Source organism: Camelina sativa, chromosome 5 (genome assembly GCF_030686135.1).
Source record: "Camelina sativa cultivar CO46 ecotype springtype chromosome 5, ASM3068613v1".
Classification (NCBI taxonomy): Eukaryota; Viridiplantae; Streptophyta; class Magnoliopsida; order Brassicales; family Brassicaceae; genus Camelina; species Camelina sativa.
This window is the reverse complement of record NC_141884.1, coordinates 7,857,794-7,992,685: the sequence shown is the minus strand read 5'-3', so window position 1 is coordinate 7,992,685 and position 134,892 is coordinate 7,857,794. Positions and strand designations below refer to the sequence as shown.

At 37.1% G+C, this 134,892-nt stretch overlaps 22 protein-coding genes, 3 long non-coding RNA genes, 2 other non-coding genes and 1 pseudogene across 40 annotated transcripts in view; 18 read left to right on the top strand and 10 right to left on the bottom strand.

The window, feature by feature from the left end:
• Nucleotides 1–2,609, top strand: part of LOC104786146 (uncharacterized) — a 2,733-nt gene extending 124 nt beyond the window's left edge. The window contains exons 1-4 of the mRNA XM_010511485.3: nt 1–208; nt 520–1,385; nt 1,491–2,264; nt 2,356–2,609. The exon at nt 1–208 is cut by the window's left edge and continues 124 nt beyond it. Of these exons, the coding sequence (XP_010509787.1) occupies nt 603–1,385; nt 1,491–2,264; nt 2,356–2,394 (1,596 nt within the window). The 5' untranslated portion in view covers nt 1–208; nt 520–602 and the 3' untranslated portion in view covers nt 2,395–2,609. The remainder of the gene's footprint in view (nt 209–519; nt 1,386–1,490; nt 2,265–2,355) is intronic.
• A 160-nt stretch (nt 2,610–2,769) lies between these two features.
• LOC104786147 (CBL-interacting serine/threonine-protein kinase 13) lies at nt 2,770–4,844 on the bottom strand. Its single transcript, XM_010511486.3, has one exon. It carries the CDS (start codon nt 4,617–4,619, stop codon nt 3,093–3,095), a length of 1,527 nt encoding a protein of 508 aa, XP_010509788.2. The 5' UTR covers nt 4,620–4,844; the 3' UTR covers nt 2,770–3,092.
• Nucleotides 4,845–11,964: 7,120 nt separating this feature from the next.
• LOC104786145 (nucleobase-ascorbate transporter 2) lies at nt 11,965–14,754 on the top strand. Its single transcript, XM_010511484.3, has 10 exons — nt 11,965–12,374; nt 12,458–12,555; nt 12,648–12,824; nt 12,902–13,002; nt 13,094–13,169; nt 13,251–13,310; nt 13,397–13,581; nt 13,681–13,777; nt 13,858–14,003; nt 14,099–14,754. The coding sequence occupies exons 1-10, from the start codon at nt 12,284–12,286 to the stop codon at nt 14,640–14,642; spliced, it is 1,575 nt and encodes a 524-aa protein (XP_010509786.1). The 5' UTR covers nt 11,965–12,283; the 3' UTR covers nt 14,643–14,754.
• Nucleotides 14,755–16,393: 1,639 nt separating this feature from the next.
• LOC147943389 (uncharacterized) lies at nt 16,394–17,354 on the top strand. The gene is made up of 2 exons (XR_015598131.1): nt 16,394–16,765; nt 17,080–17,354. It is a non-coding gene; the product is annotated as an uncharacterized LOC147943389 (long non-coding RNA).
• A 1,709-nt stretch (nt 17,355–19,063) lies between these two features.
• LOC104786144 (uncharacterized) lies at nt 19,064–20,756 on the top strand. Of its 2 annotated transcripts, none has more exons than XM_010511482.3 (3): nt 19,064–19,570; nt 19,747–20,278; nt 20,397–20,756. In XM_010511482.3, the coding sequence occupies exons 2-3, from the start codon at nt 19,788–19,790 to the stop codon at nt 20,599–20,601; spliced, it is 696 nt and encodes a 231-aa protein (XP_010509784.1). In that variant the 5' UTR covers nt 19,064–19,570; nt 19,747–19,787; the 3' UTR covers nt 20,602–20,756. The 2 variants fall into 2 exon arrangements, with proteins under 2 accessions (XP_010509784.1, XP_010509785.1); XM_010511483.3 differs by having other exon boundaries at nt 19,235–19,575.
• Nucleotides 20,757–26,248: 5,492 nt separating this feature from the next.
• Nucleotides 26,249–31,540, top strand: LOC104786143 (putative transcription elongation factor SPT5 homolog 2). 2 transcript variants are annotated; one of them, XM_010511480.3, is made up of 21 exons: nt 26,249–26,690; nt 26,779–27,032; nt 27,108–27,254; nt 27,337–27,498; nt 27,574–27,657; nt 27,798–27,868; nt 27,978–28,335; nt 28,429–28,584; nt 28,667–28,764; nt 28,849–28,897; nt 29,020–29,172; nt 29,256–29,399; nt 29,485–29,578; nt 29,776–29,949; nt 30,029–30,166; nt 30,254–30,332; nt 30,409–30,463; nt 30,539–30,638; nt 30,714–30,827; nt 30,916–31,013; nt 31,131–31,540. In XM_010511480.3, the coding sequence occupies exons 1-21, from the start codon at nt 26,420–26,422 to the stop codon at nt 31,371–31,373; spliced, it is 3,042 nt and encodes a 1,013-aa protein (XP_010509782.1). In that variant the 5' UTR covers nt 26,249–26,419; the 3' UTR covers nt 31,374–31,540. The 2 variants fall into 2 exon arrangements, with proteins under 2 accessions (XP_010509782.1, XP_087369469.1); XM_087513343.1 differs by having other exon boundaries at nt 29,485–29,596.
• A 415-nt stretch (nt 31,541–31,955) lies between these two features.
• Nucleotides 31,956–35,511, top strand: LOC104789003 (uncharacterized). The gene is made up of 4 exons (XM_019245237.1): nt 31,956–32,546; nt 33,685–35,070; nt 35,184–35,312; nt 35,416–35,511. Exons 1-4 carry the CDS (start codon nt 31,956–31,958, stop codon nt 35,509–35,511), a joined length of 2,202 nt encoding a protein of 733 aa, XP_019100782.1.
• A 10,289-nt stretch (nt 35,512–45,800) lies between these two features.
• Nucleotides 45,801–49,198, top strand: LOC104786142 (uncharacterized). Its single transcript, XM_010511479.3, has 5 exons — nt 45,801–45,939; nt 46,146–48,452; nt 48,548–48,676; nt 48,763–48,846; nt 48,933–49,198. Exons 2-4 carry the CDS (start codon nt 46,479–46,481, stop codon nt 48,796–48,798), a joined length of 2,139 nt encoding a protein of 712 aa, XP_010509781.2. The 5' UTR covers nt 45,801–45,939; nt 46,146–46,478; the 3' UTR covers nt 48,799–48,846; nt 48,933–49,198.
• A 237-nt stretch (nt 49,199–49,435) lies between these two features.
• LOC104786141 (SecY protein transport family protein) lies at nt 49,436–52,390 on the top strand. Of its 2 annotated transcripts, none has more exons than XM_010511476.2 (7): nt 49,436–49,684; nt 50,138–50,509; nt 50,646–50,873; nt 50,989–51,343; nt 51,428–51,552; nt 51,644–51,779; nt 51,866–52,390. In XM_010511476.2, the coding sequence occupies exons 2-7, from the start codon at nt 50,166–50,168 to the stop codon at nt 52,103–52,105; spliced, it is 1,428 nt and encodes a 475-aa protein (XP_010509778.1). In that variant the 5' UTR covers nt 49,436–49,684; nt 50,138–50,165; the 3' UTR covers nt 52,106–52,390. The 2 variants fall into 2 exon arrangements, with proteins under 2 accessions (XP_010509778.1, XP_087369468.1); XM_087513342.1 differs by having other exon boundaries at nt 49,502–49,781.
• Nucleotides 52,391–52,557: 167 nt separating this feature from the next.
• LOC104786140 (U-box domain-containing protein 17 pseudogene) lies at nt 52,558–55,028 on the top strand (annotated as a pseudogene). The gene has a single exon (XR_015598508.1). The product of XR_015598508.1 is annotated as a U-box domain-containing protein 17 pseudogene (transcript).
• Nucleotides 55,029–56,238: 1,210 nt separating this feature from the next.
• On the bottom strand, nt 56,239–62,359 carry LOC104786138 (uncharacterized). 2 transcript variants are annotated; one of them, XM_019245776.2, is made up of 10 exons: nt 61,595–62,359; nt 61,260–61,303; nt 60,948–61,065; nt 60,738–60,852; nt 59,147–59,697; nt 58,615–58,858; nt 58,241–58,529; nt 57,935–58,042; nt 57,038–57,607; nt 56,239–56,964 (listed from the first exon to the last, which is right to left on the bottom strand). In XM_019245776.2, exons 1-10 carry the CDS (start codon nt 61,809–61,811, stop codon nt 56,764–56,766), a joined length of 2,457 nt encoding a protein of 818 aa, XP_019101321.1. In that variant the 5' UTR covers nt 61,812–62,359; the 3' UTR covers nt 56,239–56,763. The 2 variants fall into 2 exon arrangements, with proteins under 2 accessions (XP_019101321.1, XP_019101322.1); XM_019245777.2 differs by having other exon boundaries at nt 60,790–60,852; nt 61,595–62,356.
• A 380-nt stretch (nt 62,360–62,739) lies between these two features.
• LOC147943388 (small nucleolar RNA U31b) lies at nt 62,740–62,827 on the top strand. Its single transcript, XR_015558826.1, has one exon. It is a non-coding gene; the product is annotated as a small nucleolar RNA U31b (small nucleolar RNA).
• Nucleotides 62,828–62,889: 62 nt separating this feature from the next.
• On the top strand, nt 62,890–62,974 carry LOC147943387 (small nucleolar RNA Z195/SNORD33/SNORD32 family). The gene has a single exon (XR_015558818.1). It is a non-coding gene; the product is annotated as a small nucleolar RNA Z195/SNORD33/SNORD32 family (small nucleolar RNA).
• Nucleotides 62,975–63,780: 806 nt separating this feature from the next.
• On the top strand, nt 63,781–66,627 carry LOC104786137 (WD repeat-containing protein 55). The gene is made up of 14 exons (XM_010511474.3): nt 63,781–64,068; nt 64,171–64,203; nt 64,289–64,353; nt 64,459–64,546; nt 64,629–64,701; nt 64,960–65,066; nt 65,176–65,275; nt 65,438–65,514; nt 65,617–65,665; nt 65,759–65,805; nt 65,904–65,974; nt 66,086–66,141; nt 66,214–66,343; nt 66,438–66,627. Exons 1-14 carry the CDS (start codon nt 63,974–63,976, stop codon nt 66,506–66,508), a joined length of 1,062 nt encoding a protein of 353 aa, XP_010509776.1. The 5' UTR covers nt 63,781–63,973; the 3' UTR covers nt 66,509–66,627.
• A 742-nt stretch (nt 66,628–67,369) lies between these two features.
• On the bottom strand, nt 67,370–68,491 carry LOC104789001 (F-box and associated interaction domains-containing protein). Its single transcript, XM_019245563.1, has one exon. The coding sequence runs from the start codon at nt 68,489–68,491 to the stop codon at nt 67,370–67,372; it is 1,122 nt and encodes a 373-aa protein (XP_019101108.1).
• Nucleotides 68,492–74,382: 5,891 nt separating this feature from the next.
• LOC104788999 (uncharacterized) lies at nt 74,383–75,799 on the bottom strand. The gene has a single exon (XM_010514755.3). It carries the CDS (start codon nt 75,667–75,669, stop codon nt 74,491–74,493), a length of 1,179 nt encoding a protein of 392 aa, XP_010513057.1. The 5' UTR covers nt 75,670–75,799; the 3' UTR covers nt 74,383–74,490.
• Nucleotides 75,800–75,949: 150 nt separating this feature from the next.
• Nucleotides 75,950–79,969, bottom strand: LOC104786135 (putative methyltransferase PMT25). The gene is made up of 9 exons (XM_087513341.1): nt 79,717–79,969; nt 78,409–79,269; nt 78,289–78,377; nt 77,809–77,958; nt 77,464–77,734; nt 77,273–77,383; nt 76,999–77,173; nt 76,448–76,912; nt 75,950–76,346 (listed from the first exon to the last, which is right to left on the bottom strand). The coding sequence occupies exons 2-9, from the start codon at nt 79,232–79,234 to the stop codon at nt 76,118–76,120; spliced, it is 2,316 nt and encodes a 771-aa protein (XP_087369467.1). The 5' UTR covers nt 79,235–79,269; nt 79,717–79,969; the 3' UTR covers nt 75,950–76,117.
• A 167-nt stretch (nt 79,970–80,136) lies between these two features.
• Nucleotides 80,137–82,607, bottom strand: LOC104786136 (uncharacterized). 2 transcript variants are annotated; one of them, XM_087513339.1, is made up of 4 exons: nt 82,043–82,607; nt 81,037–81,626; nt 80,864–80,959; nt 80,137–80,337 (listed from the first exon to the last, which is right to left on the bottom strand). In XM_087513339.1, exons 1-3 carry the CDS (start codon nt 82,143–82,145, stop codon nt 80,870–80,872), a joined length of 783 nt encoding a protein of 260 aa, XP_087369465.1. In that variant the 5' UTR covers nt 82,146–82,607; the 3' UTR covers nt 80,137–80,337; nt 80,864–80,869. The 2 variants fall into 2 exon arrangements, with proteins under 2 accessions (XP_087369465.1, XP_010509774.1); XM_010511472.3 differs by having other exon boundaries at nt 80,137–80,332; nt 82,043–82,494.
• On the bottom strand, nt 82,474–83,412 carry LOC104786133 (uncharacterized). Its single transcript, XM_010511470.2, has 3 exons — nt 83,264–83,412; nt 82,889–83,009; nt 82,474–82,789 (listed from the first exon to the last, which is right to left on the bottom strand). The coding sequence occupies exons 1-3, from the start codon at nt 83,378–83,380 to the stop codon at nt 82,752–82,754; spliced, it is 276 nt and encodes a 91-aa protein (XP_010509772.1). The 5' UTR covers nt 83,381–83,412; the 3' UTR covers nt 82,474–82,751.
• Nucleotides 83,413–84,884: 1,472 nt separating this feature from the next.
• On the top strand, nt 84,885–86,143 carry LOC104786132 (protein BOBBER 2). Its single transcript, XM_010511469.3, is given in 4 exon segments — nt 84,885–85,101; nt 85,103–85,125; nt 85,419–85,807; nt 85,915–86,143. Coding segments are annotated over 4 exon segments (609 nt in total). The 5' UTR covers nt 84,885–85,027; the 3' UTR covers nt 86,038–86,143.
• Nucleotides 86,144–87,427: 1,284 nt separating this feature from the next.
• On the top strand, nt 87,428–88,007 carry LOC147943386 (uncharacterized). The gene has a single exon (XM_087513340.1). It carries the CDS (start codon nt 87,451–87,453, stop codon nt 87,889–87,891), a length of 441 nt encoding a protein of 146 aa, XP_087369466.1. The 5' UTR covers nt 87,428–87,450; the 3' UTR covers nt 87,892–88,007.
• A 65-nt stretch (nt 88,008–88,072) lies between these two features.
• LOC147943385 (uncharacterized) lies at nt 88,073–88,853 on the bottom strand. The gene is made up of 2 exons (XR_015598511.1): nt 88,537–88,853; nt 88,073–88,335 (listed from the first exon to the last, which is right to left on the bottom strand). It is a non-coding gene; the product is annotated as an uncharacterized LOC147943385 (long non-coding RNA).
• A 394-nt stretch (nt 88,854–89,247) lies between these two features.
• On the bottom strand, nt 89,248–90,206 carry LOC104786131 (senescence regulator (Protein of unknown function, DUF584)). Its single transcript, XM_010511467.3, has one exon. The coding sequence runs from the start codon at nt 90,008–90,010 to the stop codon at nt 89,606–89,608; it is 405 nt and encodes a 134-aa protein (XP_010509769.1). The 5' UTR covers nt 90,011–90,206; the 3' UTR covers nt 89,248–89,605.
• A 1,757-nt stretch (nt 90,207–91,963) lies between these two features.
• On the top strand, nt 91,964–95,247 carry LOC104786130 (protein NUCLEAR FUSION DEFECTIVE 4). Its single transcript, XM_010511466.2, has 5 exons — nt 91,964–92,107; nt 92,229–92,377; nt 92,814–93,316; nt 93,734–94,157; nt 94,301–95,247. Exons 3-5 carry the CDS (start codon nt 92,852–92,854, stop codon nt 94,987–94,989), a joined length of 1,578 nt encoding a protein of 525 aa, XP_010509768.1. The 5' UTR covers nt 91,964–92,107; nt 92,229–92,377; nt 92,814–92,851; the 3' UTR covers nt 94,990–95,247.
• Nucleotides 95,248–97,584: 2,337 nt separating this feature from the next.
• Nucleotides 97,585–100,668, top strand: LOC104786129 (protein NUCLEAR FUSION DEFECTIVE 4). The gene is made up of 3 exons (XM_087513338.1): nt 97,585–97,809; nt 98,496–98,930; nt 99,322–100,668. The coding sequence occupies exons 2-3, from the start codon at nt 98,679–98,681 to the stop codon at nt 100,444–100,446; spliced, it is 1,377 nt and encodes a 458-aa protein (XP_087369464.1). The 5' UTR covers nt 97,585–97,809; nt 98,496–98,678; the 3' UTR covers nt 100,447–100,668.
• A 100-nt stretch (nt 100,669–100,768) lies between these two features.
• On the top strand, nt 100,769–108,002 carry LOC104786127 (uncharacterized). 8 transcript variants are annotated; one of them, XM_087513333.1, is made up of 21 exons: nt 100,784–100,929; nt 101,257–101,317; nt 101,479–101,968; nt 102,044–102,563; nt 102,681–102,938; nt 103,090–103,181; nt 103,747–103,956; nt 104,037–104,438; nt 104,579–104,754; nt 104,834–104,927; nt 105,058–105,114; nt 105,369–105,497; nt 105,625–105,693; nt 105,775–105,888; nt 105,988–106,149; nt 106,293–106,421; nt 106,641–106,742; nt 106,824–106,903; nt 106,990–107,130; nt 107,219–107,800; nt 107,947–108,002. In XM_087513333.1, coding segments are annotated over exons 2-21 (3,822 nt in total). In that variant the 5' UTR covers nt 100,784–100,929; nt 101,257–101,315; the 3' UTR covers nt 107,960–108,002. The 8 variants fall into 8 exon arrangements, with proteins under 8 accessions (XP_087369462.1, XP_087369459.1, XP_087369461.1 ...); XM_087513335.1 differs by having other exon boundaries at nt 107,926–108,002; XM_087513330.1 differs by having other exon boundaries at nt 100,786–100,929; nt 101,408–101,968.
• A 5,550-nt stretch (nt 108,003–113,552) lies between these two features.
• Nucleotides 113,553–114,271, bottom strand: LOC147943384 (uncharacterized). The gene is made up of 2 exons (XR_015557050.1): nt 114,176–114,271; nt 113,553–113,925 (listed from the first exon to the last, which is right to left on the bottom strand). It is a non-coding gene; the product is annotated as an uncharacterized LOC147943384 (long non-coding RNA).
• Nucleotides 114,272–130,518: 16,247 nt separating this feature from the next.
• On the top strand, nt 130,519–134,015 carry LOC104786126 (protein DETOXIFICATION 15). Its single transcript, XM_010511460.3, has 8 exons — nt 130,519–130,985; nt 131,805–132,349; nt 132,494–132,580; nt 132,730–132,786; nt 132,863–133,101; nt 133,260–133,378; nt 133,487–133,573; nt 133,695–134,015. The coding sequence occupies exons 1-8, from the start codon at nt 130,737–130,739 to the stop codon at nt 133,779–133,781; spliced, it is 1,470 nt and encodes a 489-aa protein (XP_010509762.1). The 5' UTR covers nt 130,519–130,736; the 3' UTR covers nt 133,782–134,015.
• The last annotated feature ends 877 nt before the right edge of the window (nt 134,016–134,892 follow it).

The following is a 134,892-nucleotide window of genomic DNA, read 5'->3' as shown; positions in this document are numbered from 1 at the left end:
CTCTCTCTCTCTCTCTCTCTCTCTCTCTCTCTCTCTCTCTCTCTCTCTCTCTCTCTCTCTCTCTCTCTCTCTCTCTCTCTCTCTCACATGCCTTTGTTCTTACTCTTTCTCAAGACTCAAAGTCACGTCCTTTTCTCCTCTCGCTCATCACAACTCTTTCTCAGTGCAGAGAACAACTCCGAAGCTCCTCCCTCCACATCTCTTTCCGGTTAGTTGATTTCACTTAGTTCCTACATTGCTTCAAAGATTGTCACAATCTTCTAAATTCTTGCACATAATACCTTATCCAATGATTTAAATCACGGGTTTGAAAGTTTAGCGACGCAACTATATTTTTTGAATTTAACTAAAAGTTTCTTGTAAAGTTCATTACTTTTTGTTTTTTTCCCATCTTAATCAGATTTGTCGTTGGGGTTCATGTGTGTCAGTGTATATAATTAAATTAAGTGCTTTAAATTAGTCAACTACTAAGAAATCTAGGTAGCTCCGACTTATTTATTTATCTCTGTTATATTTCAGATCTGTTTTGGAGAACTGTGAACCATCATTAAACTAGTGTCAGTCCATCTCTGAAACTTCTCTAACGGCTTTGGTTGGTTGTAATGGCGGAGAACAAACTTAACTTCGATGCACCTCTTCTTTCTACAAGGAGGATGAAGAAATCAGCAGTGTCTGTTCGTAGAAACATGCCAAAGCAGCTCGATGATGTTGCTGACTCCAAGACAAGTGAATCTCTTTCTGTTTCAGTTCTTGTCAAAAAAGACATGGGTTTAGATAAGGTTCCGGAATCTGCCTCTGTTCCTCTCGAATCTCCCTTGGAGAGTTCAGTGGGTAAACATTTAGAAGAAGAAGAGAGTGATGATGATGATGATGTCTTCTCTGATGCCCTTGATACATTGTCTTTAAAGCATAGCATAAGTGAGGCAATGAAACCGCCAATGCCATCTGAAGATCCTCAACCTCGGGCTTTCATGTTGGATCGGTTCTTACCTGCCGCGAAATCCATGACTGTGGAGCAACCAACTCAATATGCTTGGAAGCGACAACCGTTGCCTCTCATGTCTGAACCAATGAGACAAATTAGAGATATAGTACCAGCGGAGAATCATGCAACTCCTAATAGGTATGAGTCTATGATTTCTCCATCTTATTATCAGGGCATAGATTATGATGAAGAGAGCGAGGATGATTCAGATGATGATGAAGTTTCTGAGTATCTTTCTAAGAGAGGCTGTGGGATGATGTCACCACAACTGTGCTTTAAAAACTCACTCGGTATGCTGAGCTCCGTGCATGGTCTTAAGGAGAAACCTTACTCCAGCCATGATCAAGTGAAGTCAAGCAAGGTCGCTCAGCTCAAGTCTCGGTTCCAATCTGTGAAAAAGGTTCCTTCTCAAGCCTGATCCCTTTCCTTTTCACTTCTTTTAGTATTTGTATAGATCTAATCAGACGCTCACTAATATATCATTCAAAATCTTGTATGTTTTCAGCTCGCTCTTGATTATAAGCTTAAGTTGGGAAATATAGCTCAATCTCCAGTACATCCAAGTGTTGGGAAGAAGTTTAACTTTGGATCTGAGCAACTTGAATCAAACCTGAGTGCTACAAGTAGGCCATCTTCTCCTTACAGGCAAACTGGCTGTATGTCACCGTATCGCAGTGTAGGAAACAGCTCCCCTCTTCACCCTGCTGGTTTCCCTGGAACTCGTAAGGAAGCAGAGATTATGAGAGCTAACAGGTTGAACAAGCATATAAGAAACATAGCCATGTCTCAAGAGCTACTCTATCCAAAAAGTACAAGACAAGACTGTTCAACAAAATCTATCATGGAGAAGACATTATATGTTGACACAGAGAACTCTCCAAAGACCAGCAACGATCATGGTAACTCAAATGTCAAGAACTTGCCAGAAACAATTTCAGAGGAACCAGAAATGGAGGGAAAGAAACCTAAAGCCATTCTCGAGCTTCAGGCTGTAGAAACTCTAAGTGTTAGCAGTGGTATCAAGACGGGGAAGGCAGATGAGTTGGAAAAGAACAACAATGGCTGTGATATGTCTCCACTTGCTCCGCCACCACCCAAAAAGCCTTCTGATTCTTGGCTTCTCAGTAATCTGCCTTCATTAGCCTCAAAGATCCCATCACGAAGATATCTGTTTCATTCCAAAAAAAAGAACATGGAAGAAAACTCCACAAGTGTTACCAAGTGGGAAACTATAGTCAAGACTTCTTATACGCACAGAGATCATATACGCTATTCTGAAGTAAGCATCTAAAGTTTTCCCTGGGAGATAAAGAAACACAATATAGGCGATAACGTTAATCAGCTTTTGATCTTCGCTATATCTTTTGCAGGAACTGGTTGCTCGTTCATCTTGTCAATCCACAACTTAATGGTTTGAACCCTTGGAATGGATCATCAGGTTGAATTTGATTACAACTTCATAGGCGTAAGAAACCGAGTTTCTTTTGTGACCCGTAGAACACTTAACCCGTAATCCCTCAGATTGATTTACATGTGTAGCTATACTTCCATATCTGTCTGTTGCCTACTTAGCTAATAAGACGAACATTTGTTCCCAGTAAATGCTATGTTCATATTTCTATCATATAACTGTTCTTAGCGTTTTCAAAAGTTTCCATTCAGGTGCTTCAACTACAGGACAGCAAAGTCTACAGGTAACATTTACCCATTTCAGTTTATCATATACAGTCTCTCTGAGATGAAGCATCGAAATGAGTAATCTTAGGATGAACAAGACAGTGTTATAGGGGAAGGCCGAGAAAGAATTATCATTAAGCTTGTCTCTTTGTTAGAGATACATGTACAAACATATTAGCAATAAACGAAAAACTAGCCTTTGTAATCGCCAGCAAAAACCGTCTAACTGCCTTAGATCGCACTACTCTTAATTTCTTTTCTTCTCTGATCTTCCTATATCACTCCCATTACAACTCTCTCATCACTTTCATATATATACAACAAAACAAATGAAATTATATGGTATAGTAACAAAGAATGTTATTAGTCTCGTTCTATGATGATACCTTCTCTTGTTATGTCTTCTTCTCTCGACCTTCCAGTTATTTTTTTAACTTTGTAACTGTTCAATTTCAGGTGGCAAACACATTGCTTCTTCAACTTCATCTGCTTTGTAATGCATCAGTTTCTCCAGCTGTGGTCTAAGTTCCTTGTTGCAAAACTCCTCATACTCTTCTATATTCCCTCCTTTCTTCTTCACCTCAACCACCACTAGAGATGGTGTCAGCTCAAAGATCTCAATCTTAATAGTCAACGGTCCTTTAGCACCTTCTCTACAACCTTCTAACCTCACGCCCCAATCCTTCTTCCTCACCGTAAAGTTCACCGTCTTCGCAATCTCTTCCAATTTCGATATGATCTTTATCACAGGAGCAGCGGATACAAACCTTGCTCCTTGTCCACCTTCTTCAAACAAACCAGAAAGATCAAATCCGGTAGAGAACGATATGATGTCAAATGCGTTTAGACTCGCGGGTCTCGGCATTGAATCAACTCTGTTAATATCAAACTCTGCGTCTCCTTCTGAAGCAGTCGATGATCTTCCTGATGACAATGATGATGAATCGTCTCCATCATTGTCCTCATCCTCCCTACATAACTTATCGTTTTCGATGTAGAACTTGACATGTTTGAACCCTTTCTTGAACCATCTATGCTTCATGATCTCAGGTATTGTGATTCTTGTATTCGGATTCGTGTCTAGCATCCTTGTCACAAGCCTTGCAAGCTCAGGAGAAAACCATTTAGGACACTTAAACTGCCCTTTATATATCTTCTTGTACATAACCAATATGTTCTTGTCATCAAACGGAAGGTAACCAGCCATCAACACAAACAAGATCACTCCACAAGCCCAAATATCGGCTTTGGCTGCGTCGTAACCTTTCCTTGTCAAAACCTCGGGAGCCAAATAAGCTGGCGTCCCGCAAAACGTTTGACAGATTCCGTCTTGCCTGAGCTGCTCCGAGACAACGCTGAGCCCAAAGTCAGAGACTTTAACGTTCCCCTTATCGTCCAAAAGCAGATTCTCAAGCTTCAAATCGCGGTGGTAAACACCGCGGCTGTGGCAGAAAGCCACGGATGAGATTAACTGCTGGAAATATCTCCGAGCAGTTCCTTCTCTTAGCCGTCCTCTAGCCACCGTGTTGTAAAGCTCTCCGCCTCGTACGTACTCCATCACGATGTAAATCTTTGTCTTCGTAGCCATGACCTCAAGGAGGTGGACAATGTAAGGGTGGCGAACACGTCGGAGGATCGAGATCTCCCGTTTTATATGACCGGCCATTCCACTCTTCACGATCTTCTCCTTGTCAATGACTTTGATGGCCACGTCCTCGCCGGATTTAATGTTCCGTGCTAAATAAACCTTAGCGAAGCTTCCGTGACCTAGAAGCTTTCCTAATTCGTACTTATCCATGAGAATAGAGCCTTGAGGGGTCCGTGGACTCTTCGGACTCTCTGGAGTACTGATCTCTTTGTTCGTGTCTTTAGTAACGATTCGACCAAGAAGACCCGCCATGAACTGTAGCGGCGTCGGCCCGGTGATAGCCATTGGCGGAGACAAGACTTGAGCCATCGGTGGGCTAAGACTTTTCTTTTGCGCTATGTTTGTTGATTCCGACACGATTTTAACGGGAAAAAACGAACCAAAACAAGAGAACGAAACGGATGAAAATAAAAAATGGTGGGGGTTGTGTTTGTTTCGGTTGTAATGTTGTCTTAACTTGGCCTTTTCGTGTTCGTTTTATAACAGTTTTCGAGTTGAATTTTCTACTTTATTTAATGTTCAATAAGCTGAAAAGTCATCTGATTAAATATTGTTTTAAACACTAGTATATTGCTTATTTGATGTTGATGTGTTATCCTAATCCATTTATTTTTGCCAGCAGAATAACACGTTGGACGGGTTTTATCCATACGCAAAGTCAATTTTAATTTATAATACATATATTTTCCTTAAGGGACAGATATTAGGGTTGACTTATCAAACCACCAGTGAGGTTGATCGATAAGCAGATCATGATTCGTGAAGATGTCGTCACACTCTCACACATTTGTTTATATTCTCTCTTAGTAGGTTTATCTGATAAGTGAGTATAATAGTCTGGAGAAGAAGATGTAGAGTTGGTATTTGTGGGAACCACGTCACGTGTTAATGCTGAGTCGGTGCTTACTGTAAGTTGTGGATTTCACGTAGCCGACCTAAAACCAAAAGCTTCAAAGACACTCGAAAGAGCGATCATATTCATACTTCCAAACAACTTCACGTTTTTTCTGTATAATATAACTATTATATTTGCATTTCGAGTTGGCTAGCTACTCTTGAATGCAAAAGTTTCGTCCGAAAAACTTTATTCTAAAATTGTATAATTTGGATTTCAAGTTGGCTAATCTTGAGTGCATAAAAATACCGTTGTTTAATGGCTTTGATGTCGCATTTAGTCGTTCTCGTTCACAATCTTAATTCATTTCTCTATTTATATAATGTATCAGTTTTATCTCTATATAATATGTATTTTAATTTGGATTTCCAGGAATAGTTATGTAGTGTATTAATTATAAAAATATAAGAAATGCTATTCGTCACTTAATTGTATGTGTAAAACACTTATTTATCTCTTCGTTGCTTTCATAGGAGAATTTTTCATGTCACATAAATTGTTCCCCTGGTAAATAAAGAAAAAGTCAACTTATTCATTTAACTGATTCAATAATACGAATTAGGCCTTGTTCGTTTATTCATTTGGATGTACCATCTGAATGAACCATTTAAATGTTGTTCGTTTTTGACATTGAGATGAATCATTTAGATGTATCATTTAAATAGACCATTTAGATGTAAATGCTAAATGATGAAACAAACAGACACTTAAACTAATCATCCTTTAATTTTTTTATGTTGCATATCTATTTTGTTTCTGTTATTAAGTTATACTCGAAATGTATCCCAAAATAGCTTATGCTAAAATGCAAGCACGACGAAGGTTTGTTTATCCTGTTTCGTATCTTTTGTTATAGTATTTAAATAATTAAGAAATACATAAACTAATGAAAAACCATAATTATATAAGAAGACTGTAAGATCGATGTGAAACCACGTAAAAAAATATTACAATTGTTCGGATAATGTTTATCTTTATGTATTACGTTAATATATGTATGAAATTATCTAAAAGGAAGTATTCAAAATTCATGAGAAAATATGAATGTGTAATAATCCAAAAGCAGAATGTGTAAATGAAAACTTAAGTTCCTTTGTTGTTGGTCAAGAATGGCATCCTTTAGAGAGCAGGTCAATGAATTGTTTGAGTCACTGCACAAACACAATGATCTGTATCCGAGTCAGGATTCGAAATTGCGTACATTATACATTGTACTAGTTAAATACCAAATTACATACACACCATGCATGAAACCATATGCATAAACTTTAAAAAGCCATTGCCTAACTTATCATACAAAAAGAAAAGGGGAGTATCATAAAACTTATTATGAGAATGTATTATGTGTGATGATAGCTGATAACATTTAAAAAAAAAAAGAAAAAAAGATGGAAGCTAAGGATGTTCATCCAAAAACCGTGATTTGTTAGGACCCGATCTAGAAAACTGGAACAGATTTTTTTTTTTTTTTTTTTTTGACGATCATTGGAACAGATTTTGCTTATCTTAAATTTATAAGCAATAACGTTTGACCAATATATATTGATGTGGTTGTAGATGATAAATTTGATAAGGCCCTTTGTTTGAAAAAGATTGACACAAGTTTCAATGCACAAGTGTGTAATAGGAAGTAATGCAGATTAATCCCAGACTTCTTGATGCATGCATTTTGAGGTTACAATACATTGATCCAAGTGACTTCTCCTCATCATTTATCTTTACCAGTGTATAAATTGCAGAAGCTGGTATGAAGAGTGATAGGGAAATGATGGAGCAAGAAATTTCCACTTTGTTTCTTCTGGTGCTCAACCGTGGGACGATTCTCACCATTCGAGGTGTGCAATAATTACTTCTATAGAGGAAAGGTAAGATGGATTTTGGAAATAGTAGAGTTTCAGTTTCCCCTTATTGGTCCACTTGGCAATGCAATTTTAACAAAAAGAAAAAAATTATATTAAAACAATTAATTTTCACATTTAACTCATATAATATAAAACTGAAATCTTTATAGCTTCTCCCTATAAATTATGCATTAACTTTATTTCTCCACTAAGTTGTATTAATCAATTGTATTAAAACAAAACAATAAATTAGAATTGTAACTCTCATTTTTCTAAATATAATTTTTCATCATTTTTCTTCCTACAAATACTTATTATCTTATTCTCTAAGTCTATCACTCTTTCATTCTCTCATCTTCTTCCACTATTCTCAAATCTCTTTTTTGTTTTGTTTTGTATTTTTTTTGTTATTGTTGTTGTATGGGTTATAAAAAATCAAATCAAATATCATTGTACAAGCTTAAGTTTAGAGTTTGTATGATATGTATATCTTATATATTTATTTTAATCTTTTAAAATGTTTATCTCCATTTTCTATTTTATATTAACATCTTATAAGTCATTATTTTCATACTTCCTTACAATATTCACCACACAATAAGATCATAAAGTTGAAATGATCCATATATAATTATCTATTATGTCTCTGGTTATCTCACATATTCATGTATCATTTTAAATAATTTATAAAGATCAATATAATATTTAAAGATCAATATAATTATCCATTTATCCATTTATAAAGACTATTTTGTTTTGTGATCCAATTGTTAAATCTACAGAGATCAATATAATATATATATATATATATATATTTTTTATGATTTGAGGTTTTTGAAAACAAAAAGAACATAATTAAACAATTGGTTTTTTGTGTCTTTAATCAAAATAAAAAATGATCCAAAAAACAAAACATATTCAACTGGAACTTAGATATAAAAATAAAATATAATTTTAAAAATATCATTTCACTAAATTCTCTAAAGATGAAACCATTAGTATGAAATCTAGCACTATAAATTAAATTGATGAGTGAAAACCAAAAAAATATAAGTTATCCTTGGGATTTTAAAAATTATTGAGATTGAAGAATTCATATAATTTTATAAGAAAAATAATTTAGTTTGTCACTTAAAAAGTAATATTTTTATTTTGAAATATTATGTGTAAGTGTTGAGTTTATATCAACAAACAACCAAATCATGTGAATTTTGATTCAGCCACTTGGTATTCCTTTTATTTTATGTTATAATAAATTAAAATATTTATTTATAATTAAAGACATGTAACTCCATTTAACTCAAATGTAACTCCTATCCAATAATTATACATTAATTCATTCCTCCTACTAACTTATTATCTTTCAAGAGAAATTATTTTTGGTTAAATTTTAATATTTTTTATTTATTTTGGTTGGCTAAACTTATATTCATATTTTGGTTGGCTAAATTAATATATTTCTCATGTAAAATTATTGTTTACAATATATTTCTCATTTCAAAGTTTAAAGCAATATATCATATATATAAAAGTAAGGTTTTGGTCTCTCCTTATTGGTTGATTTTCATTTAATGTTTTCTAATTTTTTTATTTTTTTATTTGCTTTCTAATTGCTTTAAACAATATTTAAGATCCAATAAACACAATACATTTAACTCACACATTAAAATAAAATTATAACTAAAAATAAAATAAATTATGCATTAATCATATTCTACCACTCAATTCTATTCAAACACAATAAATTACTATTGTAACTCCATAGTTCTAAATGTAACTTCCATCATTTCTTATCATATAAATAAGCATTCTCTCAATCTATCATTCTCTCTTATTGACATTATTTTACTATCTCATTTTCACATTCTCTCATTCTCTTCTACAATATTTCAAATCATTTTTTATTTTTTTTTGTTATTTTTGATTTCTTATTTTTGTTGTATGGGTTGTAAAAAAAAAAATATCATTGTAAATTGTTAATGCTAAATTTTAATTTTAGAGACTACATGATATATATTTTACATTGTTCTTATTTTAAAAGATTTATCTCCTTTATCTAATTTGGATTATTATCTTATAAGTAATCATTCTCTCTTCCTCTCCCACCAATATCAAATATTGTTATATCTCATATGTGTTGTAAGAGTTTGATCCTATATTTTAATTTAGAAAGTATTATACATATATAGATATTACATTGTTCTATTTTTTAAAGATTCATCTCCATTATCTAATTTGGATTACCATCTTATAATAAATATTCTCTCTTCCTCTCCTACCAATATCAAATGTTGTTATATCTCATATGTGTTGTAACCTGTAAGAGTTTGATTCTATATTTTAATGTAGAAAGTATTATATATATTTAACATTGTTTTCAATTTTTATTTTATTTATATAAAAATATTTCTTTTACATTTCTTGCCTTTCTAATCTATTCATATTTATTTTTTAAATTTGCATAGTTAAATTTTAATTCACATATGTTGGTTTTAACAAAACAATCAACTTTATTTGAGAATTAGATGTTCCTATTCATTTTTAAACGATCAATGTGTAACATATAAGCATTTTGTCTTGCAATCACAAGTTCCATTTCCATTGCTTAACTCCATGGTTAAACTATAATATATGTTGTCCTATTTGTAGGAATAACAACATACTTATTTAATTTATTTAAAAGAGCAGATGATTAAAAGAAATAAACATTTCTCCAAATTTTATAATTCAATCAGTGAATGTACTTATTACTTTGAAAAACTTTTACATTGAAGTTCATAAAATCATATAAGAAAACTAAAATACTATATCACTTCAAATTTGGAAGGAAACACTTGGTATTTCTTTTAAAAAAAGTCAAGACACATATAAAAATTTATTAATATTTAACTCACTTTAAAGACATTAAAGGTCATTTAACTCAAAAATAACTTCTATCCAATAATTTCATACATTCCTCCCACAAATGAAAAAAATATATATATGTTCAAGATTGTATTTAAATATTACATAATTTTTTAGTTAGCTAAATTTATAGTCACATATATACAATATATATACATAAGAATTTATATTACTTATTAACACCATAATTCGACCCATTATTTGCTTAACTCAATATTGGTTTCAAAGCCAACTAAAGAAAAAAAGAAACGATCTTATTGATATTAGACCAAAACATGGGCATACAAACATAATCACTTACACGGAAGATATTTTAAAAAAATAACTTATTATTGCAACATCAACGTATAAAGGGTTTACATAAGCAGTTAATTAGAAAATCTATAATACAATAAATGTATTGGAAACAATATCAGTCAATGATAAGATTGGATCCTCAAAAGCAAGAAACAACATCTTCATAATTCATAAAAAGTAAACGCCACAATTATACACATCTGAACGAAATGGTATAAACATATAGTGTATAAATAAAAGTGACGGCAAAACCCGTATATGTCTAATTAAAACGAAATAATACAAAAGAGAAAACGAAAAAGACAAAAAAAAAACAAGAAAGTGCCAACTATACTACAACCCACGCGTTGCGTGGGGAAGCACCTAGTATGACAAATTTTGTAGCATAGCCAGCTTGTGAACTTATAACGCTTTTACTATTCCTTCCCGGCCCATTTCCAATATAAACAATACAACTTATAAGCCTTTTACACAAGCTTGTGTTACATTTGAACAACAGAGGCAACAACCAAGGCGAGAACTAGAAGCAGAGGAAACAAAATATCTAGAGCAAGAGCAAATCAAATCCCTTTTACTCAGTCTATCACAGTCATGCAATGTCACCGTTTTGGATCTTGTAGCAGTCAACAGGTGAAAGAGACCAGAGAGACCGTATGTCGTGTTAACTAAAAAACATTGTGAATGTTGTATTGTTTATGTCTTAAATCCAAATGACCCATTTTGGGGACCTTCTTTGGGTCGCACGTGGGGTGTCCCGGTTAGATACTCTTTTTTACTTCTGCACTGTTTTGGACCCATCTCCTGCTGACTCATGGCTCCAATTTATTTGTTTTTCCTAATGTCATTATTCTTCAAAACCCAAGATATTTTTTTTTATGAAAAACAAAAAGTTCAAAGTGAAATATAAAGAAAGTAAAGCAAAAGAAATGTTAAGTGATTGGTTCATTTTTTTTCTTATTTAGAAAACACGTCATTTTCATGTACAATCATAACGTTTTCTTTAACCTTTTTAGCTTCCGGTTTGTTTTTTTCATCATGGTCAAGTCTTCTTTAATCCACATCCATCAAGTGTATCATCCTAACTTTCTTTTTTTTCGGTGACTTTTGTAATTTGAGAATGAGTCATACACATGTACTAGGTAGATTGGTCGGAGGGAAACAAATATACCAAGTGGTTTAACACATGAACCTGAATTCATTATTGTGAAGCTTACCGTAAAGTATAGATTGTAAGCTTAAACACACAAACTTGAATAAAGAAATTAAAGTCATTGTTATTATGTTAGTGTTATCATCTCTATTACCATATATAGTGCAAATACTCTAAACTTTTTAAGTAAGGGTTTAATTTTTACACTTTTTGATTTGTATATATGAAAAAATCTAATAATAAAAACATATTTTGTGATATCAAACAGAACACTTGGTGGCTACTAGTATGATTCCTTCCTCATTTGTTTTTGTGCCCTTTAATTAAAGACGAAACTAAATTCAAGAAGCTTGAAGGAAGAGAACGACATGCACTGCAGAAACGTAACTAATGCATTAAAAGAGTCTGTGACTTCTGATGTGTAAAGTTGGAAAAAGCATTATTTTTACCAGCAAAACAGTGTAACGGTAGTATTCTGTTTTTGGCAGTTCCTTAAGGGGCATTTCCGGTACCTAACTTATAATTCTAACGGTCCTTTTTCTCTCAACCTTTCACTATCCCTATTTCATATATAAATGTAACAAGTCACCATCTCCACCACTACCAAAAAGCTCTCTTCTAACTCAGCTGCAACTTCGAAAAAGAGTAGCTTTTTTCACTTTGCCTTGTCTCTTTTTTTTTCTTTCTCTTTCACACAACTTTTCTTTTTTTGATTTAAAAACAACTCAGTTCTTGTTTTCTCAGTCATTCCTCTTGATTCAATCAGATCCTTTTAGTTTTCTTGATTCTTTAGCTGATTCATGAGCTCATAAGAAGAAGATTGTAGTTTTGAGTGTTGTCGACCCAGAAAGAAAAAAAAAAAGGACTTTTGAACAATCTAAAAATCATGGATCCAGTAAAGCCAGAGGAGATAAGCCACCCACCAATGGATCAGCTTCAAGGTTTAGAGTACTGTATTGACTCAAACCCTCCATGGGGTACGAATCTTGAAACCATTTCTATGTAATCCATTGATTGGCTTTTCACTTTCCTGATGATGATGATCTTGTTGTTGTTGCAGGAGAAGCCATAGCTTTAGGTTTCGAGCATTACATTTTGGCTTTAGGAACTGCGGTTATGATTCCTTCAGTTCTTGTTCCTATGATGGGTGGAGATGATGTGAGCCATTATTGTTTCTTACCTTCTCTGAATCTTTATGTGTGAGTTTTTACTTATCTGACTGAGATTTTGATGTTCCTTCCATTGATTAGGGTGATAAAGTCAGAGTTGTTCAGACACTACTGTTCCTTCAAGGTGTTAACACTCTTCTTCAAACTTTATTTGGAACTCGTCTTCCAACTGTGATTGGTGGCTCTTATGCATTCATGGTTCCCATCATTTCAATCATCAAAGACTCTTCTTTGACCCGTATTGAAGATCCACAGTTGGTATGTTTGTTCTTCTCTTTGAATAGTACTCTGAAGATCCTGAGTCCATACTGATTTGAATCTTTAATTTTAAGTAGAGATTTCTAAGTACAATGAGAGCGGTACAAGGCGCAATCATAGTTGCATCCAGTGTTCAAATCATCCTTGGTTTCAGCCAGATGTGGGCTATCTGTTCAAGGTATATTATATTTACTACATACATATTGCAGTGCTTGTTATCACATAAAGGTATAGACTTTAATGATTTTTTCCATCTTACATTATTGCAGATTCTTTAGTCCTGTTGGTATGGTTCCTGTGATTGCATTAACAGGTTTTGGACTCTTCAACATTGGATTCCCAGTGGTACATTACTGAGACTACTCTCTTTAAAGATTCAAAATTTCTTCGCTTTCGATTCTTATCTTATAGTGTTTGTGTTTGCAGGTTGGTAATTGTGTTGAGATAGGAGTCCCTATGCTTATCCTCTTTGTTATCTTCTCTCAGGTTATTTTTCTTATGGGATCTAATTCCATTACATTCCCAAATAGGTTTCACTTAACTGATATTATAATCTTTATGTTGTTGTGCAGTATCTAAAGAACTTTCAGTTCAGGCAATTCCCTGTAGTGGAGAGGTTTGCTCTTCTTATAGCGCTTGTCGTGGTGTGGGCTTACGCGCATCTCTTGACAGCGAGTGGGGCTTACAAACACCGACCACATCAGACACAAGTAAACTGCAGAACCGATATGTCTAACCTCATTTCCTCTGCTCCTTGGTTAGTTAACATTCTCTAGGATGTGTATGAATGACAAAAAAAGACATTCAATAGTTGATAGTGTTTCATATAATTTATGCTTCTCTTGGTTTGTTTTAGGATCAAGATTCCTTATCCACTTCAATGGGGAGCACCTAGCTTTGATGCTGGTCATGCTTTTGCTATGATGGCCGCTGTTTTTGTCTCACTCATAGAGGTAATGTACCTGTGAACCAAGATTAGTACTCTTCTGAATGTGAATATCCTAAAAGAGGAATCTTTTTGAATTGTGATTAGTCAACTGGAGCTTTCAAAGCTGCTGCACGACTTGCAAGTGCCACACCTCCTCCACCTCATGTTCTTAGCCGTGGAATTGGCTGGCAAGGCATTGGAATCCTCTTAAACGGTTTATTTGGAACGCTAAGCGGGTCAAGTGTCTCTGTGTAAGTAAAACTGTGAATGTTTTCAAACCATTTTGAACCAATTAGTGTGAATGTGTTAATCTCATGGCTTTCTTGATTCCTTACAAATTCTGCAGAGAGAACATTGGATTACTAGGAAGCACCCGAGTTGGAAGCCGCAGAGTGATCCAAATCTCAGCAGGGTTTATGATATTCTTCTCAATGCTAGGCAAATTCGGGGCATTGTTCGCTTCAATACCTTTCACAATATTTGCAGCCGTGTACTGTGTCTTGTTTGGTCTTGTTGCTTCCGTTGGTCTCTCTTTTCTCCAGTTCACAAACATGAACTCCCTGAGGAATCTCTTCATCGTCGGTGTGTCTCTCTTCCTAGGACTATCGATCCCTGAATACTTCAGAGATTTCACCATGAAAGCATTACATGGTCCAGCTCACACCAATGCTGGTTGGTTCAATGATTTCTTGAACACAATCTTCTCGTCTTCACCTATGGTCGCGTTGATGGTGGCAGTGTTCTTGGACAACACTCTGGATTATAAAGATACAGCGAGAGACAGAGGGTTGCCTTGGTGGGCTAAGTTCAGGACTTTTAAAGGAGATAGCAGGAATGAGGAGTTCTACACTCTCCCTTTCAACCTCAACCGTTTCTTCCCTCCTTCGTAGAAAGTTTTACTTCTTTTTTGTTTTGACTCAGAATTGTTATTTGTTGTTTGTCTGTGTGTGACTTATCATCACCCAATTTTTATTTAATCTATAAGAATCATTCATTTTTTTATTTAATGGAATCACAACAACCACATCATTAGGATCAGCATAAAAAGATCATATTTTGGATCATTATCACTATCAATCACTTCCTACGCAATCCTTATTCTGAGACTCTAATTTGGTTTGGTTTGGGTGGTAAACATGTCATTTACACTTTAGAGTTTTAGACTTAACAGGTTGCTGCCAAAATGGGTCTCTCAATTTTTATTTTTCGGTTTAGCGTAGTTGATGAATGTGTGTATCGATGAGTATATGGTGTTTAAACATGGTTGAAGGAATATTATGATTATATATGCTAGGTAGAGTATTATTTGAGACCGTTATGCTTGTTGATGTATGTGAAGAATGTGGAGTCTGATTCTATGATATGCACATATTGTTGAATGTGATTAGAAAGTCATCATTGTGTTCACCCTTTTATCTTTTTCCTCATATTAAAAGTTTGATGAGACGTGGAACAAGTTTTATGATTGAAGAGTTTTATTTTTAAGAAAGAAGTATTTTGGCAGGACCATTTGAATAACACGTTGTCTTGGCCAATAAGGCGGGACAGGTGTTACATTTTGTGAATGTTGTTGAGACGGAGGTGGTTTTTCTGAAGGATTGAGAATTAGATTGGGAACTGAAATCGGATTGTTCGTTATGGTTTCTGAGAATTTAGATTGACTTCAACCATGATGGGAGTGTATACTTGGGTTAGAATTTTGGAATTGGAGCAAATGACTCAACCGGATCAAGATTTTGTGACCAAGAAAATCATAACTTCAGATGAATTACTTTTTATTTTGGTGTGTATGTCAAAGTTACATTTTTATGGGACAACAAGAAAAATTAATTATGTTTATTGTTGTGTATAATTGGATACATGTTTGATTTTTTTTTTTAAAGTCAAACTCATCTATATAAGACAATGTATTAGACTGTCGGGATAGTTTATATTTTTCCACATACTTCTAGACTTTCATGAATTATTGAAAAAGAAAAAAAAATGTAAAATTATTTTCATAATCAAAAAATTAATGGTCATTTGATTAATTTTTCTTTCCATTTATGGTGATTTGACCAATAAATTAAACTCTTAATATAGTCAATTTAGGATTATGATATTGATAATGTTGCATTTGTTGTTAATTAATATACTTAATGTATGATGAATTTTATAGTGTGATTTTTTCACTTTTAATGAAAAATGATTATCATAAATCTTGATGTCAATTAATAACTAGATTTTCTAATTATTATTAGGGATTTTAAAGTTTAAAATTAATAAAGATTAAAGATTGTCGAAGCTATTGTATGAAAAAATTACATGTATAAGCTTGCAAATAAGCAGATTTGAGGTTTTGAGAAAGAGAATTTAATCATATTAATGTAGTTAATTTTTAATAATATTTTACAAGATATACTTTTATTAAAAAAATGTAATGACTAAAAGAAGTGTTTGTAAATACAATTTAGCATAATAAAAAGGGAGATATATGATTGGTTTCATATACAAATTAGTAAATTTAGAAAAATACCATATGCATATCCATATAGTTTACTAAGTTTAGAGATTTATTTTGAGGAAAATTATTATTAAAAAAGTTTAAAAGCATCATTTTGGCTAAGATATGTATATAGCTTTAGTCTTCAAACTCCTCAATAATTTATTTCCTTAAATTTTTTTTAGTTATATTTTCAGGGAGACGAGAAGATTGGTTAAATAAATCCAAATATGTTGATAACAATAACAAAAAAACTAACAAATACTGATGTTTCTGTAATGGGTCGTTTGAATAAACCCAAACAAAGTGTCAAAAACCTATAAAGAAAATGAAAACTACAATACCTCGAAATGGTATTGAAATGGAAGTCCTTGATAATAATGTCAAATCGTATAGGGGTTTCCTTCATAAATACAAAAGATTTTATTGTCTTATGAATGGATGGAAGAATATCGTAAATGAAAAAGGTCTCAAATCAGGCAATCTCATCGAGTTATATTGGGATGGTACCAAATTTATTCTGATTGTAACGTGAGTTTTCTTTTCTAAATTATCTCTCATCAGTTTTTATTTTTTAATAAATCTAATTAACTAAATTTTTTGGTTGAATATTGGTATTTTTGATGGGTTTTATGTGTTTCATAACTAAAATAGTGGCAAGTCAATTTACATTATAATGTAAATAATAGATAAGTTAATATCGCTCTACTTTATATTATCCTAAAGATGTTATACAAAAATATGTTATTGTGGTGTAGTTATACATCATACTTTTTTTTGTTAGAAAACTAGATATATTAGTCGATTGTTAGATTTATAACTAAAGTTTTAAATGGTGATTCTAGATCATGCACTCCAAAAAAAACAGATGATAAAGGAGAATGCAGCTCAAGTGCGGCAGGAGCAAAAAAAAATATGCAAAATAAATGTGGGATGAGCGGAACAAAAGTTAAATATTAAATATAATAAATGTGACATAAATATTATAATTTACTAAATTTTACAAATATTTTATGGCTGAAATTTCATTTTTATGAATAAAGTGGTATTGATAATGTATCTAATCCATATAATTTCTTTACATATATGAATTAATAATAATTGTGGATTAAATGGCAAATCAAGTGACTTCGTAAATATTACAATTTTTAAAAATTATATTTTATTTTGTCAGAATTTTGTTGTTGTAAATGAAGTCAACTAAGAATAATATCTTTGTTGTTTGGAAACGACCACATTTCCTAGATGTTGTGTGATTTTCTCATAGATGTTGTTGTTTGTGATAAGAGAAAGTTACATTAAACGTATTAATAATCATAAATATATCTTGATGTAGATTTCTAAGATTATAAGCAAATGTTTCAATCTGTAATAAAGTTTAACACCAAATGGTCCAAAATATTGGAAACCCACAATGAATAGAATTAGGAAAGAATTTTCTATTAATCTAAAGAACTTGCCAAAGAGCTCTTTAAAACTAAGACACATCCAACATACCAAGATATCTATATCAAATGACATTGGCTCTTTTCTTAATGTCTAAAGGGTGAATACTAGGTGGGTGTCCGCACTACATGCGGATTGCTGTTTTCGTTTGTGTTATTTATTTTTTGTTTTGTATTTTTATATTATGACGTTTGTTTATGGGATGTTTTGTGTTGATTTTTAAATTATGTGTTTTTAATAGCAGTCGTCTCAACAGATGTTTCGTACTCTGCAATAAATGCTTGAGGAATAGTAGGATTCTAATTCCTTATTCTCGACAACCGCAGAAACAACAATAACAAACATCTTCTTTTCAGCCGCAACAATTTTACCTGCAACAGTTGCAACAACAACAACTACTACTAAATCAACAACTTGTACACCAACTGCATTTGATCTAAATGGGATATATGTTATAGAATAGTAATGAGTCGAATCAATTAATTGTATTGCCAATTTAGTTCATAATAATCAAATCAACTTTCATATATATGATTTATTTATGATGACAACCACCAATTATTCAAATTCATATTTATATATTGTATTCAGTTTTTTCTCAACTACAAATATTAAGTCTAAGATCATATTTATGTTTTTATCTAAATTTATAAATTTTATGATTAAACTTATTAATTTTATAAAATAAGTTATTTTTATATATACAAATATAGACAATATAGTTTTTAATTTAAGTAGGTCTTAATTTGATTGGTTTATTATTTGTTTTACATTAAAATATGTATCTTAACTTATTATTTCTATTTATTAAAATGCAACAATTTGTCAACATTAGCTAATTTTCAAGATTTTGGATACAGAAATGTCAATGGCTAAATGATTGAGATAAACTTTTCTTTTTTTTTTGGGGCAAAGAGATAAACTTTCTTTATTCAATAAATTTGATTTTATTTTAGAGAAAATGGACTTGACTAATAATTTAGTCAAAACTACAAAAAGGAGTATAGACTTTAATATATACTTTCAATGGGACAAAGATTATCACCGTTTTTTTTTCCACCGAACAAAAAAAGCTTATCGTCATTTTTTTTTCTCCATTTTTCCGATGACATACTATTTTTTTCTTTATAACATGTTAATTTCTTTTTGTGAAATGACACATCATGTGTCACACATGATTGATTGGTGTATGATCCACATTATTTGTTAATTCTTCTCCAAACAAAAAAAAAAGAAAACCAACCTTATTTATGTTTTTGGCAATTTTGAAGCAATTATTATTCATCTACTTTTTTTTTAGCACCAATTTATCATTTATCAATATATATATATATATATAAATGTTAACTTAAATAGGGAATTTTTATTTAATTGGTTTGAATTATAGTTGATACAAGTTGTTCTCATCTTCACCAAACATTATTCTGTTAGCTCCCCTTCTCTTTACCCAAAAGAAAGGTGCTTTCATATTAAATCTCTCACACAAATTAGTTTTAGCTTTACTGCCTAAAGTGGAACACAGAGTTTTATAGAAAGACAAAATTGAAACGGAAAGTGTTTTTTTTTTAAAGTAAATTGTAAAAAAAAAAAAAAAAGGAACCTTTGCAATCTAGAGAGAGCAAAGCAGAGCTGATTAAGATATTTTTGCAGGTAACTGTAGCCACGAGCTAGCATACGTTTCCTAGAGCCATGATGATAAAAAAAAAAAGCTGATTGATTTCTCCAGTTGCTTAAAGATCTGAGGCCTAAAGCTGAAAAAGAAACCTTTTTTCTTTTTCTTTGAGATTTGTTTGTTCCCACAGATTCTCTGACGCTACCTAAACCTTAAAGTTCGCCGCTTTATTTGTTGCTGTTGCAAGAGAGCTCTTTTGAGGTGGATCTGGATTCTGGGTAAGGTTTGGTTTTTATGTCTCTTATTACAACTTTGTTTACCAGTAGGGTTTTAAAACGAATTAAAATCGTTGTGTTGGAGCATTTACAATTTTACAGGGTTGTTGTTGTTTATGTCGGCTCTTTGTTTGATACATTCATACTAAGAGGGGTTTTATGGATCTTGGACTTTGTAGGATTCAAAAGCCCTCCTCTTTTGTGGTATATATGAATTAAAATGGACCCGAGAAGTTGTTCGAAATCAATCAGTGTTTGTGAGAATTCGAGTGATGTTGTGCTTGAGGGTGGTGTTAAGGGTCAGACCAGTGACTCTATCTCAAAAAAGGTGTTGATTGAAGAAGAAACTGATTCAAGAATGGCCAAAGATGGTGTTAGCTGCAGTAGTAGTAGTAACATTTCTTCAGCTCATGCTGTTCATGAGGGAGTTGCGGATAATGTTAGTGCGGTAAGCTGCAACGAGGCAGAGAGTGATACTTCAAAAGCAAAGGCGAAGAAGGAGTTCCACACGGTTGATTTGAGTGGTGAAGGAGAAAGAATCTGCAGGATTTGTCATTTTGGTTCAGATCAATCACCTGAGGTGGTGGCTACTGGTGATAATAATAAGTCAGTAAGTCAGGACTTGATTGAGATTGGTTGCAAATGCAAAAACGAGCTTGGCCTTGCACATTTGCATTGCGCAGAAGCTTGGTTCAAGTTAAGAGGGAACAGGTAATGAATTCAATTTCTTCCGAGTGTTATTAGGTTAGCAAGTGTATGGATTTGATGCATGAAGTGGACTAATGTACAAGAGATCCAAATCTTGGTGTTTTTGTTGTGTTCTTGGCAGTGTATGTGAAATATGCGGCTGCACAGCGAAGAACATTACAGTAAGGTTGATGGAGGATTGGAGCGGCGAAAGGGACAATACATTGGATGAGAGAAGAAGACGTGGAAGAGGACAATCTTGCTGCATCTTCATGCTTTTCCTGCTCTCTATCCTTTTGCTTCATTGGTTTTTCAAAAAGTTTAGTGGTTACTACCAAAATAAGTGAATAAGTATATAATATATGTTGGTAATTTTATTAGTTGGGTTCTGACTCTTTAGACTATATATGGAAAAGAGATGATAGAATCCAAATCCTTAGATTAAACTCTCTGAGTAGCAGATGGACAGTTTAGAGTTTAATAGAAACAACACCATTTTGCATCTCCCTCTTGAGAGAAAGGGCAACTTCGTACACCTCGTACATATAATCCCCACCACATATGGCCTCTCTTCTGCTCTTCACATGTCACTTTGGTTCTGATCAATCACATGGGCCAATGTGATTGATAATACATAATTACAGGCCCACATACTAACATAGACCACCTCATAATTGCCATAATTAATCTATCTACATCATATTTGTTTGGTGCACACCATAAAACATTCGTCGTTTTTGTGAAGGAAAAAATAAATTCTAGTTTCACAATGCATGATTTAAAATAATCGTAAGTCAAAAACATGATTTACATTCACAGGAAGAAAAAAAGCAAAATTCTGAAGAGAACAGTGCGAAAAGAAGATTGTTGTAGTACCATTATAAGAATCTTGGTCGACGATGATTGTGCTAATCTCCGAGGACAGTTTGCAAACCCGGGGATAGTTGTAGAGTGTGCATGCACCTCATCACGTGGCTCACGCGTTCTCTGACTTTTTTGTTTTTGTTTTTTACTAGGATTGAAGACACGAGAATGATAGAATGGGGGAAAGACATTATAACATACTATAAACATTCAAACTAATTAATGCCTTGAGAGACACTCACCAACATATACCTCGCATGGTAGTTTTCAGATCCCAAGATCCATAAAACCTGAAAACCAAGAAAAGTAAACATAACTTGCCTAGAGATTATATTGGTTTGCATGGGATGAATTGCGGGGCAAATCTCCTTTGGCAGATAAGCATTTTACTTGCATCCATAGCCATAGCCATCTGCCATAGGAGTATTCGCCCAGTAATCCAACCATACATTATCTCTCTGACTTCACAAACATGCATCTTCAATTCTTATCTATATATATGTTTCTGATTTTTCGCATTGCATCTTGAGTTATTATAAGTTGGACTAGCAAAAAGTACATATATATAGTTCGTTGATGAAGGTGTACTTCTATATAGCCAATGTATATAGTAAAGCATATTCTCTGGCACATCCCACGCATGTTTCATAGAGCATATGTGTATAGTATAATCCTAAAGACCCCTCTTCATGCGGTCCTCATGCTTCTGATCTCATGAATTAACATTTTTTACTTTTCTTGATTTGCCAGTCATGCGAATACTTTGCTGGTAAATGGTATACCAGGTTTTATGGTTCATGTTTTGATAGGAAATTGTTCCGTAGGATATGCTCTTTACATTAATGTTATAAATACATTACAAAATTTGAGTTTTTTACTTTGAAGCCAACAAGTGAGAGAGAAGGACATAGATTATTTCTTGGTAGAAAGAATTACAGGGCGAATCCTCTATTGGCAGGGGAATATAGATGACTGTTATATGTTCTCATCTATTCCTCTGCCAAAGGAGATTTGCCTCGCAATTCTTCTCTACTGTTATTCATTTTTCCATTGTCGTCCAATCTACTATAAAATATTTTCATTTGATAGTGTTAATTATTTGACGCTCATACTCATATTTTTATGGTTATATTTTTTGAAGATTTTATTCGATTCATAGTCTCTTTTGAACCAACTCTTTTATTTTGTTTTAATTCAAACACTTAGGCAAAGAATGCTTCAAAATTCATTTATGATAATCTGACAACCAAATTTAATACTCAAGTTAGAAACGTTTACCAGTAAACGATTTTTCATCATAAAAAAATCAATCATGTTAGGTTTATATTAACGAAATGCATGGATTTACGGATTCTTAGGTTGGAACAATACATTTGGCCTTATTTCCTCATTGGTGACATCTATCTCGTGGGTTAGTAATATATACTATCTAAAGCCAAAATTATCTTATGTGCATTAGTCAAATAGCTAAATTAATGATCAAGTACAATAGCATGCAAACTAATGTTTGTTGTAGTTGGATATACTTGTTGAATATGCTGTCAGTACCCTGAAGCATATAACTCTGACCTTTGGCCTTTTCAAGCTAAATCATAAAATCTCAAAAGGTGCTATACAAGAATAGGATGCATACATGCATGAATTTTGAAAATAATAAGTGTTCGAATTTTATATTCTACAGATTAATGGGCTAGTTTAAATTAAAATAAGGCTTCTATATCACAGTAGTAAAGTTGACTTAATTGTAGTGACAATATTCTTACTCTTTTAATCTTCTCTAATATTTTAACTATTAATATGAATAAGAGAAAAATGTAAAAACTAAACAATATATATACAAATGACCACGTAGAAGTTTATTGGTTTGGTTCATTTGCAGTCGCTCGCAAAAGGTACGTTTGTGGATCGTAGCGGTTGCACTGACATGCATTTGACACTAAGGGCATCATTAGTGGGAGTTACTAATCAAATGACTCATTAATAAAAAAATAATATAGTGATGAAAGAGAAGAAACGAAGGGAAAAATCGCTGCTCAAATTACTAGAGGAAGAACCGTTTCTCTCAAATAATTAACAGTGTCATTTACATAATGGTTATAATTAATAAAAGATAATAAATGAATAAAATAATAATTTTTTTTTAAAAGGAACATGAGAGGGTTGCTGCCGGTAATGATGGTCTAAGTAATTATGGACTGTGCTTTGTACTGTTTTCATTATATTTTAGATCTATCTAATTAACTCAAAAGTTCATTTGCTCAAGTGTCTGCTTAATGGATGATGATGGCAAGAATATTAACTGAGTCTAAAACTTATACTTCCAATATACAAGCTACTAGTGAATAGCTTAGAAGAAAGAGGTAAAAAGAAACAGAAATAAGGAAAAGTTCTAAGTAAGAAGAAAAAGAGCAAGTTTTTCCTCATCCTAGCTAATTACCTATAGAAAGTAAGTAAACTTAACTTTACAACAACAACAAAAAGAGAAGAACAAATCTTTGTGAATTTTTTTTTTTTCAAAATAAAAACCTGGAGAGGACAATACCATGGATCTTCCATTTTTAGAGTATAACCTTTACAAGTTGTCATTGTCGAACTTTTTGGCAAGTCAAAAGATTAATTCTTGAAGTTAATCATCTTTTGCACACACAAAAAAAAAGAAGTTAATTATCTTAAACAATTAATAGCTGTTTAAATACTATTATTTAGTTAAAATAATCATGTAAAGTAGAACAAAACTCGGTGAGACTCGAATATAAGATCACTCAAGATGACCGTAAAATCTCGGGGGCATAGAGGATTATTCCTTAGGAGACTAAATTATACGTACGTAGGGGATAGATTTTATTCTAGCGAAAGGATAGTGCCATTGAATATGCTTATTGCAGTGTTGTATATAAACACAACAACAACATTTATTTTAGTAGAGAGAGAGAGAGAGAGAAAGATGAAAAAGAGACAAAGAGAAGGTGAAAATGCATTACAGGGCAAGATCACCATTGGCAGAAATCTATTACTTCATTCTTGCATATGCATAAATGTTTGTGGTGAGCTCTCTGCCAAAGGAGATTTGCCCGGTAATTCTCTTCCACCAACGTTTTACATATCTTTCTTTTTTTTCGTTATTTCTTTTTGGATAGTTTGAGTCGATGTGCACAGCTAATAGAAATCGATCGACTCCTAACTTTTAAAAGAAAACCTTTGCATGATAACAATTGTGTTTCGTTATATATTTCAAAGAGGATGTATTAGAAAAGATGATCACAATATTCTTTCTACGTGGAAAGGTTTGATAGATAGTAGATATTATCCGCGGTACACCGCGAAGTAAGTTGTTTATTTTTTTATAGGAAAATTGTTATCATGCAAAGATCACCATTGGCAGAAATCTATTACTTCATTCTTGCATATGCATAAATGCAAAGGATGTTTATAGGAAAATTTTTTACCCAGGTCATAAATAGGAAAAAAAAGATTGATAGTGTAGTATGGAAGGTTTGAACCTTGGTTTGGGGAGGTCAACAAAGCTAAGAATAACCAATTGTGCTGCTTAAACTTCACAACTTTACATGCAAAAAAATATTATTTCAAAGCTTTACCCGGTCAGTTGACCTCCCTAAGCTCTATGTGGGTCCGCCACTGATCATGAGTAGATGGTAGTGGATGGATGAAGGTATGTCGACAAAAACATTGGTTATGTAATTAAATTCAACATTTTGCCTACTTAAGTTAGGGGTTATTCAGGATTTGAATAGAGTTTTAAAAACTTTAAATGTTATTTAGAATATGTTGTTATTAAATCAAAATTTTATTTAAAAAATCTGTTAAAGTTTAGTGCTATTAGTTTGTGAATTGTTAAAAGTTATCTAAAATCTTAACAAATTTGAGTTATTGGATTCAAACCTTTATAAAGTCAATAAAAGTTTTGTGTTATTCAATTAAAAGTATATAGGATTATTGATTTTAATTATTATGTTATTAATTCATGATTTTATAGATTTTTTCACAAAGTAAAATCATGAAAAATATCAAAAAAAAACAGAGATTGTTTTCAATGTTTAATCAAATACATGGTGCATGACCGTGGTAGATTCTGTCTCTTTTAATATGTCTAATAGAAACCATATGGATAGAAGCATTTATAGTAGATATTACCCGCGGTACACCGCGGAGTAAGTTGTTTATTTTTTTTTGTTAATATACTATATTAATATTAATTTTGCTAATATACTCTTTTGTTAATTTTACTGATTTAATTTTACTGACATCAGTTTGATTCGACATATTTTATATTAGTATTGTTAAAACATTAAATGAGGATTTAACCCGTATTGAAATATCATATTACTGATAGTTTATTTTTTAGTATTATCAATTCAATCATGTAATGTCATATAACCCGTCATGTAATATAACTCGTTTGTATAATTTTGAAAATTTAATATGTTTAAATATTTATAATTTTAAACTTTTTATTAATTTTAGATATATCAGTTATAAATTATAAACTTCTTAAAATTATATAATTTACTATATACAGTAAATTTACTATATATGTATGTTGAACACACACTTTTATATTAATTGAGTAATATATGTTTGTTTTAAAAAATTCAAATCACTATATATGCAAGAAAAATACACTTTTCTATTAACTTTATGTATTATATGATGATTCACTACATTTAAATTTTAAAATAAAAAGGAGATAATAGGAGAATAATTTTTTTTTTAGTCTGAAATAAATCTTCTAAATATATAAATTATAGAACATTATATATATGAATATTTAAAATATTTTTATTGTGTTTGGTTATAAGGATGGTAGAGAAAATTAACTAACCTTGTTTGGTAAGCATTAAATAGCATTCAATGTAAAAACTTTTCAAAAAACATTTTTAAACAAAATCTGCTGCAAAAAATACTATTATAATACTATTATAGATGGTTCAAGAATTATCAATTTGGTTCGAATTGAAATAGATGTGGTTAGAAGTTGGTAAACCGGAATGGATTTGCTTTAGTGAACCAAAAAGAGAAGTTGAGTCGGTCAAATAAAAGAAAGGGGCAAAATGGGAATATCAAAATATATGTTTTCGAGTATATATAAGTACAACACTGAATGGTGTAAGCGGGACAAAGTAACGATTTTGATACAACGAAGCTGCGAAAAAATCCAAAAAGCTCTCACTTTTCGATTCTTTAGGTTTTTTCTAGGGTTCTTCTGAGATATCGAGGTTTGCATATTTGGGTATTTCTCCTAAACGAAACCCTAGTTTTTGTAATCGAACTTAGTAACCCACCATGTCTAATGATGATCACTACGAAGACAAAGATTATAGCTTTGACGATGATTCAGAGATCGAAGAGGATGAGGAGGAAGAAGAATATGAGCCGAGAAGTAGCCGTAAAGGAAGCTCAGGGAAGAAAAGGGGAAGATCAAATTCAGTTTCCGATGGTCGTCGTCGGGTAGGGAAAAAAAAGAAGTCTTCAGGTTCCGCGTTCATAGACTGGGAGGTCGAGGTCGATGACGACATCGAAGACGAAGATGATGATATAGTTCCAGAGGACAATGGTAAGTAATTCTTGAAAATTTGGGGACTTTTACGAAAATTGATTTCTTGATTGAATTCGAAGATTCTGTTTCTGGCCTTTTTCCTTAGGTTTTATTGTAAGTGGTGAAACTGAACTTCCCAATGAGGAGGATGATGATGATCATAGGCAATTTTACCAACAGAGGTTTCATCCTGATGAAGAAGAAGAAGAAGATGTTGAAGAGTTCGAGAAGAGATACATGGAAAGGCTTACTAGTATGCATGCAGAGAATGATGTTGACCTTGAAGAGGTTAACGACGTTGATCAGCAAGCGCTTTTGCCATCAGTTCGTGACCCAAAATTGTGGCTTGTGAAATGTGCGGTATGATTTCTTCTTCTCTGTTTTCATTTTTGATTCTTTTTTCTTGTATCATTGATATATAGAGAGCAATTACAGATTGGCCGTGAGAGAGAAGTTGCTGTTTGTCTTATGCAAAAAAGCATAGATGTAGAATCAGAGTTCAAGATTAGATCTGCTATTGCCCTTGATCATCTTCAGAACTATATATATGTTGAAGCGGATAAGGAAGCTCACGTGAAAGAGGTATTATCTTATTCTTTGATGTTCTGACTAGTGTTTGATCTTTGATGATGTCTATGTTGATTCTTTTCATTGTGGTGTATAGGCTATCAAGGGCATGAGGAATATCTTTGCTAGTCATAAGATTTTACTTGTCCCCATAAAAGAAATGACTGATGTTCTTGCTGTAGAAAGTAAAGCAATCGATCTATCCCGGGGTACGTGGGTTAGAATGAAACTTGGGATATATAAGGGTGATCTAGCTCAGGTACCATCTATTTTTCATGTGTTTTATAAGTGTTCAGACTTCTCCGAACCTTGCTGAAATGTAAGTTTGGTACAGGTGGTTGATGTTGATAATGTTCGTAAGAGGGTCAGAGTCAAGTTGATCCCAAGAATTGATCTGCAGGCTCTAGCCAATAAGCTGGTATATAACCTTTTCAATACTTAAAAGTGTAAGAAATTATGGTATTCTCTGAAACATACTTGTTACGTTTTTACTCTGTCTGTTAAGATGAGCTTCTAAACTATAAGCTTTTTGGGCACATCTTACTTTGGTATATGTAGGAGGGAGGAGAGAATGTCAAGAAGAAAGCTTTTGCTCCACCTCCACGTTTCATGAACATTGATGAGGCAAGGTAATGTTAATTCCAGCTTTCTAGTGAAAGTGTGAAACTATTCACTGCTTTTTTAGATGCAATCATTGTGCTTTTTGGTTATGATATATGAGTTTATCAATGAATTTAGGGAACTTCACATACGTGTTGAGCATCGGCGTGATTCAATGACTGGTGACTACTTTGAAACTATCGATGGTATGCTTTTCAAAGATGGGTTTCTCTACAAGAAAGTATCAACAAAGTCGATTGTTGCTCAGAATATTACACCAACCGTCGATGAACTTGAAAGATTCAAGAGATCAAGTGAAAATGGGGAGATCGACTTTGTTGATCTGTCAACTTTATTTGCAAATAGAAAGAAGGGTCATTTCATGAAAGGTGATGCGGTCATCGTTATCAAGGGTGATCTAAAAAACTTAAAGGGTTGGATTGAGAAAGTAGATGAAGATAATGTTCTTATCAGAACAAAGATGAAAGGTCTTCCTGTAAGTTTCCCAAACTCTCTTCATATTCTCATGAACAATCTATATGCTGCTCAAATATTGCAGCAAGTATTAAAAGACTATTAATTGTTGCAGAATCCTCTTGCTGTGAATGAGAGAGAGCTTTGCAAATACTTTGAACCTGGAAATTTTGTGAAAGTTGTGTCTGGCATTAATAAAGGAGCAACTGGCATGGTTGTCAAAGTTGATCAGCATATGCTTATCATTCTGTCTGATACAACCAAAGAGCATGTAAGGCAACAGTTTTTGTTTAAGTTGTGCGTTAATTTCTGAAAAAGGTAATGTAACTTATGAGTATTATATTTATATGTAGATTCGTGTCTTCGCTGATCATGTTGTCAAGAGTGCAGAAGTGACTAATGGTGTCACAAAAATTGGATATCATGAACTTCATGATCTTGTGCTTCTAAGGTAAGTTGAATCCCCCAACCGGCAGCTCTAACTCTAAGTAATACCATTTTTATGTGTATGAGAGCTTTATATTACATGATGCAGTGACTTGAGCTTTGGAGTAATCATAAAACTTGATAGTGAAGCTATCCAGGTAACTTACCAATTTCATGTTGATACAATATCATACAAGCGCCACTAGTCAACATGTCAATCCTGTAATGTTTTTTGTTTATTTCAAGATTTTTGCAGTAACTCTGTTTTGGTTTATTCCAGATTCTCAAAGGGGTTCCTGACAGGCCGGAAGTCTCTATTGTCAAAGCCAGCGAAATAAAATACAAAGTTATGAAGAAAATCAATGCGCAAGACCGTTACAAAAAGGTCATCACAGTGAAAGATGTTGTCAGGGTCATTGAGGGTCCTAACAAAGTGAGTTTCTTTACAGTTTGGTCGTCTTTACAGAGGTGATTATCATTTAATTAGTCTTATACCAATTTATATACTTGTGATAGGGTAAACAAGGTCCAGTGGAGAAAATCTACAAAGGAGTGTTGTTTATACATGACCGACATAACCTTGAACACACTGGATATATCTGCACTAAAAGCTCATCTTGTGTTCTTGTTGGTGGATCATGTTCCGGCGCAGACAGAATTGTAAGCTTCTTTTAGCAGGTTCGGCTATCGTTTTTCTATTTTCGGCAGAAGCTTCACTTTTGTTGTTGCTATTGTTCTACTCTAGGTTGAGTCCTTCTCAAGGTTAGGCAATTTCAGGACACCAGCACCGGTTCCGCCATCTCCAAGAAGATTTCAATGGGCTGACATGGGATATAACCGTATGTCATATTATTATGGTTAATATATTTATTCTTGACTGGTCCATTTCTTTTTAAATGTTAAAAGGAGGCATTGATTCCGCTATGTATGACTTGTACAGTACAAGTTGTACTACAACTTTGGGTAGATCAGTGATCTACTTTGGAAATAGATTATAGTTTAAAACGGTTATGCATAATGCATTTGTTTACTGCAGTTGGAGCTGGAACTGGAGGGAGACATCGAGGTGAAAGAAGGGGAAGAGATGACGATTGCTTGCTGGGTACTTATGTGAAAATTCGTCTGGGGCCTTTCAAGGGATATAGGGGGCGTGTAGTTGAAGTAAAAAAAAATACAGTGCGTGTGGAACTCGAGGCAAAGATTGTGACAGGCAAGCTCCACTGTTTTCACTTCTCTTCACAGCTGGTTGCTGCATGTTGAATGAATTCTAACTCTCCTTGTATGTACAGTTGATCGGGAAGCGATATTGGATATAACTGATAATAACGTAGCCACACCCTCTCAGTATAATATTGGAAGCCAAACTCCTCTACATCCTTCACGGACTCCACTTCGTCCTTGTATGACTCCGATGCGGGATTCTGGAGGTTTGTTACCTTTGTTAATTATTTCAAAGTTTCAAGATCCATCATTAATTTGACATTCTAAACTGATAAAATTATGTAAAACTTCAGCTACACCTATCCATGATGGAATGAGGACACCTATGCGTGGTAGAGCTTGGAATCCTTACATGCCTATGAGTCCTCACAGGTATGTTTTTTATAAAGAGAACATGGCTACTTTATATTTTGAGCAGGTGTATTAAACTGTGGTTGTTATGTTTCAGGGATAACTGGGAAGATGGGAATCCGGGATCATGGGGAACAAGTTCACAGTATCATGTAAGAATCTATCTCTGACATAGCTTTTGCGGAGATTATTACTAGTTGAAATTCATTTAATCCTTTGTTTCCCAGAGTGGAAGTCCATATGAAGCAGCTACGCCTGGATCAGGATGGGCTACTAGTACTCCTGGTCGTAGTAGTTACAGTGATGAAGGAACAACAATAAGAAATGGTTCTGTTTGCCTCTTTATGCCTTGACGGTTTGTTGTTTTGAAGAATCTTCATCTCACATAGTTTTCTCATGCAGGTAATGCTCCAAGTCCTATGACACCAAGCTCTGCTTCCTATCTACCTAGCACTCCCGGAGGACAACAACCAATGACACCTGGAACTGATCTTGATGTCATGTCTCCTGATATAGGTGCCTGTTTTGATTCTCATATTCTGTTTTTAGTTCTTTTAAGGTAAATAAGAAAAGCGTTTGGTTTTGATATTCTTAACTCGACCAGGTGGGGACGCAGAAACAAGGTTCATGCCTGGTATTTTGGTCAATGTACACAAGGCTGGAGAGGATAGCAATCCTGGCGTCATCCGAGATGTTCTTCCGGTTTGTCCTCTTTTACTATCATACACAGAGGAATGTTGTTATTATATTGGAGAAAACATTTTCATTTGACCGTTTATGTTACTTCTCTTGTTCGTTTGCGATTATTTTGGTCATTAGGGTGGGTCATGTGTAGTAGCTCTTGGATACAGAGGTGAAGGCGACACGGTAATGGCGACAGAGAGTGAAGTGAGGCTAGTTAGTCCGAGGAAGAACGAACGTGTGAAGATTGTTGGAGGCAAATATTGTGGTTCAACAGCTAAGGTCATTGGTTTAGACGGATCGGAGGGTATAGTTAGGCTAGATGACAGTCTCGATGTCAAGATTATGAACTTGGCTATATTAGCCAAGTTTGTTCATTAGTTGTAACCTATTTTTCTCATGTTTCCATAGAGATTGTCTATAATAATCTTGAGATTGATTTGAACTCTTTGCAACATTTTTAACTATTAATATTGATGAATGATTAAAAAAACAAGTAAGAGACTTAGTTATGTAATTGCTCTCTCAATTTCTCTTTAAAAAACTAATATCTTACTCTCCTACACACGATAAAAACCGATTCCTCACTTATGTAGAGATGGAATCAATGGTGTCTTCTCAATTCCTCACTACTGTGTGTGTTTGCAGCAAGAGATCCATAGAGATGAGAGGAGTAGCGACCAAAGTCAGATTAATCTACGAACCTTGGAGCGCACGCTAGGTGAAATCTCACAGTGAGAGAGGCGTGAACTTATTATTTTCCCAAAGCAGGTTATCACGTGCCTTGCACCTGAAGGTTTCTTTAATCTCCTTCTGGGGATGCTCAGCCAACAACAGTTGCATAATAAAATGCCTCTGCTCTGTTTTATCTCCCAAACAGAAACATTACTCTCTCTCTCAAGAAAAGCTAATTTTCTATTTTTCTTGGAAGCCAAACCATTTTCTCGAGAAAGTTCACTCCCGATGGAGAAGGGTTCAGAAAAAAGTGACGACGGAACGACAGGAAATAAGCTCGTCGAAGCAACTGAACTTGCCAGAGAGTTCTGGACCAAAGGTGACCGTGTTGTGGCTTTGGAATTAACCGAGAAGACGATTTCTGATCATGGGAAACACGAAAAATGCTTTGGACTCCACGAACTGCAAGGTGATATCTTCTTTAACCAAGCGATGGAAACAGTTAACGCCGACGTCAAATGCGTTTACTTGTTTGCCTCTGTCGATGCGTATTCAATGGCTACTCTTCTCTCTCCTAACGCTCTAAGGTCCTTTCGTGGCTATGCACGTTCCCTTATCGATTTGGGCGATCAGCTTGGGATGTACAAGTTTTATGAGAAAGTGTCCAAAGCAAAGCCGGGATTGTCCATAATGCGACCTCAAAGACAGTCTACAGAGAAAGACTATTTTGGCAAGATGATGAAGAAACTTCAGAACTTGATAGATCTTGCAACAGAGAAGATGCATGCGACTGTGACTCTTCCTGATACAGGTTCTATGGCTATTCAGAAACCGGAAAAGGGAGATCCTAATTCTTTGAATAGATTGAAGAACATTTGGGTTAAGTTGGATGACAAGACCAAAAGGGAATTTTTGGTAGTAGACTTTGAAAAGCTTTTAATATACAGTATAAAAAACTTATACTTTCACCTCACACATGCACCCATATTTTAGAACATCATTATCATAGGACTTACTCAGTCACTCTACTATATTGGAACTCCCAACTCCTTAACTCACTCTTACACAACACAACAACTCTTCTACTTTCGTATTTAAATCTAGACTTACACACAACCTTGTTTGGTTCTTATTAATTCGCAGCCCATTAGCCTTCTTATTACCATAACATCGTCTTCTTCGTTTTTCTCTTCTTATTTGCTTCTGCTTCTCTCTTTTTCTTTGGACGTCAAAGAAACTGTAACAGGGATTCTCGATTCTATCTTTTATGAAATTTGGTTTTGGTTTAATTTACAATTTACCCCGGTTCAATGTTAGGCTTTTAATTAAACGGTTTAATTATTGAGGGTTTGTGTTTGAAAACTATAGACGGATAAGTGTAAATCTTTTAGGATTAGGGTTTATAGTTTAAATCTCAATGTGATAAGGCTTAGAAACCTATTGTTTAGGCCTGTGTTCTTATCTCTTGTCTTGTATAAATAATACTCGTGTGAGATCAATAATAAACACAAGTCAGTTTGATAACCAATTCTACAAAAACACTCTATATATAAACCTGCAGCCGAAGCTTAGACGCCAAGAGAATATGTTGCGTTCCTGCGTTCGGACGACGAACAATTCAGTGAAAAGTGAAGAAGACAAAGAAACAAAAAAGAAGATTGACGATGCATACAGTCTTGCCAAGAGCTTATGGGACGAAGGTAACCGTATTAAGGCCTTGGAGTTAACTAATAAAACGATTTCAGATCATGTGAAGAAGGAATGCTGCAATATTCACCACGAGCTGCAAGGTGAAATCTTCTTTCAGCTAGCAGAAGAAACAGAGATCACCAACGACATCAAACACGTATACTTGTTTGCTTCTCTCAATGCGTTTTCCATGTCTACTTATGAACCTCAAGGACAGTCTACGGGTGTAGGCTATTATGGCGACATGATGAAAAAACTTCAGAACATGATAGATCTTGCAATAGAGAAGACTGTAACTGTTCCTGATACATGTACTAAGGCTATTCAGAAAGAACCGGGGAAGGAAGATCGTTATTCTTTTAATAGATTGAAGAACATTTGGGCTAAGTTGGATGACAAGACCAAAAGGGAGTTTTTGGTGGTAGACTTTGAAAAGCTTTTAGCTTATATACAGTATAAGCACGGGACGGAACTAAAAGAACAGTTTCAGAAATGTGTACCCATGGCCAATAATCTTCATTGGAGATGTTGGAAGTGCCAGGTAAACTACTGTTTTACAGATTGCAAGATGCACATCTTAGATAACCATGTGCACAGATTTGAACCTGAATCCAGTGCTAGTCCTAAGCATGTGGATGGGGTTTTGGCTGACATGATATTCTATGGGGATTGGAAGCTTGTTGATGCGGCTAAAGCAGCAAATCTGTTCAAGGATAGAATTAAGAGCAAGGAAGAGTTTGTTTATGTTAATGGATGGTGTAGTGATTGGCCTGTGGCAGAGGATGCAGAGCGAGAAAACATACTCAAAGAGTTTGCTGAGGTTCTTAAATCTTCTCTCCCCAAGGAGAATCGTACTCTTTCATCTACCCTTTGGGAGTGGTTGATGGATTACACAGAAGAGAATCTGGAACTACCTGAAGTTCCTGGGTGGTATCTTGCGAAATATAGCTTCTTTAAGAACCCGCAGTGCATCTGCTTCTTAGATATTAAGCACCTTGAACACGTCCTCAAATATTTCAAACAGCTCACAACTGATGTTCGCGCAAGTTTGGTTTCAAAAGTAGTGAATCAGCTTTGGAAAAATTGCCAGGTCAAGGAAAGAATCAATCTTGAGGGAGTAACTACTTATAATCTGCTTCTGGACAAGAGACTTCTGTATGAAGAAGAGCTTGAATTGGATAAGATAGGGACAGTAGAGCATTATAAATCTATAGGAATTTATGATGATGTGGTGCCTCAGGGTGATAAGATAGTGTCTTGGATTCTTGATTGCCCTGAAATCGATCGGGAATTTGTGTCTCACATGGCAAAGGGCCTACACAATCGTGAGATATGGTTAGCAGTTTTGAGTATAGTAAGATGCATGGTTAGTAAACATGAAAGCTACTATGATATGAAATACAAGATGCTAAACTATGAGAAGATGTTGGGTGAGGTTGAGACCCTTTGCGACAAAGAAGACAACCGGAAGAATGCTAATCAGGTGAGCACATATGAGTCTGCTGTTCGAATGACATGTAAAGAGCTTGTAGTAAAGCAAGATGATGATAGCAAATGTTTCTTGGCTGTTGTAAGAGATATTTTCGAAAGACAAAAATCTCCAAGAATTGAAGCACTAGAAGATATTGTGTGTATACCCAAATTCTATACCGCTATCGAAAATGATGATGTTAAAGAAAGTCTGTTGAGACTAAAGAAATCACTGAAAGTGGAGGTATTTTGCTTCCTCTACTTTGTTTTTATTCATTTCGACAAGTTTTGATCTGTGACGGCTGATTTGAAAAGTTTTGATCTGTGACGGCTGATTTGAAAAGTTTTCTTTTGCAGTTTGGTTTGATTGACTCAAAGATTTTGCTGAACGAATATGAGTACAAAAAGCTAATAGATGTATTCCCAAAGCTATCGGCAGTTGAGTATCGCTTGGTGGTCCTTCCGTTTGTGAAGAAGTTCTTACAGGTCTGTGACAAACTTGTGGATTTTATATTAATCAACGACCATAAACTTGGTGTTGGATTGAATCTTAATTCCAGTTTTAACACATTTGGTTCCGGCCTGGCAGGATAAACTGAAGAAAATGATGAAAACAGATAGGAGCAGTTCAGTTGATGATGGGGATTCTGTTGAACGAGAACATAAGAAGAGACATCTTTCATAAAAGGTAAAAGACCTAACCTAACAAATCAAGTCCAAAAGTTGATCTTTTGTTGTTGTTTTCTTGAGTTAAAAGTGAGTTATGTTATTAATGCAGGGCTAAAATTTTGGAGGATCATTCTTGAAGATGGAGAAGAACTTAGAGTAGGGAGTTGTCTAGACAACAGTCTTTTATATTTAGAAAAAACTTTGGATCCGAGAGAGACATTACGTGTTCTTTAATCATATTTCTCATTTTGTTAAATTCTAGAAAAATGCGGCAAAGTTGTGTTAAGATTCCTTAAAGAGACATTGCACATTCACATGATCATGCTTAGATATACATTATTTATACTATAAAACACAAGTCACTTGGTCAATCAACTTCTGCCAAATCATTCCCTTTTTCTTTTGAAATTAAGGGGGTGTTATTGGATTGAGGATTTTAATAGATTTTAATTAACCCAGGACATTAGTGGATTTAAAAGTCTAATGCATTTGTGTGGACTTTATAATGCATATAAGGTGGATTTGAAAGTCATTGATAATGTATTTTTGGTGATTGTTATGGATTTTTTAAAAAGTTATTGTTAGAAAAAAATATATATATATCCATAAACTGTGTTATACACCAAAATTATATTAAATTAATAACACCCAGACTTTTACGCATGTCATAGAAAACTTGAATTAAACTGTATTTGTTTTCAATCCAGATTTTTGGTGTAGTTAAAGAACCCAGATGTCATGAACCCAGAAAAAAAAAATTAAAGAATACAAAAAAACACAGATCTGATGAATAAGTGTGATTATATACAAAGGGTTTGAGGAGGAAGAAACAGAGATTGAACCCAGAAAAAAAAAAGTGTGATTATATCATAAACCAAAAAAAAAGTTATAGATCATGAACCCAGAAAAAAAAGTTAAAGAACACAAAAAAAAAAAATTCTCAAAAATAATACATATCTGATGAATAAGTGTGATTATATAAAAGGATTGAGAAAAAAAATCAAATAATAATATGTCAAAGGCTAGAGATCCATCTAAAGAGAGGAGAAGAAAATGAAATGATTGAGAAAAGTGTGGTATTGTGTTTGTTCATATTTTAGAAGCAAAGTACGTTGAAATCCAAAATCACACAAAATCCAGTAGATATTGAATAACACTAGATTTTAATGGATTTTTAAAAATACCCAATTGAATAACACCTGATTCTTAAATACATCAAACTCCTTTAAAAACCACAATCCAATAACATCCCCTAAATTAACTAAAAACAAAATAATGCAATAAAAAAAATTATTAATAATAATGCATGCAATCATAAAATTAACGAAATCAAAGCAGTTTTTACATCTTTTACCTGATTTCCTAGATTTTCTCACACGATCACTACGTTCAGAATGAAACCATGATTTCAAAGTTTAAACTGTTTAATTTTCTATTTAATTACTCACAAAAACTCTATTTATTCTAATATTTTCTTTCTTTCTTATGTATTGTTTGTTCTTTCCTATCTCACTTTATTCTTTCCACTGTTTTTTGAATCGCATGGTTTATTCGAAAACTAGGAGAAGTTTTTTCTTCGCTATCTTCTTTTCCTAGATAAGTTCTATTTCCCTCAAACTCAAACACTCTGACCATTTAGTTACGTTCATATATTTCCCTTACTATTTGCTTTCTTTGACAATTTGCTAATTTTTTTTTATAGGTTGGACTCATACGGCTGTTAAATTAGTCTACAAATTAATGGGTAAACATATCAATCTCTGCTAATTTTGAGTCTTTCATTATGAATTATAATTAACAGTTTATTTTCCAGGTTGTTGGGAATCATAAAACACAACAACAAAGAGCTATGAGAAACTGGATTTCTGATTTCTCTGTAAATTAATGGTACTCTTTGTCAAAAACCTAGTACAGGGTTAAAGGTCTTTCTTATTCATAACGTGGTAAGACCACAACCTTATATACATGTACACAACTTTGACCTAAATACATATAAGGTAATTACCAAACTAACACACAAGTCTAGACTAATTACACAAGAGGACATATCCCACTTAATACCCCCCTCAAGTTGCAGTATGGAGATCACAAATACCCAACTTGCGTATAAAAGCTTCAAACTCCGTACCACCCATAGCCTTAGTTAGAATATCCGCCAACTGCAATTTCGTCGGGACATGCAGAGGAGCCACAACACCACGAACTATCTCATCTCTGATAAAATGACAATCCTTTTGAACATGCTTCGTCCGTTCATAGAAAACCAGGTTGCGACTTAAATGTATAGCAGACTGGTTGTCATAATGAAGAGGAATAGGATACGAGCAATCAACGCCAAGAGACTTAAGAAACTCACACAACCAGAGAACTTCACTCACTGTATCCGCCATGGCACGATACTCCGCCTCAGTCGAAGATCAGGATACAGTGTCATGTTTGCGTGTCTTCCAAGAAATAGGAGAGCCACCCATCTGGATAAACCAGGCCAGTAGGGAACGACTAGTACGAGGACACTTAGCATAATCCACATCACACCAAGCAACCAAACGTAGGTCCGAGTCCGCACGCAAGAAAATACCCTGTCCCGGGCGACCCTTAAGTAACATACCGTTCGTATCGCTGCATCCCAATGCTCCGTACGTGGTGCATTCATAAATTGGGATAGAATGTGTATCGCATAAGAAAGTTTCGGACGCGTTACACCAAGATAGATCAACCGACCAACCAAACGACGATAATGAGACGGATTTGGGAGAAGGTTACCAACCGCATGTTGCAACTTATGATTCTGTTCGAGCGGATGAGAAACTGGCTTAGCTCCAAGTAGACCCAGTTCCGAGATTATGTCAAGTGTATACTTGCGCTGACACAAGTACATGCCAGAGGAGTTTCTAGCAACCTCAATCCCCAAAAAATATTTCAAGATCCCGAGATCCTTCATACGAAAACATGAACTCATGTAATCTTTGAATTCTTGGATAAGAGCCACTGAACTACCAGATACAATCAAATCGTCAACATACACCAGCACATGAAGACGAAGGAGACCAGTATCATCAACCACAGTAAACAAAGAATAATCCTCGATAGATTGCTTGAACCCGTATTCAAGAAGAGCAGACGAGAGCTTCGCAAATCAACAGCGCGGAGCCTGTTTAAGACCGTAGAGAGACTTATGTAAACGACACACTTGAGTCTTGTCACTCGTCTGAAAACCCGGAGGTAAGCAAATAAACACCTCTTCCGTCAAATCCCCATGCAAAAATGCATTATGGACGTCCATCTGATGAACCTCCCAATTACAAGAAACCGAGACCTCAAGAAATGATCTCACAGTAACCATCTTACAGACCGGAGCAAAGGTTACGTCGTAGTCGAGTCCCTTAGTTTGATGATTACCAAGAACCACCAAACGAGCTTTGTAACGCTCAAGAGACCCATCAGAGTGATACTTCAATGTAAACACCCACTTACAACCAAGAGCCTTCTTCCCTTCAGGCAATGTCTCAACCGTGAATGTACCACTCTCTTCAAGTGCTTCAATCTCACCACAAACTGCTTCACGCCAATGTTCATTCTCAAAAGTTTCAGCATATGTTTTGGGAATAACACCGTCAATAATTGCAGCAAGGAAGGCGCGATGAGAATCAGAAAACTGAGAACAATCAACATGATTATCAATAGGATACCATGTAGAATCCACAAAATCACTATCGGAGCCAACATGAGTAGTGTTGGTAACATAATCATGAAGTCGAGTACTGCGGACCTTTGCTCGACAACCTCTTCCCATTTGTATGTCAAGAACATCGAGAGACTGTTCCTCTGTTTCCGAAACAGAGTCAACCGAGAGGATACTAGATGTATCATCCTCATCCGGTATCATAGAATCAAGGACCGGTGAAACAGGTTCAATAGAGGCAGGAGTAGGAGTCACGATCGGTGAAAGCGGCAAAGACTGATCAACAACCGGAGATAAACTGATATTTTCAGTAGGAGCTGAAGGAGGTGAAACAGACGGAGACGAAGGAACGTGAGCAAGTTCAAAACAATCATCCTCAATATTTGCCGGGAGTGACAATAGTGGCGAAGACGAGGATGAACCAGCACGGTTCGGTGTAGAAAACGGGAACTTGTGCTCGAGAAACACAACATCTCTAGATGTCGAGATGACTCCAGTGTCTAGATTTTAAATCTTCCAACCTTTCTTCCCGAAAGGAGAACCAATAAAAACTGAACGATTACTCCATGATGCAAACTTATCACCACCATGTTTTTGATTATGCACATAACAAAGACAACCAAAAATACGTAAGTGAGTAAGCGGAGGAGAGCGATTATACAAAACCTCAAATGGACTTTTCCCTTTAAGAACAGGCGTAAGAGTGCAGTTGATCAAATAACCTGCTGTCAAGACACAAAGGCTCCAAAATTCAATCGGTAGGTGAGCTTGAAAATGAAGAGCCCGAGCAACGTTCAAAATATGTCGATGTTTACATTCAACATGACCATTCTGTTGAGGGGTACCAACACATGATGTCTCATGAATAATGCCGTGATCCCGGAAATAATTGGTGAGACATAGAAATTCAGAACCATTGTCGCTCCTAATGGTCTTAACCTTGCGTTCAAATTGGCGTTTGACAAGAGAGATAAAATTCCGAAGAGTAGTGGGTGCCTCTGTTTTATTTGGCAACAAATAAACCATAAAGCTCGAGAGTAATCATCAAGGATTGTGAGGAAATAGCGAGAACCACAAATGGAGGTAGTCCGATAGGGACCCCATAAGTCACAATGAATTAACTGAAAACTCTCTATTGTTTTATTAATGCTTAACGGAAAAGGATCACGAGATTGTTTTGCACGAATACAAACATCGCAAGACTTAAAATCAAAACCACTACTAATACTAGAGTCCGACAACCGCAACAACTCCATCGCTTTAGAGGGAGGATGACCTAGTCGCCGATGCCACACATCACTAGACTGTTTCTCCATAGACAGTGCCATACGCGCGACCTCCAGACCTCTAAAGAAGTAAAGCCCATGTTGCTCCTCACCCGCTCCAATCACCGTCTGTGTGATGCGGTCCTGGATAACACAAATCTTATCAGACAGCTGAAACAAACAACCACTATCTTTGCTTAACTGCGAGACGAAGATAAGATGACATTGCAATTCATCAACGAAAAAAACGTTATTCAACCGCAGTTGAGAGCCTAAACGAACACTGCCTGTCCGTGTAGTCACAGTAAGTCGACCATCCGGCAGTTTAATGAACATGGGAGCCATATCCTGCACATCCAACAGAAAATCCACATTACCAGTCATATGATTTGAAGCACCAGTATCAATAATCCAAGATTCAATAAAGAACTTACCCGAGAGACGCTCATGAGAGTCACCTTTACGTTTGTTAAGAATAGCCCGTAGTGTTTTTCAATCCTGGTCACTCAAACCACTAAAACCAACTCTGTCGGCATCAGTGAGAAAAGTATGAGCAGCAACAACATGTTTGGATGCCGTGATCTGATTCACCTGAGCAGGTTCAGTCCGTTTTACCAAAGGAGATGGTGAAACCGAGGTAAAAGACTGTGGGGAAATAAAAGAGTTGCGACGATCATTACTCGAAGAAATATGTTGTGTCATAGGCTTGGACCGCGGACGGTCTCCCCACCACCAAGGATATCCAATTTTCCGAAAACAATTTTCAGCCAGGTGACCATTTCTCCCACAACTCGTGCATACTGCATTAGGATCCTTAAGTTCAACATGTTTCCGTGGGCGAGAAGTCGTATGAACCGCGAAACTAACCCCATCATGGCGCTCTTCCATCATATGACCAGCTCTCTTAGATTCCTCGTCCTGAGCCACAACTTGGTAAGCTTCATCGAGAGAGGGAAGAGGATCTCTGGAAAGTAGAGAGGATTTAACCGCTCCATAAATCGTTTCATCAAGCCCTATCAAAAATTGATGAAGTTTGTCTTCTTCTCGTTCTTTAGCTGTCTCCTCAACGGTCTTAGCTCGCTGGAAATCGGCCAAACTTGTCCAAATTTAGTTAGCTTCCCATAATATGCTTCAACCGCTAGACCCCGTTGATGGCAATTTGCAAGTTCAGTTTTGATCCGTTGAACTCGTTGTCCATTCTTGACCGAGAAACACTTTTGTATGTGCGTCCACAGGTCATGAGCAATCTCATGGTGAGAAAGTGAGCTACTCAGATCCGGAGCCACCATCAGCCAAATCCAAGAGACAACCATCGTGTTATTTGCCCACCAATCTTCAGAGTCATCAGCTGATTTGAGGATAGATCCATCCGCAAAACCAAATTTCTTCCTTGCTCGCAAAGGAAGTCGTAGATTCATCGCCCACTCATCATAGTTAGAACCACGGAGCTGTGGTTGGGAGATGACAGAACCAGGATTATCACCGGAGGACAGATCATAAGGATCAATCCGACGTCGAGTTGTTTCAGTTCGTGTGCGTGTCTCTTTCACGGTCAAGGAGTCATCCGTGACATCAGTGCCAGAAAGTATACCCGACATCAGAAAAGTATATCGATGAGAGTAGATTGAAAAATACTAAGGTCAAGGAAAGAGATCGAAGAAAAACAGAGGAAGTACAAAAGATCGTATAGCGTAAAAATTTAGGTTTTGCTCTGATACCATGTCAAAAACCTAGTACAGAGTTAAAGGTCTTTCTTATTCATAACGTGGTAAGGCCACAACCTTATATACATGTACACAACTTTGACCTAAATATATATAAGGTAATTACCAAACTAATACACAAGTATAGACTAATTACACAAGAGGACATATCCCACTTAATACTCTTCTTCTTACTGAAAATTAATGTCTTTTAGTCGTTAATGTTACACATATTCTGGACTTTGATTTTTTGAGTTAACCTAGGTTTTCGAAAGCTTTAGACTTTAATCAATACTAGGTAATTAGTCCACGCAATGCGTGGTTGTATGTATAATAGTTTTGATTATAAATCTTAAATTTTCTTAAACTAAAATATTGTTTTACTAATGTATTATCTCAAAAAAATTATACTAATGTATAAATCTCAAAAAGATTTATAGCAATTTCTCAAAATAACACTTCTGTCAACATTTTTTTTGGTATGGTTATTTATTATACAAAATTTAAAATCTATAAACTTTTCTATAAATCAAAAATTAACCAATACTACAAAAAATTATTACAAATTGATTAGCTAAATTAATATAAATAATAATATAGAAATTTAAACATTTTCCTAATATTAGAGAATCTATGTTTATGATCATGTTTTATAGAGGTTAAACATTGATTTAAAGATTTTGTTCTTAATGACATTGTAAATATAAGACTGTAGTATAATAAAATTGAATCAAAAGAAATTATCAAAAAATTTAGTAACTACGTATAAAATTATTGTATATAGAATATTCCTCATTTCAAAGTTTAAAGCAATTAATATAATTAAAAAATATTAAATTTTATCAAAAACATTTTTTCTTGAAAGATAAATATATTAGTTGGAGGAATGAATGTAAAATTATTGGGTATGAGTTACATTTGAGTTAAATGTAGAGTTAAATGGAGTTAAATACCTTTAAAAGTGGGTTAATTATAAATAAAATTTTTAATTTATTTTTGACTTAAAAGAAAAGGAATACCAAATGGCTCAATCAAAATTTAAACTTACACTTTTTGATTGTTTTGTTGATATAAACTTAACACTCACACATAATATTCCAAATTGAAAATATCACTTTTGAAGTGACAAACTAAATTAGTTTTTTTTTTTAATTATATGAACTTCAATCTAAAGATTTTTTAAAACCCCAAGAATAACGTCAATCCTTTTCTTTTTTTTTTCACTCATCAATTTAATTTATAGTGCTGGATTTCATACTAATGGTTTCATCTTTAGAGGATTTAGTTAAATGTTATTTTAATAATTATATTATTTTCTTTATTTCACTTCCAGTTAAACATGATTTTTTTTTGGAATCATTTTTTCATTTTGCTTAAATCAAGAAAATCAAATTTTTTTTTATAATGAACTTTATTTTGTTTTCAAAAACCTCAAATCTTAAATAATATAAATATTATATTGATCTTTACATATTTATCTATGGGATCACAAAACAAAATAGACTTTACAAAATAAAATAGACTTTATAAATTGATAATTATATTGATCATTCTAAATTATTGAAAATGATACATGAATATGTGAGATAACCAGAGTACATAATAGAGAATTAGAGATGAATCTTTTCAACTTTATGACCTTATTGTGTGGTGAATATTGTAAGAGTATGAAAAATAATGACTTATAAGATGCTAATCTAAAATAGATAATAAAGATAAACCTTTTAAAACATATTTTCAAATAAACTTGATTTTTTTTGTTAAAACCAACATATGTGAATTTAAATTTAGCTATGAAATTGTAAAAATAAATATGAATAGATTAGAAATGCAAGAAATATAAAAGAAATATTTATTTTTATATAAATAAAATAAAAATTGAAAACAATGTTAATTATATATAATACTTTCTAAATTAAAATATAGAATCAAACTCTTACAACACATATTAGATATAACAACATTTGATATTAGTAAGAGAGGAGGAGAGAATGATTACTTATAAGATGATAATCCAAATTACATAATGGAGATGAATCTTTAAATATAAAAACAATATAAATATATATATATATATATATATCATGTAGTCTCTAAAATTAAAATTTAGCATATGATATTTCATTTGGTTTTTTTGTAACCCATACAACAAAAATAAGAAATTGAAAACATAAAAAAAAATGATTGAGATATTGTGGAAGAGAATGAGAGAAGTAGAAGAGAATGAGAGAATGTAAAAATGAGAAAATAAAAAATGTCAATATGAGAGAATGAAGCAATGCTTATTTATATGATAATAATTGATGGAAGTTACATTTAGAATTATTGGAGTTACAAATATTATTTATTGTGTTTGAATAAAATTGAGTGGTGGAATATAATTAATGCATAATTTATTTTATTTTCAGTTATAATTTTATTTTAATATATGAATTAAATGTATTGTGTTAATTGAGTCTTAAATATTATTTCAAGCAATTGAACAATTAGAAAGCAAATAAAAAATAAAAAATTAGAAAGTATTAAATGAAAATCAACCAATAAGGACAGACCAAAACCTTACTTTTATATATATGATTATTAGTCCTTCGTATGTCTTCTTTTTGTAATTAACCTCATTGATTTTCTTAACATCTTCCTCTTATTGTCCTTTTTCAGTTAAAAGAAGAATACAAAGCTATTATTTTTGTTGTTGAGTTGTGATAATCACAAGTTTGCCCGGCTCTTGCCAAACTATGTATTAATTATTTTCATCATGGTCTATTTCTGATGATCTGGCGCCTTTTATTGACCTAATATTTCAGAACATGCAAAGAACTGAACCAAGTTGGTACACTGAGATACAAAAGTGAAGCATTAAGAAGCAGACAAATTACAAACAAAAATGCTAAACGAAAGAAGCAGACATAAACGAATCACATGGGTATTACGCCGAAGAAAAAACCTTCAATTTTTTTAACACAACATAAAGCTTCAATCTTCTCTACAAAACAAAAAGCTCAAGTCATGACACATAAATTATATTTAGTCCGTGTCAACTTTCACCGTCTTCACATTGAGTTGACACGTTCATATGTTTCTAGCTAGAGACGTATTTATCCGCACTTTGTGAACTGTGATAATCTTATTACATCAGTCATGAGCTATCTTTAATTATTTAGTTCCATATAATCAAAAGATGACGAATTACACCTTACCATAGATGATCAGAAAAATAAAGGAACTACTAACACATTATACATATGCGACATACAAACTTAATACAAAAAGTAACTAAGTAAGTGAGGTTTTCCGTACGTAGTACGGGTTGAATACTAGTAAAACATAAGTGGCGAGTCTTGTTTAGAAAAAACTTTGGATCCGAGAGAGACATTACGTGTTCTTTAATCATATTTCTCATTTTGTTAAATGTGTTAAATTCTAGAAAAATGCGGCAAAGTTGTGTTAAGTTTCCTTAAAGAGACATTGCACATTCACATAGTAAAATAATTAACATATTTAGGGCCAAATATGATCAATTGATCATGCTTAGATATACATAAATAATAAGTGTCGAGTCTTGTTTAGGCATTGCTTAGTTATCTTGGTCTATAACTAATAACTTCACTAACCCGAAAAAGATTATAATTGTCAACCAAACCAACGTTCCAAAATTGTAACTAAAGCTGTCACTTCTACCTTCAAGGGTCTTTTTATCTTTTTTTTTTTTTTTGTTTTTCTCGTAGCAACAGAAATAACAGACTAATTCACATCAAAGATCAAAGCTTCATTGATAATTCGATCATAAACCAAACGTAATGGCTTGTCTAGTGATCATTTCTCTCTTTCTAGTCCTCACCTCCGCTTCCGTCCTCTAGACTTATTCGTCGCTGGTCTGGTCAAAAAACAAAAAAAAAAAAACAAAGAAAGCTTTACACGATGTGACAGAAGATGAGAAAAAACCTCAATTCGAAATATACCATTGCATATCTATTACTAATAATGTGTGTATGTCTTGCAGCGAGCGAGATACAGGTAGAGAAAGATCTAGTACTACTGTTCAGAAGGAGAGAACCGTGGTGCGCACGCTAAGTGCTCGACGAAATGTCACACACACCTGAGTCTTGGAAAGAAAAGGTTAACTCTGTTAAAAACTTATCACGAGCCTTGCACATGACTATTTTCTTCATCTCTTTTGTGGCTCAGCCAATAAGAGTTTGTTTGTTTGTAAACAGAACATTACTCTGTTTTCATATCGTCAACAGAACATTACTCTCTCTCTCTCTCTCTCTCCCAAGAAAAGCTAACCACTTTTTTTTTTTTTCTCGAGAAAATATTGAATCTTTGTGGTCCGATGACGAAGAGTTCAGAGGAAAGTGACGTCCGAAGAACAAAGAAGAAGATCAATGATGCATACAATCTTGCCAAAGGCTTCTTCAACCATGGTAACAACATTGAGGCTTTGGGGATAACCGAGAAAACGATTTCAGATCATGGGGACAACGAATCTTGCTACGTTCACCACGAACTGCAAGGTGATATCTTCTTTCAGCTGGCAGAAAACGCAGATGACACCGACTTCAAATGCGTCTACTTGTTTGCTACTGTCGCTGCGTATTCAGAGTCTACTCATCTGTTTCCTAACGCTTTCAAGTCCTCTACTGGCTATGTTCGTTCGCTAATCAATTTGGGTGATCTGCTTGGGGTAAACAAGTTTTATGAGAAAGCTTTGGTCAAAGCAAAACGGGGATTGTTAGTAACGCAACCTCAAGACAGTTTGAGGGAACAACTTCAGATATTGATGAATCTTGCAGCAGATAAGATGGATACGACTGTTACTGATATGATGGATGTTACTGATGCAGCATATATGATGGATGCGTCTGTTATTGCTACAAGAACTACGGGTAATCAGATGGAATCGACAGAAAAAGATCCTTCTTTTGATCAGTTGAAGAACTTTTGGGCTAATTTGGATGACAAGACCAAAAAGGAATTCTTGGTAGTAGACTTTAGAAAGCTTATAGACTATATAGAGAATCGCTATAACAAAGAAGGAAAAGCGTGTTTTAAGAAATGTGTAACAATCCTTGATATACTTCGATGGAGATGCTGGAGGTGCCACTGTTGTCCTCAGGTAAATTACTGTTTCACAGATTGCAAGATGCACATATTGGACAGCCATGTGCAGAAATATGAACCCTCCAGATTCAGTGCTCGCCCTAAATATGTGGATTGTTCATTGGCTGACATGATATGCTCTGGGGGGGATTGGAAGCCTATTGATGCGGCTAAGGCATCAAATCTGATGAAGGATAGAGTTAAGAGCATGAGCATGGAAGAGTTTGCTTCTGTTGGATGGTGTAGTGATTGGCCTGTGGCAGAGGATGCAGAGCGAGAAAACATACTCAAAGAGTTTGCTGAGGTTCTTAAATCTTCTTGCCCCAAGGAGAATCGTACTCTTTCATCTACCCTTTGGGAGTGGTTGATGGATTACACAGAAGAGAATCTGGAACTACCTGAAGTTCCTGGGTGGTATCTTGCGAAATGTAGCTTCTTTAAGAACCCGCAGTGCATCTGCTTCTTAGATCTTAAGCACCTTGAACACGTCCTCAAATATTTCAAACAGCTCACAACTGATGTTCGCGCAAGTTTGGTTTCAAAAGTAGTGAATCAGCTTTGGGAGAATTCCCAGGTCAAGGAAAGAATCGATCTTGAGGGAGTAACTACTTATAATCTGCTTCTGGACAAGAGACTGCTGTATGAAGAAGAGCTTGAATTGGATAAGATAGGGACAGTAGAGCATTATAAATCTATAGGAATTTATGATGATGTGGTGCCTCAGGGTGATAATATAGTGTCTTGGATTATTGACTGCCCAGAAATAGATCTGGAATTTGTGTCTCAAATGGCTAAGGGCTTACAGAATCGTGAGATAGGGTTAGCAACTTTGAGAATAGTATGTGGAATGGTCAGGAAAAAGGAAAAGTATTATGATAAGAGACATAAGATGGTAACCTATGATAAGATGTTGGGTGAGGTTAAGAACATTTGCGACAGAGAAGACAACTGGAAGAATGATAATCAGAGGAGCACATATGAGTCTGCGCTTCGAGTGACATGTGAAGAGCTTGCAGTAAAGCAAGATGATGAGAGCAAGTGTTTCATGGCTGTTGTAAGAGATATTTTCGAAAAACAAAACTCTCCAAGGTTTGAAGTATTAGAAAACAGAGAAATTATGGAGTGTATATCCAGACTCTCTACCAGTGTCCAAAACGATGTTGTTAAAGAAGGTCTACTGAGGCTAAGGAAATCGCTGAAAGAGAAGGTATTCTTCTTCTTCTTCTTCTTCTTCTTCTTCATTCTTCTTATTCATTTCAACCTTTTGATCTGTGACAGCTGATATGAAGAGTTTTTTTGCAGTTCTATTTGATTGATTCAAAGATTTTGGTGAATCAATCTACATACAAAAACCTAATAGATGTATTCCCAAAGCTCTCGTTAGTTGAGTATCGGTTGGTGGTCATTCCCTTGGTGAAAAAGTTCTTACAGGTTTGAAATCCACCTCACTTTGACTTTTCTTAATTCCAACATCATACCTCTTGCAGGATAAACTGATGAAAATGATGCTCTTGCAGGATAAACTGATTAAGATGATGAACGGAAGTTGCTGAGGAGGTTCTGTTTAACAAGAACATCAAAAAGAGTAATCTTCAAATGAGGTGAAAGACCTAATGAATCATGTGACTGGTTTTGTTTTGCTGCTGCTTTGTTTTTAGAGATAAGTGAGTTATGTTTTTTGATGCAGGGCTATAATTCTGGAAGATCATTCTTGCATATGGAGAAAAACACTTAGTTGGTTGACTAGAGGAGTTGTTTAGCTTTATGTTCTTGCAAAATCGGAAAAAAAAATTGGATCCAAAAGCGAACTGGTCTAGCTACTTTTTAGTTTAGGTATCAGATGCACTTGTTGTTTCTTGAAAGGGTTTAAAAAGCTTTGTCTCTTTGAAAATTTGATCAGGGAAGTGGTGAAAAACACGTTTTTCTCAAGTTGTTATGAAGTTTTTATCTCCATTCCCAGAGAGTTCCAACTAAAAAAACATTCAGTTCAGTTGTTTTGGTTGTTTAGACAACTTGTGTGTTTGTAAAAAAAAAAAAAAAAAAAAAAAAAGGACAACTTGTGTATCTCTCTCAATCGACGCAGATCCAAAGCCCATTTGAGCGCCTTACAAAACAAAAACCTCGGCCCAAATCTGCGTTGAATAAAAGAACATAAAGCTGACGTGGCGAACACTGATTCGTTATACTATCGTGTCGAGCATATTTTTCCTCGCGTCGCCACGATTTGGCAATAACCCTGCAGAAAAAAAAAAAAAAAAATTAAAAAGAAAATAAAAATGGGAAAAATGGATTATAAGGTGACCTTCGTCTTTAGTTGACCATCAAAACTAGAACGCTCTTTCTCCGTAGGAAAGGGGAAAAAAATAAAAATTATCCATCCATCGAAGCCCATTGGTTTCGGAGCTGATCGGTCTCTGTTTTCTCTCTACTCTACATATCGTAAGCTTCCCTCCTCCTTCTTCTTTCTTCTTCCATTTTCCCTCAATTGCTTTCTCCGTGGAAGTGAATGTTTTCGTTTCTCCAATCTTGAGTAGCTGTGAGTCGCTTCGCATCTTGTGTTCTAATCAGATCTATTTGATTGTTGATCTATGTTCTTAGATCTGTTTCGCGTCTTCTAGTTACCGATCTGTATCGAGTTTATATGTATGTATACGGTGTAGATCGGAAAGTTATTATAGATCTGGTTTTTTAGATCGACTGAGTCAGATGATTTGACTTAGTTTACAAAATTGTGCAGATTCATTGATTTGATGTTGTTTGCCTAGCTGCCAAAAACTGAATGATTTTCGAATTCTGCAGCTTAGATTATGAAATGTGGTGCATGCGTTTCGATTTGTGTAGTTTTTATAAGTTTCTGAAGCTTACTTGGTTTGTGGTTTGTGATTTATACAGAAGCATAGAAACTTGATCGGGTACTAGAATGGGAGGAGGGTTTAGAGTTTTGCATTTGGTGAGGCCATTTTTGGCTTTCTTGCCTGAGGTTCAGAGTGCTGACAGGAAGGTGCCATTCAGAGAGAAGGTTATCTACACTGTCATTTCTCTCTTCATCTTTCTTGTCTGCAGTCAGCTTCCTCTCTATGGAATTCATTCCACGACCGGTGCGGATCCATTCTACTGGATGCGTGTCATTCTTGCTTCCAACCGTGGGACTGTCATGGAACTCGGTATTACTCCTATTGTTACATCTGGACTTGTGATGCAGCTTTTGGCTGGTTCCAAGATTATTGAGGTTGACAACAATGTTCGTGAGGATCGTGCCCTCTTGTAAGTGTTGGTTCTTTCCTCGTTATGAATTATGGACATTACGTTACATGCTTTAGTCGAACTGTTTCTTATGTCTGGTTTGAGTTGACCTTGTCGTTGCTGTAGTTCTTATTCTGTGTTTGAACTTATTTTGTAGGAATGGCGCTCAGAAGCTTCTTGGTATTCTGATTGCCATCGGTGAGGCTGTTGCATATGTTCTTTCTGGAATGTATGGTCCCGTTGGACAGCTTGGTGTTGGAAATGCCATTCTCATCATCCTCCAGCTTTTCTTTGCTGGAATCATTGTTATCTGCCTTGATGAGCTCCTTCAGAAGGGATATGGTCTCGGCTCAGGAATCTCCCTTTTCATTGCCACCAACATCTGGTAGGTCAACTTCTCTTCCTCATTTTTAAAAACCAATCCTTGATGTTTTGGATTCCTATGACAAGATCCTTTTCGTTATATTGGATTCATAATAGTTTTCATTGGTGATATGCAGTGAAAGCATTATCTGGAAGGCATTTAGCCCAACTACCATCAACACCGGGCGTGGAGCTGAGTTTGAAGGTGCTGTTATTGCATTGTTCCATATGTTGATAACCAAGTCCAACAAGGTTGCGGCTCTCCGCCAAGCGTTCTACCGGCAAAACCTTCCAAATGTTACCAACTTGCTTGCCACAGTCTTGATCTTCCTGATTGTGATCTACTTCCAAGGTTTCCGCGTGGTTTTGCCTGTGAGATCAAAGAATGCCCGTGGACAACAGGGTTCTTACCCAATCAAGCTGTTCTACACCTCTAACATGCCCATTATCCTCCAATCCGCTCTTGTCTCAAATCTTTACTTCATCTCTCAGGTACAGAATCTTGCGCTTCACTGTATGTGACTTTCTCCACAATGACATTGTGTTGACATTAAATCTCCTCCTTTTGGTCAACAGCTTCTCTACAGGAAGTTCAGCGGAAACTTCTTTGTAAACCTTTTGGGACAGTGGAAAGAATCTGAGTACAGTGGACAATCTATTCCAGTTAGTGGTCTGGCTTATCTCATCACAGCTCCAGCAAGGTAATGCAGTGTCTTTCAGTATTCATTTTAGTCGATCAAAGTGGTATGCATAAGCCAGTTTGACTAATATATGTTACTATGATGTTTGCAGCTTCTCGGATATGGCGGCTCACCCGTTCCATGCACTGTTCTACATTGTGTTCATGCTCACTGCTTGTGCTCTTTTCTCAAAGACATGGATTGAAGTCTCTGGATCTTCTGCTAGGGATGTAGCTAAGCAGCTCAAGGTATTAAAATCGTAACAGCTCGATACATAAACCCGTATGTTTGCATGGCGTTGGATATCTGACTCAAAAAATTATGTTTATCACAGGAACAACAAATGGTTATGCCAGGACACAGAGAGTCAAACTTACAGAAGGAACTGAACAGGTACATCCCAACAGCTGCGGCATTTGGAGGAGTGTGCATCGGTGCACTCACTGTTCTGGCTGATTTCATGGGAGCCATTGGGTCGGGAACTGGAATTCTGTTGGCTGTCACCATCATATACCAGTACTTCGAGACCTTTGAGAAGGAAAAGGCCAGTGAGCTCGGATTCTTCGGGTTCTAAGTTAGCTTAAAAGAAGGTGTAAAACTTTGCTGAGGCAAAAAGCAGAGCAGAGAAGAGGCTTTTAGCTTCTGTGCGCACCTTAAACAGACAATTTGTGGTGGCACTTGGGGTTAGACTACTGTTTTTTTGTTGTTTAAATGAAATTTTCTCTTTAGTCGTTTACGTTTTTTTTGTTACTTTTTTACAAGTTAAAAGAAACTTATGTGATAGACGCTTTTCTAATGTAATGTTTCTAGGAATTTCACTCTTGACCAAATAAACAATTTTACATTTTTGAATTCAAAAGCAGTTTATTATCTCTTCGTACCAAACCAACCAATGTGAAATGTTTTGTCGGAGCCATGCGTTGTTGCACTAGAAAAGTAAATTGGGTTTCAACTTTCAACAGATGACATAAATACCGTATGGAGAACACAGACAAAATCTCCAAACTGTAATTGATCTCAACAACCAGCTAATGCAGAGAATGGTCAGTGTGACTAAATAGTATGATCCGTTACAATGTTACATACTTGCACTTTAATTTCAGCATTGAAAACAACGAAGACATTTTTTTCAGCTTCTGCCAAACGCGTTTTAAGCTGCTTCTTCTTCTTCTTCTTCTTCTTCTTCTTCTACCTAAATATATGAGACCTTAGGGTTGTTTTGATTTGGGCAAAAACAAGACGAGCTACAACTGGTGTTGTAGCCATATCCATCATCAACATGGCCACAGAGGCGATATTTACATCCTTACGACTAAGGACCTCGCCGTCACTGGAAGCATTTTTGGTAACAACCGTTGATCTCTCCGACGTCTCTCTCGTTCAAACCCTAGCTTCAGTATCAGCAGAGCTCGTCTCGTGCTTCCGCAGCGTACGTTTCTCTTTCCAACGCAGAAACGCACGTTCCCTAATTAGGAAGATTGAGGTATTACTCGTCTTGTTCGAATACCTTAGCGATGATTCAGGTTGGGACTCGACGGCGGTGATGTGCTTTAAAGAGCTCTATATCTTCCTCCACCGTTCTAAATTACTTCTCCAGTACTGTGCTCAATCCAGTAAGCTATGGCTTTTACTACAAACCCCATCGCTTTCAGACTTTTTCCATCACTTGAATCGGGATCTTTCGAATCTTTTAGATGTTTTCCCGTTCAACAGTCTCAATCTAAGCGACGACATTAGAGAGCAACTCGAGCTTTTGCAACAACAAGCAACTAAATCGACGACACTGTTCGTTGATCACAACGAGGAACTGCTACGGGAAAGATTCTATACGTTTCTCAACGGATTTGAGAACGGCGAAATACCTAATACGGATGAACTGAGATCTTTCTTCGTTGAGAAGTTAGGGATTAAGGATCCGAAAAGTTGCAGAGATGAAATCGAGTTTTTAGAAGAGCAGATTTCGAAACACGACTGTGATGATTTGGAGCCTTCAAGGTCTGTGGTTAACGCGTTTGTGTCTATCACACGGTATTGCATGTATTCGTTGTTTGCGTTTGAAGATGGAGTGGAGTGGAGTGTTGTTGAGAGCTCAAAGAAACAGAGGAAATGTTTAGTTGCGGAGGAGATGGTGGAAACGTTTACGACACTACCAAAGGATTTTGTTTGCTCAATCTCTCTTAGTTTGATGAAAGATCCTGTGATTGTTTCCACTGGACAAACTTATGATCGTAGCTCAATCGTTAGGTGGTTTGAAGAAGGTTACTTTACTTGTCCTAAAACAGGACAAAAGCTTGTGGACTCTTCCTGTATCGTTCCTAACCGAGCTTTGAGAGAGTTGATAACGCGTTGGTGTGCAGCAACGGAGTTTGGAGAGTCACCAGAGGAGGAGTCTCCTGTTTGGGTTATGCAAACGAGAGCTTCAATGGCAGCAACTAAAGCTACTGTATTGATTCTCATACAACATCTAGCTGGTGAGTCAGAGTTAGCTCAGGTAGTGGCGGCAAGAGAGATCCGTCTTTTAGCCAAAACAGTAAGGGAGAGAGGTGAACTGATCGCAGAAGCAGGTGCAGTCCCACATTTGGTTAAGCTTCTTAAATCCCAAAACGCTGTTGTGCAAGAGCAGTGTGTTACAGCAATGCTTAACTTGTCTGTATGCGAATGCGAGTTAAACAAGAGCCTGTTCAGGGATGAAAATGATTGCCTTGAGTCTATTGTGAGTGTTCTCGCATCGGGTCTTACTTTGGAAGCTCGAGGGAACGCAGCAGCTACATTGTACTGTCTTTCTACAGTACATGAATATAGGAAACTTATCGCAAACGCTGATGGCTGCATCGAATCACTTGTATTGCTGTTGCAAAATGGAAAGCCGAGAGGGAGAAAAGATGCGATCAAAGCTTTAAGTGGTATATGGAGAGATCCGGATAATCACAGTAAGATGATAAACTCGGGAGGAGTGTTAGCTCTAGTGAAAGCTTTGGCTGATGAGGACGAGGCTGTGGCGGAGAGAGCGGTGGTAGTGTTGGCTGTAGTAGCGAATCATTCGTTAGGAGCAGTGACTATAGGGAGAGAGGAATCAGCTGTAGCGGGGCTCATTGAACTGATGAGATGTGGAACACCAAGGGGGAAAGAAAATGCGGTTGCTACCTTGTTACATCTCTGCGTAAACGGTGGAGCAGTTGTGGTGGAGAAGGTGGTGAGAGCACCGGCTCTTACTGGTTTGACCGAAAAGGTTTTGCGCACGGGTACAGACCGAGGTAAGCGGAAAGCGACTGCACTCCTTGGTTTGTTTCTTGACGGGTGCGAAAACACAGCAATGATGCGGTTTGTTAATAGAGAAGGAGGTTTTGAAACCCATGTCTCCCTACCACCCATCTCTGTTCCCGTATCTGTCTTGTGATCTTATGTAAATATATATGTACTGCTGCTATAATCTTATAATATTCTGTGATGTATTTACATGTTCTTAATTTGACATATTTTTAGCCTTTAAAATAAAAGTAATCGCAATCAAAATAAGTTCAGGTTTAAACACATGAGAATTGAAACCATAGAAAGTTGAAAACTACTAGAACAGACAATGAAGAAGCAGAGGCAAAGGCTTTTAAAGACACTGGAACTATTGTTTGTTTCTTTGTTTTTTAGTTGCATGGACTACATGAAAGAGAATAGTAACCTTTGCCTAAATTCAATTCTTTATGAAAAAAGTTTAAATGGTCTATACTCTATATATATAAACTTTTGTATATAGTAAACTTATGTATATTGGAACTACATGACTTGTTAAATTATAATTTAAATTGAAAAGAAAATAAAATAGAATATCTAATCTATCAACCTTTTTTTAAATCAACTTTTTTTAATCACCAACCTAAATTATTTAATTCAAATTTGGTATGTTATTCTCTATTAATAAATCGACCACGTAATTAAGTTATAAGATTCTTCGTTGTGATTTCGATCTAATAATAGTAATTTGAATTATTTTACTCAAATATTGAACAAAAGAAAAAGAACAAATAGTTGATTATTAGTCTACTATTATGATTGTTGATTGTTTTTAGATAAAAATAAGCTTGAAAATGTGTGTTTTAAATAGATATTTGTTTATTGGTGCAGTTTTTTCACAAACTAATAATGTTTTTTTTGGTTTTTTATATATTTGATTCCGCCGTGCATTGATCCTAACTATAGTTTGTTTGTTCCTTAAGTTAAGGAAAGCTGTGTCATGTATCCTCATCAGCCTCTAATCCAACTATTTTGGTGAACACTTTGACAATATATTTTACCAATTTTAAAGATTCAAAAGATTTTTTTTTTAAGATTATATTATCCGAACTCATTAATTGTTTTATTTTATTGGATATGTTGACGATTCTAGTTTCAATAATTTTCAAAGTTAAGGTGCTAATTCTTGTAATAATGTCGGGTTCCAATAATGTTGTAAGATAACTTTCAAAAACAAAATGTCATAGGAAAGAAAAGATTAAATGACTTACTATCTTTCTATTTAAGTGTTAGGTTAAAGATATTGATATTGAAAGTTGTAAGTAATTTTGGAGGGAAAAAAAATGCATTAGAATTAATATTTAATTTACATATTTTAAAATGATAACAAATTATTTTATAAAGTTTGTTTGATTGAGCTTGGTTGTATAAGTTTATTGGCACAATCGGTTGTCTAGCTTTTTGTACATATCCAGACACAAATTATCAAAAAAGTTTATACAACCGGCTGTATTGAGTCACCTTCACTTTGGTACAAAAACAAATTTTTTTGTCCAAGACATTGTCATTAAAGAGATTACAGGTCACACCTTTCTTTAGTCATATTTTGTACCCTAACCCCATTAGAATCTAAATCACAAAAAAAAATAGTTGAAAACTACTATACATGGCAAAGCTTTAAGACACACATGAACTATTGCTTTTTTTCTTTTGTCTCACTGTCCAAATTCCCCAAGTAACAAAAGGTGAATAAACTCACAGTGAGTCAGTGACCAGGTGTAGATCCATCCTTTTTCTGCTGGTTTAACTGGTTATCAGATTTTAACTGGTTATCACACCTATTTAACTGGTTATCAGATTTTATAGCTATGGCTACATGACCAGTAACCAAACTATGAGCCTGAGAAAACCAAAACCACCCTAGTAAGAGTTCTGCCAGTGCTGTTGCTGCTGCTGGGTTTGCTTTGAGGGCTGACCTTGCGAGCCACCGTCTCTAGGGTTTTGCTGTTAGTGGTCCATTGATATTCCGGTTTGTGACTGATAGTAGTTCGGGTAACCAAGCGATCCATACTGCTGCTGCTCCTGTTGCTGAGCTTGGCGAACCTGCTGACTTTGTTGTTGTGCTTGAAGGTTGTAGTACGTGTTGCCGGTGACGCCCGACATGGTTTGAGAGCCAGGTCCATGAAGCCACATAGGTAAATTTTCGTTCTGAGTTAAAACAATTTCACGTTTAGTGTCAAAACAAGGATCTTTTGCAAGTGTCAAAATGAGAAACAATTACCTGTTGTTGATGCTGCTGCTGCTGCTGCTGTTGTTGTTGCTGTTGTTGCTGCTGTTGTTGTTGTTGTTGTAGCTGCTGTTGTTGCTGCTGCTGAAGTGACAATAGATAGTTGTTCTGTTTGTACTGTAGACTCAGGACGTCTTCATAACTAAGTGTCGCCCCAGAAGGAGCGGCCTGTTGTTGTTGGTTAAGAAGGAAGTTTCCAGTTTCAACATTGCTTGAGTTCCCAAACACATAGGCAGAGGAGGAAGCAGGGGTAGTAGTTGTTGACTGAGGCAAATTACTGGCGGAAGTGTTGTTTTTATACTGTGGAAGCAAAGCAGCTAGTGACTGGTGGTATGAGTTGTTACCAGCATATGCTTGCTGAAAAGCCGATGGGATGTATGGGTAGCTCTGAGGTATCATAGGATAACCGATCATGTTGGCATAGTGAGTCAGAGGCAATGTGGGTTGAGAATATGGATTCATTGCGATTTGCTGAGGAAGAGCTGGTCCAGTAACAATATTGGCAACAGAAAAGTTCTGATGGCTTGATTGTGCTGTTGGAACACCACCACCACCTCTGAGTGCCTGCATGCAAGAAAATATAACCACAACACTGTGAATCAAACAACCTTGGTACACAATCTTGATGAACAACATCCAACTTTATATTTAAGAAAGAAATAAACCTTCATGACTTTTCATTAGAAAGACACTACATATATAATTGAACGAAATTGAAATCCTAATTTGCAAGTATTACTGCTTTGCATCAAGCGAACAAGAAAGTGGTCATGGGCACCGTTAACAAGAGATCCCTAGTTTCTTCTCACCGAGTTCACAACAAAATCCAAAAGAAAACAAAGATATATTCTTCGATTAAAAAAACATTCAGTCTACAGGTAAAGGGATCACCTCTGGCATGGAAATGCTTTGGCCACCTAGTGAGGTATCGTTGCTTCTTGACGGCATAGACTGTACGCCTGGGAAAGGGCTATACTGATGTTCAAGCTCCCTTGGACTCTGTACCAATAGAGCGTTTGGAATTGAGTTTGAATAATCTATCTTTGTTTTCTAGCATCATACAAAACTACCTTTTCGATGAACATTTGATCACCAAACCATACAAATACACTAATATGATATAATACAAGGTTCTCTTAAAAGCTACAAAAGAAAACCATAAGCAGCAAAACTTTGTGCACTTGGGATGTAGCTTACCATCACATTTGTTAATGAAGCAAGATTATGCATCTGATTAGTCATGCTTGTCTGTGAAGCATCAAATGCAGTATTAGGCTGCTGCTGCTTCACATTTTCATATGCATACTCAGGACCCGGCTGAGCAAATGAGTGCTGGTTCTCCTGGTGAGCAGTTTCAGGGTTTTCTGGCAACAAAACCTCTTGCTTAGATTCTGAGGAAACATCATAATTGTTGGCAGAAGACGCATGGACCATATGTCCATTGGACATGGTTCCTAGATGTTCATCTCCATAGAACTCGGTATTTCTGTGGACAAGACGACCGCTGGTTAGTATAAAGGAAATGGTCCCAGAAACTATTTGAAAAAGGAAAATCAGAAATAAGGGCATACCTAGCATCATCACGTTCAATCTGTGGAGCTACATTAGAAGCCTCTTCTAAGCTGTTGCTCAGAGGCCTTGATCCAAAGCCTCCGAAACTTCCAAAGCTTAACTGTGAGCACTCTTCTGTATGGAGTAGCAGATGATCAGGAATCAGGACAGCAGGTCTATCCTCATCATGAGAAGAGTATTGATCATGGTTCTCTATGCTCAAGTCTTGAAGGTTGGCAACAACAGGCGAAATTTCGTCTTCATCTGCAAAAGAATATAAACACAGTGAATAAGACAACATCAAGAGCAAACAAATATATAATCTAGTCAACCTTAATGTTAAATCTGAAAACAAAAGAATAGGCAAGATCCTTTTACTACCCCCGACGCCTAAAATTATCAAGTTGCAGAGACACATGGTTATTCATGACACACATCCAATGAGGTGTAATATATCATCAAAAGAAAAATCACACAAGCATCTGCCAAAGTATGTGCAATTATGATAAGTATACAGCATTCTTCTGATAGACATGTTGTAAAAATACTTACCTTTCTGGTGCTCAACAGGGTTGTTCTGCGTTTGGTATCTGTGCGGATTATCATCATACTCAGATGAAACTACAGAGTCATCTTCCTCAGCTCCACCAGCTAAAGTGTCAGCTTGCACATGATCTCTTCCAAGATTCCCAAAGAGACAATTTTCTGCTAAATGTGTGTCTTCCAACTGGCCCTTCGGATGTTGATCTCTTCTACTGGATTGTAAATCTACTGCACCATTGCATATTTCTTCAGTTGGTGCCACTGATACAGAAGAAGTGCTAGCAGCCACTGGCTTCTCCATTGAGGGCCATTCATCTTTCACAGGTACATGCTGATTTGCAGCAATTCCATGCTCCTGAATTACCTCAGAACGCATATCGACATTTTTCTGAGAGTTTGTTGTCTGGTTATGAGGTCTACCCATCTTCACAATGTCAGCCATAGACATCTGACCTGAAGCTCCAAACCATCCTGTTTGATGTCCAGTAACAGAATGTGATGATGATAATTCACCCCCCGAGGTGCCCATTGGCGTTTTACTGTCTTTAGCAACAGAATCACTGCAAAATATATACAACATACATGAGCAACCTGGAACACAAATGTACAGATGAACAAAACTATAATTCTCAAAGATGCAGAAGTAGGAAAACTAAATCATGGAAAAGTGAAAAAATATGGCAAAGTAAGGTCTTGACACCTTTTCAGTAGAGGTACAAGATTATGTCAAAAATACTCTATATACTAGTACTTCTTTTGTATCAAATCAAATATATTTACTTTGTTAAAACTTATATTTCTATCAAATCAAACATCAACTGTACATGGAAGATTGCTTAGCATCAGCACAACACTTTCAAACATCATGACTCGAGATGGTACACTAAGATTATTCTGTACTTCTACCACTGAGCCATAAGCCACCTAAATAGTTCTTCAAACCATTCAGAGTCAGAATCAATTAAGGCTCTGTTTATTAGTGTAGCCACTCTGCAGTAGTTGGTCTGAAAGCCTACTAACTAAATCCTACCAACGCAATCTTTCATATATGGGTCGAGAAGTCCACAATCAAGTATTCATTTAGAGCAGGCTACCGACTTGTACAGTTGCATTCAACTTGTAAGAAATAAAAAGAAAAAAGAGAACACAGGATAGTATCAGAATCCATTAGAGCAGTACAAGAAAGTTTGTTTTCATAAACACACAGTTGCTAATCCTAATCAGATTCATTTCTTAGTGCCTCAAGGCCCTCAACTATGGGGTTTGTTGTGCCACAAGCTAATTCTACTGCAGAGGAGTATCTGGTGCTGCTTGTTTTCAGAGGCCATTTCTCTGCCAAATATGAAGGAGGGAACAAGAAAACTAGCATCTCTTCAGAGAAATATCATCCTTCTTATAAGACAAAGCAGCTACAGAATATTCTTGAGGCACTAAACCAGCATATAAACTTATTTGTGTATGTGTTTTTCGGACAGTCCTAAGGTATATTCTTCTCTTGGTTTATTAATGGATTTTGATACAACCATATGCTCTTAATTACGCTTGCTGCATCATGCAGCTATGCAGACAAGAAAGATGAAATGATCATTCAAAGGAAAACCTGTGTGGTATCTGATGGTGGCTCGATATACCAGATGTAGAAGAATAAGAACCTGCATTAGACTGTATCCCGCTCTCCCTCTTGTTTGTAGTTTTTACTTGGACGCTTCCTGACTCTGAACAATAGAAACATGAGAACAGGGATGCACGTCTAGTATTAAGTAAGTTTTATTGATATATAGAATTCTAAAGCCAAAAAAGTCAGAACCACCTCTAGAGCTGAAAGGGGTAGCTCCACTCCGTCCAGTATAACGATCAGAACCACCTCTACTACCACGGTTGTAAGTGTTATTATAGCCTCGTGACCGGGAATCCGGTATATCCCTAATCTGAAAAGCAAGTAAACATATAAACTCTTCAACAGTACAATAAAATGAAATAAAAACTACCCTAAAACCTAAAAAATAGCTAGGATCAAGTATTCTGGGAGTGAGCATAACGCTTGCAAACAGAGGTGCAGCAAACTGGTATTTTCAAATTTGAAATGCCAACACAGGACTAGAAAAGAACATAGGATCGTTACCTCTTTCTTCTTCTCTTTTTTGCTCTTCACCTCGTGAAAAGGATCTGAATAGTGAAAAGAATAAGAATCAGAATCATGAAAAAGACATTAGCTTATCAATTCAACGAAGACTAAAATGTTGGAAAGACAGAAACTTTCGTTTGTATTTAGCTATAAACCCCCAAATCCAACCGTAATAAGATAACAAACTTCTCAAGTAACAAACCAGTTTTGTAGAGCGTTCAAAGCAAGATCTCCATAGAAGAGATACAAAACCCTGAACCATCTCCGATACCCAATTCACCCTAAACTAGCTCAAAAATGGAGTAAAAAGAAAAGAAAAAAAAAGGAGAAACCTTGGGAGAGGAGGCGAGTGACGGCTTCATTAGGGTCCATGTTACAGTCCTTGAGGACGGCATAGATCTCAGCCTCAGGGCAGTTTACAATTGCTTTCAAACTTTGAACCATCTTCTTCGACACAGACGGGATATCAGAAATCCCGTTTGAGCTTTTCCTGACTCCGACACTGCTCCTACCACCATTATCGCCGACGATGATCTTGTTGCCGCTCATTTTCTCCGTCGTGAGCTCAATCACTCACACTCTCTCTCCCTCCCTAATCAGATCTGAAGAAGAAAATCGAAACCGCTCTTTTTGTCTTCACTGTTTGTGAAAATAATAAAAATGAGAAGACGACCAAAGAGGAGACAAGACGAAGATGACGACCACCAAGTACAGTAAAAGGTTTTAAGCAGAAACGAAACGAAACAACAAAAAGTGTTTTTTTTCTTTAACTGGTGAATCGTTACAAGACTTTTTACTTACTGTCATAATCATTTTTGTGTTCGAATTCAATATTGATAACAGAGAGTATTGATAACAACTAATCACATCTTCTAGCCTATGAGAACCAAAAGAACTGCCTTTGTTCTTACTCTTAGCCTATGATTACTGATAAGAATCTATATCACTATCTTCTCCATACCCATTCGAGATCACCTCATCGTAAAACCTCTAGTTTTTGTGTGTGTAGCATGAAAGAAACTTAACAATGTGGTCCGTGCACCAACTCATTTTAGTATTTTACTATCCCTCCCTGAGTAGAAAACTCATTTTCTGATACATTATGATTTGTTGTTTTTTAATTATAAAATTGATGGATAGAATTTTTTTTTTTTTGGTATATCAACTCAAGTCAAGCTTTTTGTAAGAAACACATGGGCCTCATCATCAATCAATCAACAAGAGAAAGAGGCCCATAATAAACCCAAACGGCGTCGTTTTATTTGATGTGAAACCCTAAACTCAGAGCATGCTTATTTGATGTGTATATAAATGGTGAGGAGGCTTCACATTAAACCTTAAAACCACTTGCGTTTATAAGATGTACATGTACCTTTACCCAGTTTAAGGTTTTTTCTTCCGTACTTCTGTCTCAGTACCGTCATTGGTCTGCTTTAGTCTTTTGTCCTTTTAATTTAGCTTATGTTGGACGAATCAAAAAAGTGATGATATGTAATTGTCGCCCCAGTCTTATTTGCATTCATTACGATGAATTCAATATGGTGATTGACTTCATTATCTGACTTTTGAGTTTTCTCGTTTCTTTTTTCCTCTAGTAGTCACATCAATTTTTTTAAAAAACTAGGAGAAGAGGAATGAGGATAATTATCCAAAGTCTATAAATCTGAACCAATAGTGTTGAATCAATGACATGCACTACCATCTGACCTCTTCTTCTTTACCCAACTTATTAAATATCCATCTTTGAGGTAATATTGCATAATAATAATGCCTTTGGTATCTGATGTCCAAAGTTATAAATGTAGTTGGACATTTCGTAATTCAGGCCATAAATTGAACTTTAAAAAACAGGTTTTGCGACACTGGTAGCTTTATCATAATAATAAGCTAACTGTTACTGTACCCCTGTTTATATATCCCATCCCAAATCTTTGGTTTTACTCTTTTAAGTTGTGCCTTATTTTGATTAGAATTTAGAAGTCAGTATCATTACCAAGAATCTTATTTCTAAGTAATATCCTGTCTTAATGGTAGTTATATAAAGATCATTTTGCACAAACACCTCATGGTCAATACGAATAATCAAGATTGAGCAGTTTTCACACTATTGACAACCTTAACAACAACAAAAAGAACTCTGACAAGACGCAAGATGGACCAAAAATAACCTATCATTTGGCAGCATAATCGTGAACCTGGCTACTATAAAAACCAAGAAGCAGATGAACAAAGGTAGTGCGAACTCTAATAATGGCTCATCTTAGTTATAAACTTTGACAAAACAAGCTAACAATTAAAGAGCATGATTCATCTGAAATTAATGCAGAAAATTAAAATACCAAAGTTGGTGAAAAACTTAAATTAGTCGTTATGACTTATGAGCATCACAAACACACAAACTCCTTATAAAATCAACTAACTAAATTTTAGATTTTAAAGGTGGAAATTAGAATAGGCAAAAAAAAAAAATCGATAAATATAAGATTAAAAAAAGAAACGGGTCCTAATTGTAAAAGTTAGCAAAACAGTGAAAAAACCCCCAAAGATCCGAGGGACCTAATTGCAAAATTAGAAAACAGAGGATCTCTCGGAAAAAAAAACCTTAAACCCTACTCAATTCGGCGCGACGGCCTTCTTCTTCTTTACTCACTTGTCTATGTACTTGTGGGGAGCAGTTTTGTAATTAAGATTCTCGCTCGGGTAGTAGTGATATGGAGATCGATTTGGGAGCTAACGCCTTCGGTATCGACTTCCATCCATCGCAAAATCTAGTGGCTGCTGGTCTCATCGATGGCCACTTGCATCTGTAAAAGCCCCTTCTCTTTTCCCTCTTCCTTAGTTTTTCCAGTTCACAAGAATCAGAGAGACCAATCATGTAAATTCTCCAACTTTACTTTTTCTTTTGCAGATACCGATACGACTCAGATTCTTCACTTGTCAGGTATTAAAAAAAAAAAGCTCCTTTTTTATCTGCAAAGTTTGTGTCTTTCATTGTGGGTCTTAAGGGAATCGCTGAATTTGTGTAGGGAACGTAAAGTTCGTGCACATAAGGAGTCTTGCAGAGCTGTTCGTTTCATTGATGATGGCCAAAGTTTGTTTCTTTAACCTTCGTATCGAACTATTTGAGCTCATATCTTAGCAATGCTTGAGTTCTGCTTTAAATTACATGTTTTTTTTTTTTTGGTGGGGGTTTTAGGAGTTGTCACTGCTTCAGCTGATTGCTCCATTCTAGCTACTGATGTGGAGACTGGTACTAGTGTTGCTCATCTTGAGAATGCTCACGAGTATGCATTTCCCTTTCGTTTCTTATATTGGATACATTTTTAGCTGACTGGTAATTGAGAATTTTTCGCATTGGTCTTGTAGGGATGCTATTAATACTTTGATTAATGTTACTGAGACAACTATCGCTTCAGGAGATGATAATGGCTGCGTTAAGGTCTGTTTCATTCCCTTTTCGTCTTTATTCCAACTACTCTGATGGTCTCTCTATAATTTTTTTGTGAGAGAAGAATTAGGATTTGTGGTCCTTAGTATTGTAGTTGTGTGTGTGTTTGTGTCTTCAGCCTCAAGAATTTTAGTATTCTCTGTCTAAAGTTTTTTGGGCAATTCATTTGGGGCATTTACTCTTTTGGAGTGAAATTACGTGCTTGTGTTATAAATCATAACTTATGATAATGTATGTTCATCTCCTCAGGTTTGGGATACGAGACAGCGCTCGTGCTCTCATGAGTTTAATGCACATGAGGATTACATTAGTGACATGACTTTTGCATCTGATTCAATGAAACTAGTGGCAACAAGGTTTGGATTTTTTGTAGTCATCTGATTCAGTTAAGCTAGTGTCTTTTGAGTTTTCATATAAGACTTTTCTGCTTATATCATTTATTTTTGTTTCTTTGACACTGTTTAGTGGAGATGGGACTCTGTCCGTCTGTAATCTCAGAACTAGTAAGCTCCAATCTCAGTCTGAATTTTCTGAAGATGAACTACTTTCTGTTGTTATAATGAAGGTAATTCCATTATATTCCTGTGTAATTTATTCACTAATATATCTTATCAAACAGAAAAGTATTTGTAGCTATGATGCGTCATCCCAAGCTCTTCTCTCTTCACATCGTTTCCACTTATCTAATGTATGTGTTATCGTTTGCTTCTTACCTGATTGATTTCAGAATGGCCGTAAAGTTATCAGTGGAACTCAGAATGGTAATCTCTTGTTGTATTCATGGGGATTTTTCAAGGATTGCAGGTAAGTCATATATCTCTAACACTACCTACGTTGATGGTTTAAGGCTTTGGAAACTTGTTTGTATCAAAACCTAACTGTCTGAAACGTTTGTCTTATCTACAGCGATCGGTTTGTTGATCTATCTCCAAATTCAGTTGATACTCTATTAAAGGTGAGATGATAATACACTTTTTTAAAGCATATGGTCACTGTAGCTTTAGAGGCCCTTTTACTGATGGAAGCCTTGTGGATTTTTATGCTGTAGCTTGATGAGGATAGAGTTATCACTGGATGTGATAATGGAATACTTAGGTAACAGAAAAAAACTCTGCTTCCATGGGAGAAAGCTCTTTACTCTTTATCTTTACTTTACTCAGTCAAGTTTTATATACATTTTTTTTCTTCTGTAGCCTCGTTGGAATACTGCCCAACAGAATCATACAGCCTATTGGGGCTCACGACTTCCCTATTGAAGATCTCGGTATGTAGGATTCTATTCTCTATGTCTAAGAACATTTTCTCTTTTTTTGACTATTGTACTCGGTCTTGAACGAACCTCTAATTTTTGTTTCTGTTAAAATCTCTCTTGCAGCTCTCTCACATGATAACAAGTTTCTCGCTAGCACAGCTCATGATAGTATGCTGAAGGTATTATTTATCCTCTCTAAACTCGAGCCCTTATCAGTTATGATTTACATGTTTGTGTTTTTGGTGATGAAGTTGTGGAACCTAGAAGAGATTCTACAAGGTTCTAATGGGAACTCGGGGAACGCATCTGGAGCTGCAGGAGACAGTGACAGTGACAACGATGGGATGGACCTTGACAATGATCTTCCCAAGTCTTCCAAAGGTAAACTAAAGAGAAACCTGCAGAACTTTTTGGAACATCTTAAACATTTCCTTGAGATAAAATGTTCTGATCTCGAGTGTTTCTTGCTTTACAGGCACCAATAGGAAAACAAAAAGTAAATCGAATACTCTGGACTCTACAAATAATTTCTTCGCAGACTTGTAGATTTTGTTTCAGATTCAGTTTGGAAAGTATACCAGTTTCATACTTGGGATTGTCTACTTGATTCTGACAGTATTGTTAAGGACCGACTTCATCTTTTCTCAGTGATCTCTTTACTATTACTACTAGTATTTATTCATTACTGTAAGACTATGAAACTCCATAGAGAATTATATTTATGTGGCAATCCTTACAAGAGGAGCCTCCAAGTATAACTTTACATATTTAACATCATCGAATAACTTTTGAAGAAGTAACGCAGCAGTACATTCAATCATAATCCTATATTAGTAGTATATATCTTGAACATTTGATAACTATAACAAAGAAGAAAGTGACAGCAAAACATTATTTTCTTTCATGAGAACAACGCAAAAGTTATCTTGAATAAATATTTTTATACCTAATTGATAAGCAATCTTACTATGTTCTAGAGTTTTATGTATACAACTTTTCTCAATGCCAATGGATACAAATATTAAACCATCAAAAGGAACAATTAATTTGAACCATCACCTCCACGCAAGATGATATGATTAAGGCGAGAGCAAGCGATTACAATAGAATCAATTGCGGAATCTGCATTACACAAATCCAACTGCATCAAGAAAATGGGTCAACTCAATAGTAGGAACCTCCTCGGCCCCGGAAACTAGCTAAGAGGATTGAATGTTTAATTTCTTCATCAGAAAATAGAGAAGATGGTCAAGGAGAAACAAAACCATATAATAAGTAAGAAGTAATCTTACGTAAACAAACATTTAGCATGCAGATTTAGTAGTATACTAGTAGTACATATCTACAATCAATTGAGAAAATTTATTAGTAAAATTGAAATTACAATGTTTCGGAAAATAATAAGCTTCAAAGAATAGTGATTAAACTCTGGAAATAACAAAGAGGAAGCGCACTAGTGTGATACAAAAATTCGTGAGCAATTTCATAAGATTTGGTTTTGGGATCTAGTGTTAGCAATGGATCTCCAGTTAAAGGTTCACAAAACAATAACTTGTCCTTGTCCACAACTCCTAGTGGTGTGAGTGAGAATCTGTGCTTCCCTAACCAAGAGGAAGTTATATTGAGATCTATGGAATATATTTCATTCCATGTCCCCCGGTCTGAATCAAACGACCATATCACTTGTTTGGGCCACATTTTTTCGGATACGCACAAACGATCATCAAGGTTGCACATGACCAAGTCTCTATTAGAGTGGTGGTGGTGATGGAGAAAGGGAGCTTTAGACATGACTTGGAAAGTTTCGGTATGAAGATCGAAAGACAAGACATTGGCCGTTTCACCCTCAGTGAGCCAATGAAGTGACCCATCTACATATATAGGATCTTGATAAGGAAGAATCGGATAGGGGGACGCAGGGACAACGTACCTCCAAGCATTGGTGGTAAAATCGAAAACTTCACAAATAGTAGTGCTGTTGTCATCGTTGTAAAGGCCGCCAAATTCAGCAGAGTTATATAAGCAAACTGGCTTGAATGTGCCATTGGTTTTGTCTTTACCGAACCCAAGATTAGCCCATGGAGTTGAACTGACCCTGTCTTCATGATATCTGAGTCGTTGATAGGTAGAAAGAGGGAAAGTTCGATGCCATCGAGTGGTGGGATTGGCAACAATATTTGGAACGTTGGCATCGTGGAGGCATATCAGACCGTCACAGCTACTCTTGCAAACATTGTACAAGCGTTTTTTTGCCCAAGGAGTAGGGATCTTAACAGAAACTGATGATCCCACTACCAACGTTCTCATATCTTCAAACACTGTATCAAATAGATATGAATGATCACATACAGATACGAAAAGAACATCTGGATTACCTGATTGCCTACGATTCATCAGCTGTCTTTCTTGGAAAGCACGGCACTGGATTGTGGATTTCCATTGTTTCGATACAGACTTGAACTTGAGCAAGGATTTCACGTCAAGTCTCTCCAGGATAAGCTCCACAACATCATTGGGTAGCAAGTCCATGTTATCTCTCTGTCTTTGAATCTGAATGATGAAGAGAAGGGAGTCAAGACAGTCAATGTATCCCTTTATTTATACACAAAATCATCCCAATCCAACTAGTAAACTGAAAAGAAAAAAAAGGAAACCGAATATATTTTTGTTATTTAGACTAAATATATTCAGTTTTGGTTTGGTTCGTTTTTTGATAAATTATTTTTTAATAGAACTTGATTAACTCATTTCAGTTACTCTAAATTCAGGTTCCGTTTGGGTTTTGGTTCAGATAATTCGGTATAGAAATTTTAATACCGTTTTGGATCCTTATAAATTTTGATTTGACTTTTGATAATTGAATTCCGGTTTGCTTTGGATCGGTTTGGTAATTGTATCAACCTTAGTTAGTTCCGGTTACGTTTACGTTTGGTTGATATTCTGTTCCGGTTACGTTTGGTTGTAAATAAAATTACGAATATAACTATAAGCTTTGCTGATAAAAGACCTGAGATGTCCGCATGAAGTGTAGAAGATGAGTCTTATTCATAAACGATAGCTTTACAAAGATATATATAGTTGTACAGAAAGAACATTCTAGACTAAAGAGTATAAACAGAACATTCTATATATAGCATGATACGGAATATTGAGTAATGAAGAGCATATCGCTTGCGTATCAAGGTGTATCCTTAACATGCCCCCTTAAGATGGAGGGCCGGGAGACACTCCAATCTTGTGACGTAAGTGAATGAACGGTGCACGTGTAAGTGGCTTTGTCAAGGCATCGGCGAGCTGATCCTTGGTGTTAACGTGACATACACGAAGCTGTCCTTGCTGAATCTGGCCTCTAACGAAATGATAATCTAAAGCAAGGTGCTTCATGCGGGAGTGAAAAACGGGGTTTGCACAGAGGAAGGTGGCACCGACGTTATCACAGTAAACTGTCGGTATGACACGGATATAGACACCCAGCTCGGTTAAGAGATTACAAATCCAACGAAATTCTGCAGAGGTATTGGCAATAGCTCTGTATTCGGCTTCAGTGGAAGAGCGAGCAACCGTTTTCTGCTTCTTTGCGGACCAGGAGACAGGATGAGTACCCATGTAAACAATATAGGCGTTTGTTGAAACATAGTCATCCCTGTCGCCTGCCCTATCAGCATCGAAGTAAGCATGGAGAGCAAGGTTATTCTTGGCAGCAAAGAAAAGACCATGAGTTGTTGTTCCCGCTAGATAACGAAGTACCCGTTTTGCAGCTTGCCAGTGTTCTTGAGTTGGGCGGTGCATAAATTGAGACAAGCGGTTGACGGCATAGCTGATATCGAGCCTTGTAAATGAAAGATATTGTAAGCTGCCAACAAGACTGCGATAGTCAGTTCCATCGGGAAGAGGAGAACCGGACTTGAGAGTAAGCTTCGGAGAAGAGGCCATCGGAGTTGCAACGGGTTTGGCATAGAGCATGTTGTAACGCTGAAGTAAGTCGATGATATACTTGCGCTGACAAAGATGCAAACCTTTAGCAGTGCGATGAGCTTCAATGCCGAGAAAGTAATTAAGCTCCTCTGGATCCTTGACGGAGAATCGATCAGCAAGGGAGTGAAGAACTCGTTGAATGGAGGAATTGTCATTACCAGTGATGAGAATATCGTCGACGTATACTAAGAGATAGACAAACGTCTTGCCGCGTCGGAGGATGAACAGAGAGGTGTCAGCCAGAGAATTTTGAAACCCAACACTAAGAAGATAGGACCGTAATTCTGTGTACCAGGCACGCGGAGCTTGCTTGAGTCCATAGATTGCTTTGTGAAGGCGACACACATAGGACGGGTGGTCGCTATCAACGAAACCCGGCGGTTGTTCCATGTAGACTTCCTCATTGAGAGTCCCCTGTAAAAACGCGTTATTGACATCTAATTGAAGAATCGGCCATGAAGAGCTCACAGCGACATCAAGAACCAAACGGAGAGTTGTTGCCTTTATCACATGACTGAAGGTCTCAGTGTAGTCACGACCATACTGTTGGTTGTATCCCTTGGCAACAAGCCGAGCTTTGCACCTGCCAAGTTTCCCAGTTGGTAAAAATTTATTCTTATAAACCCACTTACAGCCGACTACATTGTGGTTTGGTGGTCGTGGAACTAGAGACATGGTTTGATTGCGGGCAAAGGCGTCAATCTCGCCAGACATAGCTTCCCTCCAAATCTTGTCTTTCATCGCATGGTTCACGGTTAGAGGCTCGGTGGGATAGGGAGAGGATAATGCAGCGGAAAGGTTGAGTTTGGATTTTGGTTTAACAATGTTGTTTTTACGTCTGGTCTGCATAGGATGGTTATTTTGAATCGGTGGTGGAGGAACGATAACTGGATTAGGTTCGGGGGAGGGAGATTGAGAGGTCGATGGAGTAGGAGATGTCGAGGAAGGAGATGATGGAGATGGACTACGAACAGAGTGAGTAGGTGAAATGTTATTGGGCTCTAGGGGTGAAATAGGGTTAGGATTTGGGCCTGGAGTTCGTGATGAGCTGGGCCTAATGTTATCGGATTCTGCAATGACACTAGGTGAGTTAGGAGAACTTACCGTGGCTGTGGAATCGATTTCCAGCGATGTATTCCGGTGAGGAGCGGAGCTCGACGGTCCAGGTGTAGACTCCGGCGGCGAGACGAGTGGCGGCAGGGAGAACGGAATGACGTCAACAGAAGGTGGAGCTGGAGAGGAGGAGGAAAGAGGCGATTCAGGGGAGGAGACACGAGTTGATTTGAACGGGAACCGGGTTTCTTCAAATTTAACGTGACGAGATACATAAACACGGCCAGTGCTAGGTTGAAGACAGAGGTAGGCACTCTGGGTGAGAGAGTAACCCAAGAACACACATGGAGTTGATCTGTGCTCAAGCTTATGAGATGTGTATGGTCGTAACCAGGGGAAGCAGAGACAACCAAACACTCTCAGCTTGGATAGTTCGGAGATGAACCAAACAACCGCTGGAACGGAGACTCCATGGCAATGACCGGTATTGGAAGCCGATTAATGAGATAGACGGCAGCGGAAAAAGCATACGGCCAATAAGTGTTGGGAAGACCACCATGTGTGAGAAGCGAGAGGCCAGTTTCAACCACGTGACGGTGCTTTCTTTCAGAAAGTCCATTGTGCTCCGGCGTGTGCGGTGGTGAGGTGAAATGAGAGATACCCGAGCTTGACAGAAACTGTTTGAGGGCCACAAACTCCCCACCATTGTCTGAATATAAGGTGCCAATCCTTGTTCCAAACTTGTTTTCCACGAGGGCTTTGAAGGGGATGAATGTTTCACGAACTTGGGATTTGGTTTTAAGCGAATATAACCAGGTATAGCGAGTGTAGTGATCGATTAGAATTAGATAATATTTGTAGTTGTCTAGTGACACAATAGGAGAAGTCCAGACATCGGAAAAAATTATACTCAAGGGGTCGAGTGGATGTGATAGAAGTGTTTGAGAAAGGAAGCTTGTGGCTTTTATTAATAGAGAAATCAGAACAAAACAAATGTTGAGAAGAAGTTTCAGAGTAAGGTAATGAGAATTTAGAGACTAGAGATTTGAGAATAGGTGAAGAAGGGTGGCCTAAGCGATGGTGCCAGTCCACTAAGGATGGTTTTGAGGATGTTGAAGCAAAGAAAGCGGAGAGAGTTGTTGGTGAAGCCGGCCACTCGTAAACCTCGTCTCTAGTTTTGCCTTGGAGTAACAGGGCCCCCGAGCTCAGATCCTTCACCTGAAAGGAAGCAGGAAAGAATGCCACAGACACTTTATTATCATTGCATAGCCGATAAACAGAGATTAAGTTTTTGTAGATATGAGGAACACAAAGAACTCGATTTAACAGTAGCTTTTGAGAGGGAGATAGAGAGGGTAGAGATAGTGAACCAGTGTGAAAGATCTGGAGACCGGAACCATCACCAATAAGAACAGAGTCATCACCATGATACGGCTGGTGAGTCGCAAGGTGATGGAGATCACTAGTCATGTGATGAGACGCACCACTGTCCAGGAGCCATGGATTGGTTGAGGGTGGAGCAGTGAGTGCGAGAATGGCACGAGGTTGCCATGGACGAGAGGGCGTGGGAAGAAGACCCGTGGACGACGCGACTTGATGAAGCTGAGGGCAGCGTTTGGCACTATGACCGAAGATACCACACAGCTGACACTTGCCTTGATAACCACCAGCAGAGCGATTGTCTTGACGCGGCGAGGAATAGGTATTGGATGACCTATTGTTCCATTGTTGATGATTACGCTGATTGGACTTGTGTGGATGAGTACGAGAGCGAGAGGTGGCGAGATTGGCAGTGAGAGGAATAGAGGTAGGTGCGACAGTAGCAGCGGTCAACAACTGAGCTTCTTTGTTGAGAAGTTTTTCATGAACTTCGGTGAGTTTGGGAGAGACCTCACGACCTTTAACCTGATCAACAACAGAGCGGTAGTCTTCAGGAAGACCACGGAGAACTGCCTCTATTTGCTCATCGAGATCAAATGGCTTACCGAGGAGAGCCAACTTGTCAAAACGAGTGGTTAATCCTTGCATATACTCATCGATCGTTTTATCACCTTTGGAGAATTGTTGCAGTTGAAGGCGTAACTGTTGAATGTGACCCTTGCTGGGTTTAGCAAAAATGTCAGCAACGGTTCTCCACATCTCAGCAGCAGTTTTGGTGGTTGTAACAAGAGGTTGCACCGACGGAGAAAGAGTGCCGAGAAGACCACTGTAGATCAACTTGTCATGTCTCTTCCACTTGAGAAAATCAGGATTCGGAATGGTGGCATCATTGGAGACAATTGTCGGAGCCGGAGAAGCAGTGGAACCATCAACATATCCGGCTAAGTCATACCCATCAAGCAGAGAGTGGATCTGTAGGCTCCAAGTGATGTAGTTAAGGGAGGTAAGCTTAATAACATTGCTCATGTTGATGTTAAGAAAGCTTTGGGTGGAATCAATGACTTCAGCGGTGTTAGACATGGAGACAAGAGAGGAGAAAACGCAAAACAGAGAGAAAGAGAGAAAAGTAGAAACAGAGAGAGAGAGAAGAAGAAGGAAGGACTCGGGGAGATGGAAAAAAAAAAATTCAGAGATCTTTTAACACCGCTATGATACCATGTAGAAGATGAGTCTTATTCATAAACGATAGCTTTACAAAGATATATATAGTTGTACAGAAAGAACATTCTAGACTAAAGAGTATAAACAGAACATTCTATATACAGCATGATACGGAATATTGAGTAATGAAGAGCATATCGCTTGCGTATCAAGGTGTATCCTTAACATGAAGAATATGTTATTGTTAATCAAATGGTTATGTACATGTGTAATCTAAGTGAACACATGTGACATCTCCTTTGGTTTAAGTCTATAAGTTTATTATTTTTGTATAAGAATGTGCTCCATACATTAATGTTTCCCAACATTTGTATGTTCTTTGACTAAATGACTAAGAGTCATATAAATTATATACTATGCGTAACATTACGCATTCGAAATGATTTTAAGATCACCAAGAAATAATTTTAAGTTTATAAAGTGCCTAAAGGCAATTCGTTAATAATATATAGGATCCATATTTATTTGTTATGTTATGTATATTAATTTTTAGCAAGCAATTCGTTTTTAAATTTCAGATTTTGCAAAGCTCAGAGGTACAATGAGTCAATGACTTTGGAGAATCTCTTAAGTCTTACCTTTCCATGTAGTTAAATGTTTATGCAGTGTACATAGGATTATAACAAAGATGTGTGCTAAGCAATTGTACGTGCTAGTGTCACTTTCCCAACCTGGCCTGAATCAATTTAAACTTAACATTGAGATAAACTCTGGTCTTTGAATGGAGTTTGCAAAAAAAAAAAATAGAAAAGAAAACGGAAAAGCTGCTTATATAATTACTACAAGGACTCTCCAGTGGTTTCAGTAGAAGGTTTCATATTCCTTGTATGTCACGTAACCAGCAAAAATTAAGCAGTACTCTCTCTCTGTCCTACTCTGTAACAGTGATACACTGATCCTTATGATTCAAACCCGAAAACGAAAAACTTACAGAGTGCATAAACGATTTGGTGAGATGAAACCACAGATTCCAAGTGGCTTGCTGCTTCAACATACTTCCAGAAAGACTCACCCCAACACTTGTTCATCTCTCCATTCACTTTCGCCCAGAAGATAGTCTCAGATCTCTTCTTCATTGGCAAACTCTGTTTTGCTTTATGTTTCAATTTTAGAGATCGTCCCTTCATCAGAGAACCAATGGTCTTTTCCACATATTTCACATCCATAACGCATTGAAGAAGCTCAGAAGTTACTGCATTCAACTCTCCTTTTGTCAAGGAAAGATTCGTCGCCAGTAATTGTAAGCGACAGAGTGCATGAGCAAGTCGGTCAAGTAGCTCAAGTCCGATTCTATCTTCTTCAGGTTCAGGAATGCTCAGATCACTTGGATTATCTTTCCCGCTCTCCTCCATAACAACACATTCGGCGAACTCTTCAGACTTGTAGAGCAAAAAATCGAACAAATACATCACCGCGGATCGTTTCTTGAAAGAGCTCTCAAATATCAAATTCCTAAGCCACAACTGTTTCTCTCTCTCGCTTTCATGAACACGCAATAGAGTGATCTTGATGAGGGCATGGGATAACTTAAATCCAAGAGAGACCACTTCGTCTTTAGCCTCTGCAAAGCCCCATCTTATTGAAGAAGATGATGTTTCTTCTTCCAAAGCCTCCTGGAAACTGGACTCAATCTTCGATGCATTATTCAATATCATCTTAACAGCTAATTCTTGATCGCATTTGAATCTCCTTCCTCTGCGTTCTACAGTTTCTCGCACGAGTTTCCAACTCTTTCCGTCATCATCAACATCAAGACCCGTTAAACGAGATTCTCTGTTTCCAAGAGGCATAAGATTCATCAGTTGCATCAGCTTTATCACCTCTTCCTCTGAAGAACGTGTTTCTTCTTCTTGTACGAAGACTTGGGATGATCTTTCGAAACTCTCAATGGCTTTCTCCTCCATCTTTCTTCGACCACTCAACAGCAGGGATTCATAGGCTGTCTCTAAGAATATCTTCAAGATATTAATCTCTATGTCATCCTTCAACGCATTAAGGAGAGTCTCCGGCGGTAACTCAGATTCCTCTTTCTCTGTGCAGTAAAATGTTTTCGTCGGACTGGGACCATTCTTCACCATTGTTATGCGTAGGAAAACAAGATGCTGATAGAAGAAAAGAAAAAAATATGAGTTGCGGGAGAGAGAACAAAGAAGCAAAAGAGCCAGAAAGAAAAGAAACTTAAATGAGCAGAGGAACCTTTATAATGATTCTTTTTAGAGTAGCCCAAAAAGCTTATTATAAATTTATTTAGCAGAAGCTTATTATTTAGCAATAATTATTTAACAAAAGCTAATTATCAGATCATAGACAAGAGTCCAATGATAAAACAGACTGCAAAAATTTTATAAGAAGATGAAAGAGACTGCAAAAAATTTATAAGAACAAAACAAGTATACATTTTAAGAGATCTTATGTTCTAGAGTTTTACGTATACAACATCTCTCAATGAATTTGATAAGGCCTGAAAGAACCAACTTTACTGAAAACTATATTCAAGTGATGCTTTACTTTTTCTTTCTGAAAAGTTTAAGCGATTGCAGATTTGATTGTCTCAGTTTCTGCAGGACGCCACCATGACTTTTGAATGGAAAGCAAGCCTTCATTATCTTTGGACTGTGTCACTTTAACGTTCCATTTCATGGATTTCACCATTTTCTCAACTTCTCCTATTGTTTCCATGTCGTCTCTAATGATGAAAGTTCCCTGTGGCCTAAGAATTCGATCAACTTCAGCCATTACCGACACCAAGTTGCACCTGTAATGCAAAAGAAGAAAACGGTTTGATTCATCAAATCATATCAGATCATCAAGCTCTGCATTTGAGAGAGAATAAAAAGAATCGGTGATGCTATCTACCTCTTCCTCAGGGTAGAGAAAAGATGATCGGCATGGAGAAGGTCATAAGTTCTGGGATAAGTGTTGAATGATTCACACCAGTCATGATAGATTCCAAATAAACCACGTTCATATATGATCGGCAGTGTATCTGGCGCGTCTACAGGAACCACGTTCATCACCCATAGTTTCAGATCCTTCAATGCAGCAGCAAATCCTCCATAGACTGCTCTCATGTCCATCACATTTCTCACATTCGACCAATCTATTTCCATGCCATTAAGGTATGACTTTGAGACAATAGTTTTCCATTTCTCTTGGTCCGCTGTGAAATCCTCTTGTGCAGGTTTTCCATAAACACCTTCCTTTGAATCCAACCACTCAGGTGCAGTCTCAAGCCTTTCTGGCCACATGTTTGGCCACACTGCTCCTCGCTTCGATGAATCTTCTGTCACTTTATGCATACATGCCTCAAGTGGAACATTCCTAAACCACAAAATTAAACATATGAGCATCAGATTGCATTAGTTTACTAATAATAGTAAATTTACGTAGGGTTTAGGTCACTCTACCAGGCTGCATTTTGATCATCGGAATCCTTGCAGAGAGGTGGCTCATTTTGAGGTCTCTTGTTGTAACATTTATTTGAAGTTGGCTTTTGGTATATGGCAGCACCAACCTCATTCAATTTGTCTTTCTTAATTGTCACCAGCTTCCAGCACATTGCCTTTGTGAGCTCCGACATTGCTACAACACAAAGAAGGCCTCTCCAAATTTAGAAATCAATTTTCAAAAGCCTATTTTGAGGCAAAGAGCAAACACAGAAGAAAATATCAAATAACTAACCTTTCCATATACCAGAATCTTCCTCGTTCTTCCTATAGACTGGAGTTGCTGACCAGACAAAGAAACCACCAGGCCTTAAAGCACGATTCAATTCCAAAAGGAGTTTACCACCTTCATTTCAAACAACAACAAAAAAGTAAGTGAAAAAGTACAAAAGTAAGGCAAAAGAATACAATGGGACACACTTTTACCTTCAATATGCCAAGGGACTCTACAACGAGCACAATGGATAAGGTCAAAAACAGAACCAGGAAAGGGTAATCTTTTGGTTCCCATAACATTTAACATTGCAGGAATACCACGTTCCAGCGCGAATTGCACTTGCGCCTCATGCTCATCCTTGGGAGCAAATGACAAAGCAAGCACGTCTCTTTCAAAAAGGAAACCCCCAAAGCTAGCAACTCCACACCCGACATCCAATATAACACGGGTTCTATTTCCCCATGCAATAGGAGGATGTGACTGCAACAATATAATTAATTCAATACTTATCATGCTTAGTAATGAGAAGCTTATGTAGCCATAATAAAATTTACCTGTTGGATGAAATCAATGTAGTGAAGGGCTCCGTTCTTAAACTGAGTACCACCACCAGGGAACGTGAGATGTTCACCACTCATCTTCACCCAATTTTGATGTCCCTTGATCTCTGCAAGCTTGGTGTGGGGAACATTGTTGTACCAGATCTGCGTTTACATAACAAATAGCTGTCAAAACAGATCCTCTAAAGGAGCGCAAGCAGTTCTTCTCTAAATATTGATAAAGTCTTCTTGTATTTGTAACTAGCCTAGGGGTGGAGCAGGGAATTCTAACTTTGCCAGCTCGGCAACAGACCTTACATCCGTCTGTAGGTAGCTAAAGCTTTAAAGGAGAGGTAGGGGAATTTGTTGGAGGATACTGAAATAGCCTAGGATCTTAGTTTCAGCACTGGTTAAGAGTAAGAGCTTTCTCTTGTTAAGCATGTCTCTTCTACGGTGTCGTTCTTTGGTGAAAAATTGAATAAAGAAGGAGTTTACCTTTTCCCTGCTCTTTGGCCACTTGATGGACCGCTTATAACCATCAGGAAGAGACACAAGACAATGAGGAGATTCCTCAGGACAATGACACAAGACAATGAGGAGATTCCTCAGGACAATGACGTTCATAATGCATTGTAGTTGGAAGCTTCTTGATAACTTGCCAGTTGTCAAGGCAAGGGATGTAATCTGGCCCAGCAGTCACATTGCACGTTTTCCATCCATAGCTATTTTGGTCCTTGGAGGACTCTTGTACTTTCTTCTCATTCTGTGACTCAACCAATTGGGTCGACCAAGCTCCATCTCTAGTACTCGACTCTTTTGTAATTTCAGCCTGGTCACCAGCGGGAAAGACGTCCTTGTTACTCTTCTCCGTGCTGCTTTCTTCAGTTTCACTAGCATTCTCTTCTGGTTTTTCTTCAGACTTTTCTTCGTTTCCACTACCATCCTCGGATTTGTTTTCTTCAATGCTCTCTTCAAGTTGCGTTTTCTCTTTCTGACTTGCTTCATCACTTTCAGATTCTACTTCTTTTACATTCTTCTTCTCTTTCTCACCATTGCTGTCATCAAACTCCTTTTTTTCCTCGACTGCCTCAGTTGTCTCGCCAGAGCTCTCATCGACCTGGTTTCCCTCAGCAGATTTCTCTGTCTCATTCTTCACTTCGTTGTTCTCAGTCACAGCCTCTTTTTCCTCATTCTTTTCATCAGAAAAGTTCTTCTGATCACGATCGCCTTCGTCTTTTCTCAAGTCATTCTTAGTAACAGGTTCCACATCTTTTGCAGTATCACTTGAGGAATAGTCAACAGAATCAGCCGGGGCAGACCACGAAGACGTGAACATCCACGCCCCAACTAAACATAAGAAAATAACCAGAACAATAGTAACGGTTAACCCATAGCTTGATGATTTCTTCCCGTCTACACGAGAATACTTCCCCATCGCCATGTTCCTCGAGCCAATGCAACCTTACTCACATTCACCTGAAAACCAATCACAAAGTAAAGTTAACAACGGCGCAATAAACCAGTAGCTGCTTACTAACCAAAAACAAATAAGTAAAAGACGTTCATACTCATATGTGATATGTTCATTAGCTTTTAGGCTAAAAAATTTCTTAACTTGTCACAGAGGACAAGATAACTCTGCAGATATGAAAAACAAAGCAAGAAACACATAGCTGTCACAGATCTAGATGACCAAACTAAAACATACCTCGGATCTTAACACTCAATTGAAAAAAGTTAAAAAAAAATTGAAACAAGGATCCAATCAAATTTAACTTATTTAACACCAAAAAAAATCACAATTCAGTACAAACATTATCTAGTAAAACAGATTCAATGAGCAGTGGTCGAATCATACATTCAAAGCAGTACCCAGAAGCAATGAGGCTTGCTGAAAAAAAAAAAGATTGGGGCAAATCTTACCAGAGGAAGTAATGGGTTGAGCCTAAGATCCTCAAAGATTGCAACTTTGTGAACAAGGAAAGTAGGATATTTCGGGATCGGATCTAGTAAAAGAAGCTAGTTGGGTTTGATTCGTGTGAGCAAGCTTACGGCCTTAAAAACTCCAAAAATCCCGTTGTCAAAAAAAGAAAAAAGAAGCTTTTTTAAATAAACAATTAATTTTTCGTGTTTTCGAAGATTTTATTTATTTATTCTCTCTGCCGCCGCGTCGATCACCGACACTGACAGATCTGAGAAACATAAAATGTCAGCGGCTTCGTTAAATGTCGCTGTCCTAAAGTAAACAGCTAACGGACTCATAAGGCCCATTCTTTCGTCTCAAAAAGGCCGTATCTGGTAAGCCCATTAATGTGCTGTTGAATATACGAAAAAGAGTAGGAAAGTAGGAACTGTGTTCTGTTCTCATGAATCTAAAAATTCCAAAACATGAACACAAGAAATTTATGTTGCAAAGACAGACATTAGTGCTTGAATGTACAGAGAAGAATATACGACCCAATGAATACTGTCTTGTTGGCTGTTCTTTAAGCTTTTCTGCTGTCCATTGTTTGCTGATTTATGCTTTTCTGCTTATCTTCTGCTCTTCATCATCATCACCGAGACATTGATGACATCAAAAGAAAGATTAGGACACATTAAACCAATATTCATGGACTTGATTCCTAGAGAAGAATGGAGAGAATACTTAAACAACATCGAGGTAGCTACCGAGTCAGTCAAACAAAGTTTCAGAGACTAGAATCCTACAGTGCTAATATTGCTATATATATCACTGGTAGCCAAATTAATGTTGTTTTTAGATAACTTGAATATTGTCATTGGTTCTAACTTCTAACCAATTTAACACTTCAAAGCAAGAACATGACCGGAAAATGTAGGAAAAATACTTCTGAAGAAGTGTTTTACGTGTGAATATAGAAATAATTGAAACTCTTAAGTATACTTAAGGAGCCATCCACTATCCAAAATTCCCGCTCAAGTCAACGAACCCTCTTACTTATCTTACTAGGATGTTCAGATGCCCAGAGTCTGTCTTAAGTTATGCAGTTTTAGAGAATTTATCTATAAAAGAAACAGCTTCTCAGATTCCTAAACAGGCTAAACTAACCTGAAATTATCTTTCAGATCCTGCCATCACATCAAACAAACCGCAGCAACTCAACCATGAGGTTCGAACAACTGGTGGACCAGAAGGCATAAGACTCTGCATATGACATGTCCAAAAGATTCAGGAAACTGGAAAATAATCTCAAGTAGAGGAGGAAAGAACGAAAAAGATACCCTTTCTTCCGAACATTCTGGCACTTCAGATTCTTTCCCTCTCTTGATTTCTTTGCTTGTGTCTGCAGCAGATCCTGAAATGTTGTTACCTTTTTTCGCTTCTTCTAGTCCACGCTTCCCTTCGGTTTCACCAGACTTCTGTTGGACAGAATCCGAGTCTGTCGAGCTCTCAACTTGCTCATTTTTGTCAGCCATCACAACCTTTGAGGCAGAAGAAGAACCCACAGGCTTGTCAGATTCAACAGCAGGTGCAATTTCCAAAGTTGAAGTACCACCAGCCTCTTGAGAAGCTAGTTCTCTGGAATTGTGAGCCAAATTTTCAGGAAAGGAATTGGGTGGTTTGTCCACACCATTCTCCTCATGATCCGTTCCACTTCCAACTGCAATAAAGTCTTCACCTTTCACTCCTACCCGAGTAATGTCTGTATTCTCTTTAACAGTGACTTTCCCCAGACCAGATGATGGAGGAGGTGAAGGAGATGGGTCTCTTGCCCCAAATTCATCATTTCCCTGAGAACCAGGAGAACTCAGGTTGCCATCACTTTCTCTCTCATCTTGGCTTCCATGTTCATCATGTCCAGAAATGTTCCCTTAACATAAAGATCAAAGAAACTGCTAAAGGCGCAATAAAAGACTCTCTTGGGAACATTGCAAGAATCAAGAAGCAACACACAGACAACTAAACACGAGTCATATTGATTAAAGTAAAGTAAAGTCACAAACTTTGGAGCAAAATGAATCAGAGATTAGCTTAAATCTCACTACATGTGAGAGATTCCTTATAAAAACTCCACAAGAACCCTTAAAAAGATTCACTATAAAGTAGGATCAAAGCCAATCGAAAAGACAAAAAGGAAGAAACTTTTACCTAACACCAAACCCATTTGAGAGAGAACATACAAAAATTTCCCTAAAAACCCCAACTAAACCCACCAAAATTAATATCGATCCCAACAACTAATAACCCTGAATTAAAGCAAAACAGTAACCAAAGAGAGTAGAGTACCATGACCATTGAAGCCTTTGTTGTTGGCACTAGCTCCAATGGATTCCTGTTCCTCTTGCTGCTTCTTCTTCAAAGCCTTTCTTTTTTTCGACCCAGGAGGCATGATGATCACTGGAAACAAGAAAAGAAAAAAAATGGAAGAAAGGTTTGGTATTGGTTCGTTCTCTCACTCTAAAGATTGATTTCTCGAGCTTTCGATTTAGTCCAAGTGGGGTTTGTTGGGTTGTGTGATTGTAGGGTGGAGTTGAGAGTTTCTTCTTTTTGTTTGTATGTGTTGGGGAAAATCAAATGTCACACTAATATAGTCAAAGAGGCACAAGATAAGGCGGAGCCCATTTATTAAACGTGTGTGTCGGTCTGGCTCTCCAAATCTACTTCGTACGGTTCGTTTGGTTCTATAAAACTAGTTTGAAAATATGCATCTTGATCACTTTCTAATTTAACTCACAATTTTGTTCATATTTATTGTATTTATGAGAATTGCTACATGTATGGAGCCTTGATACTAACATTTTACAATAGAGTTGGGAAAATGCAAAAGTAAAAAAAGCAAAAACAATAAAACACACAAAATAGAAGTAGATGATGATTTGAAAGGTTTGCAACAATCACACCGAATCTATGTGGTCGATCTTTTATTAGTACTTTATTATGATCAGCAGCTGCAGAGTCGGAGACATCAATCACATAATGCTTCATCATCTCTTGTTCATGTGTTTCCTCTTTTTGTTTTAGCGCATGCTCCACCTGAAAAAGATCGATCAACCAGAGATTATTAAAATCGATCACATGTTGTGAATTGAAGAACAAACGAACCTATACGAAGTTTTTGAGTACAAATTTTACGTTTCATGGTATGCTCATCATGCTCCATCCGTGACTTATCTTTCATCGCTATTAACTCTGCTTCTGCAAGGTTATTAGATTCGATCTTCGTTTCTTTCTCCATGAATTTATCATTTTCTTCCTGAGAAACCAAATGGTTTGCAATATTTTAAATTCTATTAACAATTGCAATTCCTACAAAAATTAGTTTGGTATAAGTATAGTAACATATAGTACTATATTATATTTTGAATTATGAAAATAATTATTAGAAAATAAAATACTATTTTTAAAAATATATCTTTTAATTAGTGTTCATCGTCGTATCAGCTGAAGGCAAAAGCATAGGAGATATAATCACTTCATATTTGAATGTATGTCAAAACACTATATCACCTTAGTCTGGTGAAAATACGATTTCACACTGTTTTGGTTTTGAATAGCTGCAACATGGTCTAGAAGCTTGACTACAAGAACTACGTTTATAACGGAAGGCAAGTCCTGATCAGCCATATTCTGATCACCAGAAATTCCTGCATGCACGTACCCAAAAAGAATGAAAATATTGGTAGACTGTATATCAAAAGAAAATTTCACGAGCTTTCTTATCCTTTTGTTTGTAGAGAACAAAAGAAGGATGAATGAACAAGTTAATCTAACAAACAATCATATATACGAGTGAATAACATAAGAAGAAGGAATGCACAAGTTAATCGACGTAACAAAGCATATTATATATAAGTAAAATGAGCTCTCTCTTTCTCCATCTATAGTTTCACCTTGTCACTAATGTTTTAAAAAATAAAAAATCATTTCTTAATTAAAATTCAATTTTATTTAGAAGAGAGACAATTTAATTGATTTATTATCATTTTTAAAAAATCAACTGATTAACGAAAAGTGTAAAGAGAATGATATTGGAAATATATCAAACGAAGAGACGCCATTTTATGAGATAACATTTAACTTCAACCAAAAAAAGGGACACAACGTTAAATAAAACTAGTGGTAGTTGTATATGTGACACTTGAGTTAAATTTATCTTTGTGAAAGTGAGATTGATTTGCGCACTTAATTGAGTAGAAGTAGAAACGGTAAACGAAACAGAAAAGCCAAGACGACTTTTTGGGGATTGACTTTGGAGTAGTTCTTAGCCTGTTAGTCTACCAAGGAACTCCTTCTGATCCATCCTTTCAATTGCCATGCGGCATCGCTTTTGATGGTCATGGTCTTAAACAATAAAACAATTATAGTTCGGACAAATCACTTGATTATGGTCTATTGATAAGTATGATGTTAACATAATCTTAATAATAAATTTTAACATAACAGCTGGAAATTCGGAATAACGGATTTGTTCTGAAATATCTGTTGACATGACTCATTAATTTAAAATAGTTGTATAATATATGGTGTGGAAGTGCATGTGATGTCCTCTAAATAGATCGAGGATGTTACACTACACAACAAAAGCATTGCTAATATTATCCTTTCACAATCACTTCGTTAATTCCCTACATCTTGTACAGTAGCGTACAATACAAATACCATGTCTTATATTAAGAGAGATACATTCCTATCAAAAACCTCAAATTTATTGAGAAGTATACACTCTGTGATGATGGCATGATGCGTTGCAATGAGAATGTCTCAAACAAAAAAAAAACCAAATTTTTAAAATGGATGACAATTTAAGAACTAAAGTTAAAAATATTGCCAATGGTGTCTCTTAGTAATTAATATTCAGCCTCTAAAACTTAACGTATGTGATTAAATAAATGACTAATACACAACATCAAATAATATTAATAATATTGTCATGAATGTGTTACTTAGAGCATGTGCATCGCACCGTCCTTCGTCCGTCCTTCGTAATTAAAATGTTTAATTTAAATCAAAATCAATCAATAACGGAAGAAACGTACCTACAAAAGGGACGTATTTTGCTCGGTCCTTCCTAACACGTGTCCGCATTTAATAGGTTGGTGTTGTTTTGTTGGAGTGAACCGGAGAAATCGATTGTTTTCTCTCCGTCTTTCTTTTCTCTCTCTCTGTCGAAGGCGATTTGTTTACAACGGCGGATCTCCTTTATCCTTCTGAAAATTGGGTCACGCAGAGGCAAATCAGCCAAAGAAGGAGACTTTGAAGCCAACGGAATCTATGGATGTCGAGAAGCCCAAGAAGGAAAGCTTGGCTCTTTCGGAGCCCATGGAGGTTGTGAAGCCGAAGGATGAGAAAAAAAGAACCGGCTACCATTGGTAAGTACCTTCGTTTTGCTTTCTTGAATTTTGTAATTGATTGTTTGCCTCTGGTGATAAGTTTGGTTTAGGGTTATGATTGGAAGTAAGCATTGTTTCCTCAGCTGCCTTGGATTAAGCTTTGATTCTGTTTAGTGCTTGGTTGAATTAGTTTTGACTTGACACTTAGTTTTAACATCACAACCTGATTCGTTGATCTTGTAAAGACTAGGATATTGGATAAAGTTTAGATTTTTACAACTTTAGTCTCTGTTTTTGCAAAACTAACTTCATATGTCCCCGTTTTGATGCAGTTCCCCACAAAGGCAATGGGCTTGATTTTGAGAAATACTCATGGGGACAGAATCTCCAAGAGGTCACAATTAACGTTCCGGTGCCAGCAGGCACTAAGTCAGGGTTTGTGACCTGTGAAATCAAGAAGAACCGTATCAAAATTGGTCTCAAAGCGCAAGAACCAATCATTGACGGAGAGTTCTTCCATCCTGTCAATCCTGATGACTGCTTCTGGAACATCGAGGATCAAAAGATGATATCAGTGCTCTTGACAAAGCAAGACCAGATGGAGTGGTGGAAGTATTGTGTGAAAGGTGAACCTGAGACTGACACTCAGAAAGTTGAACCGTAGAGCAGCAACTTGGGTGATCTCGACCCTGAAACTCGTGCAACCGTTGAGAAGATAATGGTAAACTAATCGGTTTCTTTTTCTTGTTGATCAGTTCTTTGTGTTAGATTTTTAGTATTGCAAGATTGACTCATTGATTCTCGTTGTTTTTTTTTTTGTTGTAACAGTTTGATCAAAGGCAAAAGCAGATGGGACTCGCAACGAGTGATGAGATGGAGAAGCAAGATATGCTCAAGAAGTTCATGGCTCAGAACCCTGGTATGGACTTCTCTAATGCAAAGTTTAACTGATCGCGTCATTCAACTCTTCTTTTTTTAAGGCAGCTTTGTATTCTACCTGGTAAACTTTTGAAATTACTCTTGAATGATCGGATTAATAGCAGTTAACTTTTATATATTTAAATTCCAAGGGACCAACTATGAGGGACACCAATGCTCATATCAAACTTAAGAAACTCTGAAAATAAGATTAATATATTTGAAGGACCAAAATTTGTCCTACACCAATGCAGATGCCCTTAGCCGGTTAATATATAACGTATTGATTTTTACACGTTTTTTAATCACAACCATACACTTACACTAGAAGATGTCGACCTAAAACCAATTACTAGCTTGTCATATCATCTATATATATATATATTCTAAAATATGTAAGTTTACTATATAAATTTAGAGAAAACATATATCAACCTGATCAATATCAATATTATCTTTCAATTTCAGGTAGAAATGTCATCTAACAACAACTTGTTCATATCATTCACTGTTTTGGATCCAAACAAAATAAAATATGCCAATGGTATTGTAAAAATTCCCATGTGGAGCTATTGATTTTTCACATAATTGCTGAATATAACCAAACTAGTTATTTTAAAATCATCCATGTAGTATAGGGGATAATTTTAAGGACACTAATATAAAAGAAAATTTGAATGGCTTTTTTATTTTTTTTAGTTTGTGTGCACCAAACACACAATGGCTATTTTTTTTTTTTTAACACAACATCGCTATTTAAAAGTACATTCAACTACAAATACTGTACTTTTAAATACACTACTGTAGTGTAGACTAGTCCGGCCTAAGAAATCCAAAATATATATTGGTCACATCTAAACTCTTCGATCTTAGGCCTATTTTGTCTAGAATCGGCCGAGTAGGACAGAGTCGAACCTAGGATGAACACAGATTGACATTTCATCAGGCTGATGCGATGTGTTGTCTAAAGTCAACTTTTAACGTGGCATGATCCCTATCGTCCGTTTAGGACCACACCAAGTTACATATGTTAGACTTAGATCTATGTGAGATCTTTTAATCTAATCTCATCTTCCATAGGCAAGCTACGGTAATATGTGCATTTGGTGTTTTGACTTTTTAAGACTTGGCTTCTTGAGGAAAAAAAATGGCCAAAAAATCTAACATTAAGTAGAGAAGACTTAGTCAGCTGAGAGAAAGACAAAGTCTTGACAATCTCTAATTTAGAATCATGGTGTACCACAAACTAAGTGACTCTTTTAACACAACAAAACGTGAAACCCACCTGTGGGATATACAAACTACATGGTTACAAAAGAGAAGCCACCACAATCCAAGAGACACATACATACATTAGCCAAAACCATTTTGTCTCAGCCTATTTTATAATTTTTTCTTTAAATTCTCTCTGCTTTTGCTGCAGACAGAGCAAAAACTAACCAAGAGATGCGAGGAGCCGAGTCGTTGGTTACCTTAAACCACAAGATTCTCCGGCCATGTAGGAAACTCCTAATCAGAATCAGCAAGAGCTGTCCCCGACGCCACAACCGGCATTTGAAACTCAAGAAAGCATCTCCTTCTTCTTCTTCAGGTTCTTCAGGAAACAAGGTCACCAAAGTGGTGGCTTTGTTCTTCCTCTCTTTCCATAAGAAGAAGCAGAAGAAAGAGAAGATGAAGCGTCTCAACGAACTCAGGAGCTTCTCGCACGCAGTCAGTGACCAGAAGAAGGTCCCAAACAAAGAATCAAACAAGAAAGTTTTCCCATCAAGACTCACAATGTCATGGCTAGGCCAAGGCAAGGGAAACGGTAACAACAACAACACACAGGAAGTCCCTCAAGATCACGATGCACGTAGTAGAGACAGCACAAGCGCATTTATTCCTTAATATTTCTATGCTCTATCAAGTCTCTTAATGTACATTGACATTGAGAGATCCTACACTAAGATATATTTATATTACGCGAGATACTTCTCTAGCAATATCAATCTGTGTGTTTGCAATATTGTGGTCATTGAAAAAGTTAAAAACAAGATTGATGCATATGATGAATTTTGTAGTAATGGAGTTAATTAAAAAAATATAATATTAGAGAATCATCAACAAAAGGATTGCAATTTCAAGAATCCAAATAATATTGGAAAACAAGAAGATAGACATTGAATCTTTTATACATCTATCCTAAAAGCACGGACCAAGTTGCTTCATTCCCTAAACCCCTCCAATCTTAGGCAAATCAACTCACCCATTGGGTTGATACAAAGTTTGGAGTAAGAAGCCAAGTAACTATCCTCCAACCATTTCTTGGCAGCATCTCCATTGTATCAGGACCTAAAAAAACAGAGACAATGAAATAGCAATTTTTAAAAAAATAAAAAAAAAAAATTGAAAAGCTTCTACTCTCACAAGGAACAAGACCATATTGAATTCAAGAAAATTTTTATGTTGAAGCTGTAAAGTTATTAAAGTTATTAAGACACACATTGCGGAAAGAAGAAACTAAAAAATGAAGAGTAGCAGAGCAAATCTTACTCATTGGGAAAGAAGAATCTGGAACGGTGTTGTAGGAGCAGCTGGAAAGAAGTGAAGCCATGGGCCGTGGTTACACAGTATTAGCGGTAGGAGAAGGACAAGGTTGTTTAAACCCTAAGAGAGAGAGAGAGAGAATTAACTTAAGAGTGTCTTTAAGTAAAGTAATGATCTTTGTTGAACGCGTGCTTACAGTTCTGTGCAAAGAGCACAGTTACCAATGTATGTGAGACAGAGACAGAGACAGACTTTTTGTGTTTTGGTTTCGAATTCGAAGGTCCCCTCAATTGTTCTTCTGGGAAAAACAATATGGGTTCTTAATGGGCTAGCTATCTCTTAATGGGCCTAAGTAAAGAAAAAAAATCAGTGGACGAAGAAAAAAGTAGTGTGTTCTTGACAAGTTCTTGTTGTGATCATAATAATGAAGGTAATATAATTACAAAGTCCAAATCAAACTAGGGTTTCCATGTAAATCTATACCTGTTCTAGACTTTCTAGTAATACAAAAAATACTAATTATTTAGTGATTACTAGTGTGATTAGATTATAGATTCTTTTTATAAAGTTAACAGATATGTTGTACATTTTCACCTTGATTTGATAGATGTCACAGGCAACAAATTCTGCTCTATCTGTCTCTCTCTCACAAAGTCACAAGACAACAGAACAGCTGTTTTATGGTTCAGCTAGCTTTTGTCCACATTTGCACTACGATTAAATCCAACTCAAATATATTCATCACATTGTCATAATTCCAACCAAGTACAAAATAAACACTTGCAAGCATTGCATTATAAATTCTAAGTTCCTAACACATTAGCAAGTATTGTTGTTTTTTCTCAAAATTAACCACAAATTTCTTATGTTTCCTATTACAATTTAGGAAAAATTTAAAGAATATGAAAAAATAGGAACGAAGGGGATAAATAAATCTTGGTTTCACATTTTCCCCACCTTTACTTAAAATAAAAACAACACGGGAACACTGGAATTTTTCCGTAATATGCCAAAAAAAAAAGAAAAAAAAAAAGAATAGAGAAAAGATGATAGAAAATGGCAAACCGGTAACGGTTCAAGCCTCCAAAAACCCGGTTAACCTAAGAACCGAATTACGAACCCGGCTCAGATCTCTTCCCTTAAGAGTCCTTCCACTACCTGAACAAACGGAAAACGCCATTTGTCCTCCTCCTTGGATCCTCCGTCCGACCATTATATGCGGCGGAACTATTTCTTCTTCACCGTCAAAATGTTCCTCCTCTTTCTCAACGTACCTACGAAACATGTTCTCCGGAATATTCACCGGGAGAGAGCTCGATGAGGCCTTGTCCTCCGTCGTCTTCTTGATACGTCTTGTCGTCTTGTTCCACTGATCTCCATAGGAACCGAACAGACGACTCTTATTCTCATCATCTAGTTGGTGAACAGAGCTGAAACCATTGGAGAATAGTACCTCGGATTCATCGAACTCCTCCGCCATCTTTTGAGGATGTTTTGTTGGTAATGTTTTATTAAATGGAGTATCTAGGTATTAAGTTTTGGAGAGAAGAGAGACTCGAAATGATCTTAGCCTTTATACTAAAATGGAAGGGAAGAGAAGAAGACGAAGGAAACGTAGAGAGTCACAAGAAGAAGAAGAAGAGTTTGCTTTTGGGGTTTTGTGTTGTGTGTTTTTATTGAGATCAGATGAGGTCATCTCATGATCATGGATTCATCGCATTGAGTGCGGACCCCGCTTACTTTCTATATCTGTACACTTTTACACTTTTTTTATTAATAATTCGTTACATTAAAAAAAAGTTTATATAAAGCAAAATACTTTATGATATGTGTTGGACTTATCTTATCCTATATGTGTCTGTGATATTGCAGACTGGGGGAGCCCGATTGGATCGTCGTCCTTTTTTTTTCTTTCTGTCACTACACAATTAGTCTAATCAGATCTAATGCGCATCATATTTAATCTGTGAATGTTTAAAAATCGATTATATGTTAATAACTTAATATGTTATAGGACCAGCAAGAAAATATCAAGAACCAAATCGACGTTTTTATTAGTCCCTGTTTAAGGAAATTATATTACCTTTTAATCGACATTTGTTTTATTTTTGTTGTTGTAAGATATTATTAAATGATGAAATTTTTCTGTATAATTAAAATATCAAGTCATTAGTTTGCACTGATTTAAGTTTAAATCAACTTATGAAATTTTTATTTTTTAAAATGACATGAAAACACGTGAATTTGTCATATTTCGTAACTTGTGTCTCATGACTTTTTCTCATGCATTGTATACAAATAATGATATGCTCCTTTTTTCAGAAAAGTATTTTACATTTAAATAAGTAAATTCAATGAATACAGCGAAAATACTTTGTATGATCGTAATAACATTGTGGACTTACCAGAACCTAATCAAGATTCAAAAATCAAGATGCATGATATTTCGTTTTTGCAAAAACATACTAACACTGGATCACTGGACTGGACCAAGACAGACTTGTCAAATAATGTATGCTACTTTTGTTTTCTATGTGACAAGTAACTGCAGTTTGGCACACATAACTACATGGTTGAGATCAGTTCCAGTTTTTTTTTTTTTTTAATCACTAAAATCTATTTTAAATCATATTTTAAAAAAAGAAAAACAACAGTTTGCTATATAGTCTATCGCGATTTGAAATTGTGAATTGAAGAAAACAAGTATGTAATCATCTAGCTACTTTTGCTCTTTCAGAATTTTAGTACTATGTGAGAAGTTGGAATCTTCTACACTAACTAAAATACTGATAACTTGGTTAAATTTCTAAGTAAGCAAAATATGGAGAAGTTGGGAAAACAACACATTTTGTGTGTTTTACTTGAAAAGGAATCTAAACGTCTGCGTGTACAGACGCATCAGGGCTCCGTTGCTTTCGGCCCACGCGTACTCTTTTTAATATTTTTGGTATTGTATTTTAACGTTAGTGGGTACTAGAATCTAAAATCCATTTATTAACATTAAAAACAAATATAACAATTAGTTCTGTAATCCCATAATTTGAACTCATTTCTGATGATTCAATTTTCTCTTTTTATAAGTAATAAAAAAAAATTCAAATTGTTGACGAAAAAACTAGAAAGGAAGTTCAAATACATGAATTTTTACAGTTTATGAAGCCTTAAACGAAGTACAAATTTATACCAAAATATATTTAAGACATGAAACTGAATTATACGCATATATATATTTCAAAAGGTTATATATCCGTGAAAACTTGTGTGTCGATAAAATATATTCATGGTGAAGTACAGACGCATCAGGCTACAGTGCGAACCACAAACGGGTTTATCCTGATTATACGTTGCTTACAATTTTGGTTTAATTCAACACGTACGTTACACATGGAAAATATAGATAAGTATATTTATAGATTTACGTTCGCAAATAATTGGCTTTGTCCAACGTTTCTATCAGATTCTTGAATTCTGTTGTGTGTTTAAGCAACGTACGTATGCTTGGATAATATCCAATAGCATTAAGTGTTAGTGCACCCATTCCAAATTTCATCCGACCCAATCAAATGCTCGGCAGATGGTATATATACTGTACCTTGCAAATATTATTGAAATTAAAAAGTAGTTTCGTTTTCTGTATTTGGCAAATAATATAAACAGATAATTAGTTAAGTTATTTGATTGTGTGTTGCTGCTGAAAGATTTGCCTACCGAGTTAGTTGTCAGCGATTTGCGAAGACTTATACAAAGCAGCTAGCCAGCTACAGGTCTCGTTTATATAATCACATTACAATATGATGGAGGAAAGACTAGTCATGTACGAAAGGGTATATATATCTAACAAAAAAAGGTCACGTTTAAACTTATGTATACAAATTGATTATATAATACATACTTTATCCACTAATTGATCTCTCCTCTACACTGCTACTTGTATAAAATAATTGATTAATGGACTTCCTCGTTTCACATGGTGGACATTTCAGATTTGGTTTTGAGTTAACCCATATACGATTCAGGTATCCCGTATCCTGGTTTAGCTAGGAAGCAAAACCAATGAACAATGATACTTTCTTTTTTTATGGGCTTGATATAGGTTAAATTTGGTTTTTGGTCTAGTTGGACTGCAAGCGCAAATTCGGTTTGTTTTCACCGTTGGTTGCAATCCGGTTTATTCTTGGTCTACCCAAACCAAGAATGCCCACGATTACACAACATTTAAACTTTTAAGTTGACTTTACTTTCATTTTAAGACAATGTTTGCTCATTTTGATCGATGCTAGCAGATAGAGAGTTATAGAGAAGGAAAGAAAAAGAGAGATAGATGGAGTTTGTAAACACGAAATGGGTGGCTGCGGCAGCGAGTATATGGATACAAAGCTTTACCGGAGCAAGCTACACCTTTGGAATCTATTCCTCTCTTCTCAAAACATCTCAATCTTATGACCAATCTACTCTTGACACCGTCTCCGTTTGCAAAGACATCGGGGCAAACGTAGGCATCCTCTCCGGACTCTTCTACACCGCGGTTGCAAGCCGCAAAAGCGGTAGCGGTCGCTTCTTTAGTGGACCATGGTTGGTTATATTCGTGGGGCTGGTGCAATGGTTTGTGGGGTATGGATTCATATGGATGGCTGCGTCGGGAGTGATCGAAAAGCCTCCGGTGGCTATGATGTGTTTGTTCATGTTCTTCACCGGTCATTGTCAGACTTTCTTTAATACGGCTATTGTGGTCACCGCCGTCCGTAACTTCTCCGACTATGGTGGGACGGCCGTTGGGATTATGAAGGTATAGGACACATTTAAGACTTACGAATAAGTTATTAATTCTTGTATTAGACTGTTTCTGATCTTTTATCATATAGAAAGACCATATAAAAATACAAAAAAACCCTATACCTTGTTAAATATTGATATTACTGGCTGGAGAAAGGAATTAGCTCGTTAGTGGATAAGAACTTGATTAAAATAATGATGTCTACGTACGACTGGTCTTTTTTTCGTTACATAAAGTAGTGAAAATCAGTTTTTATGTAGTTTTGACCACTAGTTAATTAAGATAAATCGGTAGATTAATTACAAAACATGTATACTTCCTACTTATTATGTATGATTCTCAAACATAGATATACTTGAAAAGTTTGTGACCCTCAAGAAAAATCAATCTAATTATATAATGCCTGTGTGTTTTAAATTTAAAATGCAGGGTTATCTTGGGCTAAGTGGAGCGATTCTGGTTCAAATGTACCACATCTTCTGTGGAGGTGATCCAGCGAATTACATTCTTCTTTTGGCCGTAGTACCATCACTCCTCATCTTGGTGTTAATGCCCTTCGTTAGAACATACGACACAGTCATCGCAGGGGACAAGAAATACTTGAACGGTCTCTCCGCCATCTCCTTGATCATCGTCACCTATCTTATGGTCGTTATATTGGTGAAAAATGTTATTGGGATGTCAAAGCCTATGCAGATATGTGATTTCACCCTTCTACTTATCTTGCTCGCCTCTCCTCTCTTAGTGGCTGTTAGAGCACATCGTGAAGAGAAACAGAGTTTCTTGTCTCTGGATTTTCCGGTTACCGAGGGAACTAGATTGCTTGACTCTCCTAAGCTCAACACTTCTTCCGGTAAAGTTTTTTTTTTGTTTCTTGTTTATTGACGAATGATATATATTTTGGTCATGGAGTGAATTATATATCTTATTTCAAGTCCCTTAGTAATAATTCTCGAAGTGAAATTTTCTAACGCATTAATTTCAATCTATCGACAGATGTTAAAGTTGTCATGACCAATGATATGAACGTCCTCGAAGCAATATACACAACAAACTTCTGGCTTCTATTTGCGGCGATGTTATGTGGAATGGGTTCAGGACTCGCGACGATAAACAACATCAGACAGATGGGAGAGTCACTTCGCTACTCTACAGTCCAACTTAATGCTCTGGTGTCTCTGTGGAGCATATGGAACTTTCTAGGCCGGATTGGGTCGGGTTACATCTCAGACGCCTGTTTACACAATCATGGCTGGCCAAGACCAATTTTCATGGCCATAACTCTAGGCCTTATGGCTATAGGTCAAAGTGTAATGGCCTCCGGTCTGCCAGGAAGCCTATATCTCGGGTCCTTATTGGTGGGTTTAGCGTACGGATCACAATGGTCACTCATGCCGACAATAACCTCTGAAATATTCGGGGTTCGTCATATGGCAACTATATTCTATACAGTATCGATAGCTAGTCCGATTGGTTCGTACTTTTTCTCGGTGAAAGTAATAGGCTACTTGTACGACAAGGTAGCTTCTGAGGATGATCATTCTTGTTATGGGAATCATTGCTTTCAGACGTCGTTTATGATAATGGCGGCCATGGCTTTGCTTGGATCTTTTGTTGCTCTTGTGTTATTCCTCCGCACAAGGAAGTTTTATGCGACGCTTGTGGCCAAGAGGATCTTGAAGTAATCTCTTTGAACGAACCTAGTATCGTCGTGGCTTCATTGTTCATTTATTTTGTGTGGCTTTTTCCTTCCCTCATATTTTTGAAGATAAAAATCTTTATTGTTTGTAAAAAGTGTGGGTTGTGAATTATATATACTGAAAGGCATATAATAGGACCAACACCTTTTTAATTGTGAAAACAAAATTTCTATTTTTGTAAGCAAATTTACATAACTTACATATTTTTCTAGATTAATAAATTGTTGCGGATAAAATTTATTATGTGAGGAATAAATCGATTTAAAGAAAATTATTATAAGTAAAATTATTATCTTAGAACTAATATCTGTTTGTGTCAAACATAATATGTAACTAAATTTTATTTATTTATTTATTCAAAGCTGTGTTTTTTCGTGTAAAAAATACGTATCACCGGTAAAATCTTTGAATGTGTAGGAGGTTTTATGATAGAGAAAATATTGATAAAATTTTACAATTTATTGCAACATGTCTTTTGTATAGTTTAAAAATCAAGTTCATATCTTTTATGTTTTATTTTGTAATCATAACAATTTTGCATGTTTCTTGTGTAACTATAACAACATATACTAAATTATTCGGTAGTTTAATTATTTAATTTTATTAGTTTAATTATTTATTTTTATTATATATTAATAACAATTAGATTCTAAACTAAATTTTCTGAAGATAATCTAATTTATTGATTTAATATTTTTGATTAGGCTATTTAAATCTTTTGAGTTAGTCGGTTTATCAATATTTTCTATAAATGATGGATTATTACCAAAAAAACCATTATGAAAAAATTAATGAAATTTCAAAATCAACGTATTCGTGTAAGAATACATTTCATCCGTGAAATATGTGAACATAGTAAAGAAAATATTTATAAAATGTTACAATTTATGGCAATATATATATAGATATATTTTTTTGTGTGCTTTAAAAATTAAATTTATATTTATGGTTAATCGAGTAACTATAACAATTTTGCATAATCTAATAATCACTTATTTTTAATATATTATGTTTTTTTTTTGGTACTAAGTTTATTTATAATGGTAAGGGTTATTGTCTCATTCCTTTTCAATAGCACATAGATGAATGTACAATTAGAACATATATTCCTATCAGTTGTCAATATTTCCATTTTCAATGAATAATTACACTAAATGTTGAGATTAATTAGTTTACATACTTAGATATATATAAATAATCACACATCATGATATTCTTTAATTTGTTGTCATTTTTCTATTTATTTATGAATATATATAAATCTATATTTATTGGGAATTAAGTTTATTTTAATGAGTTGGAGATAATTAAAGGGTAATATACTTCTTTTTATAATCAATTATAATAACTATTGAAAGCTTGTTATATAAATTATTATGGTAATAATACTAACATAAAAATAACATTTTGTTTTTATATGATTTTGTTAATAAGTTATACATTTAATAAGTGATATGTTCTTTATTTTTATTAACTTTATATTAATTGATATGTTTTATAGATTTTAAGAGTATATTACTTATATTGATTTCTTAAAATCAATATAACTTTGACTTGTATATTTGTAAGTAAATTTTTGTGAAATTTGCCTTGAAATAGTATGTAATTATTTAATTAGTTTTAATATGTGATATTTAAATTTGTGTGAGAAATGATGATATATTTAATTATTATTCAGTTAATTATTGTTTAAAAATATATAATGGTATGTTAATGTAATTAAGTAAAAACTTTAAGGATATTTTGCTAAAATGTGCACCGAACTCTCTGGCGATGATACATCAGCTTTTTTAAGAGTGTGCTTCTCTATAAGACCATTTTTATAGGGAGAACACCAAGAGTGTTCTAAGCCCAAAAAAATTAGAAAAATAATGAATAGTAAGTTTAGAACACTTTTTTAGTTTTTGATGTAGAACTGATCTTGGCTCAGTTCTAAGTTGACGTGGCAAGTTGTGATTAGATACAATTTTTTGCAAACAATTTTTCACAAATTAAAATTTGGATATTAAACTATGTATTAATTAAATAAAATGTTTGTGCGCTTTAATTAAGTAATATGTTTGTTTTTTTTATCTTTAATGTTTTTTTTTGTTTCATAAAAATTTGTTATTGTATTTTGAATTTTATTAAAATTTTTATAAGTTTGCAATTTAAATGTTATTTTATAAGTTTTTATAATTGTAATATGTTTAAGAATATTTTTTTATTAAATCTTATGATCTTAAACATGTTCTTCCAATAACTAATTTTTTAACAAAAGATCTTAACTACTGATATTACATTATTTTCATAATATATTTACTCTAAAAACATTCAAAATAGTTCCCTCTATAAAGATGCTCTATGTAAGTTATGTAATTTGCTTATACAAAAATAGAAATATTGGTTTCTAAATTCTAAGATTTGATTCTCTCAGTTGAATACATAAAGGATAAGTACTGTATTTTTCTAATGGGATTTTTTTAATTGGTCGGAAGGATAAGTACTGTATTATTAAATTGGTGTTAAGATATGATTAAAACGTGTAAGCTTAACTCCAATTATGTTACCTTTTAGGCACCGCAAGAGCAACACATAATTAAAAAGGCTAATCAAGATTTTCTTTAACTCAGTCTCATCGATGATCGCGATGTCCAAAGGGCGATTGAATACTTCTTCTCTTCTTCATTTGACATCATCAGTTTCAGACTTGAGATTTGGTTATACAGCTGGAGGAGTTGGCTAGTAGCATAAAAATTCGAAAAAAAGAGAAAAAAAAAAAAGAAAGCTTTCAATTTTGAAAAAAATGGAGAGAATAAACACGAAGTGGGTATAGAGATGTTAATATGGGCGGCCCTGACCCGTTTAGACCCGGCCCTTTTAGACCCTGCCCGTTTAATGTAAAAAAAAGTCATACCCGTTTAATTATGTACCCATTTAAGCCCTGTCCCATTAACACCCCTTAAATTTATATCGACCCGTTTAGTTAATGGATGTCCCATGTCCCGATTATACTGGTATTTATTTATTTTTTAATTAAATAATTAATTAAGTTCAATAATACTACAATAAAATAATTTGAGTTAAAAAAAAAAAAGCTTCCACCATCGAAGAACTTCGATGTGCTTACCAGTCACCACCACCATCATCACCTCCGCAAAAGTAGATCTACTAAGAATATGAAAACTATAAAATTCAAAACTGTTACGCTCGTATGATGAGGCGGTGATTGGAGATAGAGGCGGCGAGGTCGGAGATAGAGGCGGTGATGTTAAAGTACAACCCTAAACTCAACGACAACGTTTCGCAGAAAAAACAAAAACTCAGAAAAAAAAAATTAAACGGGCTACCCATTTATGTTTTATCAGACCCGTCACGTCCGTGGATTTAAACGGGCTTACCCGTTTAAAACCCGTTTATTTTATAGTGTTAATAAACGGGTCACGGGTCTAATTTTTTATAACAGTACCCGTTCGGCCCGCAGGCTCTGAGCCCACTTTAACATCACTAAGTGGGTAGCAGCTGCAGCGAGCATATGGATTCAAAGCTTTAGCGGAGCTACATACACATTCGCTATATACTCATCTATCCTCAAATCATCTCAATCTTATGACCAATCTACTCTTGATTTCGTTTCTGTCTTCAAAGACATTGGTGGTACCTTTGGTATCATCTCCGGATACCTTTACACGAACATGACTTCTAAGATACATGGTGGTCGTGGTGGTCCTTGGGTTGTGGTTTTCGTTGGGTTGGTTCAATGGTTTCTTGGTTTCTTTTTTATTTGGGCTTCGGTTGTTGGGTTGATTGCACCACCGCCTGTGCCGTTGATGTGTTTGTTCGTGTTCTTGGCTGGTCACTCGTTGCCGTTTTTTAATACGGCTAATGTTGTTACGGCTGCTCGGAACTTTTCTCATTACGGTGGGACTGCTGTTGGCATTATGCAGGTAATAAAAAGATTGTAACTTTGTTTAGGAATCATCAATTTGGGTGAACTTGGAATCTCAATCTTGTGTGTTTTAGGAGTCTTTGTCAAGAGGAATTCTAATTTTTGAAATGAAAAATTAAACCTTTACTGTTTACATGACCAATAAAAATAAAGTTTCAAATTTTGATTTTGGAGCTTAGCTTCTGTAGCTTTGATTTGGAGCTTAGTTTCTGTAGCTTTGACTTGGAGGATCTCATCTTTGAATCCAGATTTGTTTGCATCATAGATTGTGATTAGTCTGTTTCACTTGAGTCTTTTGTTGTATACTCTCATTTTGATGGATGATTAAGGATTGCATATTCAAAAAACTGATACATTTTTCTCTAAATGTGTTCATCTTTGACCTTCAGGGATTTCTAGGTCTAAGTGGAGCAATTCTGATTCAGTTGTACCATGCGGTTTGCGGAGGTGAAGGTAACCCTGCTACCTTCATTCTTCTCCTGGCTGTAGTACCGACGTTTGTCATCTTCTTGACTATGCCTTTTGTAAGAGTTTATGAAACGGTCACCACGAGTGAGAAGAAACACTTAAATGGTCTCTCTGTGATCTCATTGATCATAGCTGCCTATCTCATGGTCATTATAACGGTTGAAAATGTTCTCGGTTTATCACGGTCAATGCAGATTTTATCCTTCATCCTTGTGCTTTTATTGCTTGCCTCTCCTCTCTTGGTTGCGGTGAGAGCCTTACGCGAAGAAACTCAGACACTTTCTCCTCTGGATCGTCCTGTTCTCGACACATCTGCCTTGCTCGACCCTCCTAGTTTGAAGCTTTTAGTTTGTGCAGATTTAGATCATGTTGTTGTTGAAGACTCAAACATTCTGGAAGCAATGAGCACAATGAACTTTTGGCTTCTCTTCGTGGCAATGCTGTGTGGGATGGGTTCCGGATTCGCGACTATAAACAACATGAGACAGATAGGGGAGTCTCTTCACTACTCCCCGGTTCAACTCAATTCTCTGGTCTCTCTCTGGAGCATATGGAACTTTCTAGGCCGGTTCGGGGCAGGTTATGTCTCAGACATATTCTTACACAAACACAGCTGGCCAAGACCTATCTTCATGGCCATAACATTAAGTATTATGGCTGTAGGCCACATCGTAGTGGCCTCTGGTTTACAAGGAAGTCTCTATTTTGGTTCAGTTTTGATCGGTATGGCTTACGGTTCACAATGGTCGCTCATGCCGACAATTACATCAGAGATATTTGGGATCCGGCATATGGGAACGATTTACTTCACGATCTCGATTGCAGGACCCATCGGGTCGTATGTACTCTCTGTGAAAGTGATAGGTTACTTCTACGACAAGGTGGCTTCTGAGCATGACAATTCTTGCTTTGGAAGTCAATGTTTCAGGACATCGTTTATGATCATGGCTTCTGTGGCTGTCTTCGGCTCTTTGGTTGCTTCTGTATTGTTCTTCCGCACAAGCAAGTTTTACAAAAGACTTGTAGCCAAAAGGAACTCCAAGTGAGCTTGCAAATTACATATTGTTAACATCTGTAATTTACAGAAGATTGAAATAATTTATTGGTAAATCCAAACTCACTATGTAATAGTGCCATGATGTCTTTGTAAAACAAAAGTATATTTTTGTGTGTGTGTGTGTGTGTAAGGGAGATTTGTTAAACGAGTCTCAAATTGGAACATTTATGAATCTAGACCGTGTTGGTCGGATTAACCGGTTTAACCGAAATCTGGTTAGCATTTTTGGTTCCTAATTTTAACTGTTAAACCAATCTCAAAACCGGACAAAAAATTGATTTTTTTTTTTTGGGTATGAAACCTTAAACCCTGGTTTGATTTTTTTTATTTGGGTGAGAACTGAGAGAACCCTAAACTAAAAAGGCTTCACCTTTCATTAGCGCCAACATAAAAAACTTCAGCAGTCTCTCGCAGTCGCTCTTCATCGATCTTCAAGCCAACGACGACGATTCTTCTCCTTCGCTGTTTTCAGGTTAGAAAACCCAACAACCGTTAAAATCTTCTCCTTGTGATTAGATTCAATCTAAATTGTGAAGCTTTAATTCTGTCTATCTGTTTTGTTTGATTGCTTCTTCAACCCTAAAGTTTAATTTTTTTTTTTGAGTTTGTATTTCACTCTTGAAACGCTTCAGTCTCGCTTTCGTCTTATCGAATTTTGCGTAGATTTAGTTTTTTTATTAATATATGTTCTGTAGTTGATTTCGAATTGTTATGATAAATTATGAAGATTGCATAGTATTGCGTTGAAATTTTCATTCTTTGTGTTCTTATATTGTTTCCTATCTCATCAATATCTCAGAAAGCTCCATTTTTACACTTACAATTCCTCCCAAGCAAAGCTTCTACAATCTTAAAGAAATGTAAGTTTTTTTTTTTAATTTTGGTTGGGTTTGTGTAAGTCTTGAAGTAAAGTGATTTGAGTAATTTAATTGTTCCCGGTTCTATTGTAGAGAATTCAATTGGATTAGTCAAGGAAACGGAACCTAATTATGGAATCATTATGTGTTGACATTGAAACCAGGATGTCCCTCACACCCTCAGAACCTGACCTGCCTGTTTCTGAAGATTTTGGGGAGTACATGCGCGCTCGTTTATCCCAGTCGAAACGACCAGACCATGAACATCTATGTGCCGTCATCGAGGAATTATCAAAAACTCTGGCTGAAGATAATCATGGTCGGACACCTGTTGCTTACTTTGCGGCCACATGCAGTTCACTGAACAGCATCTTGTTGGATGATGGTGAACCGTCTTTGGATGTCATCCAGCCACATGTTGTTATCCTTTCCCTTGTGTTCCCTAAAGTCTCAGCAGGAATACTGAGTAGGAATGGGTTGGCTTTGCGTCTTGTCATTGACGTTCTGGATCTAGAATCAGCCACGCCTGAGTGCTTGATTTCGGGATTGAAGTGTTTGGTTCACCTTCTCACAACTGTTGAGTCCATTATGGGGGACGAATTCTCTAATTGCTGCAGCATCTTGCAGAGATTTGTAATCCATTCAGATGGAAAGGTAAATTAAAATTTTACAGGTGCTGATGATTTGGGTCTCCGTCAGGTTTTGATGATTTTCTTCTTTTAAATCCAGGTAAGAAAGCTAGCAAACTCGGGTCTCCGTGATGTCCTGCTGAAATCCCATGGAACACAGGCCTGGCAATCAGTTAGTGGAGCAATTGCAGCAATGTTCCAGGGACGTTTAGACCTTGCCCATCACTCGGAAGTGGGTTCTTCAGAAGGAGCCAGGGGAGCGAAGCAAGTGCTTTACATTCTGACCACTCTAAAAGAGTGCTTGGCCTTGATGTCTCAGCAGCACATTGCTACTCTGATTGAGGGCTTTCAGGTGCTGATGATTCTGCGCGATCCATACATTACAAGGCCAGTGATAGACTCTTTAAATGCACTTTGTCTCAATCCAACCGCCGACGTTCCAGTTGAGGCGCTGGTCGAAGTGCTATCGCTTGCGGCTGGACTGTTCTCTGGACATGAAACATCTGCTGATACCATGACCTTTACAGCACGTTTGCTGAAAGTTGGGATTACTAGGACTTTTTCCATAAACAGAGATCTTTGTGTGGTTAAACTTCCTAGTGTGTTCAATGGCCTGAAAGGTATGCTGTTGTATCTGCTTCTTCCTGCTTTTTCGGTTTCAGAATTTCTCAAACATACTGCTCTTATCAATGTGGTTTATCCTACCGTTTACATGATTTTTGTGCTTCTTTTGGCAGATATTCTTGCATCTGAACACGAGGAGGCAATCTTTGCAGCAACTGATGCATTGAAGAGTTTGATATTTTCATGCATTGACGAAAGGTTGATCAGAGAAGGTGTCAACGGAATCCGGAATTCAAACTTGAATGCAAGGATGTCTAGTCCAACAGTCATTGAAAAGCTGTGTGCAACGGTTGAGAGCTTGCTTGATTACAGATATCATGCAGTCTGGGATATGGCTTTTCAAATTGTTTCAGCGATGTTCGATAAATTAGGTAACTATTATTTTTACTCTGACTTTTCATTTGTTTCTTCTTGTTGAATATTATTGCTTTCTGAGATTCTGACTCTTGTGCCTTTAGAGAGTTATTTGGACCAGTTGTTTGCTTAGTTGTCCATTTGCTAATCCTTTCACACAATTTTCAGGTGAAGATTCTGCATATTTTCTGAGGAAGACCCTCGAGGACTTATCAGATATGCAAGAATTACCTGATGAAGGCTTTCCTTATCGGAAGCAGGTAACTGTACTATATTTTTCGTGGAGCGTAATGATCATCTGCTGGATTCTAAAATACATTTGATCATCTGCTGGATTCTAAATTACATTAGAAATGAAGTGATGTCATTTGTAATCTCTTATCTTGGCTTCATCATTGACCCGAAGTTCATCTGATGACTATATAGTATTTTGTCTCCATCGTTGCAGAAATATAATAGTCTTTACCATAGAACGTCAGTAATGATATTAGGTTACTTATATGGTGAGTTGTACGAAGAAATGAAATGCTGCGTGCATATGCATCTATGTCGATACGTATTGGCTGCTTTATTTTCATATTGAAGTCTCAAAATGTTTCATCTTTTGGCTACAGTTCCTTTGTAATATTTTTTCTGCTTTTTATTGACTTGGTGTTCGATACATGAAATATTTGTACTATTATGTGGAGGTGCTCTCATATTTAGTTAGAAATGAATGATTCTGTGATTCGAGATGATGCAATCATGTCGATGTATTAGGTCTTGCCTCTGTTAGTCATGTTCTGTAATTTCCTGACTGATGTTATCTTTGTTGGCGATCTCCAGTTGCATGTATGTGTAGGATCAGCCGTTGGTGCTATGGGACCTGAAACATTTTTGAGCGTTGTACGTTTAAACCTTGAAGCTAGTGATCTGTCTGAGGTAAAAGTTTGGCTCTTCCCAATCTTGAAGCAGTACACAGTTGGAGGACGCCTGAGTTTCTTCACAGAGACTATTTTTAGAATGATAGAAACAATGAGCCAAAAAGCTCAACAGGTAATTTTTATTGTTTCCTGCTGTTTGATATATTCTTCTTTTTTTATTTCTTAATATTTGCTAGTTGTTGGTGATGACAGCTCAAGCTACAAGGTCTTCCTGGAGCATCCCGGAGTGTGGATTCTCTCGTATATTCATTATGGGTTTTGTTGCCTTCATTCTGTAATTATCCCTTGGATACTGTGGAGAGTTTTGCCGATCTGGGTCGAATATTATGTGGAGTTCTTCAAACACAGGCTGAGACCCGTGGAATTATATGCGCCAGTTTGAATATTCTGATTCAACAGAATAAGGAAGTTGTTGAGGGGAAAGAAGTATCTATTAATGATGCTAGTCCTGCTGTGCAACGAGCAGTAGCTCGTTATGATTCACAGCATGCAGCAGCCAATTTGAAAGTTTTGCGGTTGTGTGCTCCGAAATTATTGGATCTTTTGTCAAGGATATATCATGAATCTGGCAAAGATGATGGCGGTTCTCTTCAGGTAATTAACAACCTTCGAGGGAAGGGTACACACTTGCCTTACATCATAAAATGATGGGTTGCAATTTAATATCACTTAGTTAAATGTCACCAGAACTTGTTCGTCTTTGTGTGATAATAACTGTTCTTGTCTACTTTCAGTCTGCGATAGGCAACTTGGCTTCCATAGCGGAGAAAAAGACTGTTTCGAAGCTACTTTTCAAGACTCTGAAAGAGCTTTTAGAGGCTACCCAAACTGCCATTGCACAAGATGAAAGCTCTGTTAGTGGGATGGACGTTGATAACACCAGAGACAAAAATTCTTCTTCCAACTTAAGGTACTGTTTTCCAATTTGTGTTTCTAGTTGCTTGGTTGCTACTGCCAAAGTTGACCCTATAATCTGCATTTCATTTCAGGGCAAGGTTGTTTGATCTGTTAGTTTCAATTTTACCTGGTTTGGATGCTCAAGCAGTAGATGCCATATTTAGTTCTCTGAAGCCTGCATTGCAGGTTTGTAAATTGATCTATTGTATTGAACGATTTATTGTTCTTGGTGTGGCTGTGATTTATTCTCTTACATGAAGATGAGTTTTTTATTGTAAGAACGATGGGTATATACTAATATGGATCGTAACTGCAGGATCCTAAGGGCCGAATTCAGAAGAAAGCGTACAAAGTTCTTTCAATTATCTTGAAGGTATTGCTTTCCTTGCCTTAAGATTATAATCTTCGATTAGGGCATGTCTATTGATTCCTTTTGTGCACAGCTGACTGGTTTTATACTGGATGCCATGAGAATATTTTGTTTGTCCATAATATATGCTTAACTTATGTTAAGCAGTACATCAGTGATGTTGTTTCTTAAGGTCCTTGAAAACCAATAAACTCAGCTCTCTCATTTACAAATTAATCTTGACTAATGCGTTTGGTTACAAATGCATCTGTTGCCAGAGTTCTGATGGATTTGTTTCAAAGAATCTCGAGGAGTTGCTTAACCTGATGCACAATCTATGCCATGTCTCTGCCAAGCGCCATAAACTTGATTGTTTATACTTCCTTTTAGCTCATGCATCAAGGACTGTAAGATGCTAAACCTTATATAATTTATTTGTATTATGACTAAATGTATCATGACTATGATGTAGGTTTTAGAATTTTTTGGGGAAAATAGTTATCTTAGATTCTGATGATTTGTTTGCCTGTACAGGATGATTTAAAGGAGAGAAAATACATTGTTTCTTCTTTTCTACCGGAAGTTATACTTGCTTTAAAGGAGGTACGAACCATTGCTTGAAACTGATTGTGTCAAACTATGATCGTATAAGAATCATTATTCAGGTCGCTGTTGTTTCTGCAGGTAAATAAAAAAACAAGAAGCAGAGCCTATGACGTGCTTGTTCAGATTGGTCATGCATATGCAGATGAGGAAAATGGTGGAGACAATGAGCAATTGCATGGGTACTTCAATATGGTATGTATAATCTAATCATTGAAATAATATTCTTTCAGGATCTTAGTTTTTCCTTTTTGCATCAAGATTGATTGTTGACCTCTGCTATAAACGTCGCAGGTGGTTGGTTGCTTAGCTGGGGAAAAACCTCAGATGATTAGTGCTGCTGTCAAGGGTGTAGCTCGTTTGACATATGAGTTCTCCGATCTCATAGCTAGTGCTTACAATTTGCTTCCTTCAACATTTCTTCTCCTCCAGAGAAAAAATAAAGAAATTACAAAAGTTAGTTACCTATCTTCCCTTTCAAGAGGCCACAACTTTATGTTACTTCATGTTAAGCCATTTGTCTCACTTGTTTATCAGTGAGACACAATGAACTGTTTTCCTTTTTCTGAAACATTCAACTAATCTATTTTCGGAAACAGGCAAATTTAGGTTTGTTGAAGGTTTTGGTGGCTAAATCACCCGTTGAAGGACTACACGCAAACTTAAGGAGCATGGTAGAAGGCTTATTAAAGTGGCCAGAAGGAACGAAAAACCTTTTCAAAGCAAAGGTGTGTTTCTAATAACCCATTTTCTGTACAGTATGCCCAACATGACATCGTTGGTGACTAAAATGTGAATTTCAAATCTCACACAACTTGGACGCACACATTTATACTTGTTGAGCTCTTTCTAGTATATATACTTTGTTACTTAGCGGCAGGATATATATAGGATTTGATTCTGCGGATTCTTGCCCCTTTTTGAAGAGTCATGTTGGTATAATATAGGTGAGGCTTCTGTTGGAGATGCTCATTAAGAAATGTGGCACGGAAGCTGTCAGGTCTGTGATGCCTGAGGAACATATGAAACTCCTGACAAACATCCGAAAGGTTTATAATTTTCAAAGTTGTCTACATTGCAGTACCTCTGTTATCTCTTACACTCATACAATTTCTCTTGGTTCATTTCAGATCAAGGAACGTAAAGAGAAAAAATATGCAGCTGGTTCTGACATAAGTAAATCGCAGCATTCAAAAGATACTTCATCAAAGTACCTTACCAACTCAATCGACAGATGGTCTCATAGAAGTGTCTGAGTGGTCAAGTACTAATTTGTTTTTGATTTGTGTCTTCCAGGGTTAGCCGGTGGAATGATACCAAGATATTTTCTGATTTTGATGATGAATACGAGGACAGCGATGGAGACGACATGGATGCAGAGTCTCATGGCCGTAGCAAGGCATCCTCTTTATTAAAATCTAAGGCATCCGCTTTGAGGTTGGTTGTTTATATACACATTTTGCCAATAATCTTGTCTTGCTATGCTTTTGGATCTATAAACCAACATGTTGGCGACGTATTACAGATCCAAGAAAAGTCGGAACCAGAGTCATCTTGAAGTGGATGAGTCAGATGATGAACCGCTTGACTTAATGGATCAGCACAAAACGAGATTAGCTCTTCGGTCAAGTGAATTTCGCAAACGGGAAGCTGAGTCGGATGAAGAAGCAGAGTTTGATGAGGAAGGGCGGCTAGTCATTCGTGAAGGAGGGAGGGCTAAAAGGAAGGAAATATCTGATGCAGATTCAGATGCCAAAAGTAGCAAAGGTAGCCGTTTCTCTGGAAACTCATCCAGGAAGAACCAAAAGCGGATGAAGACATCAGAGTCTGGATACTCCTACACAGGAAAAGAGTATGCAAGCAAAAAGGCAAGTGGTGATCTTAGGAGGAAAGATAAGGTTGAACCGTATGCATACTGGCCACTTGATCGCAAGATGATGAGCCGTAGACCAGAGCAGCGGGCAGTTGCAGTCAGAGGTATGTCAAGTGTGGTCAAGATGGCAAAGAGGATGGAAGGGAAGAGCGCTGCAGAAGCACTTGCCACTACCAAGTTCAAAAAATTCAAGAGGAGTGGTCAAAAGAAATCTGCTGGGAAGAAGAAAAACAAGTAAGCAAGTGACATAGGCTCCTCACCCATGTTTTAAGATATCATAGGAACAATAGGTTATTTAAAAGCACATTTTTTGACTGCTGAAACTTTAAAGACCTTTGTCCATGTCATATTGTAATCAGGTTTTGAATTATGGTTTTCAGAGCTGATACTTGAAAGAGAAATTTTATCAACGGCAGTACCGGATGGTTCTTTTTCATTTGATCCATCTCAATCAGAGTAGTTAAGAGCAACAACAGGACAGTCCTTCCCTTATTTGTTGCAGAAGAAACAATTAGCTTGACAGTCGCAAATTTTGATACTTATTACCCGCATAACTGAGAGACATCCTCTACTAGCATCATTAGAGTTTTGTAACATCTCTTAAACACTAAATTACCTAAACAAGGATTGAATTCTACTATATGTTCTTTTTCTTATGTCACTGCCGAACTAACACAGCAAGAACAGAGTTCTGGAATCAGTGTAAGTTTTGCGTTAGATGTGTGACGAAACTACGCTTCCTCCGAATCTTAGCCAAAACATATTTTAATTCATCTATATTTACTACAACCAACTTAATTTACAAGAAAAAAAATTAAAACTAAATAAAATTTTAATACTTTAATCAAATAAAACAATGAGAATTCAGCCAAAAAAAATCCAAACTTTACAGAATTTGCCAAAAAAATATGAATTTCTTATCTAGTCAAATAAACACTCAACTTTTGTTGACTTTCAAATATAATATAACAAACTTTTCATTGACTTGCCAAATCAACACGTTTACTGCTGGGGTTAAATCATACGACGTTTTGAAATTCTTAGTTTAAAAAAAAAAAACTGCATCAAGGCTCAAACTCGGGTTCTCGGAGTGCACAAGGGAGTATTTTACCACTGAACTAGTGACAACTTTCAAACATTGATGCAATGTACTTGCTTTTATTATATGAGTACACAGAATTTAAAAAAAAAATCAGACTTTGTCGACGTCCGAGAAAAGAAGACCTCGGCGTAGAGCAAGCAGTTCGATTTTTGTTTTCTTTTCAACCTTCAATTCATTTTGTTAGTTAATTTTCAGATTTTAGAACTGGAAATTAACTAACAAAAATCTGCAAACTAATCATCTAAAATAAAAAAATCTGCAATTTATATTCACTTACAAACCAAAACTTAGAATTGTTCCAACCAAACCTGCAACTTAGTTCTAATTAATGTTAGATAATTAATGTAAAATTACAAGTAGATAAGTTGTAAAAGAGAGAAGGTAGGGGAAAACTTAGAGGGGGGTATTGAATTAGAATTTTAAAAGATTCTTGTTTTTTATTAAAATCTTCTGTTATTCAATTTGTGATTTTTAAATCACTATCCAAATCCAGTGTTATTGAATTTAGAATTTTCTTAAAATCAGTCAAAGTAACTTAGAATATTTTGTTATTCAATCATAGATTTATAAAAATCTTATAAAATCCACTGTTATTCAAATTTGACAATTTATTTTGTAAAAGTGTTTTAACATTGATTTTAAAAGATTTTGGATAGTTCTTTAGTTGAAAACTAGTGAAAAATAAGAACGAAACAATCTCACCTCCATATGTGTTATTCTGAAGGCATGGGCGGAGCTAGGGTAGAGGCATGTGGGTCAATTGACCCAGGTGAAATCTTAAATTTAGTTGAATTTTTAGGGATAAAATCAAATTGACCCTGGTAAAATAGCATAATTGACCCCTGTAAAAAATTTTAGTAACACAATTGACCTCCTAAATTATTTTTTGACCCTGATGAATTGAATTCCTAGCTCCGCCACTGTCTGAAGGATTTAAAAAAAAAAAAAAATCGAAGTTCTCAAGAAAAAAAAAAAGGCATCGTCTTCCTTTGTTCTTTCACTCTCGGAAAAAGAAGGTTTCGTTTTATTCTTGTCATCTTCTTTCTTTCTTTCTCTCAGAAACAATAAGCAGAACAGAAACGAACAGTTGGATAGCAATGTTGTTTCGTATGTACCCCATGTGTATCAGTCTACTCAAATGCTTCCTTTGTCAAGAGATTCTTCGAACCAGCATATGCAGCATAACAGATCCTATGGTCGTGGGAAAGATATGAAGAAATTAAACCAACAAAGACAGGCTGATACAATTGGGAGGGAAAAGCAAATGATCAGAGAGCTGCTTTACCCTCATGTGGAGAAACTCAAGCCCCAACTTGCTAAGAAAATTACAGGGATGCTTTTGGAAATGGACAAGCCGGAGTTGCTTATTTTGCTGAAGTCACCAGAAGACTTAGCTGGAAAAGTCCATGAAGCGGTTGAAGTGCTGAAGTCATCGAAGACAAATCTGACCAGTTCAAACACTCTTCGTTCTGATTACTTGGCGACCGGCGTTTCTGGCCTTTCGGTTGCTACTACACAAACTCTCGTAGGATTATTTTGTTTGTTTGTTTTTTTTGGGTTATATACATTTGCATGAATGTTTTCAATTACTACGGTAATTGTGGAGAAAAAAAAGGTTTCAAAACAAAACATAACATAATATCGGAATCGAGATTGGTTTTTGAGAAACGAATTGATCCCCAGATTCCAGTTTTGAATCAATTGTGTCTTTTCATTGAAAAAACGTCTTATGCAGAAGACAACTCTTCTGAAACGTTTTCGGACTAGGACCCTTCTTATGACCAGACTTTTGAGGAGTGATCCATTCCTGATCCTTTAACAACTCTTTCTCTGTCTCCTCCTCTCTCCCAGTTGTTGTGTTATCCTTCGGCTCAGTAGCGTTAGGCGACACTATTTTGTTCATTTCTCCTCTCTCTAGTCTGCTTGCCACAATTGATTAGTTCTGCAGTTTTCCTCTGCAATATTGAACATGTCTGAAAAATCATATTCTAAACATCTTCCATTGTGTTGTCCATTAAAACCATAATTATTAGACACATACATGACTTTTGTGTTTGAGAAGTCGATGAAACTATTTGCCTTTGTGTGTGAATCTCTTAAAATCTTTCAATAAATCTCACAAAATCATAAACTACTTTGTTTTTTATAAAATAAAAATAATAACAAATCCACTTTAGTATCATACCATCTAATTGAAATCTCTCCAAATCCAAAATTTAATAAATCCTACAAAATCTTTTAAAATTCTAATTCAATACCCCCCTCTTAATGTTAGATATATAATTAATGTAAAATTACAAGTAGATAAGTTGTAAAAGAGAGAATGTAGGGGGGAAACTTAATGTTAGATTTGTGAGAAACTTAATGTTATAAGAGGAAAGAAAAAACTTAAAACCATAAACGAAGGAAGCAACAACCGATGGACCCTTTCTTCTACCACACTCAATTTATTTCTCACTACCCATCTCCCTACCACGTACCAAGTAGAAGAAAGGGTCCAATCACATCATCAGCCATCTTTAACGATAAAAAGATGATATCCCACAATCACATCATCAGCCAGTAGAAGAAAGGGTCCAATCTCTGACTTTGCGATGATATCCCACAAACACATCATCAGCCATCTTTAACGATAAAAAGTAACACGCCGCTCATTTTCAATCTACAAACACCGCTCACCCTCAGCTCTTTGTTCTTTCATTTTTTTTTTGATAGGATCTTTCTTTTTTGTTGGTTGGTGACCAATTATATTTTTGTTGATAAAAAGTAACACGCCGCTCATTTTCAAGCAACGTTCGGAAGCATATTTATCACTAGAAAAGATAAACCCTATTTTCTTAGGTCTAGAGACTAGAGACATTGATGCCAATGAGAAATACACCCAATCCTAATGCATATATTCTTAAATTTAGTTCTCAAAGCGACTTCTGTTGCTTCCAATTAATTACTAGATCACCAACGTAGGATTTAGTCGACTTTTCTTAAGGAATATTTCTCTAATATTTTGTTATAATTAGTCGATCAAAGTTTATATACACAAAATATTGTTTGAAACTTGTTATTAATGTTTACAAACGGATATGCATCACTAATTTACGACTTAGACACTTAAAAACAAGAAATTTCACGTCTTCATTATGTCACAATCACAACATATATTAGAAATGGATTCTGCTGTTTTCTTGTAATGATGCATCATATACATAAACTAGATTAAGATCCGTGAGAAAGCACGGGATGAAATTCATTTTATTTATATTATAATTTTTAAATAAAATATAATTTATATGATTGTTTTTTTAAAAAAATTTGGATAAAACAATCATAGACTAAATATGATGGCTTGAAAAAAGATACATATTTTGTAAGTTTATATTGTTAATGATTCTAGATAAGTACACGTGCTATAACACTGGTTAAATTTTGTTTTATACTAAATTTTGTATATTTTATATTTTAAATAAAATTTTAATATATTATATTAGTTTATATATGTGAAGTTATTTCAACAATGTATATTCTACATCATGACTTGAATATCATTATAAGATATAATGTGTCCAACTATGCAGAATCTTAGCTCGAATACACCATGAATTTTTGTAGGGTTTGAGATGGTTTAGCATTGTAAACTGTGAAACTATTGTCGTTTTTATGTTTTCGTAATTTCTCTGAAATGTATTCTGGTGAAAGGAGATTAGCATAATTTATATACAAAAGTTTGGAAGATTCTCATTAAGGTTTAATTTTTTGAATTTCAGAATACGATCCCAATATCATGATTAATCTTGCTAAATTAGCGAGATTTCTTTTTTATGATTGAGAGTATATTTTTATCTTTTTAATAACTTGGTTAACGATGTGGTCTATCAATAAAATCTGTGGAAAATAAATTGGTAATATTGTGATTTTAGATATTTGGAAACAATGTGATCTTCCGAAAATAAATTTTGGAATATCCATGAACTATCAATTTGGAATAACCCGTTTAGGATTTTCGGTTACAATTAAGGTTTTATTTGTTATAATTAATATTAATATTAATATTAATATTACTATATGGATTAATCTATAACCTATGTATAACCTATTAGTAACCATTTATTAAAATTATAAAGTCTACCAAAACAATGTTGTATACTTCCGTTTTATTAAAGAGGAGATAAGAGAATCTTGCGTAATTTCCAGTCTTTAATGTATACGAAATCTTCTATTTATATTTTCTAAATTCTAACACCGCCTAATATTTTTACCAAGTAGATAAAAAAAAAAGAACAAAACTACCATCCGGCCGTGACATGCATTATTTTCATAATTATTAATGATGTTAGATGTTGTTCAGATTTCTGCACTTATAATTTCTAATTATATCTAAGATCTTTCCCATACTTATCAGAAGTTTCTGTACTTATAATTTCTAGTTATAGTTCAGATTCATTGTAGTGACTGACCGGAACCGGTGATCTTATATTTTGGACCATGCTTATCACGTTTATTGAGAAATTTAATGAAATGATTAATCGTCCACATATTCATCTCATCAATTTGTAGTTGGTAGTTAGTGGCTTAAGACATGTGCTGGGGGTGCTATAGCGGTCCAAGGGTCCAAAAAAAAAATTACATGTAATTTTTATTTTTTTTAAAAAAAAATAGTATATATTTAGGGTTTTTTTTTTTTTTTTGGTTTACTTTGAGAGTAAATCCCAAGACCTATGGAGGGGATCAAGACTAATCTCTCGTCCTGGGCGTTCGGCGATCTCGGGTTAAACGGGTCGGGTTATTCGGTTTTGGGAAAATTCGGTTTTTGAAAATTCATGCCGAATTGAGCCAAAATTAAATTCGGTTCGGGTCAATCGGTACACGGGTTATTCGGGTCGGTTATCATGTTTTAAATCAATTCCGAATTCAAACCGATTTTTTTCTTATTCGGTTAATTTGAACCGAATAAACAAAAAAACAAAATAAATGGGCTTAAATCAACAAAGAAAAATTTACAGACCTAAAAAAATAAGTCAAAACAAGTAAATGGATCTGAAAACAAGTCCAATAGCGAAAAGCCCAAATGGACAAATCCATCAAATATTAGGGTTTTCTAGAATGAGCTGTGGTTGCGGCCAACAGTTAACGATGACGGCGATGTGAGATGGTGATAGCGAAACGATGACGGCGATGACGGCCAACAGTTAACAATGACGGCGAAGCGATGATGGCGATGTGAGACGGTGAAGATGTGGTTCTTGGGCGTCCACTTTATTACCTAACATCAGCAACACCAATGAGAATCGATTAAATAAACCAGTGAAAGTAAAATCACCAAACAGCAAAAAAAACAACAGTTAAGATCTTAAAACGATAGAGGAAGACAAATATCAACACTAGTACCCTAAAAAAAGTAACAAACTCAGAAGAATAATTCTCCAAATCTAATCAGAAGTTATAAAGATATAGGAAGAACATACATAGTAAAGAATAAAACATAGAATTAAAGAGAAAGAAGAAGAGCTTACCTATATAAGATTGGAGAAGTGTTGAATAGATGGAGATTTTGGATCTGAGGACTCGCAAGAGGCAGTGGCAGTCAAAGAAGACAAACAAAACGTATTAGGGTTAATGGGTTATGTTATTAGCCTTATATATGGCTGCGGAATCTCGGTTTAGGTATAACCGATCGGATCCGATTACCGAACCGAACCGAACCGAAATCCGATTGCCAAATTTAATTGCGCCGAACGGTTATACTGAATGTCTTCGGTTCGTGCCGATAACCGAAAATGTCGGTTTGTTCGGTTCGGTTTGAACGGTTTCTACCGAACGGCCAGGGTGACTAATTTCTCTGGGGAAGGACATCCCACGGGTAGGGTCCCCCTAGTTATGCAAATGGGCGTAAGCAATAGGGCCATACCCATGTGGCCAAAGGGATAAAGCTGAGTAATTCTTGCGCTTGGGGAGAATCAATCCCTGACCTAGACCAACAGGGCGACTCTTCCACCAAGACTAGAACCACTAGCCCACCACCTCGTGTGATTATATTTAGGGGGTTTTTTGAAGATAGCACTGGCTGGGTCTTCATAAAGTTTGAGCTTGGTTAGTATACCATGCTTATCACGTTCGGAAGCATATATAATTTTCACTGAGAAAAGATAGAACCTATTTTCTTAGTTCTAGAGACTAGAGACTTTGATGCCAATGAGAAATACCCAATCCTTATGCATATATTCTTAAATTTACCAATTATACTAGATGTCAAACGTAGGATTTAATAAAGTTCTTCAGAATATTTCTCTAATATTTTAACGAACGGATATGCATCACTAATTTACCACTTAACACTTCAATACAAGAAATTTCACGTCATCGTTATATATATCACATTCACAACATATTAGAACTGGATTCTGATGTTTTCTTGTAATGATAAATCATTTACATAAATAAGCGAATCTTCCGTATTTTCCAGTCTTTAACGTATACGAAATTTTGTCTCTATATATAACACCACCTAATATTTTTACCAACTAGATAAAAAAAAGAACAAAACTACCATCCGGCCGTAACATGCATTACTTTCATTAATTGGTAACAAAGAGATGCCACCAAGACACCAGCAGTGGTGAGATATCGATGGGTTCATCACCCTATATACATTTATGGACGTTTCCACTGTAATAGAGACACGTAGACTCATAAGGTCCCGAAGACAATGAAAACACACTATTAATCCATCAAAACACGAAGCCCCAAAAGACAGGGATAATAAGAGAGACTGTTAACTTTGCTCGCCCTCTCTCTAACTAGAGATTAGAGTCTACATTCTCTGAAGCAAAGCAATGATGAGAGAAGAGAGAGAGGATACGTTGTCGTGTCCTCTGATCGGAGAGAAAGAGAAGAAAAGTAGATTAGTAAAGGAGGAAGTCAAAAAGCAGCTACTCTTGTCTGGGCCACTAATCGCAGTGAGTCTTCTTCAGTTTTCTCTACAAATAATCTCAGTCATGTTCGTCGGACATCTTGGCTCTCGATCTCTCTCTGCAGCCTCCATTGCCACCTCTTTCGCCTCCGTCACTGGCTTCACATTCCTCGTCAGTTTTTTTTCTTCTATGAACCCTCCTCTCTCTCTCTCTCTATATATATATCATTCTACTCTTTTACTATAAAGTTATTTAGATAGAGTATCTAATAATTCATTTATCGATGTAGTCGTTAATCCGGCGCGCTAATGGAGTTCTATGAATTAAAGTTTACGGTAGAAAAGTCTTGCGTATGCATATTTGATTCTTCTATATAAATATATGCTCCTACAAGAACAAAAACATTTTGTCATTTTAAAGAGAAACCGAAAACACCAAAAATAAACAAGAAAAGCTGTTTTGTACATAACTGTTGTTCGTTTTTTTACATAAAGCACATAACAAATTCATGATTTTGTTCATTTCTGCTACCCCCATATGTCTACAACGAATATTAATGATATAGACAGTCCAAACTTACAATCAATTGATATTTCTGAGAGCTTACTTGTTATGCAAGAAATCGGATCATAATAATGAGCAGCAGAGTTCTCAAATTCTCAAAACCCAAGTTTTGGTTGGCGACGCAGAGTTCTTCAAGCCGTTGCTTCAATTCACTAGCCCAGTGATCATACTCACATCACAAAGACGATAGTCACTTCCTCTCTTCGTCAAAACCTCTTAACACGGCACAGTACATTTCAAAATCAAAGCTTTGTTCAATGGAGAAGTGATTCTTCACATATATGCTCAGATGGCTAATGATGATCATCGTGATCAATCTGTGAGGATTGAGTCATTTGATGCTTTTTGTAAAGAAGGGAAATTTAGAGAAGCCATTGAAGTTGTTGATACATTGGAGGACGAGGGCTATGTTGTGGATTTGCCTCGGTTTTTTAGGTTTAACTAAACTATTTGGTGAAGCAGAGGGTTTGGAAGAAGCTAGGCTTGTTCATGACTGCATCACTCCTTTGGATGTTGTTGGTGCGGGATTTAGCACCCCCGACATACCGAGCTAAACCAGAAACATTAATTGAACATTTAATCGGGAATCCGGTTAGGGGATCAATTAGGTTATCAAGAGTCAGTTCGGGTGAGACGAAGTCTTGGAGAAGAAGAAACCGACCTCCACTTCGGTGCGGCGTAGCCGACTCAAACAATAAGGCAGTTTTCCATATCTCACTTCGTTCGATAAGGAAAGTTAATATATTGTGTGATCTCGAGACATGTATAAATAAGGGGAGACTTCTCCATTGTAATCCATCCAGAATCTAATACAATAATTGAGTTCTCCTTCCGCTCTTTACAAAAAACCCTAGTTCTTTTGAGTTCTTCTTCTTTACCCCTAATTTCAAGGTTTAGATCTATTTTCTAGAGAGATAGCTTTATTGAATTTGTTTCCCGCTTTAACAAATTCATTGTGGAAACCTAGTTTCTACAATTGGCGCCGTCTGTGGGGACGCAAATCGTCTCTAGAAAAGTTACTCTCTAGGAAACTCTCCTTAAAAAGCCTTGCAATAATGTCTTCCGTCGTGAACGAAGTTCCTGAAACAAACCGCACGCCCGATCTCACGGGTATCACGCCTTCCCAGGATAGCATCGCGACGCTGGGCGGCGCATCGACTAGGCCCGTCACTGCCGTATACTCTCGTCACCGCGTCAGCGCAACGACAAACCCGGCCGGAACCTCCACCGAACTCCCAGTCGGGGTCAGATCTGAAGGGGAGACCAGCCAGGACACAGGGCGAACTCGCGAAGCGCCAGTCAGCCTCACGGAGCCTTCTGATCAACAAACCCATAACGAGGCAGATGCTCACACGACGGAGCAGTAGATCGATGCACAAGACGGGAACCTCCCCGTTCATACCACGCCAGCGGCCCAGAACCCGCAGGTCGTTTCTATGGAGGATTTCAGAATCCTGTTCGGCACCATGACTAAAGAGATCTACCAGATGATCGCGGACACCAACCGCAGAGTTGACGCCGTTGTAACCCAAGCAACCCCGTCACAAATCTCTGCCGGACAATCGCCAGCACTCACTTTGGGCGGACTCACTCGTCGTGTCGACTTTTCTGACGGACAATTCGAGCAGAGGAATCCTCCCCCTCAAACAACGTCGAGCATTCGACCGACAAATCCGAATTTACGGATACACGAGAGCTCGACCGCCCCGGTCACTCGCCTTGCAAACTCCGGACCTTGCTTCGAACTCGAAGAAATCAGGTCGCAGATTAGCGGCATGAACACGCTCCTCCATCGAGCTATCAGCACGGCTCCCGAGATCGATAGGATTGTCGAAGTAACTCGGCAATCACCCTTCACTCAACGGATAGCGCGGGCCGCCATACCGAACGTCAAACTGAAGCTTCCAATCTACCAAGGAGACAAAGATCCAGTCCAGTTCATGACATCCTTCATGGCGACCATGTCAAAAGCGCGATTCACCGACGAACAGAGGGACGCCGGTTGCTGTCAGCTATTCGTGGATAGCCTTTCCGGCGCTGCCTTGGTATGGTTCACAAGGCTCGAGCCGAACTCGATCGACAACTTCGACGACTTATCTAAGGCCTTCCTCAAGAATTATCGAATCCTCATCGAACCAGGCGTAACAAGTTCAGATCTTTGGGAGATGGCCCAGGAACGGGGAGAACCCATCGCCAGTTTCTTGAACAGATTCAAGGAGAAGCTGACAAAGTTCAACGTACCGGAGGATGCAGCAATGGCAGCCTTTAGAAAGGGTTTAATCCCTGGATCACCATTACGAAAGGACCTTAACATCCGGGAACCCAAGGATCTCGACGATGCGCTACATCGAGCCTCTAGATGCGCTCGACGAGGAGGAAGAAGCCCGAATAGCCGCAAAAACTAATGATGAACAGCCGTCACATCCCGCTAAGGCTAAAAATCGGGTCGAACACCACGAACCCCGCAAGCACCACGAACCTCAGGATCGAAAAAAGGGCGTCATCCACGCAGTCTCCAAGGTGGACGATCAGGACAAGCAGCCATCTGACCCGAAGGAACTCTACTGCGATTTTCACATGTACCCCGGTCACTCCACACAAGAGTGCGTCCACCTGAAGAACTACTTGTACGCAAAGTATCTTTCTGGCGAAGTCGAAGCTACTTATCAGCCAAAAAGCACCCGTGGAGGTAGAGGTCGCCGAGGCGGATGGCGCGGAGGACGATCTAACCGAGGCCGTGGCGCAGGCGGCGGACGGGGTTACGATGGACCACCCAACGCAGCCCAACAGCTGGTCAACCAAGCACCCGTGAATCACCAGGAGGAGGCGCCCCAAGCAGACGAACTGCCTGGCCCTCCCAAACGACAGAGGGGACAAAACCCGGAGCGGGCCAATTCTCCTCCTCGTGGACGAATAACCATGATACTTGGTCCACCAGAGGACTGCGCAGACTCTGTTCGCGCACTAAAAAAGAGAGCACGACAAGTTTGCGCCCTTCAAACTGCTCCGAGCGAGCCTTCACTCTGCAAGGACCGGATATCATTCACTTCGGATGATGCCAAAGGGATCTAACACCCCCATATGGGCGACTTCGACGTCGAACGAGTCCTGATTGATATTGAGCACCGTCAATGTACTCTGCTGGCAGACGCTAGAGAAAATGGGTGTCACACCAGACCAACTAAAACCCGAAACTCGAACGCTAACGGGCTATGATGGGGTCGCTAAGATGTCGATGGGAGACGTAAAACTACAAGTACGAGCTGGCGGAGTGACACGGAAGACTAAGTTCGCAGTCGTTGATACACCACCAATCTACAACGCTATTTTGGGGGTACCATGGATATATGCGATGCAAGCCGTACCGTCGACCTATCACCTCTGCCTCAAATTCCCAACTCCTACAGGAATTTGCACGCTTTACGGCGACCAGAGGGTGGCCAGAGTCTGCTCTGTTATCGAAAAGAAGCAGAGGAAGACGGAGACCGCATAGCAATTACAGAGCGGGGACCATCTCTCCGGTCCCCGAAAGCCGGAGCGGGATCGCCTCAAGTCTCCGGAGTGCAAGATCCTACAGGCGAATAATGACCCCTCTGATCCATCGCGAACTGTCGGCATCGGGGCCGAACTCGACGAGAGCATAAAGGCTAAGCTGATCGCTTTCCTGCAATCTCGGGCTTCCACATTCGCCTGGTCAACAAAGGACATGGTCGGGATAAGCCCCGAAGTCATGCGCCACAAGCTAAATATCGACCCCACGTTCAAGCCGATCAGACAGAAGCGCAGGCGCCTAGGCCCGGATCGAGCCAAGGCGGTCCAGGACGAAGTGGAACGACTACTCAAGGCGGATCAAATCATGGAAGTCCAGTACCCAGATTGGCTGGCTAACCCGGTTGTGGTCAAGAAGAAAAACGGGAAGTGGAGAGTTTGTGTGGACTTCACTGATCTCAACAAAGCTTGCCCTAAGGACAGCTTTCCTCTTCCGCACATAGACCGTCTCGTCGAAGCCACGGCCGGAAACCAATTGCTTTCGTTCATGGATGCTTTCTCAGGCTACAACCAGATCGCCATGAGTTCAGCCGACCACGAAAAAACGGCATTCATCACAGATAGAGGAACCTACTGCTACAAAGTGATGCCGTTCGGATTAAAAAACGCTGGAGCAACCTACCAGCGCTTGGTAAACATGATGTTCGCTGATCTGCTTGGCAAAACCATGGAGGTCTACATAGATGACATGCTGGTCAAATCCCTGATCGCGGAACAGCACGTCCAACATCTGGCGGAATGTTTCGACATCTTGGATCAATTCCAGATGAAACTAAACCCGACGAAGTGTACATTCGGAGTAACTTCCGGGGAATTCTTGGGGTACATCGTCACTGAACGGGGAATAGAGGCAAAACCTAAGCAGATCGAAGCTATACTAGGACTCCCGTCACCGACCAACAAGCGAGAAGTGCAGCGCCTGACTGGCCGGACAAGTGCCTCCCCTTTTACCAACTTCTTCGTGGGAACAAAGATTTCCATTGGGATGAGGAATGCGAGAACGCTTTTCGTCAGTTGAAGGAATATCTGACATGTCACCCTGTTTTGGTTAAACCGGAAGATGGGGAAACACTATATCTCTATGTTTCGATTTCCAGTTCGGCGGTTAGCGGGGTACTAGTCCGAGACGACCGCGGAGACCAGAAGCCCATTTTCTACACAAGCAAAGCACTAAACGATGCGGAATCACGATACCCCACGCTGGAAAAACTGGCCCTTGCAGTGATCGTCGCAGCACGGAAACTGCGACCCTATTTTCAATCGCACTCGATCGTCGTATTTACCGATCAACCACTCCGAACCGTCCTTCATAGCCCCCTCCAATCCGGACGTATGGCGAAATGGGCGGTCGAACTCAGCGAATATGACATCGAATATCGTTCTCGCCCAAGTCTGAAGTCACAAGTTCTAGCTGACTTCATCACCGAACTGTAACCCGAGCTTGACGACCCCACCTCCGCGGTGGAACAATGGACAATGTTCGTCGACGGTTCATCAACAAATCAAGGATCCGGGGTCGGACTCATACTCCGATCCCCCACCGGAGAAATCCTTGAGCAGGCGTTAAAGCTTAATTTCAAAGCGTCGAACAACAAAACCGAGTACGAGACCGTTTTCGCAGGACTCCGACTAGCCCAGGGACTTGGAGTCAAACACCTCCAGGTCTTCTGTGACTCCCAACTCGTAGTCAGTCAGTTCAGCGGAGAGTTCGACACGAAAAACAAGCGAATGGGAGCATATCGACAATTGGTCCGCACGTTATCCAGCGGAGAGTCCCACGGAACGAGAACGCATCAGCCGACGCTCTCGCAGCTCTGGCAAACCGTTCCGACCCCGAGTTACGGCGTACCATTCCCATTGAATGCATAGAGGCCCCAAGCATTGATCCGGACAGCCAGATTGCCCTCATCAACGACGATCCAATCCCGATGGAAGTCGACGAGCCAATAGAAGATATGGCGGATGTCGTCGAGCCTCCCGAAGATTGGCAGACTGAGATCAAACTTTACATCTCCGATGGCACCGTCCCAGCAGACCGATGGGCAGCTCGACGTCTGAAGACTCGAAGTGCCAGGTACATCCTGTTGGACGGGGAACTGTTTCGCCGGAGCGCCTCGGGAGTGTACCTCACCTGTGTTACTCGGGACGAGGCCGAACGTATCATGATGGAAGTACATGAAGGAGAAGGTGGCAACCATTCTGGCGGACGCGCACTTGCTCTCAAGATCAAAAAGGACGGACACTATTGGCCTACCATGATGGCTGACTGCGAAACTTTCGCAGCCAAATGCGAGGCTTGTCAACGTCATGGACCCATGCGGCACGTCCCGCCCGAACTGTTGAACACCGTCACTGCCCCGTATCCATTTATGCGCTGGGCCATGGATGCCATAGGACCTTTGCCGGCATCCAAATCCAAGAAGTACGTCCTGGTGCTGACCGATTACTTCACCAAGTGGGTAGAGGCAGAGTCTTTCACAAGGATTCAATCCTTGGACGTGACCAATTTCATCTGGAAGAACATCATATGTCGCCATGGACTCCCATACGAGATTGTCACCGACAACGGTACCCAATTCACTTCGATGATCACCAGAAGCTTCCTGAGGAAATGGCAAATCCGTCTTAGCACTTCGACTCCTCGATACCCGCAAGGCAACGGTCAAGCTGAAGCTACGAACAAGTCGATCGTCGATGGGCTCAAAAAAAGACTCGGTCGAAGGAAAGGAGCATGGGCAGATCACCTGGATGGCGTGCTATGGTCATACCGCACAACCCCGCGGCGGGGTACGGGACAGTCCCCTTTCTCCCTTGCGTATGGTCTCGAAGCACTTGCCCCGGCTGAAGCAGGAGTCCCGACACTTCGTCGCACTATGATGGTTGATAACCCTAAACTTAACGATGAGATGCTGATCGATCACAACGGTCTCGCCGAAGAATTGCGCGACAAAGCTCTAGTTCGGATGCAACACTACCAGGACGCAGCGGCTCGATACTACAATAAAACTGTTCGTCAACGGCGTTTCAACGAAGGTGATCTGGTTCTGCGAGAAGTCTTCGAGAACACCAAGGAAGTAAACGCTGGCAAACTCGGCGCTCGATGGGAAGGTCCATACCTCGTATCTAGAGCAGTTCGTCCGGGCGTTTACGAACTCGTAACCATGGCCGGGGAACGCATCAAAAACTCGTGGAACGCGGCCCACTTGAAACGCTACTACAGCTAAGTCGTTGTTACGACCCTATCTAGGAGTTTTCGGGAATCCGAACTCCATTGATCTTTCACTTGTAATACGAACTACGGTTGGCTTGATCCCCACTTCGGGGTACGTAGGCAATTCCTTATCTTTCAAAGACTAAGCGAATGCAGCTAATATATTAATAAAGTTTTTTCCGGTTTAAAAACTTTATCTTATTCAACTCGGCGACAAGCCGGTGTGCAAAACAAAATATCCAAAGTTCACTTGCATTTAAATCTCCTTTACACGGTTTTGATAAATCCAAAAAAATATATAATGAAAAAAAGCTTCAATAACTAAGTCAAACCTCCATTACATGTTGTGGACGTTTTGACTAATAAAAAAAAAAGAAGAAAGAGAAAAGAGACGCAAAGGGAGAACGTCCCTCGACGACTCGGGGTCCTAGATGAGAAAAGAAAAAGACCGCCCGAACTCAGAGTTCGGAACGGTCGAACTCCCACACTCAGTGTCTAGGTTGATCCTGCAGACGAAGTGGAGGCCGCGGACCCGATAGGTCGTCTGCCAGTGGTTCCTCCACCGCTACCTTGTCCAGTTCGGCACGCCAGAACTGGCGCCTTTCCCTTAGGGCGTCCAGTTTTTCCCTTGGAACTTCAATACCTCTCGACGCCAAGTCTTCTAGGAAAGCGCACGGGCCTTCAACCAAGTGCCTCTCGCGGAAAATCGGGACGGCCGACTCCAGGAAAGTGGCATACCGCCTTAACCTTTCTACGGAAGCTCGGTAGGCCCAGATATCCATGTTAAACGGGTACGCAGTATCTTCAAGAGGCTGACAGTCGGTCTCCAAGAGGACGGGCACCCCCATACTTTCCAGCAGTTCTAGGCACGCCGTTCGCGCAGCAAACAGCCCGGTCATACGCCACCTCTCCAAGTAGAAACCGTTGGAGATTAGTTCGTTCAGGACCCGAATGGTCCCGTCCAAACGATAAAGCCGACAGACCTCGGCCAATCTCCGGCGCCTCGCCATAAGGTGAGCCCCCAGCCTATAGCGGCGAGCTCGATATCTTCGAAGTTCCTGACACACATGACTCCCTTCTGCACCCGTCATGTCAACGTACGGGACAGGAGCGCAAACTCGGAACGTCTCCGCGCTCTCGTGGGTGGAGGAATTCTCCGAAGCTTCAGTTCGCCTCGAACTGCTCGCCGAAGCGGCTATCCTTTCCCGAGCCTGTCTTAGCCACGCTGATCGAGTAGTCACCATCTTTTCATTTCAATGTTTTCAAAAATAATGGAAGTAGTTAGAATGATCTCCCAAACCCTCAATCCTATTTATACAGGATCGTGGGAAGTAACCGCCGCTAAACCCACCAATCAGAATGAAGCGTGATTTTCGCGTTTTTCCGAGAGAAATTCTCAAAGACCGTGCAACGCATTTAATGGGGCGCGTTCATTATTTCCAAAAAGAAAAAGGAAATTTTCATAATTTCCAAAAAAAAAAAAAAAAAAAAAAAAAAAAAAAAAAAAACGAACTACACACTCATAGGTATACCTTAGCCCGAGCCGGACTAACTATCTATTAGCTCGTACGAAGTTCACCCCTCGTTGACACCCTGGCCAGGTGATCAGCCTGTATAAAGACCTACTATTTTCAGGATAAGCCGAACCCAGAGTCGCCCCTGACCTTCCTGTGTAGGGATAAGCCGGATCCAGAGTATTTATTCCGCACCCGCTTTTTCTTTTTGGGGTAAGCCGAACCCAGAGTATTTATTTCGCACCCAAACTTTAGTTCGGACGGAACGGTTAGCCGAACCCAGAGGATATTTTCGCAGTCCGGCATCCGAGCTAGAGCGAAGGAGGTAAGCCGAGCCTAGTATCTCGCTCTCCGAATAAACACACTTTATTAAACATTTCGTCACAAACTTTTGAGGCTCAAGTCGATGTTTTCTACTATCAATCAATAAAAATTGTCTGTTATAAGCCGGGAGACGTCTCGCCTCTGACACATTTTTCAAATAATAAAACAATGACTAAATATAGAATAGAGCAGCAAAGCAAAATCTCTTATTATTATAAAACTGTTATTCCAAGCGAAATTCAAGTTCGCCCGTTATATTGCGGGTAGGTCTTATTGAATAATCAAATAAAGCATCTTAATTCCGAACCGGTGCGCCATTCGCAGCGATCTCACGAATGCTCGACTTGAGTCGTTTCGGCATTGGCCATAGCAGCTGCAATCCGGTCTTTTCCCAATCCTCGGAACGAGTCTCCAGCGCCCTGGCCTTTTGTTCAGATTCGTCAAGCAGATCAGTGGTCCTTTTCCTTTTCGCTTTGAGTAGAACAATTTCGGATTCCAGAGTCCTCAAGCGTCGATCGATTCTGCCCCTCTTCATATGAAAGTATTGAAGATCTTGAGTCAGTTCTTGGTGCGTACCCTCAATCTGCATACACAAAATCAATAACCGGTTAATACGAGAGAGACAAGTTTCGATCGTTTACAAGGAAGGCAAAAAGAAAAAGAGGGTAGCAATTACCTGACGGAAAAAGGCGTCAGCCTCGGCAAGCTCGGCATCGGTTGCCCGCCGGTTAATGTAAAACGGCTTAACTTTGCCTGGAACGAAGTCACCAATTAAGGCAGGATCCATGTGCATTGGCTTCCGATCTGATTCACTTTGGCATTCATTGCAGTACGCAACAAGGCAGGGCGGCAAGTCAGCTATCTTGTCAAACCCATTCTCAATCCAATCTTTTGGGTGAGACTCCAGCATCTCGAGTTTGAGTAACAGATCTCGTTGTGCTTGTTCTGATGCGGCAAGACGGTTGGAATATTCCGCATGACGATCTTCCACCTCATGAAGAAATTCGATTAGTTCGCGTCTTTCCTCCGGTTTAACGCGGAACATCAACATCCAGGGAGCTCTGATGTTCGGGATGTACGCCATCCCTCTTTCGATAGCTTCGGCATTCGAGAACGTTGGCACATCGTTGCCAACCAACGGGGATTCTACGCTGCTAACCGAGCTCGACATTGTTTTTGATTGAAAAGCTTTCTTGGATGTACGATCCGCGGGCAGCACTGGTTAGATTTATACAAGCCTTGGGAGGTAAACCTCTCAGGAAAATTGGGAACTTTCCATGCAAAATGGTAAGAATACAAATTTCTTGAAATTGTCAGTTTTCTTTTTTTTTTAACGAAAAGGAAAAATTCCGGCAAATAGGTTCCAAAAGAGAAAATGGGCCGAACAGGTCGGCAATGTTTTACAAGGGTATTCCGACCCACAAGGATTAACAAAAAGAAAAAGAAGTCATACACGAAAAACGATTTCAATTTTCAACGTCCAAGGCGCCGGACAGATCTGCTTGGAAACTCCCGGCGTTCGAACCGAATGGGTGTTCAACGGATTCTGGAGCCGTCATCTCCGGGGGGGGGAAATCCAAAACCGAGCTGGTCCGGTGACATAGTAAGGTCATTGTCATTCAGCTCGAGGACATCGATTGCCGTGACAGTCTTCTCGGCTTCGGCCTTTTTCTCGTCAATCTCCTTGATTCGCTCTTCAGGAATGACGGCCCCATTCTCAACCAAATATTGTACAGCTTCCTGTACTCCGGTGGCTTGGTTCAGCAGATCTTCTAGGGGGCGAACCTTCACTTGTTCGACTAGATAGGCCCTGACCTTGTCTAATCGGGTCTGCGCTTTCTTCGCTGTCCGCTCCACTTTCTCCCATCGATCCTCCGAAGCCTTTTAACTTCGAAAGCGAGCTGCAACTTCAACCCGTCGCATGATTCCTGCAGCTCGGCTTTCTCTTCTTCTAGAGTAAGCGCTCGGGAGTTCAGTTCGCTAACTCTCAGTTCCGTGTTGGCAATGATGCCATCTTTCTCGGCAATGAGCGCCTCGAGTTCCTTGATCCTCGCGTCCTTAGCGTCGCTGGCAGTTCGGATTTGCTCTACGCATTCCTTCACTTTTTCGAGCTCCGAACCCGAATTCTTGCTGGTTTTGACTTGCCTATCATATTTCTGAACCAGCGCATTCATCTTGGCGGCAGTCTGTGCATTCAAAGAATCTACGTCAATTTGAAGCTCCTTTGGAAAAATAAAACTTTAATAGGTTGATAGTAAGACGAACCATTAAGTGCGATTCAGCGACGTCGAGGAATGCTTGCTTGAATTCCAATTCGTCAGCTGACGGAAGAATTCGGTTGGAAATCTTCAGGGTCCAGAAAAGCTCGCCCGAAGCCTCGCGATTGGTCACCAAGGGATAATCGCCGAAGTAATTATAGGCGAAGTGATTCGTCTTGTCATCCTTTCTTTCAAGGCGATATCGATCGGCGGACTCCAGTCCGGCTTCATCGGCCGAACGCTTGCGACTTGGTAACGGACGCGCATCGGTGGTTGGCTCGCCAACGATTTGTTTGTCTTTGTTCTTCTTCTTCCTCCTTTTAGATCCAGCTTCGGGTTGAGGAACGTCATGTTCTTCGTTCGGAGGATTGGCGTTTTCTAAAGCCAAAGGAAGGGCGTTTTCCTCTACAATGTTGGATGGCTCGATATCCTCTCCGAGTGCCTGAATAGGGTCGGCGACCGTCTGGTCTGGGGTAGGATCAACTTCGGTTAGACCCTGGGACGGACCGATCTCGGCTTCAATGGCAGCTTGGGTGTCTCGGCGAACAATCTGGACGTCTTTTGCTTCCATGATGCGGCATCCGCCAGTTCGTCTTAGCGAACTGGCAAAAGTTGGAAAATTTGTCCTGGCTTTGCCCATTGCTGTTTCGACACGGATACGAGTGATTGAATCCCACTGACGATTGTTCCCGGTTAGCAGAGCGTCTCTGACGAGGATATAGTTCGGAGCTAGGCGCGTTGCACAAAACGGACGATCTGGAGGCAGAGACACGAAAAAGTTAAAAATGGTCAGAGGTCCCGAAGTCAATTAACATACTAGAAATATAAATCTACCAGGATTTTCATTCCACACTCTCCGGTGAAAACCCAACGTGTTAGCGAATGAATATTGGTCGACGCGGACGAAGAAGTATTGGTTCGTATACTTCGGGAATTTATTCACTCGTTTGCTGCGGAGGAAATTATGAGCCGGTCTCATGTTCACTTCCCAGCGATTCGAACTCTTCGATTGCTTGAAACTTGATAGCTGTTCGAAAGCTTGAACTCTAAGGTCGACTCCGACTTCGGCTGCTATGGTCAAGGCAGCCATAAAGTTACAAATGGCTCCGGGTACGAACTGCGAGATCGCTATCGTTCGTCTTTCGGCATAGATTGAAACCAACTCCGGGATTGGGAATATGAGGCGACACTCGGTAAAATAACCCTCGTATAAGCATACATACCCTTCCGGGGGGCTCCAGGGGCGTTGATCTTCTCGAGGAATTAAAATTGTGACGTTGCTATTGAATAAACCGCACGAGTTTAGCATATCATTCACAGTTTTGGTCGAACTCGAACTCTTCTCGCCTCCAATCCGTCCTTCATGGTCAAACAAGGGGTCGATATCTTCGATTGAAAATCCCAAGGGTGCGAACCGATGTTCTTCTAGCGCGAATTCGTCCGAAGTCAGTTCGTTGGTCTCAGCCTCGTGACGAACTGATGATGGCAAGGTTGGATTCGCCTGAGAAGAAGAGGCTCCCGTTGAACAGCGAACCAGGTGAGGCGGGACTCCGGAAGCCGGTCTACTTGACTCCCCGATCTGCGCGGAGTGTTCAGGATTGAGAGTTCTTCGTTTGGATATACGACGAATTAATTGCTCGCTTTCAGTTTCCGGTGAAGAGGCAGGTTCCGATGTGCTCGCCATTTCCTGAGTTCGGAGAGTGTGGAAGAAAAATAACAAAATGGAAGAGAGATCGGAGCAGGTTACCTGTTGCTGTTGGCGGAAAATGAGAAATGATGAGAGCAGAAGCGTATTTATAGAGTCGAATGGGCGGCAACCCTACGAAAAGTAATGATGACCTACGCGACTCTTCAAATTCCAAGCTAGCGGATGTGACGGAAACGACACGTGTCGTCCAGACAATATGCGGTGAGATGATTCGGAGATCTGAGTAGAATCAATTAAATCTTTATGGAATAGATCGGGTATTCTCTTTCCATAGTTCAAAATATTCGAATTAAATCTCGAATATATTGAACTGGGGGGGGGACTAATTGTTGGTGCGGGATTCAGCACCCCCGACATACCGAGCTAAACCAGAAACATTAATTGAACATTTAACCGGGAATCCGGTTAGGGGATCAATTAGGTTATCAAGAGTCAGTTCGGGTGAGACGAAGTCTTGGAGAAGAAGAAACCGACCTCCACTTCGGTGCGGCGTAGCCGACTCAAACAATAAGGCAGTTTTCCATATCTCACTTCGTTCGATAAGGAAAGTTAATATATTGTGTGATCTCGAGACATGTATAAATAAGGGGAGACTTCTCCATTGTAATCTATCCAGAATCTAATACAATAATTGAGTTCTCCTTCCGCTCTTTACAAAAAACCCTAATTCTTTTGAGTTCTTCTTCTTTACCCCTAATTTCAAGGTTTAGATCTATTTTCTAGAGAGATAGCTTTATTGAATTTGTTTCCCGCTTTAACAAATTCATTGTGGAAACCTAGTTTCTACAGATGTTAGTACTTATCACACGCTGATCGAAATTATGTATTCTGGTTGTTAATTCACTAATGATGCTTTGAATGTGTTCGACCAAAATGTCTGAGATGAGTCTTAGCCAAAGCATATCTTATACTACAGTCTCTCACCAAAAAAGTATCTTTTTTTGTTGAGAAAAATACACACACTGATGATATGATATCATTGATATCCCACAATCACATCATCAACCATCTTTAACGATAAAAAGTGCTCATTTTCAATCCACAAACACGGATCACCGTCAGCTCTTTCTTCTTCTTTTTTTTCTTTTTTTTTCCCTTTTCTTTTCTTGATAGGATCTTTCTCTTTTGTTGGTTGGTGACCAATTCTCTCAAGGCATTCTTGTAGTATAAGCCACGTACGGTACGTACGTTCGGAAGCATAATTTTCACTGAGAAAAGATAGAACCTATTAGTTCTAGAGACTAGAGACTTTGATGCCAATGAGAAATACATCCAATCCTTATGCATATATTCTTAAATTTAGTTCTCAAAGCGACTTCTGTTGCTTCCTACTAGATCACCAACGTAGGATTTAATCAATTTCTAAAGGAATATTTCTCTAATATTTTCTTGTAAGTCGATCTAAGTTTATATACAAAATATCGTTTGAAATTTGTTATTAATGTTTACGAACGGATATGCATCACTAATTTTTGACTAGACACTTAAAACAACAATATTCACGTCGTAGTTATATCACATTCACAACATATATTAGAAATGGAGTCTGATGATTTCCTGTAACGATACATCAGATACATAAATAAGAGAATCTTGCGTAAATTTTCCAGTCTTTAACGTATACGAAATCTTCTATTTCTAACACCGCCTAATATTTTTACCAAGTAGATAAAAAAAGAACAAAACTACCATCCGGACGTAACATGCATTACTTTCATAATTGGTAACAAAAAGATGCCACCAAGGCACCACCAATGGTGAGATGGTCTCATCTCCTGATCTCCCTATAAACTTTTATGGAAGTTCCCACTGTAATAGAGACACGTAGACACATAAAGGTCAAATGTAATTGTCTACTCTATAGCCCTTTTTTATTTCTTTGTTTTTATTTATTGTCTCCTTAACTTAACAAGACAATAAAAACCACTAATCCATCAAAACAAGAAGCCCCAAAAGACAGGGATAAGAGACACTGTTACTTTGCTCATCCTCTCTCTAGCTAGAGAGTAGAGTCTACATTCTCTGAAGCAAATCAATGATGAGAGAGGAGAGAGAGGATACGTTGTCGTGGCCTCTGATCGGAGAGAAAGAGAAGAGAAGTAGATTGGTAAAGGAGGAAGTGAAGAAGCAGCTACTCTTGTCTGGACCACTAATTGCAGTGAGTCTTCTTCAGTATTCTCTACAAATAATCTCAGTCATGTTCGTCGGACATCTTGGCTCTCTATCTCTCTCCGCTGCCTCTATTGCCACCTCTTTCGCCTCCGTCACTGGCTTCACATTCCTCGTCAGTTTTTTTCTTCTATACTCCTCGATCTCTCTCTATATCATCTCATTTTATTCTTTACTACAAAATTATTTAGATAGAGTATCTAACAATTCATTTATCCATCTAGAAGTTAATCCGGCGGGCTAATGGAGTAGTCCTACTAGACAACGATTAGTTAATTACAACTATAAACAAAAACAAAATTTACCAAATAAAGAGGAATAATATATGTAAAAATCTATTAAATACAACAAGATTTCTATGAATTAAAGTTTTTCTAACGATTTACACCGGTAGAACAGCAAGTACAATAATTTACTGATTTTAAACATACAGTTTACGGTAGAAAAGTCAATATGTAAAACTTGATTGGGTGATCTATATTATTTTCTCCTATAAAATATATACCTTTAACATATATCGAAAAGCTAGATAATTAGTAATATATAACTAATTTATAATAAAAATGAAAATAATAATAACTAACCTATATTATTCAGCTATGATGTAGCTATCATGCCATCTTGTTTAAATTTCCAAGTTGCGTATGCATATTTGATTCTTAGTTGCAAAGAACAAAAATATTTTGTCATTTTAAGGAGAAAGCGAAAACACCAAAAATAAACAAGAAAAGCTGTTCTGTACATAAGCGGTTGTTTTTAGTTCGTTTTTTATATAAAGAACAAAAACAATTCATGATTTTGAACAAAAACAAAAACATGTCTACATTGAATAGTAATGATATAGACAGTCCAAATTTTACAAGTCAATTGATATTTTTGAGCGCTTACTTGTCATGCAAGAAATCTGATCATAAAACTATTCACCTTTGAACAGATGGGAACAGCAAGTGCGTTGGACACAGTTTGTGGCCAGTCGTACGGAGCAAAAATGTACGGAATGTTAGGCAAACAGATGCAAAGAGCAATGCTTGTTCTTACACTGTTATCGGTTCCTCTTTCCATCGTTTGGGCCAACACAGAGCGCTTCCTCGTCTTCTTCGGCCAAGACAAATCTATTTCACACCTATCTGGCTCTTACGCCAGATTCATGATCCCTAGCATCTTCGCCTACGGTCTCCTTCAATGTCTCAACAGGTTTTTGCAGGCGCAGAACAATGTCTTTCCTGTTGTGGTCTCTTCTGGAGTCACCACTTGTCTTCACGTGGTCATCTGTTGGACCTTGGTATTGAAATCTGGTTTAGGGTTTAGAGGAGCTGCTGTGGCGAATGCCATCTCGTACTGGCTTAATGTTATCCTCTTGTCGTGTTACGTCAAGTTTTCGCCTTCGTGCTCACTGACCTGGACCGGTTTCTCTAAGGAGGCTCGGCGTGATATCATCCCTTTTATGAAGCTAGCTATTCCTTCTGCAATGATGGTTTGGTAAGTCCGAAAACAAAATGCCTACCATCAAGGCATCAGTATCTATATCTAGACCTAGTTGAGATTTGATAAATATTGCTTCTCTTAATTAGTATCCATGTAAAGTACCTTTTTATTTTATTTTGGTGATGTTGTTTTGAGCAGCTTAGAGATGTGGTCCTTTGAGCTTTTAGTGCTCTCGTCAGGACTTCTTCCCAACCCGGTTCTAGAAACTTCTGTTCTTGCAATCTGGTAAGAACAATACATTGTTACATTAGTGAATATTTTTATCTCTTTGTCCATAATTTAGAAACCAAATACAGTTATTATCTAGTGACTGAATTTGATAAGAAAAAAAAAAAAATATATATATATATATATATATATATATTTATATGCAGCCTTAATACATCAGGAACATTCTGGATGATCCCGTTTGGCCTCAGTGGCGCCGCAAGGTCAGTAATAAGACTAGTAATAATATAACCAAATTAGTATAACCTCAATATCACCGTTAAGTTTCCAAATCCGCAGCACAAGGGTGTCAAATGAATTAGGAGCAGGAAAAACGAAAGGGGCTAAGCTTGCTGTTCGCGTGGTCCTGAGCTTTTCCGTTGTGGAGAGTATACTAGTTGGATCGGTTCTGATACTGATAAGGAAGATATGGGGATTCGCTTACAGTGATGACCCAGAAGTAGTCAGACATGTAGCCTCGATGTTGCCGATTCTTGCCTTAGGTCACTCCATAGACAGCTTCCAAAGCGTTCTTTCAGGTTATATCTTCACTCAAAATTTCTATACTACTCAAAGCTTTCTGGTTTTGGTTTTGGAACTACCCTAATTAGCTGAAAGCACCATTCTGGTTTTGGAACTCGGTTGAAACCGGTTATGTTGTTTGTTTATTGTATTTTTTTTTTTTTCCGGTTAAAAGGGGTTGCTAGAGGATGTGGATGGCAGAAGATAGGAGCATTCGTGAACCTTGGATCATATTATCTTGTCGGAGTTCCGTTCGGTTTGTTACTTGGTTTTCACTTTCACGTCGGTGGTCGGGTAAATTTTATGACCCAACTCATGATTCTCTCTTCTAACTCATCTAGCTCCAGTCAACTTATTACAAAGTTAAACATGTATATTAACACCACAAATTTTGATTTGAAGGGGCTTTGGCTGGGAATTATATGTGCACTCGTCGTTCAAGGTCTATGTCTTTCCCTCATCACCTTTTTTACAAATTGGGATGAAGAGGTAAGAAACTGTATATAGTAATTCTTTTTTTTTTTACAACGTACAATGCTTTCGTGCTGCGACTTTGATTGTTATGTTAATTATGAATTAAATGTTTCTAATTCGTTCATTTATTCTATAGGTCAAGAAAGCTACAAGTCGAATTGAGTCTTCTTCAGATGTGAAGGAATTCGCAGCAGACAATGGGTCAACAATTATTGTATTCTGAGAGGCAAAACCGACCCAAAACTATATAAATGATATCTAAAACCTTTAAAAGAAATGTTGGCTCTATATGCAGCTTAAAAAAAAAAATTGTGTGGATTTCGAAAAATGTAATTGATGGCGTTTGAAATCCTCAACAAAAATGACAAAAACTTTGAAAAAAATACATGGTTTTATTCTATCATAAGATTTTACTTTATTATCAGATTCTATAATTTGATTTAATTTTATAATCTGATATATATAGTATATAAACTGATTTAATATAAAATTTTACTAATTTTACTATAGTTGATATTTTAGTTTAGCTTGTATATCTATATTAACATTTTTTAAGTACATTTTAGTTTATACCCTTTAAGTTTTACTTATTTAATTTTTATTTTACAACATTAACCCCTGAAACAATTCCATAAATAACATTGCAGAGAAAATCAAATACTAAACTTTCTTAAATTGACCAACAATTGTTATATTTATTGCCAAAAAATCTTAACAACATCTATACATTCCGATTTTTCCAAAAACAACTCTACCCATTAAAGTTTTAACCTATTAAATCTCCAAAACTATTTTTATGGATACTAAAATCTCTCAAATTTAAATAATATACAACATATTTTTCATAACAAAAGTTTACAATTTCCATAATTATACTAACATTAATAAATTTTCTAAACCAAAAATCTAATTATAAAATATCACATTAAATATGTTGAAAATCCTCCATATAATTTGGTTTATTTTTTTATTTTTTGAGGAATTACCAAAAAATTAAAATTCTATTAATTATAATAAACTATATGTATTGACATGGAAAAATTATAAACTATAAAAATATGGTAATTTGGTAAAACAATTAACATAATTACTAATTAAACTAGATAAAAAAAAACTTATTTCGATTATTTTTTTTGACGCAAAAACTTATTTTGATTTTGGTGAGACGGGTTGACATTAGTCCTATATAGGGAGTTAAGTGGAATTGTTTTTCTTTTTTTTTTAAACACTATTAGATGTGTACCAGGAGATAAATGTATTACTAGACTATACATATACCACACGGGTTAAAACCTGGAAAACATTACAAAAATCCTATACTTTGAATACTTATA

Bases quoted from the DNA above. Each gene is read 5' to 3' on its own strand.
- LOC104786147 (XM_010511486.3), bottom strand. From the start codon at position 4,619: ATGGCTCAAGTCTTGTCTCCGCCAATGGCTATCACCGGGCCGACGCCG.
- LOC104786145 (XM_010511484.3), top strand. From the start codon at position 12,284: ATGGATCCAGTAAAGCCAGAGGAGATAAGCCACCCACCAATGGATCAG. The intron at 13,311-13,396 runs GTTATTTTTCTT...GTTGTTGTGCAG, and splicing joins TCTTTGTTATCTTCTCTCAG to TATCTAAAGAACTTTCAGTT. The intron at 14,004-14,098 runs GTAAGTAAAACT...CAAATTCTGCAG, and splicing joins AGCGGGTCAAGTGTCTCTGT to AGAGAACATTGGATTACTAG.
- LOC104786144 (XM_010511482.3), top strand. From the start codon at position 19,788: ATGGACCCGAGAAGTTGTTCGAAATCAATCAGTGTTTGTGAGAATTCG. The intron at 20,279-20,396 runs GTAATGAATTCA...TGTTCTTGGCAG, and splicing joins TTCAAGTTAAGAGGGAACAG to TGTATGTGAAATATGCGGCT.
- LOC104786143 (XM_087513343.1), top strand. From the start codon at position 26,420: ATGTCTAATGATGATCACTACGAAGACAAAGATTATAGCTTTGACGAT. The intron at 28,765-28,848 runs GTAAGTTGAATC...TACATGATGCAG, and splicing joins CATGATCTTGTGCTTCTAAG to TGACTTGAGCTTTGGAGTAA. The intron at 30,464-30,538 runs GTAAGAATCTAT...TTTGTTTCCCAG, and splicing joins GAACAAGTTCACAGTATCAT to AGTGGAAGTCCATATGAAGC.
- LOC104789003 (XM_019245237.1), top strand. From the start codon at position 31,956: ATGGAGAAGGGTTCAGAAAAAAGTGACGACGGAACGACAGGAAATAAG. The intron at 32,547-33,684 runs GTTAAGTTGGAT...AAGGCTATTCAG, and splicing joins ATAGATTGAAGAACATTTGG to AAAGAACCGGGGAAGGAAGA. The intron at 35,071-35,183 runs GTATTTTGCTTC...TTTCTTTTGCAG, and splicing joins AGAAATCACTGAAAGTGGAG to TTTGGTTTGATTGACTCAAA.
- LOC104786142 (XM_010511479.3), top strand. From the start codon at position 46,479: ATGACGAAGAGTTCAGAGGAAAGTGACGTCCGAAGAACAAAGAAGAAG. The intron at 48,453-48,547 runs GTATTCTTCTTC...GTTTTTTTGCAG, and splicing joins GGAAATCGCTGAAAGAGAAG to TTCTATTTGATTGATTCAAA. The intron at 48,677-48,762 runs GTTTGAAATCCA...ATGCTCTTGCAG, and splicing joins TGGTGAAAAAGTTCTTACAG to GATAAACTGATTAAGATGAT.
- LOC104786141 (XM_010511476.2), top strand. From the start codon at position 50,166: ATGGGAGGAGGGTTTAGAGTTTTGCATTTGGTGAGGCCATTTTTGGCT. The intron at 50,510-50,645 runs GTAAGTGTTGGT...CTTATTTTGTAG, and splicing joins CGTGAGGATCGTGCCCTCTT to GAATGGCGCTCAGAAGCTTC. The intron at 51,344-51,427 runs GTACAGAATCTT...TTTGGTCAACAG, and splicing joins ATCTTTACTTCATCTCTCAG to CTTCTCTACAGGAAGTTCAG.
- LOC104786138 (XM_019245776.2), bottom strand. From the start codon at position 61,811: ATGAGCGGCAACAAGATCATCGTCGGCGATAATGGTGGTAGGAGCAGT. The intron at 60,853-60,947 runs GTGGTTCTGACT...TCTATTGTTCAG, and splicing joins TACCCCTTTCAGCTCTAGAG to AGTCAGGAAGCGTCCAAGTA. The intron at 59,698-60,737 runs GTTTTCCTTTGA...TATATTTTGCAG, and splicing joins CACCATCAGATACCACACAG to TGATTCTGTTGCTAAAGACA.
- LOC104786137 (XM_010511474.3), top strand. From the start codon at position 63,974: ATGGAGATCGATTTGGGAGCTAACGCCTTCGGTATCGACTTCCATCCA. The intron at 65,276-65,437 runs GTAATTCCATTA...GATTGATTTCAG, and splicing joins TTTCTGTTGTTATAATGAAG to AATGGCCGTAAAGTTATCAG. The intron at 66,142-66,213 runs GTATTATTTATC...TTGGTGATGAAG, and splicing joins CTCATGATAGTATGCTGAAG to TTGTGGAACCTAGAAGAGAT.
- LOC104789001 (XM_019245563.1), bottom strand. From the start codon at position 68,491: ATGGACTTGCTACCCAATGATGTTGTGGAGCTTATCCTGGAGAGACTT.
- LOC104788999 (XM_010514755.3), bottom strand. From the start codon at position 75,669: ATGGTGAAGAATGGTCCCAGTCCGACGAAAACATTTTACTGCACAGAG.
- LOC104786135 (XM_087513341.1), bottom strand. From the start codon at position 79,234: ATGGCGATGGGGAAGTATTCTCGTGTAGACGGGAAGAAATCATCAAGC. The intron at 77,384-77,463 runs GTAAAAGTGTGT...TTTGAAATGAAG, and splicing joins AGTCCCTTGGCATATTGAAG to GTGGTAAACTCCTTTTGGAA. The intron at 76,347-76,447 runs GTAGATAGCATC...TTTGCATTACAG, and splicing joins TTCTCTACCCTGAGGAAGAG to GTGCAACTTGGTGTCGGTAA.
- LOC104786136 (XM_087513339.1), bottom strand. From the start codon at position 82,145: ATGCCTCCTGGGTCGAAAAAAAGAAAGGCTTTGAAGAAGAAGCAGCAA. The intron at 81,627-82,042 runs GTACTCTACTCT...CTTTATGTTAAG, and splicing joins CAAAGGCTTCAATGGTCATG to GGAACATTTCTGGACATGAT. The intron at 80,960-81,036 runs GTATCTTTTTCG...TGTCATATGCAG, and splicing joins CAGAATGTTCGGAAGAAAGG to AGTCTTATGCCTTCTGGTCC.
- LOC104786133 (XM_010511470.2), bottom strand. From the start codon at position 83,380: ATGGCTGATCAGGACTTGCCTTCCGTTATAAACGTAGTTCTTGTAGTC. The intron at 83,010-83,263 runs GTGATATAGTGT...TTGGTTTCTCAG, and splicing joins CGTATTTTCACCAGACTAAG to GAAGAAAATGATAAATTCAT. The intron at 82,790-82,888 runs GTAAAATTTGTA...GATCTTTTTCAG, and splicing joins TGATGAGCATACCATGAAAC to GTGGAGCATGCGCTAAAACA.
- LOC147943386 (XM_087513340.1), top strand. From the start codon at position 87,451: ATGCGAGGAGCCGAGTCGTTGGTTACCTTAAACCACAAGATTCTCCGG.
- LOC104786131 (XM_010511467.3), bottom strand. From the start codon at position 90,010: ATGGCGGAGGAGTTCGATGAATCCGAGGTACTATTCTCCAATGGTTTC.
- LOC104786130 (XM_010511466.2), top strand. From the start codon at position 92,852: ATGGAGTTTGTAAACACGAAATGGGTGGCTGCGGCAGCGAGTATATGG. The intron at 93,317-93,733 runs GTATAGGACACA...TTTAAAATGCAG, and splicing joins CGGCCGTTGGGATTATGAAG to GGTTATCTTGGGCTAAGTGG. The intron at 94,158-94,300 runs GTAAAGTTTTTT...ATCTATCGACAG, and splicing joins TAAGCTCAACACTTCTTCCG to ATGTTAAAGTTGTCATGACC.
- LOC104786129 (XM_087513338.1), top strand. From the start codon at position 98,679: ATGACTTCTAAGATACATGGTGGTCGTGGTGGTCCTTGGGTTGTGGTT. The intron at 98,931-99,321 runs GTAATAAAAAGA...TTTGACCTTCAG, and splicing joins CTGCTGTTGGCATTATGCAG to GGATTTCTAGGTCTAAGTGG.
- LOC104786127 (XM_087513330.1), top strand. From the start codon at position 101,447: ATGGAATCATTATGTGTTGACATTGAAACCAGGATGTCCCTCACACCC. The intron at 104,755-104,833 runs GTACTGTTTTCC...ATTTCATTTCAG, and splicing joins AATTCTTCTTCCAACTTAAG to GGCAAGGTTGTTTGATCTGT. The intron at 106,422-106,640 runs GTGTGTTTCTAA...GGTATAATATAG, and splicing joins AAAACCTTTTCAAAGCAAAG to GTGAGGCTTCTGTTGGAGAT.
- LOC104786126 (XM_010511460.3), top strand. From the start codon at position 130,737: ATGATGAGAGAGGAGAGAGAGGATACGTTGTCGTGGCCTCTGATCGGA. The intron at 133,102-133,259 runs GTTATATCTTCA...TCCGGTTAAAAG, and splicing joins CTTCCAAAGCGTTCTTTCAG to GGGTTGCTAGAGGATGTGGA. The intron at 133,379-133,486 runs GTAAATTTTATG...TTTGATTTGAAG, and splicing joins ACTTTCACGTCGGTGGTCGG to GGGCTTTGGCTGGGAATTAT.